A 144,179-nucleotide genomic window follows, 5' to 3' on the forward strand; every position below is an offset into this window, starting at 1 on the left:
GCTTCTATTCAATAGCAGAAGTTTTAGAACATTAGTGATACCAGAGATTTGAAACAAGACAGCACAGATACTGCAAGCAGTGTAATCTCTTTTGTGGATAAAGCTAAATTTTATGGATCTTCTGAAATAATATTGTATTTTTAATGTGTTGATTGTATTACTGTTTTGTGTTCAATGTGCCACAGTCTGGAAACATTTATAGATGTATGAATAAATAAGTGCCAGATTCAATACCATGACTCCTTTTCTGTATTTGTGACCATTCTCACTACTGTCATAATATGAACACGAACAACATCTACTTCAAGATAAGGTTAAATTGACAAATTTTGTTTGTACTTGTATGTGTTTGTTTGACAAATCTACAACTAGACAAAGCAAGTTTAAGAAATAGGTTTGGTCGTTTACAGGGGCTTTAACATGGTCCTACCAATTCTTATAATTTGGTGTTCTGTAGTCCATACAATGCTTTTTTCCTGTTCAACTTTGCACATGTACTTACATTTCCAACTATCTGAGGCTAATTAGTCAAAAACAACAAATATGGGAAATAATTTTTAAAAATTTGAAACTTCTGGAAAAAATATGCTTTGTAGCAGTAAGAAACAAAGAAGTCCCCACCCCAAAAGGAAGGTCCGTCAATATTTTCCCCTACCAAAAGCCAGTTTCTTCCATTTTTTAAACTGTTGTACAAAATACTTCATCTTTGGAAGAACTACAACAGTATTCCTCGTAATATTCTACACTAAAACGATTTTGTGCATATTTTAAGTCAGATGAATTGTTTTAGAGCTATAAGAGTTGAATCAGGATTTTTTTAGTGCATAATTTTTACGGTTTTTGTTGCTTAGTCAGTTATGTAAATGGAAAGAGTAATTACATTTATAGATATAGTTCCTATATTTTCAACCTCATGCAATTTACTATATTTTCAGTATTGTTGAAAACCAGATTACGCACCTAACACTGTAAATGACAATTTCCCATTCCCATTCGTTCACAGTTTCACTGTCGCTGCTGGTTTTCCCTACACGAACCTGATTTAATTGAGTTTATGTCATGAACTTATTAAAGCCATGAGAAATAGTTCAGTTTGTTGTATTATGTAGCGTTTCTTCTTTTTTCTTTTCTGTGGATTGAGAGAAGAATAATGCTGCACTCTACCATCAATTTTTTATTTTTATTTATTTATTTTTTTTTTTTTTTTTGCAGTAAATTTATTTCAGAAGGAGGATCATCAGAACTGATGTGTCAGCAAGGAATGGGAGGATGATACTCACACTCTTACATAAAACATTAGAATGATTGGAAGTGCATACTTTATATCACTCTTAATATATTGAGCAACATAATGTAAAGAAACTAATTAACTAGAAAACTTAATTAGTAGATGAAAGAAATTTAAAATCGTCTTCGTCTTATCCATTCATATGTGCTGAAAAATCTTACTTGGAGGTTGAAACAAAGAAACCACTCCAAAAATAATATTTCGATGTTTTAATGTACTTGCACTCAGATAAGCAATGCGGTCATACTCTGTTATTTACCACCTACTATTGATGTAGCATGTTTCCATTTTGAGTGAGTATATGTACAACTCTGGTTATTGTTCAGTAACAGCTTGTACCGGAAAGCCTGGGTTTGGAAGGAATCAAATTTATCCCTCTTTCCTATTCACACAAAATGACCACCATCTCAAGGCACAATATTACTACTTATTTCGTGTTGCTCCAATCAAGGTTGCAGAAGAAAATGCAAGTTTGTGAAGACTGACTTAGAGTGCATGAGACTGTGTAAAAGCTGTTGAAGACAAAGCTGCTCTCATGTGACTTGCAGTGAATTGACAGAAGATTTGGAGGATTTTTCTTTAAACAATTGAATATGACAACTTACTTGTCCAACAGATATTGTGGTATTTTAGTTGCACAAGTGTTACATATTTGATGATGATTGTAAGTCTATTATAAAGACAGTAATTGTAGATTAATTCTACCATAGTTCTTAATTCTCATGACAGTTGATTTTGATTCTAATATAAACATTAAAATGTATAATACCGAACTGTGTAGCTGAATTGTTCTGAATCAATAAATGTCACTCAAAAACGGAACTTAACTCTCTCTTCTCATCCTTCACATTTTTGTTCTAATATTTATGAGCTACACAAATGTCTCTATATGTTTAAAAGGCAAGTAGGTGTGGAGAAATACAACAATGATTTGTGATAACTGAATGAAAATGGACGCTAAAAATTATACCCAACTCATGAGCTAATGGATTTTTAATCTTCTAAATAGAATGTCTCAAAAACTGGTTGGATTATTTAAAACAAGCATATTTCCTTCTTTGAACAATACTTCACGAGAAGTGAAGTGGTAAAGTAGACATGAACTTTTGTGGATGCATAATTCTCTCAAAATGGAGGCAGCGCATAATTGTGCATTGATTCTCAGGTTAAGCAGGAATCTCTTGTGCACATTAGCATACGGGAAGGTACTGGGGCAATATGTGTTTTGTTGCATTGTGTGTTGAGGTTATGTTTTAGCGTGATTTATGTGCAATAATGTCCGTCGACTCCATAAAAAGTATGCTGACATTTACATATAATCACAGAGTAAGAGAAATAACATGAAATGGCAATTCTGAGTATTATTTCAATAAAAATTTGAGCTGTTTGCACTGAGCGTCAAATATCAGATAAACAAACTCCAATCATGTCACAGAAAAGAACAATACAAGTCTCGAAACAGGAATACAGAGAAGAAGAAGCTTATAAATTTATGAAAAGTGTATATGCAAACTGTTGACAAATATTCATGCTATGGCGACTTTATAGCACAGCTATTGATGATCCTGACATCTGTAGCTCCTCAACAAACCAACAAAAACTGTAATGAAGAGTGTCAATGATACAGGAAATACAATTGGAAAATGCAACCTCTTTCCTTGTGGATTCTGTGGTCTGTGACTTTCCCCAATTTATCGAGTCCAAGGATGTTAAGTACTATGTCAAGTAGTATATAATACTTTATGATTAAAATTATGTGAACAACTTCTTCGTAAAATAAAATAGAAATGAAGTATTGAATGCCAATTGAGCTTTGTGTAATGGCTACGATCTTCTGTTAAGTATTTCTCAGTCTCAGGAACAATCACTGAAATGCTACGTTCTGAAATGTGAAACAAATAGTGCAAACAGTTATATAGGTCGATGGTTACAAGCTAAGGAAAATATTGTAAGCTTTATCGCTGCAGTTTCCCAAATGGAAAATCTAAATTTTCGCTTTGACTTCCTGTAATTTGCAGACAAACTGTTGCCGTCACTTTGTATTTCTCGTACATCCATTATTTAGTTACTTTTTTACACGCAGTCACATTTGTGATTTCCATCTCTGTTGCCTTTTAATCACAAAATAGCAGCACAATCACCCGAGCAAAAAAGTGAATGCATAGAATCAACAGAGTGCTTCCGCATACGTGCGTTTTTTATTAATCTCTGTTGCTTGCGTTTTATTCCCATACACTATATATTTCGCAAGACGAAAGAGGTGATTTGATTTGATTTATTTCGTGTTCCATAGGTCCAACTGTGTTGGCTACACAAGGACGTGGAACGAGTCAATTTTTTACAAATACAATCTGATAATCTTATAGCATATACAGAAATTTGAGTGTATAATTATATAAAAATTTATACAGTAAATTCTTTGGGCAGCAATACAGAAAAAGAAAATACACTCCTGGAAATTGAAATAAGAACACCGTGAATTCATTGTCCCAGGAAGGGGAAACTTTATTGACACATTCCTGGGGTCAGACACATCAGATGATCACACTGACAGAACCACAGGCACATAGACACAGGCAACAGAGCATGCACAATGTCGGCACTAGTACAGTGTATATCCACCTTTCGCAGCAATGCAGGCTGCTATTCTCCCATGGAGATAATCGTAGAGATGCTGGATGTAGTCCTGTGGAACGGCTTGCCATGCCATTTCCACCTGGCGCCTCAGTTGGACCAGCGTTCGTGCTGGACGTGCAGACCACGTGAGACGACGCTTCATCCAGTCCCAAACATGCTCAATGGGGGACAGATCCGGAGATCTTGCTGGCCAGGGTAGTTGACTTACACCTTCTAGAGCACGTTGGGTGGCACGGGATACATGCGGACGTGCACTGTCCTGTTGGAACAGCAAGTTCCCTTGCCGGTCTAGGAATGGTAGAACGATGGGTTCGATGACGGTTTGGATGTACCGTGCACTATTCAGTGTCCCCTCGACGATCACCAGTGGTGTACGGCCAGTGTAGGAGATCGCTCCCCACACCGTGATGCCGGGTGTTGGCCCTGTGTGCCTCGGTCGTATGCAGTCCTGATTGTGGCGCTCACCTGCACGGTGCCAAACACGCATACGACCATCATTGGCACCAAGGCAGAAGCGAATCTCATCGCTGAAGACGACACGTCTCCATTCGTCCCTCCATTCACGCCTGTCGCGACACCACTGGAGGCGGGCTGCACGATGTTGGGGCGAGAGCGGAAGATGGCCTAACGGTGTGCGGGACCGTAGCCCAGCTTCATGGAGACGGTTGCGAATGGTCCTCGCCGATACCCCAGGAGCAACAGTGTCCCTAATTTGCTGGGAAGTGGCGGTGCGGTCCCCTACGGCACTGCGTAGGATCCTACGGTCTTGGCGTGCATCCGTGCGTCGCTGCGGTCCGGTCCCAGGTCGACGGGCACGTGCACCTTCCGCCGACCACTGGCGACAACATCGATGTACTGTGGAGACCTCACGCCCCACGTGTTGAGCAATTCGGCGGTACGTCCACCCGGCCTCCCGCATGCCCACTATACGCCCTTGCTCAAAGTCCGTCAACTGCACATACGGTTCACGTCCACGCTGTCGCGGCATGCTACCAGTGTTAAAGACTGCGATGGAGCTCCGTATGCCACGGCAAACTGGCTGACACTGACGGTGGCGGTGCACAAATGCTGCGCAGCTAGCGCCATTCGACGGCCCACACCGCGGTTCCTGGTGTGTCCGCTGTGCCGTGCGTGTGATCATTGCTTGTACAGCACTCTCGCAGTGTCTGGAGCAAGTATGGTGGGTCTGACACACCGGTGTCAATGTGTTCTTTTTTCCATTTCCAGGAGTGTACATATTTTCTTAGAATCATTAAAACACTACAGAAAACAGATACAGAGCACACACAGGTACAGAGCTCAGGTTAAATAACATTCTTAGTGGCATTATGTCAACTTGTATTATATAATATTAAAATATTACAATTTATTTAGTTAAAAATTCATCTAGACTGTAAAAAGCTTTTTCTAGCAGAAATATTTTTAGTGCTTTCTTAAACTTCCTCATGTTATGAATCTCTGTCTTTATTTCGGGAGGAAGAGCATTGAAGAGTTTTGCTCCAGTGTAGTGGACACCCTTTTGTGCCAAGCTAAAATTTCTGAACTCGCTGTGTATGTCATTCTTCCTCCGTGTGTTATGCTCATGATAATTACTGTTTGGTTGAAATATCTCTATATTTTTACAAACAAAACACATGAGAGCAAAAATATATTGGCATGTAGTTGTGTATATTTTAAGTTTACGAAAACTATTTCTACACGAGTCTCTTGGGCACAATCCACATATAATACTTAAAGCTCGCTTCTGTGCAATGAACACTTTCCTTGCTAATGCCTGGTTTCCCCAAAAATAATTCCGTACTCAATGAGAGAATGAAAATAGCCATAGTATGCCACTTTTGCAGTGTTATGTTCAACACATGTAGTGACAACCCGTAAAGCATAGGTAGCAGAGCTAAAGCCCGGTCCACACGCAACGATCTGTCTGCGCAGACATCGGCGCAGATGTCTGTACATGCAAAAGATCGCTTCAAATGTGGTGTGTTCACACGACACAAACCCCAATCTACTACTCGCCCGCCATCTGTCGGTGTAGAAAAGAAATATCAGTGGCAAGCGACTGCGCTCCCCGTAGACGTCAAAAATTTAATTCAGTTATTTTGAAATATAGAAATGGAGGAAGTTCTGTTGTAGTCTGCGTTCGCAACTTGTATTGCAAAAAACATTCAGACCAACCGCAGGAAACAGAGAAAGCGGTCAAAATGGTGTAGACAGTGGCTGCTAAAGCGAAAGCAGTTTTCTCACGTAAATTTATTGCGAGATTTGAAGGGCGAACCTTAAGAAAGCCAAGCAGACCAAAATACCATAACGTTGGCTGGTGTACTTGATCTACTCCTACTTCAGATCTTTTAGATTTCTGAACTTTGGATAACTCTTTTCGGTAAACAGTTCGCAAAGAATTTTTTTTTTTAATTCTGTTTGCCGAGGCGTCAACTGCTCGCAATTTTTCAATTAGAGCATTGTATGCTGCTGTCATTTTGTCTCTGTCACTATATTCTTTACTTTTAATCTTCCACAAACATGGGTGGTTTCTATATATTTCAATGAATTCACTGACAAACTCTCAAGAACACTACGAGTATCAGTCATTTTAATGCCCTGTGCCCACAAATACAAACACTAGACTGAGGAAACAGCTGTTTCGGGCCAGATTTGCGGCGATCTCCTGTCCACACGCTCCAACTTATCTGCACAGACGCGGTTTGAACTCACAGATTTGAGAGGTTTCGCTCAAAACTCCAACTCCAACTTCCAGGTTTGCACACACCTCAGGTTGGTGCAAATCTTCTGTCCACACGCAACGATCTGTCTGTGCAGATGTGATGTGCGCAGACAGATCGTTGTGTGTAGACGGGCCTTAAGCCTCTTACAGAGATGTGGACGTACTTACAGGAGGATATAAAGTCCTCATAGCAGGGACGAATCGTCATCATCACCAACGTCAACGTAAAACTATCGTTACAAGAAAACTTGTCGTTGATATTCCGTTCAGCTGAAGTCCTGTGGCATTGCCGCTATTTGAATTGCATGGTAGCATGTTTTGCGTCTCCGTTCCGGATGACCTTAAATCAATCTTTAAATTTAAATGTTCTGAATAATTATTACATTGTTAGTTTTTTAGTTTCCTTCTTTTTACTCCTAGCTCTCACTATCGACTAATAATTTTTGTGAATTTTTTTTCTGTGCTTTTGTAGTAGTGGTTATTTATGCCATTTTGGGATGTTATGTTGGCTGCTGTGGACAACAGCTGACTGTCAAACAATTGTGGAGAATTTGAATTTGTGTATAGCCCGGTGGGATTGAATTAGGTGATTCCGATGGTATTTGTTTGTAGTAGATGATAGCTTTCCATATGCACCATGTAAGTAAAAGTACTTTTCAATATTGGCGGTTGTTTCATCAACTTTCAACCTGTGGTGTTTTTTTTTTCTTTTTTTCCTCTCCTTTCAAATCTTGGAACGTGTCACTTTTCTTCCGATGTAGTCATCAGTATATTATTTTATAGGTATATTAAGTGCTGATTTAATTAAGGGCTTGAATAACTCTGCACTACATCTGATATGAAGGTATTGCCTTGTTTCTGTTAACAACATAGTGTCATAACTTGTTTAAATACTCCCAAGTAACCATGTAATTGTTTACGTGCTAGAGGAGACCCTAAGTATCGTACAATGATTTTATGAAAGTTACCCATCAGCGAATTTCTTTAGCATTATTACGTAATGTCAGTTTTTTTTAGATGACTGCAGCTGCAGCGCTGAAAGAAATGCCTCAATTACACGGTCTCCAAAAATCTTCAGTTCTAGCAGACATTAGCAATAAATCGCGCCCTCTCAACACGGAAGTTGACCCAAGGCTGCCACTCAAGCCATCAAATGTAATAAGGAAACCTTCAAAAAAGTAAGCATTTCTGACCGCAGCGGATTTATCACTATGATAATTGTGGTAGATCGTAATAACGTAAAATGTCAGTCAGTATTTTTTTTGCAAGTAGTTTTTGTTAAATTCGTATTACGTATTTTTCAATGTTTCCTGAGTAAGTATTGAGTTTGTGTGTTGACTTAAGCTACGTGGAAATAAAGGGTTCAAGAAATAAGATTGGCTTTACAAGTAGCATATATTATTATTTTCTTATAGATCTCGGAGAGAGTGGTCTCTGGAATGTGTGAAGAAGTCATGTCAATTTAATTTCAGTTCAATACAATGAAATTACTTTACTAAATTCCAGTGCTCACTGCAATTTTAAAGTACCCCCAAAATGATAAATTTCCATATCTGTACTCCGCAAACCACTATGAGGTGCATGGCAGAGGGTATTTGCAATTGTACCAATTACTAGGGTTTCTTCCCATTCCATTCATTTGTAGAGCCCAGGAAGTAGCCTATCTTTGTTTGAATACTTCTGTGCATGCAGTAATTATTCTAATCTGATCCTCATGATACCTATATGAGTGATAAATAGGTGATTGTAACCTATTCCTAGAGTAATCATTCAAAGCTGGTTCTTGAAATTTTAAGACTTTCTCGGGATAGTGTACATGTCTTCAAGAGTCTGCCAGTTGAGTTTCTCCAGTATCCCTGAATCATTCTCCCATCGATTAAACAAACCTCCCACAAACTTGAGCAATATTCTAGAACTATTCAAGTGAGCGATTTGTAAGCAATCTCCTTTGTAGATTGCACTTCCCAGTATTCTACCTATAAACTGAAGTATACCACCTGCTTTACTGATGACTGAATCTATGTGATCATTCTATTTCATATTCCTACAAAGTGTTACATATTTGTAGGAATCATCAGATTCAAACAGTGACTCACTGATATTGTCATGAGCTACTAGGCTTTTTATGTTTTTTAAGGTGCAGAAATTTCACATATCTGAACATTTAAAGCAAGTTGCCAATCTCTGCACCACTTTGTAATCTTATCAAGATCTGACTGAATATTTATACAACTTCTTTCAGATAATATTTCATTATAGAAAACTGAATCATCTGCCAGAAACCTTGTTTTTACTACTAATATTGTCTGCAAGGTCATTAATATACACATTAACAGCAAAAGGGCCCAACACACTTCCCTGGGACACACATGAAGTTTTCTCCACATCTGACAATGATTCGCCATCTGAGATAACATGCTGTCCTTCCTACCAAATGGTTCTGTCCAGTCGCAAGTTTCACTTGATATCCCATATGACCATATGTAGGTGTGATACTGAATCAGATGCTTTTTGGAAGTCAAGAAATACTGCATCTACGTGGATGCCTTGATCCACAGCTTTCAGTATGCCAGGTGAGTTGCAAATTCAGTATGACACGCAAGTTGCCGAAGTGGCGTCAACTAAAAAGACTTGGAATACGGTGGCCAAACTGCGTAGGGGATATACCGGCCAATAAATGCCATACGATCATTTCAGTATAGAATGTGATAAGGGTTCCATCACAATTTTCACAATTTCAGCTGTTTCTCAACATGATTCATACTAATATTTAATTCATTCATCTTTTCAGTGGTACAAGGATTAAATTGGGGCAACTCTCCAGGGTTTTCCTCTTTAAAGGGATATTTGAAAACAGTTAAGTATTTCAGCTTTTGCTTTACTACCCTCAATTTCTGTTCCTGTCTCATTTTCTAGTGACTGGACACTATCTTTGGGGCCCCTAACAGCCTTTTCATATGACCAGAATTTCTTTGGGTTCTTTCAAGATCGCTTGACAATATTCTGCAGTGGTACTCGCTGAAGTCATTATGTGTTGCTATGTTGAGAATCAAATCTCTCATTCAGCATCTCTCTATTTATAGCCCAACACTTTGTTTTACACTTATTATGCAATAATCTGTTTCTTTAGAAGTTTCTTGACAGTGACTGTATCCTGGCGACATTCCCTCTCATTGTGACTGTTCTACAGGGTATGTATCTATCCAGTGCATGGTCAACTATTCTTTTAAACTTGAGCCAGAGTTCCTGTACATGTTTCTGCCCTGTGCTGAAAGTTGTCCTTTGTACTTTGGTAATCATTGTTGCCATGCACTGTGGTCACTGATACCAGTTTTGGTGTGGACGTCCTCAAAAAGTTCAGGTATATTTGTTGCCATTAGATCCAATATATTTCCAACATGAGTGGGGTTCCTGACCGTCTGTCTGGCAAGTTTACAGGTAAGGCATTTAGTAAAGTTTTGGAGGATGTCTTATCATGCCCACCCCTAACATAATTGCAATTATCTCAATTGATTGTTGGATGGTTAAAGTCTCTATTGATGATTACAGTATGACTGGGGAACTTAGGTACAAGTGGACTGAGGTTATTCACTAAAGTTTTCAGTAACATCAGGAGATGAATCTGGTGGGGCCATATAATAATGCAGTTATCATTTTATGCCCTTCCCTGGTACTGAGTCTTGCTTAAGCAATCTCACATGCAGCTTCAATTTCCATCTCAGTGGATTTGAGTTTCTTGTCTAGTGCAAGAAACACTCTGCCTCCATTTCCCTTGTGCCTGTCATTTTGATATACACTTACATTTTACCCAAAACTCTCACTACTGTCAATTTCAGGTTTCAACAAGCTTTTTGTGTGTAGTATTATGTGAGCTTCACTGCTTTTCATGAGTGCGTTGTTGTGAATGCTCTGGCAGCTAATCATTAGGATTTTCATACTCTCACCTGTGTGAAGAATTTATTTCAATCTTACACTGATACTTCTGGTGTTCCCTACAGTGTCTAATCTAAAAAACCCTTTGGTGCACCCCACGCACAGCTACTTGAGTAACAGCTTCTGATTTGTAGTGCACACCTGACCCATTTAGGGGGACCCTACAGTCATCAACCTTATGATAAAAGTCCAGGAAGTCATAGTCTAGCTTGTCACAGAACCTTCAAAGTCTCTGGGTCAGTCCTTCCACTGTACTCTGAACCAAAAGGCCACAATCAGTAATGAGGACAATGCTGGAAATTGTGTTTTGTTGAAACTCCACACGCAAGTCTGGTCTTCTCAACCTTCTCTGCCCAGACGACAGGCATCATTTGTTCCAACGTGCTCCACAAGCTCAGTTGATTGCAGCCTGTTCCCTCAATGACAGCCGGGATAACCTCTTCAACATGATGAATGAAGCCATCAGGCTTACACACTGAGTGCACCTGGTGTGATTTCCTGTCCTTTGCTGCCATTTCCCTAAGGAGTACCATCATTCACAGTATATTTGAACTGCTGGTGATTAATTGACCTTTACACTTTTGCATTTGTCTCCTCTTTACACTGGACAAAACAGGTTTCCCCAAAAGAGGTGAAGTGAGTTTCACTGGCTGAAAGACAGCACCTCGAGCTTGTTGGTTTGGGGGATCATTAAAACACCCTGAGTCCTCCCTGGTCCCTGTCCACCTTACACAGGCTGCCTAGATCTAAGAGTGAAATGCTACTCACAATGAAGTGGATGAGTAATGACACATCCTTTACTTTCTTTCCCCTCACAGGATCCACAGGAGTGGATAGTTCTTAAATTATCTCTGGTACTGTTATCATAGGTGCACAACTCTTGGGAGGTCTTCCAGCACACGATTCGCAGCTGCTGCCAATTGTTTGACGGTAGTCAGAGCAACTTCCAGTTGCTCACGAATGTGAACCAACTCGTGTGAATGTAGATCTTTAAATTGGTATATGATCTTGTACATGTGGTCTCTCACAAGGGAAATTTATTAAGTCAGCTTTTATATATAAAGAAACATGCTTATTGCACGGCTTTTTCCCGTAGCTCATTCTGTGCACACTTCTACACTGGTGTCAAAGAGGAACACTACAGCGTGAGTTCATCTCGATAAAATCACTAAAATGTGCAGCATCAAAAAGCATGTCTTTTACGTGTTGCATCCAACAATGCCTAAGAATTTCTGTGCAGATACTCTCCAGTGCAGTTAGTTTTGCAACAGGACATTCTTTAATTGAAACTCCACCACACTATTCACATATCATTTAACGTGCACTGATATGCATTGTGAACTAGTTGTTGGAACACCTAATTTGTTGAAGATGTCTTTGCAGGATGTTGTAGAATTAGCAACAGATATGTCTTGTAGCACACTTCTGTATTCTTAAAGTATCACAGGCATAGGAATTTCTCCAGAAAATTCCATAACTGGTTAGTGAATGGAAATACACAGAATAAACTATAATAGTTTCTTCATTTTAAATTGACAATAGCACTAACTGTCTGTGCTGCAAACATAACTGAACCAATGTACTTCATTAATTCTAAGTAGTGGGTCTTCCAGTTGAGATTGTTCTCTATCTGTAATCTCAAAAATACTTTCTATTACTTTTCTTTTGAGAAACCTATTTCTCTAGCTTGTGGAGTTAAAATACTGAACTGCATATACTGAGTCTTACCAAAATTGAATAAAAATCTGTTTGCCTTGATCTGGTTTAGAATTTTTCGTAATTATCTTTTCAGTAAGAAAATGGGTACTATTTTTTATTCCTATACTTGCATTGTCTGCAAAAAGTACGAAATTTATCTCACGAAATTACAAGTGGAGGATTGGGTATCAGGAAAAAGAGAAACCAAAATAGAACCATGTTTTTTTTCAAATTGATTGGCTTAGTACTGATAAATTGTTTTCTGTCATTCAGATATGATAAAAACCACAGATGTGCTTGCTGTGTACCATTCCATAATATTTCAACTTTTACATTAGGATATCGTGGTTCACACAGTCATAAGCTTTAGGCCTAGCCTAGTCACAAAGTATTCCCAATTCTAGCAATTGAGTCTAATTTATTGATTGTATTATATTACTGGTTAAGATAAATATAGTCCTTTTATTGGGGTTTTAGAGTTTCTTGGTATTTTTGCCTGTACTAGTATCGAGGCCAAAGTGGACTTAGTATGTTGGTGGATCTTCCACTGTGTGCTGCTGCTGTCAGTTTGTTTCTATATAGCCAACTGGGTGATAGTATGCAGTAGCCAGTGAGAACTGCTGAATCTAGTGACTTGTTTCAGTGGAAGATACAAACTGATTACTTTTGTTTCAGACATGGTAAGAGATTACCATTTATTACCATTTCTGGATCTGGCTAGTATTGGCTGTATGATTGGTTACTAGTTTTCATATTTATTTCGTGTGTTGCGTTTTTTTTTTTGGGATATGTCAGGATTTCTTGGGATATTGTTTTGTATTAGTGTTATAGCTAGGTTGTGAGTTGGCAAAGCCAACAAATGTAACTGGAGGAAAAGTGGCCGCTATGGTACACTGACCTGTAGTGTAAGTTTCAAAAACTTTTTGGGGTATTTTCAGAAAATCGGTAATAAAGCCACTTTATTAAAAAGGACTGTCCATATACCATACAAAATTATAGACCATTGTCACAACTGTCAGGTTTTGCTAAAGTAATTGACAGGATTATGTATGAGAGACAGTTGAGTTTTCTAAACAAATGCAAAATTCTAACCAATGCACAGAATGGGTTAAGGAAAAACAGGTCTACAGAAACAGCCGTATATCACTTCTTGGAACAGGTTTTAACTGCAATGGATAATGAGGACTTACTGTGGAATATTTTTAGATCTATCCAAGGCATTTGACCTCATCAGCCATGATACTTTGCTAGAGAAACTGTATTGGTATGGAGTACATCGAAAAGCATAGAGCTGGTTTGTCGTATCTGTGCAACAGATATCACAGGGTTGAAATAATACATAATGGCACAAAATATCACTCAATATATCTGAAAGTCAACAGTGGTGTACCCCAGGGTTCTGTTCTAGGCCCTCTGCTCTTCTTAGTTTTTATTAATGATTTTCCTAACCATCTAACAAGAGCAGAATCAGTACTTTTTGCAGACTTCCATAGAAACACACATTCAAAAGCCCTGTACCAAAATATTCTGTTGTATCTACCCAATTTTCAATATCTTACCAAAAGAAATAAAAAGCATACAAAAATTACATATATTTAAAAATGGAATTAAGGAGGCTACTATTAGGTCAGTTTCTGTAATGTTGGGGAATTTCTATGCTATCTAAACAGATAGTGCTCATCTTTTGATTTTTCTGCATAATCCTCCTTTTTTTTTTTCAACCTGCATGTAAAAAGAAGACAAAATATGTAAATTGTAACTAAGAAAATGTTGTTTCCCTTCAGCTTTTAAAATATAAATCATGCTCTCTCTCTCTCTCTCTCTCTCTCTCTCTCTCTCTCTCTCTCTCTCTCTCTCTCTCTCTCTCTCTCTCCTGTCTCTGTATGACAATTCCTATATCATGTATATGATAAAATGGATGATAATAAATTGAACTGAATTGACTCCTGAGGTGATAGCTAGGCAGGAAACTAAGAATGGGGTTTAAGTTTTATGGCGTATTTTATTTTATACAACGACATTTGCACAAAATGTTTCATTAATTAAACTGCCGTGGAATTTCCCACACATACAATGGTGACACTTATCGAATACTGTTTTATCACTGTTTCTTTGCCAGCTTGTCTAATTGTGTATTTGTCTCAGTTTGAAAACAGTTCATTGTTTTACTACAAATTGAACCTTGACCACATGATCATTTATTACTTTTCATAATACTAAAACTTCTGTTGGAGATGTAGGATGAAGCTGAATTTTATCAAACTTTTCCTGTAACTTTTCTTGGGAATTGTAGACCACCTGGTAAGGAAATATTCTAAGCTAAATTACCTACCATTAACAGAAAAGTTATTAAAATTTTCTGCAATTTTGGAACTATTTGAACAGTTTCTTGTCTACATTTAAAGAAAAAAAAGTGCATACATTTTGATGGTCTGTTGACTTTTATTAGAATTTATTTTGTGTAGTGTTCTGATCCTATTTCTAATTCAGAATTTTGATTAAATTAATCTGCTTCTGCCATTTAATTTCTTAAGAAAACAGTTTCCAAAGTAGAATACGACTGTCACTCACTGTTTTTTTAATTAATACCAGCTATATTGTACACATCTTGGCGCTCTGTGTTTTACAAATTCTTGTTGCCTTCCTCAGTTTAATTTATGCCATGCTCTCTGCTGTTAAACATATCCAAATGACCTGGATAGCTTGGAAAATGTCACAACTTCACAGATAGCCATTACCTGAAATATGACCTGTAATAAATCACTTTTGCAATCGAGAAAAGTTTTTTAATATTTCTGTTATGAATTCTAGTGCATGAATTACACATTGACAGCAAAATTTGCTTTGTCTCACAATCTTTTCTGTTTTTCTGTTTTGGAATTCATTTTGTAGTGTTCTGCTGTGTTTAGTTTTTAGTTAGTTGCTGTGGTAGTGATCATTCTTGTTTCATAAAGTGGAAAGCTATTTATTGATCAGTGATCATTTACATATATGAAAGTGTTCTATATACACTGTGTAGATATTATATATTTTTCAGTTTAAGCAATAACATTGTTATAAACTTTGTTATATGCAGGTAGTAGGAAACATTTAGCGATACGTAAAATCTAAGGTACATAAATTCTTGTTCATGGTGCACATTTCGTGCAAATTTACGGTCTTGTTTTGCCCTTCATACGAAACTTCAGTGTAGCAAAACTAAGATCACCTAGAGACACTTATGCTAATTAAGTTTAGGAACCATCCATTAAAGCTTTAAGGGGGTCAGAATTTTTGCTCTAATTTGTTGCATGAAGGTACATCCATTTCTGTCTGTGGTCTTCCATATTTCACATTATTCCAGAAGTAACAGGTGTTGTGTTAAATCTTTTATTTAAAAAAAAGTGTCTAGTTGCAAATACATAATTGAAGAAAAAAACCACAACAGATAAATGATGCCTATGAATACACAGATACAGTTTATAGTGTGTATGGTAGAGGAAAAAGTGAAAGAAGAACCCATTTTAAGAACACTGAGGCACTGCAATACTTTTATCTGTTATTAGAGATACTGACATTTTTACTCATTTGTAAATAACTGTCGTCAGGAAAAATGTCAATGAGAGACAAAAACATAATCATTGTACTATTTCACAAATGTTTTAAGTGTAATTTTGTAAGTAAGCAGTCAACTTCTGGTGATTAACATGTAAGTAATGCAATAAGGTTGGAAATGCGATGTCGAGTGTCTGTTCAATCTCAGGTCCTCCCTAATTTTGATAATAGGGAGCTTGTTCTTGTAAGAATACTTCTTCCACCCCTCCTCCCATTCCTCACAACCATAATACTATTTTTTATTTTTTAATGGCATGTATTGAATTAAGATTCTGATGACTGTTATTTTTCAGTGTGGAAAATGAAGTTTTGGGCCTGACACAAGCATTAAATAGGGTTCCCATAAATGAGGCAACTTTGAAGCTTGCAGATAAAAGCTGGCTGCATGATAAAGAACAGGTTTCTTATTCATCAACTCTGTATAACATACTGGATATAGATGAAGAATCTGCAAATGACGTAATTTTTCTTGGAGAATATGCAAAAGATATTTTTGAATATCTCAGAGCACTTGAGGTAAATATTAAAGAATAATATCCATTGTAATTATTTGTAATATAATGTAGAATATTTTTTTCTAATGTATAAAATTTAGTTTTAAACATCGTAGTTCCCTCCTGATGGAGCTTGTCTCAATGATACAAATACCTATATCATTGACTGCAACCACACCAAAACAATTTTTGTAGAGAGGCCAGACCAACATTCATTCCTGTAGAGGGCGGGAAGCTTTAAAGTAGTTGTGGGGGTGTGGCTGATTGATTTGGGCACATGAGTATAACATTAGCCTTTATGGCCTTGATGTGTTCATGCTGCAAATAGCTCAAACCAAGGGAAAAAGCTACAGCTTTTAAATTTCTCTTGGTACTGAGCTGTATTTTTATATCTTAATGGTTGACATCCTATTGGTTATAATATTCCAGAGGTTAATCAGAGAGGTCAGAGAATTTAAAATGTAAAAATTTTTTAAGTTGGATATAGTGGGAATTAGTGAAGTGTGATAACAGAATGAACATGGCTTCTGGCCAGGTGAGTATGGTTACACACACACACACACACACACACACACACACACACACACACACACTCTTCGAGAGAGGGACACTGTACTCATTACTCACTGCTGGAGGTCCCAGGTTTGAGTCTCGGTCAGGGCAATCATTTTTCAACTGTCCCTTTTGATATTTATCAACACTTGTAAGCAGCCAAAGGTCGGGATTTCATTGTAATTTCATTCTTTGAGAGCTGCAAGATCACCAATGGTATCTGTACAGGTACCAGCTCCATGTTTTCAGATTGTTGAGAGAGATGAAAGTCCATTATGGGGAACTGGAATCCAGTAGTAAGAAAGAGGAGGAAAACTGTAGGAGAACTTTGACTGAGGAAAAGAAATGGAAGGGGTTGCTGGCAAGTATTTTGTGCAAACTCAGTTTAATAATTTAATCACTTACTTGAATAAATAATGGCACTACATCCAGCAAAATAGGCAAGAGTCCTGGGAAGACAAGGTAAAAGACCTATTTTCTAACCTCCTAAGAAGATAAAGGGAATACTATCACCTGTTAAAGACAGTTTTGGCCTCAGGGTGCCTGGGATTTACAACATGCCTTGAGTGCAGAGGTAATTAAATCTGTCAGTCCATCTGTACAGTTTCTGACTGGTACAGAACATAAGCAGCCTATTAAAAATAGAAAACTGGAGAAACCTGCAGTTGCTGAGCACGCCACTATGAACAAAAACAAAATACTCTTTGATGGAACAAAAGTTTTGTCCCATGCTTCTACATACTGGAATTCAGTAATTAAAGATACTGTAGAAATAAGATATGTGAGGAAGAACTTCAACAATGACACAGGATATAATCTTAGCACTGCTTGAAAGCAAGCTCTCACTGAGCCAAGTCACAATGTTGACGATAGTACTGTAGCAGTGGTGTCACCACAAGTGCAAACATTTACACGATCTCCGGCGGTGTTGCATAATTGCTGACCTGTCAGAAGCCATTTACAGGCTGTATTACAGCCATCACAACAGACGTTTAGACAGAGTTGCTCTTGATGAAGGTAGAGGTGGTAGTCAAAAGCTCAAGGTACTACCCTGTATTGATGTGATAAGAAATCTGAGAATGTTGTATATATCAGTGCCATTGCAAAAGGTTTCATTCTCAGACAAATCGTCCCCACACAATTAGAAAAATGCAGTTAACATGGTTGGCAGTGGTTACAATGATCTTGACCACGCATATTGTGTTGTCCATTTCAAAGGCGCACTGCCAAATGAGCAACTATTCATGTCATCCATGGATTGGAAATGATAAAATATGCCCTACTGCCTCATTGCTATTAATGTTGCATCCCAGTATATAGTTTCAGATATCTTTGATAGACAATGGTGCATTTACGATTTCAAAGGCTGCCTTACTGCTTCCTTTGTTTCACATTTGAAAGTGTACTTGATCAGTTTCACCAAATTTCAATACTTGACATTGGTGGGTGCTTTGTACATTTTTGAGAGTAACGGTGAATACAAAATCAAATAGGGATAATGCAGGAGTAGGTTTAATAATGAATAAAAAAAGTAGGAGTGCGGGTAAGCTACTACAAACAGCATAGTGAAAGCATTATTGTGGCCAAGATACACGAAGCCCATGCCTACTACAGTAGTACAAGTTTATATGCCAACTATCTCTGCAGATGACGAAGAAATTGAAGAAATGTACGATGAGAGAAATGAAATTATTCAGATAGTGAAGGGAGATGAAAATTTAATAGTCGTGGGTGACTGGAATTAGATAGCAGGAAAACGAAGAGAAGGGAACGTAGTAGGTGAAAATGGATTGGGAGTAAGAAATGATACAGGAAGATGCCTGGTTGAATTTTGCACAGAGCATAACTTAATCATAGCTAACACTTGGTTCAAAAATCATGACAGAAAGTTGTATACATGGAAGAAGCCTGGAGATACTAGAAGGTATCAGATAGATTTTATAATAGTAAGACAGAGATTTAGGAACCAGGTTTTAAATAGTAAGACATTTCGGGGGCAGATGTGGACTCTGATCACAATCTATTGGTTATGAACTGTAGATTAAAACTGAAGAAATTGCAAAAAGGAGGGAAAATAAGGAGATGGGACCTGGATAAACTGACTAAACCAGAGGTTGTACAGTGTTTCAGGGAGAGCATAAGGGAACAATTGACAGGAATGGGGGAGAGAAATACAGTAGAAGAAGAATGGGTAGCTTTGAGGGATGAAGTAGTGAAGGCAGCAGAGGATCAAGTAGGTAAAAAGACGAGAGCTAGTAGAAAGCCTTGGATAACATAAGAAATATTGTATTTAATTGATGAAAAGAGAAAATATAAAAATGCAGTAAATGAAGCAGGCAAAAAGGAATGCAAACGTCTCAAAAATGAGATCGACAGGAAGTGCAAAATGGCTAAGCAGGGATGGCTAGAGGACAAATGTAAGGATGTAGAGGCTTATCTCACTAGGGGTAAGATAGATACTGCCTACAGGAAAATTAGAGAGATCTTTGGAGAAAAGAGAACCACTTGCATGAATATCAAGAGCTCAGATGGAAATGCAGTGCTAAGCAAAGAGGGGAAAGCAGAATGGTGGAAGGAGTATATAGAGGGTCTATACAGGGGCGATGTTCTTGAGGACACTATTATGGAAATGGAAGAGGGTGTAGATGAAGATGAAATGGGAGATATGAAACTGCGTGAAGAGTTTGACAGAGCACTGAAAGACCTGAGTCGAAACAAGGCCCCGGGAGTAGACAACATTCCATTAGAATTACTGATAGCCTTGGAAGAGCCAGGACTGAGAAAACTCTACCATCTCTGTGAGCAAGATGTATGAGACAGGCGAAATTCCCTCTGACTTCAAGAAGAATGTAATAATTCCAATCCCAAAGCAAGCAGGTGTTGACAGATGTGAAAATTACCGAACTACCAGTTTAATAAATCACGGCTGCAAAATACTAATGCGAATTCTTTACAGACGAATGGAAAAACTGGTAGAAGCCAACCTTGGGGAAGAATTAGAACACGTGGGGCAATACTGACCATACGACTTATCTTAGAAGAAAGATTAAGGAAAGGCAAACCTATGTTTCTAGCATTTGTAGACTTAGAGAAAGCTTTTGACAATGTGGACTGGAATACTCTCTTTCAAATTCTAAAGGTGGCAGGGATAAAATACAGGGAGCAAAAGGCTATTTATAATTTGTACAAAAACCAGATGGCAGTTATAAGAGTCGAGGGGCATGAAAGGGAAGCAGTGGTTGGGAAGGGAGTAAGACAGGGTTGTAGCCACTCCCCGATGTTATTCAATCTGTATATTGAGCAAGCAGTAAAAGAAACAAAAGAGAAATTTGGAGTAGGTATTAAAATCCATGGAGAAGAAATAAAAACTTTGAGGTTTGCCGATGACATTGTAGTTCTGTCAGAGGCAGCAAAGGACTTGGAAGAGCAGTTGAATGGAATGGATAGTGTCTTGAAAGGAGGATATAAGATGAACGTCAACAAAAGCAAAACAAGGATAATTGAATGTAATCGAATTAAGTCGGGCGATGCTGAGGGAATTAGATTGGGAAATGAGACACTTAAAGTAGTAAAGGAGTTTTGCTATTTGGGGAGCAAAATAACTGATGATTGTCAAAGTAGAGAGGATATAAAATGTAGACTGGCAATGGCAAGGAATGTGTTTCTGAAGAATAGAAATTTGTTAACGTCGAGTATTGATTTAAGTGTCAGGAAGCCATTTATGAAAGTATTTGTATGGAGTGTAGCCATGTATGGAAGTGAAACATGGACGATAAATAGTTTAGACAAGAAGAGAATAGAAGCTTTCAAAATGTGGTGCTACAGAAGAATGCTGAAGATTAAATGGGTAGATCACATAACTAATGAGGAGGTATTGAATAGAATTGGGGAGAAGAGGAGCTTGTGGCACAACTTGACTAGAAGAAGGGATCGGTTGGTAGGACGTGTTCTGAGACATTGAGGGATCACCAATTTAGTATTGGAGGGCAGCGTGGAGGGTAAAAATCGTAGAGAGAGACCAAGAGATGAATACACTAAGCAGATTCAGAAGGATGTAGGCTGCAGTCGGTACTGGGAGATGAAGAAGCTTGCGCAGGATAGGGTAGCATGGAGAGCTGCATCAAACCAGTCTCAGGACTGAAGACAACAACAACAACAACAACAACGGGGAATATGGAACAGTCCAACAATTACTGACTTCAGCATCATTGTTTGACTCTTTGAAAGTAATGGAAATGCTGCTATATTCAGCTGATCGACGATAGTGGATGTGTGTCATTGCCAGTGATGGTCTTGGCAAGTACATCTCTTGGGTATCATTTCATGCATTTCCTATCAAACATGTGTGGTGAATTGTTGTTGAGTAAGCCATGTGGAACATCAATCATATTTTTTACGATAATTTCAAATGAATCTGGAGGAATGTGAATATTTGGTATTTCTGCTCGGGTGACTTCATCAGTTTGATATGGTGCGATTTTTGTCGCTCACCAAAGTCAGAATGGGTTTTTGTAGCAATCCTCTTTTTTTGCCATCCAGTGGCATACATTGAACAGTGTCTCTCCTGTTAAAGATTCCATTTTTTAAAGATACGTGTCAGTTTCATGATGATCTGATGATTATTGTCCAGTTGACAAAAGTTCTTTTATTTCACCTCATGTAGTATTGCATGTGAATGTAAGAAAAAATGAGTGGCCATATGTGTGAACATAATCTTTGTATCTTGTCTGTATTTGTTCACGTCTGATGAACTCTCTCTAAATGGGGCCAGTAGTATGATAACTTCTGATGATTCATAAGTTTTACATTGCCATCATTATCATTTGTATCATGTAAATGAATGTACTCTTCAGACAGCTGCTTGGTTGCATTTAATTAAATGTAAAAGAGTATTCAGTTTTGCTATTCATATATGAACAAGGGATTGCTGGAACAAGATATGATTTCCAGCATTTTTATGAGTCTTCAGTTGATATGAATATTAATTCACGGCACTGACTTTGTTTCCTCATATGTTTGTAGATTTCTCGATTTGATGTTGAAATGACATCCATCTTCTCCTTAACAGAATAACTGCATGCTGCAATCCGTTTAGTCAGCAGTGAGTTTCTGAGACCCACAGAACATGCCATTTCTGTGATGAATAATATTAGGTTGTTGCATTAGTTCATAACATTTTTATTTTGCATGTTCGTCTTCTGGTTGCTATGGGTTTATCTGACTGTCATTTTTTATTTGTAGTTCACTGTTGCTGTCTGAGTTTAAATATTGTCATTTTGTCATCTGGAGATAGTGACTGGATCTACGGATGCTAGAAAGTGGAGTACAAAGTGGAGAAATCAGAACATTTCTGATCTATTCTTCTATTTGACTGTAATAAAGGTACGGAATCAGTGGAGGCAGCCAGAAACATTTGCACAGTGTATGGGGATAATGCCATTGGACAGAGCCTGACAAGGAAACGGTTTTCTCATTTTAAGAAAGTTCATTTTGACACTAGTGACTCTCCACATGCAGGATTACCTTTGGGGTTTGAAGAAGATTGTTGTGATTATTGCACTATCATACAATATTTGCATGCAATGAGGAAGGTTCACAAATTGGATGTGTGGATGCCACAAGCTCTAAGCCAAAATCAGTCACAATGGTCATATGTGCACCTGGACTTGCTCGTCATCAATTGGCTCATGAACAACACTGACCAGTCCTATCCTTTATCACTATTGATGATGAGAAATGCTGTCCGTATGCTAACGTAAGAAAAAGAAGTGAATGGTTGAGCCCAAACAAAGCAGCAAATTTCCATATCAAGACCTGCATGCATCCACAAAAGATAATGTTATGCCTCTGGTGGAACATACTGTCTGGTGTACTATGAATTGCTTCCCTGATGTGTAACCATCACTTCTGACGTTTATTGTCAACAGCTGAAACACTGTGCAGAAGCAGTCAAAGAACAACCAAGAAGACAGTGTAAAATGATGCTATTCCACAATAATGCTTGCCGACGTTATGCTAGACTGACAAGAAACACTTTACAAGAGTTTCATTGGGAAGTCATTCTGCATCCACCATATTCAAGTGATCTTATGCCCTCAGATTTTTATCACTTCTGCACTGTATCAAACAACCTTCAAGGAACTTCCTTTCTGGATGTAAATGCACTCTGACCATAGCTCAGTGAGTTCTTTGCCTCAAAACCAGGTGATCTCTAGTAATAAAATGAAAAATTATCCCAGTGTTAGCAGACTGTTGTAAATAGTGAAGGAGAATAATTATAGATGACTGAAGTCTCTGTTATGTTTATTAAAATTTTTGCCAAGTATAATGATCACCAATTCAGTTGTTTCTGTATTGTATTGTCTTTCGTGTAGGCCAACAGGTCTTTGGCTCTAATTAAAAGTTTGAACTCATCAACTGGAATTTGTTAGAGGGGAGTTCTGAACATCTGAATTAACACAGTGTATTGATCAAATAAAGTTTATAATGCACCAACAATTTAATGTTTAGTGCCCATATTGAATTGACAATATTGACTAATTTGTTCTTGAGTGTCTCCCATGAGGCACTGCATTCAGCAGTGATAATGGTGATCCTGCACAATGATGACTTACACTTGCATTTTGAATGTTGACAAATGATTCTTGCACACAATATTTGTTGCACTGAAAAAGTCATTGGGGAACATTAATTGTACTTATATATGTTTGCCAAGAAATATGTAGATTGGCTTGTCACTTGATACCAGTGTTGACAGTGGTTTGTATGCTGAATGTAATTCTGGCAATTTCTTGTTTCCACCTGTGCAGCAAATTCCTGGCATTTCGTTCTTGAATTGAGGCCACTGCAATACACACACAACTTACCCATTTTGCAATTACTACAGTTGAATGAAGGCTGTAATTGTAATTAGCATTGTAATGCTATCTACAAAGATGTAAATCAGTGAATAGTGTTGGTCCAGATCAACCATTATGTACCCAAATGGTTTCCAGCCTTGCTTCTTATTGTTTGTTTTTCTGAAGCTCATAATGCCTTTTTTCTTTTGTACACTAAGTGTAGATTGCTCAACCACTTGTCACTTGGGTGGCGTAATTGATTTAACAGGGAAAGTAATGCTTTGCGACAACAATCACAAATTCACTAGGAAGAAAAAAAAGTGTGATATCTATTATCTAATGTCAAACAGCAATTGGAATTACACCAGCAGCATTCGTTTTTTCACGCACAAACTAAATTCTTGCTGTTTGTGTTTGCGTCAATTTAGTTAAGCCATGGATGCGCATTCATACACCAAAAACACATGAACTGCCACTAAGCTGCATGAAATAAATGAATTTGTTGAGATCTCGAATGCTAATTCTTCTAATATGGATGTGCAAATTGAGACTAATTCACTCCTGTGCACATAACTCACCAAAGATTCCCCACTACTCTCCCCCCCCTTATTTCCCCCCCCTTATTTCCCCCCCCTTATTTCCCCCCCCTTATTTTCCCCCCCCTTACTCTGCCCCCCCTTACTCTGCCCCCCCTTACTCTGCCCCCCCTTACTCTGCCCCCCCTTACTCTGCCCCCCCTTACTCTGCCCCCCCTTACTCTGCCCCCCCCTTACTCTGCCCCCCCCTTACTCTGCCCCCCCTTACTCTGCCCCCCCTTACTCTGCCCCCCCCTTACTCTGCCCCCCCTTACTCTGCCCCCCCTTACTCTGCCCCCCCCCTTACTCTGCCCCCCCCTTACTCTGCCCCCCCTTACTCTGCCCCCCCCCTTACTCTGCCCCCCCTTACTCTGCCCCCCCCTTACTCTGCCTCCCCCCCTTACTCTGCCTCCCCCCCTTACTCTGCCTCCCCCCCTTACTCTGCCTCCCCCCCCTTACTCTGCCTCCCCCACTTACTCTGCCTCCCCCCCCTTACTCTGCCTCCCCCCCCCTTACTCTGCCTCCCCCCCCTTACTCTGCCTCCCCCCCTTACTCTGCCTCCCCCCCTTACTCTGCCTCCCACCCTTACTCTGCCTCCCCCCCCCTTACTCTGCCTCCCCCCCCTTACTCTGCCTCCCCCCCCCTTACTCTGCCTCCCCCCCCCTTACTCTGCCTCCCCCCCCCTTACTCTGCCTCCCCCCCTTACTCTGCCTCCCCCCCTTACTCTGCCTCCCCCCCTTACTCTGCCTCCCCCCCTTACTCTGCCACCCCCCCTTACTCTGCCACCCCCCCTTACTCTGCCACCCCCCCTTACTCTGCCACCCCCCCTTACTCTGCCACCCCCCCTTACTCTGCCACCCCCCCTTACTCTGCCACCCCCCCTTACTCTGCCACCCCCCCTTACTCTGCCACCCCCCCTTACTCTGCCACCCCCCCTTACTCTGCCACCCCCCCTTACTCTGCCACCCCCCCTTACTCTGCCACCCCCCTTACTCTGCCTCCCCCCTTACTCTGCCACCCCCCCTTACTCTGCCACCCCCCTTACTCTGCCACCCCCCCTTACTCTGCCACCCCCCCTTACTCTGCCACCCCCCCTTACTCTGCCACCCCCCCTTACTCTGCCACCCCCCCTTACTCTGCCACCCCCCCTTACTCTGCCACCCCCCCTTACTCTGCCACCCCCCCTTACTCTGCCACCCCCCCTTACTCTGCCACCCCCCCTTACTCTGCCACCCCCCCTTACTCTGCCACCCCCCCTTACTCTGCCACCCCCCTTACTCTGCCACCCCCCCTTACTCTGCCACCCCCCCTTACTCTGCCACCCCCCCTTACTCTGCCACCCCCCCTTACTCTGCCACCCCCCCTTACTCTGCCACCCCCCCTTACTCTGCCACCCCCCCTTACTCTGCCACCCCCCCTTACTCTGCCACCCCCCCTTACTCTGCCACCCCCCCTTACTCTGCCGCCCCCCCTTACTCTGCCGCCCCCCCTTACTCTGCCGCCCCCCCTTACTCTGCCGCCCCCCCTTACTCTGCCGCCCCCCCTTACTCTGCCGCCCCCCCTTACTCTGCCGCCCCCCCTTACTCTGCCGCCCCCCCTTACTCTGCCGCCCCCCCTTACTCTGCCGCCCCCCCTTACTCTGCCGCCCCCCCTTACTCTGCCGCCCCCCCTTACTCTGCCGCCCCCCCTTACTCTGCCGCCCCCCCTTACTCTGCCGCCCCCCCTTACTCTGCCGCCCCCCCTTACTCTGCCACCCCCCCTTACTCTGCCACCCCCCCTTACTCTGCCACCCCCCCTTACTCTGCCACCCCCCGCCCCTTACTCTGCCACCCCCCGCCCCTTACTCTGCCACCCCCCGCCCCTTACTCTGCCACCCCCCGCCCCTTACTCTGCCACCCCCCGCCCCTTACTCTGCCACCCCCCGCCCCTTACTCTGCCACCCCCCGCCCCTTACTCTGCCACCCCCCGCCCCTTACTCTGCCACCCCCCGCCCCTTACTCTGCCACCCCCCCGCCCCTTACTCTGCCACCCCCCGCCCCTTACTCTGCCACCCCCCCGCCCCTTACTCTGCCACCCCCCGCCCCTTACTCTGCCACCCCCCCGCCCCTTACTCTGCCACCCCCCCTCCCCCCACTGCTCTCTCCCTCCCTCCCCGCCCCCACTACTCTCCCCCCAATTTGCTTATGCAGATCTCCTAGCCATTGGTATGCATATAGTTCATACAGGAAACTGGAAGGAAATTGGCAGATCTTTCAGTTGTGTGGCAGTGCTATCATAAGTGGCAAGAGTAATCCCATCTCAATAACACAAGACTACTGCCAAATTAAAATCTGTTTCGCTTGAAATCCTGTTAAATACAACACTGACTTTAAGTATTTGGGTGTTGCCCTTGACCAATAGTTCAGCAGAAATACACACCAGGAAAAATACCCTCCAAAAGCTTAGATACCACTTAAGGGTAAATGGTTGCAATGCTCTACTGCTATTGCATTGGGATTCGTGTTTAGCACAGTACAATATTGTGTTCTTCGTATGGTTTAACCACCACCACCACACCATTAAACTCAATATCCAACTCGGTACAAAGATACGTAAAATTTCAGGCTGTATAAGAATTACAGAAACTTACTGGCTCTCAGGTGTAAGCTATTATGTTGCTATCACTAACTCATTGATAGTATAGAGAAAGCTTTGTTATGTATCAGAAGAATGCCATGTTCTGAGTGCTCACAAGGAGATGTTAAACCTACCAGTTACATATGCTCGCCTGGAACAGCACACTACTTTGGTAGATTCGATTTGCTCACTAATATATACTGCAATCAAAAGTATCCAGACACCTGGCTGAAAATGACTTAAACATTCATGGAGCCTGCCATCGGTAATGCTGGAATTCAGTATAGTGTTGGCCCACCATTAGCCTTGATGACAGCTTCCGCTCTCGCAGGCATACGTTCAGTCAGGTGCTGGAAGGTTTCTTGGGGAATGGCAGCCCATTCTACACAGAGTGCTGCACTGAGGAGAGGTATCGATGTCGGTCGGTGAGGCCTGGCACGAAGGTTTTCCAAAACCTACCGAAGGTGTTCTATAGGATTCAGGTCAGGACTCTGTGCATGTCAGTCCATTACAGGGATGTTATTGTCTTGTAACCACTCTGCCATAGGCCGTGCATTATGAATAAGTGCTCGATCGTGTTGAAAGATGCAATCGCCATCCCCGAATTGCTCTTCAACAGTGGGAAGCAAGAAAGTGCTTAAAACATCAATGTAGGCCTGTGCTGTGATAATGTCACACAAAACAAGGGGTGAAAAGCATGACCACACCACAACACCACCGCCTCTGAATTTTATTGTTGGCACTACACATGCTGACAGATGACGTTCTGGGTATTCGCTATACCCACACCCTGCCATCGGATCGCTACATTGTGTACTGTGATTCGTCACCCCACAAAATATTTTTCCACTGTTCATTCATCCAATGTTTACGCTCCTTACACCAAGTGAAGCATCGTTTGGCATTTACCGGCATGGTGTGTGGCTTATGAGCAGCCACTCGACCATGAAATCAAAGTTTTCTCACCTCCTGCCTAACTGTCATAGTACTTGCAGTGGATCCTGATGCAGTTTGGAATTCCTGTGTGATGGTCTGGTTAGATATCTGCCTATTAGACATGACGACCCTCTTCTACTGTTGGCGGTCTCTGACAGTTAAGATGAGGTCAGCCTGTACACTTTTGTGCTGTACGTGTCCCTTCACGTTTACACTTCACTATCACATCAGAAACAGTGAACCTACGGATGTTTAGGAGTTTGGGAATCTCGTCTAGACATTTGACACAAGTGACACTCAATCACCTGACCACGTTCGAAGTAAGAGTTCCACAGAGCACCCCATTCTGCTCTCTCATGATGTCTAATGACTTCTGAGGTCGCTGATATGGAGTACCTGGCAGTAGGTGGCAGCACAATGCACCTAATATGAAAAAGTATTTTCTTTTGGGGGTGTCTGAATACTTTGATCACATAGTGTATATTGGATATTACTGTTGCCTATAAATTTATGTTGTAGAGCAGGTCCTGTTATTTAGTCCCAGCTAATAATTTTCTTCATCATGCTTGGATCCTCTTCCCTGAAGATTTCATGAATTAGCTGGAGAAAAAGCTCATTTCTTTCCTCAAATCACATAAAGAATTCACACCCAGAGTTCCATCATTTCAACTACATATTGTCAAATATTCCTTTAATAGAATGTGGTTTACAATGAGCACCAGACTTCTCCTCTCTGGTCCATATACAATAAACTGAATTACATTACAAATACATAACATTCATTGCTAATACATGCGCTCTTATTTTTCCTTGGTGGGTCATCGTAACACCTTCTATCAGTGGCTGCTAGGAATAACATTTCTACCACAGCAAGTGATGACGTCCATTCACCACTCATGCCCATGGGAGGGCAACTCCTGCATATATTCTTGGCTCTGCATAAACAAAGCATAGTGATAGTGTTTTGCTCCTCTAGCTCAATTAATTTAAAATAAGTTTTTCTCTCTATATTCACATGAATATCTTCCATTTCTCGAAGTGCCAAAGAGTGCACCGTAGTATTTCCTAATAAAATGTGCAGTTAGGAGCACGCCACCATTGGAGACGCTGGCAATCATGGGGATTTTCTTGAAATGAGCCAATCATTAACTTCGCAGTCTGCGTCTACCAAACGTAATTCGAATGAAGCTCCCGATTCAAAGACCCTCCCAGGTGCACCATGGTTCCTCGTGGTTTCATATTCTGAAGACAGTTAGTCCTTTGTAATGGTAAGTCCATTTCTTATTCTGAAAGATGTTTATGCAATTGCCTGCCCTGTGAAATCCTGCTCTCATTTACACAATAGCACTTTGGTTGTAGAGACTACTTCTGATTCTCAAGCACAACTGCTTGCCGCTTCACTTCTCCACAGCTATCCTGTTCATGTCGAGGCCCATAGAACTCTGAATTCTTCGTGTGGTGTTATTTATACTAGGCTGTTCAATGGTCTGACTGAGGCAGAAATCCAAATGTACCTCTCTGATCAGGATGTCATTGCCACCCATTGGGTGAGAAAAAAGGTAGTGCATCCTTAGTTCCCACACGCACCCTTTTTCTCACCTTTGATAGCGGCTCTCCTCTCAAAGATCAAAGCAGGCTATGAAGTCATCACAGTCTGATTGTACATTCTGAACCCGATGCACTGCTACCAGTGTCATCATTTCAACCACAGGGATGTGCACGAGGATGACTGTCTGCCTCTTCTTCCTCCTCCCAGCTGTATCAACTGCAATGGCAACCACGCTGCCACCTCTCAAAATTCCTCCTGGGCCGAAGTCATCTGCTACACAATTGGCAGGCCGAAAAGGACAGAAGGAATACTCCTGCGAGTCTTTCTCAGTCAAACAAAAGCAAATGGTTCTCTGCTTTGTCAACTCAGAGATCCTCTTAAACAGTGTCGCCATGTGATACCCTCGCCCGCCCAATCTGTGTGTCACCGGTGTGCATTGCCAGCAGTTTTTCTGTCCTGGACTCTGCAGATCAACAGAGGGTGAATACCAATGCCTCTGTAGATCTTGTGGAACAGGACCCTCCTGCCTCTGCGCCCTGTAGCAGTGGGTGTTTGAAGACTGGCACTTGGCAGCTGCCGAGCTGACACCCCCCTACATTTTTCCCTCCTCCCCTTTCCTCTTTGACTCTCCTTCACCCTCAGGGGCACAGCATTGATTTGGTGGGTACGGGCTTGGCGACCTCGGGGTTCCTGAGCTGGGGACTTGTAAGTGCTGCCAATCCTCCATCAACAAATAAACTCTGGGCATGCTGCAGCAACCATCGCACGACATGGCGGTGGAATGTTGTGTGTCTCAGGGAAAGGGGATCTTGGCTTAACTGCCCGGATCGCAAGAATGGGATAAACCTCTATAAAAAAACTTCCCAATCTCAAGGTGTGTCGCGTGCTGATGGTACACATGGCTGTTGAAGTGGAACAGTCTTTAGTGGGCAACCTCTGGGGAACATGCTGTATCTTGGTTGTACAAATCTCACTCAGGCACATGGGGCTCTATCTGAGTGGACCCTTATTTCCATAGCTGCCTGTGGGGCTGTGATGGAAACCTCGAAATCATCTTTTGCTCCCAGCAGGAAGGGTTTACTGCCTGGGAATATTCACACCCATTTGTCCAAAAGAATGAGAGGGGCTAGTCCTCCTGATACTAAGAATACTTTGGACTGCAGTAACAGGGCTCATGGAGTCATGAATAACAATGTGTTTCGGGTGATAAAGAGGAAAGATGGGATATTTGAAAAAGTGTCCCCCTTTTATATCCATAAGTGTTTGGGAGGCCTTGCTATAACATTAAAATCTATACAATGATTGTGTAATGGTTCATTGTTGGTCGGAACTAACAGGTCAAAGCAGGTAGACCTTCTTAAAAAATCGCAGAAACTGGGCCTCTCAACGCCCCCTTTCCCCCCTCACCCTCGAAGCAACAAGGTGCGGGGAAAGGCTCACAACATTCAGGTTGAAAGCTGTCCCGAGTGCTGTCAGATGTCATTCTTTCCTGTCTGACTGATGAGGAGGATATAAAGGAGTTAGATGCCTTGGATCCAAGCAGCCGCTCCACTCTCCCTCACTCTTAAAGTGCTTAAACTCCCTGGTGCAAAGATAGGGGTAAATTAAAACCATACCGATGGCATGGCTTGCATACTACAGTGGAAGATGAATGGGTTCAAGGCTCATGTGGAGGAACTGAAACTCCTAGCACAGGCACGTCCCTTGTGCTTTTGTTTACAAGAAATGCATTTTAAAGATACAGATGTCCCTGTGCTACAGGGATATACAATATACCGCAAGGATCACTTATTGGGGGAAGGGGCCAAGGGAGGTTCAGTGTTTCACTAATGTGCACCACTCCTCTGCTCTCCTCTTGGCTACTGACCTGCAAGCAGTTGCAGTTCAAATTCATGTGTTGAAGGATCAGTTTGCTTACTCTATTTACCTCTGCAAGATGCACTAGACTCTGAGCCTCTCACGGATCTTATCGCACAACTCCCGTGACCATTCCTCCTCCTGGGAGACTTCAATGCCCATCATGTCCTCTCGGGCTCGACCGATACTTGCCCTTGTGGTCAGGTTTTGGAGGGTGTCATGATGTAGCAAGAGTTGTGCATCCTCAACATGGGTATTCACATACATTTCTCTGCTGCTACTGGGTCGTTCTCAGCCATCAACCTCTCTTTCTGTTCTCCTGCCCTTGCTGTCTGTTCACTGGGAGGTCATTGGTTTCCTTCATTCCAGTGACCACTTCTCAATAGCCTTCACGTAATAAATGGCTCACCATCTGAAGTTAAGCCCCCAAAATGGATGATCAGCAGGGCTAACTGGATGCAGTTTAGCCAGTTGGCTGTGTTCAAACACTGCAACAGCATCCAAGGGTGGGTGGACCACATTGTAGGAGTGAGACATCATGCCACTGACCTCTCCAGCCCACAGTCCTCAGGTCATTTTCCTTGTAATTGGCTTTTACCACATTTTTCTTTCTTCAGTATATTTATGTATCATACATTTTGCACATCAGGTTGAATAGTTTTGTTATGGTTGGCTCTGCCAAGGATCTCAATTGAAGGAGTATCGTCTTATCACATGTGTTTCGTTTAGGCTCCAGTCTCCCAGTGATCTGCTAAATTCTTTTCAGTATAGTATCTCCCATCTCATCTTCATTTAGTGTCTTGTCCTGTTCCATTATATTTCCACTGTCTAGCCCTTGTGTATATTGTTTCCATATTTTAGTGTTCCCTTCTTTGATTATTACTGACTTGTCAGCTGAGCTCCTGATATTCACACAGTTATTTCTCTTTTCTCCAAAGATCTGTTAAATTTTCCTATGGGTGGCATATGTGCATTCCTAGTTAGACATGCTTCTACAGCCTTTCAATTTTTTTCCCTGTTTGTCAATTGCTGGCCTAATGATCCCAGTCCCAATGAGAATTTTTCTCTCTCCTAACGTGTTGAATAATTGACTTCATCTTGTACATATTTCTTAAATTTCATAATCTGTATAAACTTCTATTACTGTGGTGGGTATTAGTTGAGTGTCTCTTTTGGCCGGAACTGTGTATTCACTATGTTGGTTTTAGTGGGTTACCTGCATTTTGATTTTCTTCTTGTACGTACTCTAACAGAAAAAATACATTCAATGTGTATGTGTTTGAGGAATAAACTGAAAATTAAATGCTTTCCACCAAACTGGTACCTCATCTTCCAGTCCAGTATGATCGGGAAACTAGGTGGACAGTGAAACAAAAATAGTATCTCTGAAGAAAAGGAATTTTTGACAAGTGTAAAAGGCACACACAAAAATTCTAAAGACAGTGTTCCAAATGTTATTTGTTTACTTGACATAAGGTGAAAACAGTTATCATAAAGTTAACTTAAGAAATTCTTAAAAAATTAAAATTGTCTTACTAGGTATGATTCTAATACAACAGGCCACTCAGTTGTTAGTATAAGTGTTTGGTTTCAGCTATAAATAAGGAAATATGCCTCCATACTCGGTTTCTGATAGTGTATATTGACAGTAACTCCACTCTGTCACTTTAATATTGGTTCTGAACATAAGCGAAGCAGATAGGAGATGGGCAGTCAAGAAGTATTTGTGGGCTAAGGCCAACAGTTACTGACTACACACTTCTTAAAAACAAAAAGAAAGAATCCATGTGCGAACAGTTCAAAAGTAAAGAATACATAAATTTCTGTGGTGGTCAGGACTACTAAGCAGCATAAACATTTTCAGATAGCCAGTACTCATTTTATATAAAACGCAAAACTCTCTCTCTTTCAAAAAGAAAATTTTAGGACTTCCCTAAACGAATTGTGTTCATTGAACATTTTTGATACAACTGACAGAAAATTGTAGGTTTCTCATTTTCCTTTCTTTCAGGTAAAATACCCATTGAGGCCAAATTTCCTATGTGGCACAGTGACTCCTCAGATGCGATTAGTCCTAGTGGACTGGTTATTTGAGGTACAGGTTCAGTTTTCTTTACTATCAGAGACTATTTTGCTGGCAGTAGCTATCATAGATAGATACTTACAGGTAAGAAACATTTTGTATTCTATACATTTGTAATTTTGAAAGTTATCTTTATGGTGAGAAATAATTATTTGTATGCCTTGATATTTGTAGTGTTAAGTCAGTGACTTAAATAATACATACATTCATGCAGGTGATTTATTGTGAGAGATTCCAAAATCAGTTGCAGATGTAATGCACAAATATTGGAGAATAGAGTTAAAAGAGAATATTGTAATTGGATAGATAAAAAAGCTACTCGCCAAGTGTCAGCAGAACACACAAGTAAAAGGAGGTTATAATTAGGCATGCTTTTGGAGCCAGTGGCTCCTTCAGGCAGAAGGGTTGAAGGGAGAAAAAGATGGGTGAAGGAAAAGGAGAGGCCTAGGAAAAGTGGTAGATTTCAGGGAAAGTCAACCACAACTGTGGGTCAAGGGAGTTACCAGATTGCCATCTTTTTTGACTTACATAAAGCATATGACACGACTTGGCGACGACATATCCTTGCCACATTGTATGAGTGAGGTCTCCGGGAACCACTCCCAATTTTTATCCAAAGCTTCCTGTCACTCCATACTTTCCGTGTCCAAGTTGGTGACTCCTATAGTTCCATCCATATCCAGGAGAATGGAGTCCCGCATTCTCTGTATTGAGTCTGTCTCTATTTTTAGTGGCCATTAATGGTCTAGCCGTAGCAGTCGGGCCCTCCGTCTCACCTTCTCTGTATGCAGATGACTTTTGTATTGCTGCTCCAGTATTGTTGTTGCTGAGCAGCACGTCCAGGGAGCCATCCACAAGGCGCAGTCATGGGCTCTAGCCCACGGCTTCCAGTTTTCAGCCGCAAAGTCGTGTGTCACGCACTTCTGTCGGCGCCGTACCGTTCATCCGGAACCCACACTTTACCTTAATGACGATCCACTCTCTGTAATGGAGACACACAAATTCCTAGTACTGGTTTTCGACACTCAATTGACTTGGCTCCCTCATCTTCGTCAGCTTAAGCAGAAGTGCTGGCAGCACCTCAATGCCCTCCATTGCCTGAGCAACACCAATTGGGGTGCAGATTGCTGCACGCTGCTGCAGCTCTACAGAGCCCTTGTCCAATCCTGAATTCCCCCTGCGGGTTCGGGGGTTAGAATAGGCCCGCGGTATTCCTGCCTGTCGTAAGAGGCGACTAAAAGGAGTCTCACATGTTATGGCCTTATGTGATGGTCCCCTCTCGGGTTTGACCTCCATCTTTCTAAATTATTCTGAAGAGCGAGCCAATTGGGGAAGGGCGCCTTACATGGTGCACTGTATCCGTCGTGCAATTAGACCTTTAGCCGGCTTTCACGTCGTTGCAATGGTGTCCCGCTCGTTTTCGATCTTTAGGGCGGGGATACGTCCCTGGGTGCGATTACCACGCTGCCCTCTGCAGTGTTTCTTTTAACTGCGACGACGACCTTGGACAGTTTTGCACCTAAGATCCAGCACGGTAGCCAGTCCGTTGTGGTGGGGCCGCCATGTACCCTCTTGGTTGTAGCCCCCTGACAACACAGGGATCGCTCTACTGATGCCTGTGCCGTTAACTCCCCACGTATGCCAAGGAGTAGATGCCTATTCTCCTGGGGTATCAGGACTCCCGGCAACGGCCATCCTGCCAGGTGGCCTTTGCTGTGGCTGGGTGGCGCCCGTGGGGAGGGCCCTTGGTCGGAGTAGGTGGCATCAGGGCGGATGACCCGCAATGAAGCGTGGTACATCATCTCTCGCTGGCGGCCAGCTGCCAGCAGTCTCTAAGCGTTCTCGGGCTCAATTTAATGCTCAGAAGTACGATCCGAAAACGTTCCCCTCCCTGGCCACGCCGTGGGAAGAGCGTAAGTCCCAGGATGGAGGTAACAGTTATTCGCCCCGATTCTTAGTTTGCACGAGAGCTGATGGGGAGTCTTTTCTCTCCACAAAGCCTCAGTTCTTCGTCGAGCATTTAGAGGACAAGTTTGGGGAGGTGGAGGGCTTGTCTAAAATGCGCTCTGGCTCAGTACTGATACAAACGGCATCCTCCGCCCAGTCACGCAGGTTACTTGCTTGTGCCAAGTTGGGGGATGTTAACGTTACTATTACTCCACATAAGAGTTTAAATATGGTCCAGGGTGTTATTTTCCATAGGGACCTCCTTTTGCAGTCTGATGACGAGCTGCGCGCCAACTTAGAACATAGAGGTGTTCATTTCGTCCGGCGCGTTCATCGGGGTCCGAGGGACAATCAGGTTGCTACCGGTGCCTTCATCTTGGCCTTCGAGGGTGATACGTTACCGGAAAAGGTTAAGGTGATGGTCTACCGATGTGACGTCAAGCCCTATATCCCTCCCCCGATGCGGTGCTTCAAGTGCTGGAAGTTCGGCCATATGTCTTCCCGCTGCACTTCCAGCCTCACATGTCGAGATTGCGGACGCCCATCTCATCCCGATACTCCATGTGCCCCGCCTCCCATCTGCGTCAACTGCGGGGAGCACCATTCACCTTGCTCGCCAGACTGCAGAATATTCCAGAAAGAGCGAAAAATCATGGAATATAAGACCCTGGACCGAATGACTTATACTGAGGCCAAACGGAAATACGACCGATTACATCCAGTGCGAATGACAACTTCCTACGCCACTGCTACAACACCTGTGCTAGCCCCATCAGTTTCGCGCCTTCCGGCCGGATCGACGAGTGGTACAACTCCTCCTGCCCCCTTGCCAGTGGGGGGCTCTACCCACCGGGTTGCTCCTGTGCCACCTACCTCAGGAGCAACACCATCCCCCCCATCGGGGACGTCGGTCCCCGCTTCTAAGCCGGAGAAGTGTCAAACTTCTTCAGCTTCTCACGCTCGCAAGGGGTCCCTTGGGTCCCTCCCTTCCCAGGTTTCCACCGGCGGGAAGGCTGACGATAGACAGTGGCGTAAGTGCCCACAATCTGCAGGTCGAAGGGCTTCCCGATCCTCCTCAGTCCTGGAGACTGAATCGGTGAAGCCCTCCCAGCCAGTTAAACCCAAGGAGCAGCGTGAGAAATCAAAGAAGAGCAGCTCTAAGCCCAAGGAACGCGCGGTGGTAGCCACCCCATCGCTACCTTCTAGCTTTGCGTCTGAGGACGAGGTGGAGATTCTGGCGTCCGCTGAGGACCTCGATCTCGCCGGTCCCTCAGACGCCGTGAATAGCAATAGCAGTAGCACGGGTGCTCAATCGGAGGCAGCAGGTGACACAGCGGCATAATCTGCCGTCCCAGTCCCGGCACGCCTTTCTCAGCCATGGACAAAACCATCCTCCAGTGGAACTGCAGCGGTTTCTTCCACCATCTAGCTGAGCTCCGCCAACTTATCAGCCTTCACCCTTTCCTCTGCATTGCTCTGCAGGAAACTTGGTTTCCAGCAATGCGCACCCCCGCCCTCCGTGGCTATCGGGGTTATTATAAGAACCGAGCAGCTTATGAAAGGGTGTCTGGTGGCGTCTGCATCTATGTCCTTAACTCTCTTCACAGCGAGTCTGTCCCTCTACAAACAGCTTTAGAGGCTGTCGCTGTTAGGGTGTGGATGCCGCAGGCTCTTACCGTCTGCAGTCTTTACCTTCCGCCGGAGGGTGATGTCGCGCAGCATGTCCTGGCTGCACTGATAGCCCAATTGCCGCCACCTTTCTTATTACTGGGCGACTTTAATGCCCATAACCCTCTGTGGGGTGGGTCAGTGGCAACAGGTCGAGGCGCCACTGTTGAGCATTTATTGTCGCAGCTCGATCTCTCGATTTTGAATGATGGTGCCTCCACACACTTCAGTGTGGTGCATGGCACCTACTCCGCCATTGACCTTTCAATCTGTAGCCCTAGCCTCTTACCATCTGTCCACTGGAGGTGTGCATGACGACCTGTGTGGTAGTGACCACTTTCCGATTTTTCTGTCACTACCACAGCGTCACTCTTCTGGGCGCCCTAGCAGATGGGCTATGAATAAGGCTGACTGGGACTTGTTCTCCTCCACTGCCGCTATTGAGCCTCTCTCAACTGATGCCATTGATGCGGTGGTTACATCAGTCACCGCCGGCATCGTCACTGCCGCCGAGTCTGCCATTCCCCGTTATTCTGGGTCCCCTCGGCGGAGGGCTGTGCCTTGGTGGTCGCCTGAGATCGCTGAAGCGATTAAAGATCGCCGGCGGGCGCTCCAGCGTCACAAGCGACATCCCTCCATGGACCACCTTATCGCCTTCAAACGGCTGCGTGCGCGGGCCCGCCTCCTTATCCGCCAAGGCAAGGAGGAGTGCTGGGAGCGGTATGTGTCCACCATTGGACTCCATGTCACTCCATCGCAGGTCTGGGCCAAGATTCGACGGGTCTTCGGCTATCGGACCCCTGCCAGCGTCCCTGCGCTCTCACTGAATGGAGCAGTTTGTACTGACTCCGACGTCATTGCAAACCGCTTAGCAGAGCATTTTGCTATGAGTTCCGCTTCTGCGAATTACCCCCAGGCCTTCTGCTCCATTAAAGAGCGGATGGAACGTCGGAGCCTTTCTTTTCGCACCAACGCTTCTGAACCCTACAACGCTCCATTCAGTGAGTGGGAATTTCAGAGTGCCCTTGCCGCTTGCCCTGATACCGCTTCCGGGCCAGATCGCATCCACTGTCAGATGCTGAAACACCTTTCAGTGGACTGCAAGCGACGCCTCCTCGACCTTTACAACCGTCTCTGGGTCGAGGGTGAGTTTCCGTCGCAATGGCGGGAAAGTATTGTCATCCCCATTTTGAAACCTGGAACGAACCCTCTGGAGGTGGACAGCTACTGTCCCATTAGTCTCACCAACGTTCTTTGCAAGTTGCTTGAACGGATGGTGAGCCGGCGCTTAAATTGGGTGCTGGAGTCTCGGGGCCTTCTGGCTCCGTCTCAGGGTGGGTTCCGTAAAGGCCGCTCCGCCACCGACAATCTGGTGAGCCTTGAGTCGGCCATCCGTACAGCCTTTGCCCGCCGTCAGCACCTGGTCGCTGTCTTTTTCGACATGCGGAAGGCGTACGATACGACATGGCGTCATCACATCCTTTCTACGCTTCATGGATGGGGTCTTCGGGGCCCTCTGCCGATCTTTATCAGAAATTTTCTGTCGTATCGTACCTTCCGCGTGCAAGTCGCGGCCTCGTATAGTTCCTCCCTCGTCCAGGAGAACGGGGTACCCCAGGGCTCTGTCCTCAGTGTCTGCCTGTTTTTAATTGCAATAAACGGTCTCGCTGCGGCAGTAGGAAATTCTGTTTCTGCTTCCCTGTATGCTGACGACTTCTGTCTTTACTATAGTTCTATTAGCATTGCAGCAGCTGAACGTCAGCTACAGGGCGCAATCCGCAAGGCGCAGTCTTGGGCTGTAGCGCGTGGTTTTCAGTTTTCGGCTGCCAAGACCCGCGTTATGCATTTCTGCCGGCGCCGAACGGTCCATCCTGAGCCGCGGCTTTATCTTGCCGACGAACTTCTTGCTGTGGTGGAGACCCACAGGTTTTTGGGTGTCCTTTTTGATGCCCGGTTGACTTGGCTGCCTCATATCCGGCAGCTTAAACAAGCGTGTTGGCGGCATCTCAACGCCCTGCGTTGTTTGAGCCACACCCGCTGGGGCGCCGCCCGATCTACCCTGTTGCGGCTCTACCAGGCGTTAATCCAGTCTCGCCTGGATTATGGGTGCCTAGCTTATGGCTCAGCATCCTCATCTGCGTTGCGGGTGCTGGACCCAATTCTCCACAGCGGGATACGCCTTGCCACTGGTGCTTTCCGCACCAGCCCTGTGGACAGCGTCCTAGTGGAGGCAGGTGTACCTCCACTGCGGTTCCGACGCCAACGTTTGCTGGCCGCTTATGCTGCCCATGTTTTTAGCTTGCCCGGGCATCCAAATTATCGTGTCCTGTTCCCACAGTCAGTCGTCCATCTGCCAGACCGTCGGCCCCGGTCGGGTTGTCCGATCGCCGTACGCATCAAGGAGCTTCTCTGCGGGCTTGGGTTTTTCCCAGTTCCACCTCCTTTCCGGGCGCCTCTGCGTACACCCCCGTGGTGTGTTCCTCGCCCTTGCCTTCGGCTCGACTTGGCACAGGGCTCGAAGGACTTGGTCCCTCCAGAGGCCTTCCGCCGCCGCTTTTATTCAATCCTGGCCACGTATCAGGGCTCTGGAATTGTTTACACCGACGGTTCGATGGTTGCTGGTCGTGTCGGGTATGCGCTAACTCTAGGGGACCATTCTGAACAACGGTCCTTGGCGGCTGGCTGCAGCGTTTACACTGCTGAGCTAGTCGCCATCTTTCGTGCCCTAGAGTATATCCGCTCCTGCTCAGGTGAGTCCTTCGTTATCTGTAGCGATTCCCTGAGCGGTTTACGAGCTCTCGACCAGTGTTTTCCTCGTTCTCGTCTGGTGATGGCTATCCATGAGTCCCTGCATACTCTTGCGCGTTGCGGCCACTCTGTGGTCTTTGTGTGGACCCCCGGTCATGTCGGTATCCCGGGCAATGAACATGTTGACCGCCTGGCGAAAGAGGCCACGAGTAAACAGTCTCTGGACGTTGGCCTCCCAGAGACTGATTTGCGGGCAGTCCTCCGCCGAAAAGTTTTTGCGCTTTGGGACGCTGAATGGTGCAATCGGATCATGCCCAATAAACTCCGTGCCATCAAGGAGACGACGACTGTGTGGCGGTCATCCCTGCGAGCCAACCGCAGGGACTCTGTCATCCTTTGTCGGCTCCGCATTGGCCACTCCCACCTGACACACAGTTATTTACTGCGCCGGGAGGACCCTCCTGTATGTCGCTGCGGGGCGGCTTTGACAGTGGCCCACATTTTGTTGGCCTGCCCCCTTTTAGCTGTGGTCAGGCAGACATTTGCGCTGCCTGATACGCTCCCTGCCCTCTTATGTGATGACCCTGGTATGGCTGACTTAGTTTTCCGTTTTATTCGGGCAGGGGGTTTTTATTATTTACTCTGAGTGTTTGTTCTGTTCTTTTGTGTTGATTCTGGCCATTGGCCTACGATTTTACGCTGAGTTTTTAATGTGTTCTCGGTGGTTGGCTTTTCCTTTTTCTCTATGGTTGGCCAACCACTGTCACACTCTGTGTGATTTTAATTTGTTTCGTCTGATCTCTGTAGGAGTATCTCTTGTCCTGTGTCATCTGACGTCTTTCCTGTTGTTCGTTTTAATTCTCTTTGGGTGGTTTTACTTTTTTTTTGGAAAAAGGGACCGATGACCGTCGCAGTCTGGTCCCTTTAATCCCCCCCAAACCAACCAACCAACCAATCCTGAATTGACTATGGGAGTGTGGTTTATGGTTCAGCAGCACCTTCAACATTGTATTTGCTCGACCCTGTGCACCACTGTGGGGTTTGATTAGCGACAGGAGCTTTTAGAATGAGTCTGGTGACCAACGTACTGGTGGAAGCTGGTGTCCCTCCACTACAGATCAGACTTGCACAACTGCTCGCCAGTTATACAGCACACATTCATAGTTCCCCTGTGCATCTGAATTACCATCTCCTTTTCCTGCCCACATTGGCGGCCCAGATCGGGGCTAATGATTGCGGTTCGCGTGCGGTCCCTTCTCTCAGAACTGAAGTCCTTCCCTTTACCACCTCTGCTTGCGGCCCGTTCACATACAGCTCCATGTTGTACGCCTCGGCCCTAGTTTTGTCTGGACCTTTTGCTTTGCCCTAAGGACTCCGTTAATCCCACCATTCTCCGCTGTCATTTCCTCTCGATTCTTGACATGTTCTGGGGCTCTGAAGTGGTTTACACTGGCTGATGGTCACGTAGGCTTTGCATTTGTTCATGGAGGACATATTGAGCAGCACTCCTTGCGAATTGGCAGCAGTGTTTTCACTGCAGAGCTGGCGGCCATATCTCGTGCTCTTGAGTCATCCGCTCATGCCCTAGCAAGTCATTTCTCCTGTGTACTAACTCATTGAGCAGCCTACAAGCTGTCGACGAGTGCTACCCTCGCCACCCTCTGGTAGTGTCCATTCAGGAGTCCATCTATGCCCTGGGACAGTCCCATTGTTCCATGGTGTTTGTGTGGACCCCAGGACACATTGGAATCCCCGGCAACGAATTTGCCGACAGGCTGGGCAAACAGGCGATGCAGAAACTGCTTCTGGAGATAGGCATCTCCGAAAGCTGACCTGGGTTCTGTCTTAACCGCAGGGTTTTAAGGCTTTGGGAGACAGAATGGCATAACAGCACCCACAACAAACTGTGTGTCATTAAGGAGACTATGAATGTGTGGCAGTCTTCCATGCGGGCCTGTCGCAGGGAATCCGTTGTTCTCTGCTGGCTCCGCATTGGCCACATGTGGCTAGTGCATGGCTACCTACTCCGTCATGAGGACCCACCTCAGAGTTGCTGTGGCTCCCAAATGAGTCATCCATATCTTGCTGGACTGCCCGCTTTCTGCTGCTCTGCGGCAGACTTTTAACTTTCCCAGCACCCTGCCTTCAGTGTTGGGTGACAATGCCCGTTTTACGTTTTATCCGTGAGAGTGGGTTTTATATTTCTATATAGGTTTTAGCGCATGTCCTTTGTCCCTCTGTGTCTTCCACCCTAGTGCTTTTAGGGTGGAGGTTTGAATGTGTTGCAGAGTGGCTGGCTTTTCCTTTTTATTCTCATGGTTGGCCAGCCACTGTAATCTGATTTCATGTTTTACTCTCTTCTGTTTCTAGCGTCTCTCTGTTTTCTTGTCCTCTTTTGTTCCTTTTAGTGTTCATTGCCTTCCCTTTGTTGTTGTGGCTTTTCCTTTCTTTCCATTTCGTGTTATATGTTTCATCCATTTTATTCTCAAACTTGTGGCACTGTTTTATTAGGAACAAGGCACCAATGACTTCGTAGTTTGGTCCCTTCTCCCGCCTTTAAACCAACCAACCAACCAACCCCCCTTTGCCTCATGTGTCCTTCCTTACTCTGCCACATCTCCATCTGCTGAGGCCACTGCTTTCAGTAATTGAAATGTTTTGGTGTCTGTCTGGTTGTGTGTGTGTGAATGTGTGTGCTGTTACTAGAAAAAAAGAAAGCAAGAGCTTGAAAGCTAGTGTTAACTGCTTTCTATTACATGTTTGTGTGTGCCACACACCATTCTTCCATAGGTATGTCATTGCCTTTTCCTGATTTTATGTAATTTCCATCTAGGTATTTCAATTATTGTGTTGTTTGATTAATTTTGCGGTTGGTTATGCAATTTCAATACATTTAACTACTGTGTTAAGGAAGAAGAGAGTAAAGCAAAATGGACAACATTCCTTTGTGCTTGGGTTGCTGTGGTTTTTGTGGTGGTGAGCGGTCGTAGTCAGCCCTCTTCCCACCCCTGCCCCCTCAAATTGGGTAACAGCAACACAGCATTCTGCTTAAGTTTTCCTTAAATCTTTCCATTGGTTTGTACAAGACACAACAATCTCTCAATTCTTCACCTGAGATCGTGCTGTTACTGAAATACCTTGCCATGTAGTAATACCTTTCCATTGATAGTTTAGTGTGGACTGAAATATTATATTTTAATTACATCTCTATTTCAGAATTAGTTTTCATCTTTTTAAAGTTGCTAATGAATGAAGTGCTAATGCTAAGTATTTCTATTTAATGTGCCACACAGTATAACAAAAATCTTGTTACAATTTTGTGTTCAGAACCTTGAAAATTGTTTTTATGTCTGAATTTGATTTCATTGGGTGTTCAATTTGATTCCATGAGAAATGGAGTTAGAAAAATTTTCCACACCCATGTTTCAGGCACTCTGCTACAATTATGCTATGGGTAAAATGACTATTGGCCACTCCTTGCTCAAAGAAAGCTCCCACCTTGACTCTGCATCATTGTAGTGGTGGTGGAGCTTACTTAAATTTTCATTACACTACCTTTAGTACTAGACCTTAGTTCATAATGCAGTGGATGCTTGTACAGTAATATTAAGCCATGAAGCCTGTAAAACTGGATGTAGAGACAGTTATATATTTCCAGAAAGTGCATGTAATGGACAAAAAGAAGATACAGTTGCTTGGTGCAGCTTCACTGTTATTGGCCAGCAAGTATGAAGAAATATACCCACCTGAGATAAGCAGTTTTGTGTATATTTGCAGTAATTTGTATACAAAAAATGAAATACTGCAAATGGAAATGCAGATCATGAGGACCATCAGTTTCTTTGTTGGTTATCCATTGAGTGTTCACTTCCTTCGTCGGTACAGCAAGGCATCTTCTGTAAGTACAGTTACTTTGATGGTATGAATTTCATGACATTGAAAATCCAGATCAGTGCTGTGCTTTATTCTTACTTTTTCCAAGTCTTTACCGTAATATATTTCCCAAACCAATGAGAATTGAAACTGCAGAATGATTTTTTTTTAATTCTCTTTGTGGTTGCTTGTGTAATAAACCTTTTGAGGAAAGCAAATTTCAGTGGTTTTTAGTATCATTAAGAAAATGATTTGTCTGAAGTACTATTTGAAAGATCTATAAAATGTATTACAGATAAAATTTAGTGGACTTTTGAATCTAAATGATATGATAAAACACAAGGTTATTCTCACTCTTTCCTGTTTAAAGTTAGGGTTAAAATGCCTGTGGACCTTTCCCAACATTGCCGATGCAAGATAGTACCTGCTGTTTGTTAAAATGGAAATAAATTTTGTTTTATGGGCACAAAAGGCTGAGAAATTCACATAAATTATTTTATGTGTAATTTAAGATACTTGTTTTTAATTATAATCTGAGTCAGACAATAAGTGCTTGTTGACAGTATTGCCTAAAAAAGTAAGTCTGTTTCAGTCAAATGAAAATTAGGGTTATCTTATACATGTGATTAGAGGCTGGAGAAATGATTAGTATGTGTGTGTTTCAAGGGAACCATCTCAATCACCTTAATTCATTTGGGACAGTCTTCATCTGGCTATTTGAGCAGATGTTCCTGTGCATCTCCTATTGAATGGGTCCAGATTGTAATATATTGCTATAGGAAGTGGTGGACAGGAGCAGCAGGGGGTTCAGTCCTCTTGAGCTTTGCAGTTAGTATAGAATAGTTACAAAAAAGAGCTGGTGCAAGCTACCAAGGTTCCTTTCATTTAAATTTTGAAAGTTACTTATAGTGTTAAATTCAGTGTCCTTAATTTATCTAAAATTTGAGTATATTATGAGATAGATAGTTTACGAGGCACAAAATAATGATATTGGTGATAGAATAGAAAAACATGAAAATTAATTAACAGTAACATTCTTAGCTTTGGAGGGAGGGGGGGGGGGGTGCAGACCACAACCCGGATTGTAAGGTACTGGATGTTAAGGAGACGAAAGTAAATTGGAGGAAAGAGGTCAAGAAAATTTCCCTGACACTCCCCCCCCCCCCCCCCCCCCTCCCGCTCCTTTTTCCCCTAACCATTTTCCATTTTTCTCATCTATGTGAGGAACCTGTAGATCTGAAAACCAATAGTACTGTTACTTGCTTTTTCACATTTCTATTGGAGAGAATTAGGCACTCTCTCCCCTCAAACGTAAACACTAAGCACTGGCCAGTGCTGGACGCAATAAATTTTAGAATATATATCTTTTTGAATAAAAAAAAGAGAATATTTCATTTGTGAAAGCTGTCAACTAAAGAGCAGAGACTAACATTGATATGTCCTTGAATTTTATAGAATATTAGTGAAAGGGCTTGTTAATTCATGAATTTTAATGCTGGAGTTGACAGTCGTGTTTGCACGAAATGCGCTTTCTAGTGTGCGTGTTCAGCTATATGTGAGCGTCTTTTAATTGTGCCTGTCTGCAACTTGACGTTTCTTGTTTATGGTATGTAGCAATCTATCTTTTCCTACATTAAGTTTTATTACTGGCTACACATGCAGTTGAAATTTGTGTACATTCAGCTTAATTACAGAATTCCTTGAGATTTTTAATTTTTCTTAACTTTCTCTATGCTGTTATCAGATATTTAGTTACTTCACATTCTGCCACCTTTAGGCTCTCCTTACTGTACCATTCACATATGGAATGCAGGAAGATTGAGTTCCTAAATTACTGTGTGTGCACTGTAATTACAACAATCTTATCTCTGCAGTTCCCAAGGGATCAGTATGTAGGGAGTTGGCTATTCAAGGTATATCACTTAGTACAGGTTCTTGAAACTGTAAGTTGCATGGCACTAGGCATCTATCTTAAAGTGTATTCCGTGTGTTTATACATCTATTAGTAGACAACTGGTACTTCTGCTCATTGTCCTTACTTCCTCAGCAGTTGTTTCCCATGTATTCACGTGGATTTGTAACTTTCAGCCGGACGAGGTAACATACACTTTAGCAAAGTACTTCCAAGAAATGTGTTTACTGGATTATGAGCTGTGTCACTTTGCTCCATCATGTCTTGCAGCTGCGGCTCTATATCTTGCACTCTGGTAAGAAATAAAGTATTTTGGGAATACCAGTTAAGATGTTTTAATGCTTGTTTCTCCCTCCATACATGAACTTTGAGACAAGAAATATCTAAATGCTTATGGATGGGTGGGTTGTTTTTTATAGTTCAGCTCAGACAATTGTAGTTCGTTAAATTACACTTATTGCCACTTAAAATTTCTTTTCCAAACACTAAATTTGTGTAGTGTCCCCCTTTATCAGCTGTTTCATTTTAGTGCCATAAAGTTCTTCTTTGTTAAATTTAGCAATTTGTGTGTGAACATAAATTGAGTACTGGGGTAAAGCCCATACCATATAGGTTGATTTAGCCATTGGTCTTTTAAAATGATAAAATTTTGCCCTTTTTTAATGTCCAAAAAATTGTAAGTATTTTAATTGTATGTTTACTACAAACATTTGTAAATTTAACTTGTGCACTAGTATTATATCTAAGCCTGTGTGCCTTTAGTCTTCTCCTAATTTTTGTGCATAGTTAATGAATCTATGCAACAGGAAGGCATTACTGTGCATGTGGCAGTGTTTATCATGTAATGATGCAGAACATGATATTTGTGTAGACTGTTTGCATAATCAAGACTTTACTGCAATTATTAATTTATTATTGGTCACATTGCTGATTTTGATGTGTACACCATTATCAGAAGTGTGACACATTGAAATAACAATCATTACAAAGTAGATAAATTAAAATTCTGTGTCAAAAAAGTAAGTTAACATTAATAAACATAGAAACTTGCTTAGACTTCAAGAAAGGAGGACTGTAAGGAAACCAGATTGTGTGATGTAATCCCATGAAGATGGAGACATGAAATGGAATGTCCAGACTGTGTGAAACGTAAGTAGGTGACTTATAGTGGTGCAAGACCCAAAAGTGTGGCACCCATCAGATGATAGTGATACTTAAGAAACATGTTACATGTAAAACAATTCAGAAATACATAAAAACATGCTTTTATTTGTAAATTAGAGGTGTGGACTTCAGCCAAAAATGAAGAATGAAAGCAAGCCTTTAATATAACTGTAATTCTCACATAAGATGTGTTTTGATAAACTTGTTGCACCAAACAATATTCTAAATGAGACTACATGTTCTTCATTAGTTGAAATATTACTGTTTTCATTATAATTCCAATGCCTTGCCACTTTTTCCCCGTCATAAAAGTGAGAACTTGCTAGTGGGGGGGCCCAAAAACAATGCATTGTTAAAAAAAAAAAAGCATGTTTGATGGAACATTTTTGCTCCTTCAAAATAGTGACCATCAGACATAATATACGTCTTCTAATGTTTTTTCCATTGGTGGAAACAGTAGTTGATCTTGTCTGAAGTTAAGCTGTTTAGTGCCTCTAGCAATTTTTTCTCCCCTCACTTCTTTTACTTCTTGAAAACGTTTATTTCCTCTCTTAGGCATTAGTCACAGGCGGCCAGTATGATTAGCACAGTGATTCGGGAACTATTGTCGTTCAGTTTTTTGCCTAAAACTGCAAGACACTCAGTGCTGTGTGAGCAGCAAGGATATTGTCAAGGTGAAAAAGCCAATCTCCTGATTGACACAATGACAGGCAGTTTTTTCCTCTCACTGCTTCATTTAATCATTTTGTCACTGCATGGCAGTAATGTTGGTAAACTGTGGTACCCTTGTCAACAAATTCAGTGGATGATCCCCTTGCTGTCAAAAAACAAACCAACATTGTCTTCACATGGGATTTTACTTGCCTTGCTTTCTTTGGCCTTGGTGATGGAGTCTTCCACTCACTGGGTTGTTGCTTTGTTTCTGGGTCATATCCATAACAGCATGATTTGTCAACTGTGATGACTTTGGTGTCAAAATCCAGATCGTTTTCTGACTGTTCTTTCAATTTCTGGCACATGTGCAGATGACTGGCTCTTTGGTCATCAAAAAGCACATGTTAAATGCATTTTACTGCAACACATTTCATCTTTACTTAAAATTTGTTGGCATGAACTCCAGGATATTCCAGTGATTTTCACCAGCTCAATTGTTATAAGACGTTCAAACATGATCTCAATACAGGTTTTTTCATTGGTTTTGTCTGTTCTGGATGTGGAGGGATGTTCTGGTTGTGATTACTCTTCAATTGACATTTGACCACTTTTAAAATGAGAAAATTATTTGTAAATCCTTGCCTGTCTTGATGCTTCATCCCCGTATGCTGTCTACAGCATTGACATTTTCTACTGCTGATTTCCCCAACAGGAAGAAGAACATGATATTACCATGTTGGTATTTAATGTCTGCAACTGCAAAAATCGGCAAAAATGGAAGCTGTGCACTTACAGAAGTCAGGTTGACAACAATGTTTCTCCACCATTGCCTCTATGGCAACTGATACAAAATGGTGTCTAATGAAGACATATAACCGGGTAATTCAGAACTAGTGTTCTACCAACTGCCAGAAAAATTTTTACTTTTGGACATCTCCCGCCACCTCCCCCTCCTATGCTAGCCTGAACTTCTGTATTCTATGAAAATTTTTGTTCAATTCACTTTCTCTATAGCACAGTTCTCATTGGGTTTTTCAGACACAATATTGAATTCCATTGCTAATTTAATCATTCATTTTTGTTTTTGTAGGCCAACCCTATACTAACATTCTTTCATTAGTGACACATTTTAACTAACCAAAAGTGTTCTTTCAATATATAATGCAAACTAACTTACATACAAAGTTGTTTGCTTTATGATTGCTGCTGTTTTGGTTTTCAATTTTCATTTACTGTTGCTGTTCACCCATTTTCATATTTTGATTGCTGTTATCTTTGTCAGTTATTTGTTCAATGATCCTCTGTATATGCAAGTCCAGATTTTCGAGTTTGACTCTGTCATTGATCTCCCTTATGTAAGACCATGGTGATGCATATCTTTGGACTTTGCTGCTGTTACAATCTCAAGTACACTGGAAGTTAAATGCTTCCACATATAGAGAACTATCAAGAATAAATATGAAGAGTCCTTCAGTAAAACTTCTGTATATTGTTCCATAAAATGCAAACACATCTTCTATTGACAACTGTAAGACATAGGGAGCATTACCTAAAACTTTATTTGTTACAGTGCAAAGCTTTACAAGAAAATGAATACTTTGAAAAAATCATCTTTTGTTTGCTTTTTTCCTATTGTCATCTATGGTGATTGCACCAGGATCGATGCACTTCTTCAACCTGGGGCAAAGCTCCATGGAGCCTGCATCAACATCCCCGTAGATTCTGCCACTTGAGTAATTAATGCAATCATCATCCCATCTCAGACATCTGACATGTTATCTATCTAGATTCCATATTAAATTTTCTTTTTATAGACTGCAAGCATCGTTGGTCAGCAAGGTAGACACAGGGTTTCACATCACTTTCGAAGTGATATGTAACATCACTTTTGCTACCTCATTCAGTATCTTCAAAGTGCAGCTGTGTCCTCTGCTTTTGACCATGCTGTTATTTCCATCCTTAAGAATACCTATTGTTTAGTCTTTTGACAAAAAAGGAAAAAGGCCTACTCCTGAACAGAAGTTACGTTGAACTGTTTTTAAGTAAACACTTGGTAACTGTAAGATTGCTTTATTGGTGTCTTTAAAGCATTAGAGATTCCTCCTAAGTTAAATATATCCAAAAGTATGATCCATGTATTGTGAAAAACTGGAACTGTTAATTATCACTGGTGAGCAAAGATGACTAAATTATCATGGCTGCCACATCAGTGAAAATAAATAGCACAACATTGTGTGAATATGTAATGGTAATGTACTTCATGTGTTACTTTATTTATAAATAAGTAAGTATTTGTATATACCAAACAATAAATATTCATTGAATATTCCTTATATCAAAGATAGTGTAAAAGTGTTATCATAATCTATTATTTTGCACGTTTCAGGCTGAGGAGAAAAAATGAACATGTCTGGTCTGAAACACTCATCTATTATTCGCAGTACAAACTGAAAGACATAGCATATATTTCAAAAAAAATTGCATTTGCGGTCATAAGCATTGAAAGTTTAAAATATCAGGTATGCTAAAGGTGTTAAAGTTTAATTTGCTTTTTAAAGTGTTGGCTTAGTGACATTTAGCTATTTGAACTCTGGTAAGGAAAATAATATTATGTGATTACCAGAGAGATCACTTAACCAGAAAGACACTGCTAAATTTAAAGGATAGTTGAGTTTTTATTTTTTTCATTTTTGGGGTAGGGAGTAAGGAGGCATTTTGGCATTGGGTTCAGGAGCAGTACAAATGTACAAAGGTTGGGAAGGCTAATAACTTCTCCAGTATGACTTTGCACATCTTCTGACTTGGATGCATATACTGATCGTTGAGAATGGAGTCATAAGCCCATTGTATCCTCTCCTGATACATTTTGGCCTACAGATATTGTAACTGATCCTTGATATCCTGGATACAGGCACTGGGACATACTAACATCAGAGCTGCCCCCTCCCCCCTCCCACAAACACACCCAAATATTCTATTGGGATGGCATCATTATACTGTCACACAAGAGGATGCAGGACGTCTGTTGTGTTCTGTTGTCTTGTCAGTTACTTCAGTCACTACAAGATATGACCTGAAAGCTATGACCTGAAGCGATACTTAATGGCTTCCCATATCGTGACACCAAGAGATAAATCACTTTGACTCTGCAGAACATTGGGAGACTGGGTGGAACCTCTCCCACAGGTTTCTGCCATTCTCACTGACTATGGCCATCTAGGGTAGTGCAGAGCTGCAATTCATAACTAAACACAACACCATTTATCAGCAGTCCATGCTCGCTGGTCACGGCACCACTCCAACTGCAGCTGTTATTGTTGTGGTGTTAATGGCAGCCTATGCACAGTATGGTAATTTCCTATTCCATCTGCTGCTAGTCTCCAACCGGTGGTGTGGGATGACAGTGTTGTTCTCAGATGGCAGGTGCATATTTGAAGGGGTTATGATGTGCTCAATGCACAATACAGTGATGCTTCCCAGTTGTTCTTCAACATGGTTGACGAGATCTTGAATAAGAGTATGCCTGCTCTCGTGTACCATTGTAGTCCACCATTGAGCCACTGTTGCAACCAAAAGTTGCAGTTTGCATGAAAAAGGTATGAGACAAAGTGGCCATTTGGATGCACTTCAATACCTCCTCTTATGTCCTGACCACACTTTTATTTCCAAGAACACCTTATGCATTTCGACATTCCATCATTTTCAAAGGCAGTGTTATTTTAGTCATATAAAACTTTTCATTAGGTACATTGTATCACACCAACATTCTCAATTGTGAGACAAGTGCACTTGCCTCGCATCTGAGAATGTTGATGTGGTACATTGTATCCAGTGAACAATTTTACATGATTGACATAAACTGCTTTTGAAAATGACAGAATGCTGAAAAACATAATGTGTTTTTGGAAATAAGTGTGTTTAAGATATAATAGAAGTTACTAAAATACATCTAAAAATTGCACGATTTGACCAGTCGACCAATTGAGATCCACAATGAGGCCCCTTCCAAACACTCACACACAAGTACAAAGCATCTGTGTTCTTCAGTGATAACTGAACATCTGGTGCTGTTCTCTCCTTATTTGTCACAAGAGAACTGGTAACAATGGTAATACACACAGTGGCTGTTCTGCCTGTCACAGAGAATTCTCTCTAATCATTTACACACCTGCCAAAGGTGTGTACGTGAACAAAGTTACATTTACACCTGGCAATGTCTTCTGGGTACATCACTTTTGTCAGGAGATGAACTGAAATATTGAGATGTAAAGAATTATATCAGTAGTGAAAGTGGATGTTGTCACACTACTGCATCACTCATAAGCTCTATGAATTGCTTTGAGGCATTCTGAGGCTGCTGTAAGGTGATCAAAAGCCATTTGAGGTTTACTAAGAACTGTACTGTTATACATGGTAGATCAGAAGACTGTATTGTGACTCAGAAAAGCTAGTGAGCTTTCATGAGAACTGTGTGTAAGCCTTGTCTTTTTGGTGGACCATTAATACACCCATCTCTCTCCTGACTTTCAGGCATTATATGAGAAGTACTCGAGCAGCATGTTCCTGAAAGTAAGCAGTCTTCCTGAAGTAACACCAGTATACTTGAAGAGGATAATAAAACTTCTGTGATAGTGTTAAACACATGGTGTAATTTTTGTGACTGATCTTGTATGTAGTAAGATACTGAACATTTTATATAGTTGACTTCGAAATAATACAGTTAATTTGTCAATTTTGTACTGATTGTAAATGTAGCCTAGCTACAAACATTGCCAACTCAATTTCATAAAATTTTTCAGGAGAGGCAAAAAAATTGTTTTGTTTTGCACATCTACTACCTGCCTTTCGAGTTGATTATTACTGTACAGTTTCTTAGCAATTAGAATTGTGTTTACATCAACATTTTCATATGATCTTACATAGCTAAGTAGGAAATGACTGTTGAAATATGATGTTGGCCATGTTTGTAACTAAGGAATGGAGTTTGCAGTGTATGTAACGAACTTTAACTGAACTCCGCAAATTGCACTATTCTAACATCGTAAAATCCTCAGTATTGTTAAAATTTATTATAGGGACGTTCGACAAAAACTCAAAACTTCCAGTTTTATTGAAGAACATGAAATTGTTTTATTAATGATATAAATGTAAGAAAGTGGTTCTGTTAGCCTATACATTCCACAATAGTGTTCAGTTCCTGAAAGTATAAAATCACTTCCACATCATCATAATCGGCCTCACTATTCTGAATGAGGCAGTCACAGAGATCAGCTTCTGCGGGTACCTCTTGTTTGGTGTCATTTTAATCAATGGTCTTCTGAAACCATTTCATTTCCTCACGTTAGTTCCATTGCTCCCTGTAATCTTTTAGAAGCAACTTTCTGATATCTTGTACCTTCAAGGTATTTACTCTGATGCCAGAAACTGGTTCTATAGGATTTATGTCTTTCACCCATTTACCTTTCTTCATAACTAACGAAAGCTGCGGAATCTCGAAATTATAGTTGAGTTCTCCACTAACGGTGACCGAGTTTGACTTCCTAGTCTGCACAAATCTCTTAGTTTGTGAAATTTTAAAGTGAAGTGCTCCTGGATCTTTCACATGTTTTAGCTTCAGCTTTCAAATCATCATGATTCGAGTGACTATTCAAGAGCTCTACAATTCCATGTTTCCTAAAAACTTCATGGTACTTTTCTAGTTGAAGAATTTTCTCCTTTTTCTTTAAATCTCTTTCATTTGTTCCAATCACACTCACTCAGGACGAGTGAATGACCAGTGACAGGGAAAAAGACTTTCATCTTCTGAATGTTCAGCAGAGTACAGGATAACCGGGAAAGGCACATTGCCAAAATTGTAGTGTTCCTATTTTGTCCAGGGCAGCCATCCGCCCAAGACTTACACTGAAAGTATCTGAATCTGCTTTACGCTGTAGTTCATGTAACACTGTGGAAGCCACTTTATTAGATGACTTTTCATTTCATGTTCTCCCCCAGGAGTATAAAGCAACATTCTCTTTACGTAACACTAATTTCCCAGTAAAATGTCCAGAAACCGTCAAATTGTACGAATACAACTGTCTGGAATAGTATGCAGTTTGGTCAGGCAGCTTTGGTGTCGGTAGATTCTTCTGCACGTAGAATGATACAATGTACACACTAAGGGTTTCCTCTTTTAGAAGTTTGTAAAATCCTTTAGCTTGCAGTGTGTACAATGTGAAATCTGTCCGTAGTTTCTTTAATACTTGCTCATCATTCTCATGCTTTATTTTCTCAGTTAGTTGCAGGGAAGCAGAACAAACATCTGTGGGTGGGGCTTTTAAACTGATATTAAAATTGGTGACAAAAACTTTCCGGAACAATGATTGTGTAAATTTTAGATAATCAGAAACAGATTTCTGGTACATTTCCCACATTTTAGCTATACTTAGATTAGTGTCCAAATAAATATGAGCACTTCTTGACCTACAGTAATGTGATTCACTTCTTTTAAACTGTTTAATAGAAGTTTTTAAAGACGTAATCCTGGTGCTGTAAACAGCAGTCTTTCTATAACCACCATGGGTTTCAATGGGTATAAGACATCCTTCTTTCTTCAAACGTTTGAAAACACCTTCAACTCAATGTTTTGTAATGCCAAGCACTCCTAAAAATGTACTTCTGCAACCATGTATTATATTTCCTGCCATGTTCTCAATGGAATATTCAAATGTGTAGCCCTTCTCACTCCAGTCTCCACCACTTGGTCAGTCTCTAACTGGAGAATTTGATGAGCAGTGTTTCATTATGAAAGCGTGCTGACTCTGTTTTGTTGGGCTCCATGAAATTGCTTGATGCACACCATTTTCAGGAGATTGAAGTTCTTCTATCCTCTATGGCCACAGCTTGGAAATACTGGTAATTTATTAGGTATATACATATAGCACAACAATGACATTAGACACTAAAAAAAAAACTTTTGTTACTAGGCCGCTATAACAGTTGCTTCTGAAGAAAATTAGTTTTTATTTACTAAACTCACTTTCTTCTCTTTTTCACATTTCCATTCCTCTCGTCTAATGACTTTGTTCTGCTTTCACCAGGTGGCGTTTCTTCTATACTTTTCTGCATGTTACAGAGTGATGTCAACAACAGCCACTGTCAACTCCCAGTCCCCATGAACACCCACGCCAGTCACGTGACCAAATCGAATGTTATGGAACTAGTTCTGGAATGGCTCCATGATAAATACGGTAGTTCCATTTTCAGCAGACCAAACCTAAATATCACATCAACTTCTCTGACTGAGAGGGATGACATAGATTCTTTCAGTATGTATGCCACACTTCTGTGCTACTTCTATATACAAGCCTCCCAGTGTCGACTTCACGTTTGAAGCACCTAACAACTTTAACTACCAGGATGTAAACTTCACCCTTGGTGATTATAACTGCCAAAGCACATCATGGGGATACCCAAATTCAGATAGCAATCGTGAAAAACTAGAGACCTGGGCAGAGAGTCGTAATCTTCAGCTAATTCATGATCCGAAGCTGCCGGCATCCTTCGACAGTGGTCGGTGGAGGAGAGGCTAAAAGCCTGATAATATATTTGTGTCATCAAAAGTTGCTGGTAGCTGTGTCAAGATGATGGGTAAGCCCATCCCATCCATGCAACATAGACCTGTAATTTGCAAAGTGAATGCCATGGTAATGCCAGAGGAGGTGCTATTCATATGAAGATTTGTCAGAAGGCCGACTGGGAAAGATTCACCAACGCTCGACACAGAAATTGCCAATATTCCATTGCAACCTGAGATGTATGATGCGTTTGTCAAATGCATCCTGACAGTTTCAAGGAGGACCATCCCAATAGGCTGTACAACAATTTACTTACCAGGACTGACTGATGACAGCAAACAGCTAATGAACCGCTACAGAGACCTTTTCGAGGTAGACCCATTTCTTGATGACTCTATCAAAGTTGGTGAGAAATTGCTGCAAACTATCTCAGGAAATCACAAAGCTAAGTGGACCTCATTGGTAGAGAACCTTGACATGAAATTAAATAGTAGGTGGCCTTTGAATCTCCTGAAAAACCTGAGTGGTGACCCAACGTAATCTATAAAAGTCACAACAGTAACAGCACACCAGACTGCAACACAGTTACTAATGAATGGGAAGACTAAAGGTCGGAGTACATGGGGGCAACTGGAACGAACCCCCGGATACCAGAACCATAACCTCAGAGAACCATTCACGTTAGATGAACTAGACTCTGGCATCTCCACCTTGAAATTGAACATAGCTGCTGGCATTGATGACAACAAAGTAGAACAGATCAAGAAGTTCAGCTGAACCACTCTTTAGTGGCTTCTTAGAATGTTTAATGAATGTGTATCAAGGTTATATATTCCCAAGCTCTGGAGGAAAGTTCGTGTGGTTGCACTACTTCAGCCTGGTAAGGAACCAAACGACCCTAAAAACTTTCGCCCAGTATCATTGTTATGCCACTGTTTCAAGGTCTTAGAGCATCTTATCCTTAACCGAATTAGAGGCATCCTCGAAGAAAAGTTCATCCCACAACAAGCGGGCTTTCAACCTGGAAAATTGTGCTGCAGTCAGACACTGAACCTCACTCAACACATTGAAGATGATTTTGAACAGGGTAAGATAACAGGAGTTGCCCTTGTTGACCTAACAGCTGCATGCGACACTATCGACCACAGGAAGTTGCTGAGGAAAATTCACCAACTCGCCAAGGATTACCAACTAACATTCCTTATTGGTACTCTCCAGCAGAACAGAAGATTCATAGTTTCTCTCCATGGTAAGAAGAGCAGATGCCGCATACAAAAGAATGGCTTACCTCAAGGCAGTGTGCTCGCCCCTGTGCTCTTCAATGTTTACGCTAATGACCAGCACATAATGGAAAATTCCAGGTTTTTCATCTATGCTGATGATGCTGCAGTGGCTGCTCGAGGAAAGATGTTTGAAGAAGTAAAGGAAAAGTTGACTTCTGCGCTAGATACTCTTGGTGCCTACTACAAATCCAATCATCTAAAGCCAGATCCCAACAACACTCAGCTGTGCTCATTTCACTTGAAGAATAGAGAAATTTGGCAGGAACTGGAAGTTACATGGCAAGGCAAATGACTGGAGCATTGTTCAACACCAGTATGTCTGGGTGTTACCCTTGACCGAACTCTGCCCTTCAAGAAACATTCCCATAACACCAGACTGAAAGTTAGTTCACGGAATAACATCTTGAGGAAGCTCACATCCATTGCCTGGGGAGCAAGTCCTTCCTTCCTTCCTTCCTTCCTGAGAATTTCGGCTCTTGCTTTGTGTATATCCACTTCACAGTACCGTATTTACTCGAATCTAAGCCGCACTCGAATCTAAGCCGCACCTGAAAAATGAGACTCGAAATAAAGGAAAAAAAGATTTCCCGAATCTAAGCCGCACCTGAAATTTGAGACTCGAAATTCAATGGGAGAGAAAAGTTTTAGGCCGCACTTCCAAATCGAAACAAAGTTGGTCCATTGTAATATGAGACACAATTTAGGTCGAATGAATGACGATACAGCTACAGTAGTTTGGTTCGAGTCGTACGCTTAGCAGTGAAGCTTTACCAGGTAGCCATTGCTATGCGCCAGGCGCTCCGTCCGTATTTATACGGGTACCCTTCCTTTTTCACGTGCTTCGTCTGGTTTGAATCGATTGCTTATTTTGCTTTGATCTGATAAGTGCCGTTTTCTCTGTTATAGGTGTTTACATCACTCTAAGTTGAAAATGCATCACTGTACTGTGTCATGCATTGTTTGTCGCATTCTGATAGTGCGTGTTTATGGCCTGTCGCCGCTTGCGGCATGGCTTGCTTTTGTGCGCGCTAGCGCCGCTTACAACTAAAAAGAGGCGAATCGTCTCATTAGCGAAGCAATGTCAAGAGACTGCTATTTGTTGTTACTTACACTGCTGCTTTCTTTGAGAATGATCAACAAGAACCAAATAATAGGCTGCATATGATAGAACACGTTCTGAACGAGAATTAGGCGAAAATTTTTCTCCGTTTGAAAATCTTTGCGGCCGCTTCTTTAGTACATCAAATTCTGCACAGAAGTTAGTCATCTTAGATTTAAAAATCTAGTCAGTTGCCGTGCTTCATTTCTGACTGTATCACTATTAGGCATAAGAATAATACGAATATCAACATGACACGATAAGTATATTCTTCCGCGTTTGCTGTTGTCTCACTCTAGTTTCGTAGTTTATTAGGCAGACAGGATTTAAATGAGATAGCAACAAACACGGAAGAATACATGGCAAAATGTTTATATTCGTATTATTCTTATGGTGAATGGTGAAGAGAATACTGCTTGTGATTCACATTTCATCAGGTTACTATTAGCAACCATCTCTTCTCACAGTTAGGAAAAAATTCAGAACGTAGAGTTGGCCATATTGAAAAACATCCCAGTCTTGCCAGTCGGATTTTCGTAGTACATTGAAATTCTGCTACATTCGAAGATGAACAATACGGAATTTGTATTTACTTCGTTGGATAATGTATGAAAATGCAGTGGTCTAAACTCGGGGCGGAGAAAAAAAAGCTCGTCTTCCACCTTTTTTTTTTAATTTATTTACTGACGCAGAGGTTTTGGCGCCAGTATTTATCTTTGTGCTTACAGAGCATGCCTGTGTAGCGCTACATATATTCGACGGCAGAAGTTAGTTGTGGCGGCATCTACCAACATTTTTCAGAACTTCCGCTTGCTTTGCACTCGATTCTAAGCCGCAGGCGGTTTTTTGGATTACAAAAACCGGAAAAAAAGTGCGGCTTAGATTTGAGTAAATACGGTATGCTTCACCTGTGTGGAGTGTGTCCACTCACATCGAACAGGTTGATATTGCAATCAATGAGACCATCCGAATCTTGTCAGATATATGAAGCCAACTTAAGTCGATAAATATCTTCTACCCGATTGTTGGAATAGCTCCTCTCGCCCCCCCCCCCCCCCCTCACCCCCCCCGCCCCCCATTAGAAGGACTGTTGCTGCTGATGTAGAGAGGGCTAAGCATACTTGTGATCCACAACATTCACTGTATGATCATCAGGCTGTAGTCCGTCGACTGAAGTTGAGAAAGAGCTTCATCACCAGGACTCAACCACTAGAGGGAACACCAGAGCCTAACCGCATCACCAGGTGGAAGAGCAAGCTACCACCTGATATCCCTGTAAAGGAAGAGCTAGCTCCAGGAAATGACTTGCCCTGCCCTATTTGGAGATCGCTCAATTGTCTTAGGGTGGACGTTCCTCTTTGCAAGACCAACGTGCGAAAATGGGGCATTCTTCCAGCTGATGGAGATACGTCCTGCAAGTTCAGAACAACACAAGACCTGGCCCACCTGTTAATTTGTCATCAACTTGAACAACCCTGCACAACACAGGGCCTGATCAAGGGAAACAACAAGACCATCGGAGTTATTACCTTCTGGAAATGCTGACCGGACACAGAAATGAATGAATGATTATTATTGGGTGGTTGATTTTATTACCAATGTAATTCTTGTTGTAAAGTTTATTACCAATATCACGTTTCATTAGGTCATCACAATCTTAGTCAATTTGATTTTTATTTTCTGTCAGAGTTTGTATTGAAATCACCTAAAAGTACACAATATCCTTTGCTTTTGGATGTAACCTTGACAGAAGGAGTTCCATTATATATAGAAAAGTTTTCATATCACCTGAAGGTGCCCTGTAGACAGCCAGCACTATCATTGTGTAATAAACAGTTATTATTTCAGTTGCACATGCCTCAAATTTTTGTTCCAGACAATATTTCTTAATATCTATATCTTTGTATGCTACACTATCCTTGACATAAATTGCTACTTCACCTTTGTCTTTACTTTCACTACAGTAGTATGTTACTAAACTATAACTTACTATAGATGGCAAGGCACATTTATCAGTAACATTGCACTCATTTAAGGACAAAATTTGAGCATTATTTATACAATCCTTTTCATTAATGTTAATAAGTAGTTTCTGTTTTGCTTAAGAGGCCTCTTGTATTTTAATGAAAGAAAGAGATACCTTCCTTTTGTTTTTTTATTCTATTAGTGCTGTTGTTACCTGACCAAGAATCCACTGGAGTTTGCCTTGAGGAAGGAGACACTTGACACTACCTACTGTTGTCCCTTATTTTTCTTCAAGCTCATACATGAAACATCATTGAGATGTGAAGGAGGCTCAGCATTTCTTCTGCCCAACACCCTTTTATTGGATTGCTTGATGAAGATTTCTTCCCATTTGTTGCATGTCGAATTTCCATTTTATTTTATTTGCATTAGCTTTTTGGGACTTACTTACTTCGGGGATAGTTCTATTATTTTCAAGTAATGTTCAGGAACTTAGTTATTTCAGATTAACCTACTGAAACCTTAGTTACCATTTTTGTGTGCATTAGTAATCAATGGAAGTATAAGATTGGCAGCAATTCTCTGTTCCTCAGTGCAGTGATTAAAGAAATTGCAATTTAAAAAATTGCAAATAAAAAAACCTATGTGGCACTGCCACTTTTGGCCCTGAAGTAAATTCAAGCAAAATTAACCCTCATTAGGTGTCAAACTGTGTCCCACTATCATTTCGAAATTTAGTGTTCACTCGTCACTTCAATACAGAAAATAGTGATGATACTGTGACATGCTTGCATAAATGTTTCCAACCTAAACCCATTACTAAGTACTGTTACGAGAAAGAGCTTGAGCGTTCATGGGCAACCCATACTGCATGACCAAAATATAGTTTTGTTCCAAAATTCTCTGCTGTCAGTCCATTCAAATACATTGATAATTGAGTCACTATTGCTCAATGCAAGCACAAATCAATTCTCTACATAACCAAAACATCACACTATTCTCTTGTTGATAGAAGAGATAGAGAAGATCCAACGGAGAGCAGCGCGCTTCGTTACAGGATCATTTAGTAATCGCGAAAGCGTTACGGAGATGATAGATAAACTCCAGTGGAAGACTCTGCAGGAGAGACGCTCAGTAGCTCGGTACGGGCTTTTGTTAAAGTTTCAAGAACATACCTTCACCGAAGAGTCAATCAGTATATTGCTCCCTCCTACGTATATCTCGCGAAGGGACCATGAGGATACAATCAGAGAGATTAGAGCCCACACAGAAGCATACTGACAATCCTTCTTTCCACGAACAATATGAGACTGGAATAGAAGGGAGAACAGATAGAGGTCTCAGGGTACCCTCCGCCACACACCGTCGGGTGGCTTGCGGAGTATGGATGTAGATGTAGATGTGTGCAATTCTTCCAAACAAACACAGTGAACACTAGATTCCCACAAGAATGTGCTAACCACATACAGATATATATCAAAAAACTCTATCACCTCAGAATTTGCTACACAAGAACACTAGCCAAAATGTATGGAACAATCCCAATCAATATTTGTCCATAAATCCAATTGCATGTCAACAATAAGTGCCTGGCTTCAGTACAGTCCCCATAGTGAAATATCATCCAACAAATTACTTAAGCCTATTCTTTACACAATTATTTAGCCAAATTTCCATCACTAGAGAGTCAATGTTTGATAATGAGAACCACTAGACAGTAATTCATTGGCAGAAACTTGCAGCACTAAACAAATGAATTATATCAGGCCAGCAGTCACTGACCTGTAAGTACCAAAACTCAGTTACTACTGTAAGTTCCACCACTCTATTACAACTATCTGTCCTACAACTTACTATAACTGTCAGTAGACCACTTACACTGAAAACTCCCCAGTGTGAGCTTGACTCTCCGGCATGACTCCTTTGCTATAACTAACCGCAAGCCACATGTTTAACCTTTTTGGAATCACTTAACTGTATAGCAATACCGTTATTTAAGACAGCCTTTGAACCTTCTTCTCGTGATCAGCTTTCACTGTTGTAGCATATTTGCCTCTTGAATCATTAATATATATTGTGGGAACAAGAGACCGACCAGTGTAGTGCATAGTTTATCTTTGGACAAGTAGCTGATTTTGATGTTCATTCTTTTTCATTTTTTATTTAGAGCTGTACTTGGACATTACTCCAAGTAAATAAATCTTTCTTAAGTATATGTGGGTTGGATTTCTGACCTACATAATTGGTGTTTCCGAAAACAAGACTGGTTTAATTTGCAACATTTTTTTTTTATTACATCCGTTAAACTTGGAAGATGCAAATATTTTCTTTACAAACCATTGGGACGAGATCCTGCAGCTGCAACAAGATACTGAAGTTTTAGAAAACAGTTGATGCTGAGAAACGACAGCAAGATGGACACAAGATCACAAACTCCAGTGATAACTACAGCGCCGTGAGCGCACACCTGCACCGAAAATTTTCTGCGTACAGATTTGTTTGTGCCAACTGCACTGCGCTTACAATTGCAGGCACCTCAATTTACGCCTACTCAACCAGACATATGGTGTGCGTTCTTGGAAAGTATTTTCACACATTGGCTCACAGAAGACTGAACAATTTACACTGGTAGTTAACAATTTGAACAAGAGAGTGACAATAGTTTCCAATTTGATTCTACAACCACCCCATCAACAAGCATAGCTCACCCTGAAAACTTCGCTAATCACTCGCTGCAGAGTTGCTGCTACATATCCGGCGGCAACAGCTTCCATCTCCAGTACAGTTCACATTAATAGCGTATGAAGGACAACCATTGGTTAAATACCTACAAGTAGCTGATAGAGCATATGCCACATTGGAATCAACCACACAACAGGAGATGACAAATGTGCATCTCAGTTTTTGGTGGAACCACTGCTGAATTGTGCTGCCGCATCTTGTTGACAATCAGTGGACATCACTGGGGAACTCAGTTATGGACTACCATTGCATGAACTGTCATGCAGTTAAAGAGCTTGGAGTTACGGACAGACGCTAATAAGAGGACGTGGTTGCCTCATTCATCAATCTACAGCCGTCGGACACTACTCAAGGTCACACTACTGCTGATGACGTCTACTGGTACCACAGACGGTTTGGTGCCTGTGCTACAAAGTGCATGAAATCGTGTAAATACCCAACTGGCAAGGGCAGTTCGAATTAGGCACCATGGGCTGCGGCACTCACTGTGACATAAGAAGAGTCAAATTGCAGCAATACCACAGGTGGACACATGGCGAAGGTAACGTCCATGATGGCATGCTTACTACTTTTCCTATGAGTCGTGACACAACTTCGCTTCAGTTGCATGTGATAAGATTTCAGGCTTAAGATTTTTAATAGACACTGGTTCAAAGGTCAGCACCCTTCCAGTCACGGGCACAGTTAAGATGGCAATGCAGGAGCCCTTACAAAGCCATGAACAAATCCAGCATCAAAATGTATGGGCACAAAGATATGATGGACCTTTGTTTTCCTACTCCATACAATTGGAGTTTCGTGGTGGCAGTCATTACGCAACCCATATTAGGTGCTGATCTTCTGTCGCACTTTGCACTGGCTGTAGACTTGGCAAATGCCTGCCTTGTAGGTGGGACACAATGTGACAGGGTAAAGGTAATTCAGACAAGTTCTGTGGGCAATGTAATAGGAGTAATTAATGATGCAAGTAAACAGTCGATCCCTCATACGTTGATGCACCAAGCAGTGTTAAGCATAATACAGTGCATAATGTAGGCATGACACCAGTTTCACAATGTGTCTATAAAATAGCTCCAGAGCAGTTAGCTCAGACCAAGGCAATATTTAAGAATATGCTCCTTGCTGGTGTTATATGAAGGTCAGACAGCCCATGGTCATCCTCTTTACACGTAGTGCACAAAAAGGACAGCATTTGGCACCCCTGTGGAGATTACCATAGGGTGAATGCAAGAACAGCCCCAGATAAGTACCAGATTCCTAATATCCAAGAATTTACCTATTCTCTGTCCACTGCAAAAGTTTTCTCAGTGTTGGATTGCCGGAAAGCTTAGTCGAATCCCAGTGGCACATACTGATCTTGCAAAGACAGCAGTTATTACATCTTTCAGCCTGTTAGTTTTTTATGCCATTTTGCTTTAAAAATGTAGTCCAAACCTGGCAGAGCTTCATGATGAAGTGTTACAAGGATTGCCATTTTGCTTTGCGTATTTAGATGACATATTGATAAAAATTTTTAAGATGGCGGCGACTGAGACGTTTAGTGAATTTGTACATCCAGTTATTTCGAATTTTCAAATGTTATCGGGCATCAATGGCAAGAAGATGATCAACAAAAGTGCTTCGCAAAGTTTAAACTCTAGTGCCACGCAAAAAATCCGCAGTGAAAAATCATCCAGATCAAAATGTAAGTGTGTAACATGAAGTCCATCCTGACAAAGCAAAAGGTCAGGGAATTTATCAAGGATGTCAGCGTAAGAACGGAGGCACTTCACAGGTTTAACACTGTAAAATGCGGCCTGCCGGCGCTGTGCCGCTATCTTTAAATTTGTTGTTGCATCGATGAGCTGGCCATTTGAGATGTCGGCTAGCAGCCCGTAGTGGTCGAGAAAGTCCGTGCCCAGAATCGGCTCATTAATGTCGGCCACAGTAAAAGTCTATAAAAATGTGCAGCGTAGAGCTAGATCTAAATTGCGGGCTGTGTGTGCCGTAAGTTTTAATAGCTGAATTGTTCGCCGCTGTGAGGGAAAGTGCCTCGACCCGCCTGCGTTCTCGTAACAGAACGGGGGAATATCGAAAGGTCCGAACCAGTGTCGACAAGATACCTCACGCCCACACCCCGTTCCACAACAAATAGATAATTCAATATCGCACTGCAGCTGGGTGCACCTAGGCCCGGTCACAGCTGGCGTTTGGGTGTGAGCAAGGGGCGCAGCACCTGGTGCTTCGTTGCCAAAGCGGGCATGCTCTGACGTCTGCAGGGTACTGTTGGAGCGGCTGTTGCTGCGTTGCCGGCTGCGCAAGATGCGCCGCCTGTAGCCAGCTCTGCTGCTGCTGCTGCTGCTGCTGCAATGCGTGCTGCCCTCTTGCTGCGAGTGCCACAACCGGTCAACTTGCGTCGAGAGAGCTGCCACCTGTGTGGCCAAGTTTTGCACTAGCTGGTGCAGGTCGGCTTCCGTTGCGGCTGTGGGAGGCATGTGCCGCCACGGAGGTGGGGAGGCTGTGTCGTAAGCTGCTGCGGCTGCGGTGCTAGGAGCCGTTGTCAGCGCATCATGCACCCGGTCGGCCAAGTTAGCGACAGCGTCCAGCTGCATCTCAGTCTGTGCTGCTATCACTGCCTGCACCTGAGCTGGGAGACTGCGCACCCAGATAGGGCGTAACAGAGAATCCACCATGTCTGACTGTGTGAGGCTCCGCAACTGGCACAGGAACTGTGAGGGCCTCTGGTCATCGCATTCGTCTTGCCACAGCAGTTGGTGCACTCATTTTGCCTCGGACGACGAGATCCGCTGGATCAGCTCCTCCTTGAGTCGTTTGTAGGATGACTGCCTCGGTGGGGCAGTGATTATATCCTGCACTTCGGCCGCACTGTTCTGATCGAGCTGGCTCACTACGTGTCCAAATATTGCCAGGTCGCAGGTTACGTGGTTGCTCATAAAGACCGCCTCCACTTGGCTGAACCACATTACAGGGTCGCGGCGCCAAAAGGGAGGCAGCCTGATCAACACCTGTCCAGTGCTTGTGGGTGCTCCGGCGATTGTAGGAGGCGTCGGTGTGACGGGGATTTGTGCACCAAAATTGTCCTGAGCTGTCTGTGACTGTGCAGCGCCCGTGCGTGCAGCTCACTCTCCAGTCCCTTGTTGCGTGCAAGCAGGTCTTCAAGGGTCTTTTGCAACTCTTCTAATGTCGCCATCTTAGCTTAGAGTTGAGTCCTCGCACAAGGGGAAAGCACACAATAAAAATAACACAACAAAGTAAAACACAATAAAATAACACTGGACTGTTCGGAATGAAACACTCGCACAAACACAATATAAAAAAGTATATTCGAAGAAAAAATCTACATAGCACTGTTCGGGTGTGGGGTGTATGTGCCAGCGTACTCGCGGTTCCATGTCACTCGTACTGAGGAAAGTTCGTCACCATGTGTTTTTTAGCCTTGGATGACGTCAGGGTCACCAGTGAAGTGGGGACGTGTGATATCACCGCTTACGGTCGTTAACGTGTGGTGAACCGGCTTTATTGCCGTGCCCACGCACTATGTTCGAGGGAGGGGCTTGGTGACAGAATGACTACAGCAGTTGTGTCGTGACACATTTATTCTTTGGAAGACTTACACTACTTTACAAATGCAATGCACCACTGACGTTCGTCCTTACAGGCATGTTGCCCTAGCAGTCGGCTCGTTTACAGATCCTGGAGGGTATACGCTCCAGTGATGAGCCGTGACGTGACTGCGTGGACCGAGCGAGACAAAGGCCGCGTCGCCGAATGTCCAGCTCCTGGCGTGAGCGGAAGTGCCGCAATGTCCGCAGAAGGGAGGAAGGCACTGTCAAACGGAAGGGTGCACACTGCGAAATGAGTGACTGCGTTTGACTGCGCGTAAGCGTTTGCGGAGGAGTCGCGTTGACTCGACGCACGTGTTCTGCGACGGCGAAGTCGGTGGAGCGGAGACGTGTGTCGAATTGCGTTGACCAGCTCGCATTGTCCCCTTGCTTTGTTCCATGCGTCCGGTGTGCGACGCACTGTTGCCAAAATTCGTCGTAGCGGTATAGCTGCACTCGCGAATGCCAGGCGTCACTTACTTGTCGGCTGTGCTGTAGTTCAGCCCTTCGCATGTTTGAATGGTGCGGCCGCCACAAGGTAAATTCAACATTCAAGACAACAGTTAATTTAACGAACATCACAAATGCAGCAAGAAGAATAAATGTATGTTTAATGAGTGATAGTCATCTTAGAGGCCTTGCACACGAAATAAAAAGTGAAGTAAATGCTTCAGGTTTTATTAAACCTAGCGCTCATCTTGACCGAGTGCTTTCAACTGTAAACAATATCTCTCGAAAGACAATAAGGAAGACTTCATTGTAATATGTGCTGGTGCAAATGACGTTGCACACAACGTTGGTTTGCATGCTGTTAATGCCTTAAAATCTGCTCTAAACCACCTAAATGACTCAAACATCATTGTTCTTGATATTCCACACTGGTATGACTTGCATCAATTCTAGTGTTAACAGGGCAGTAGCATATACAAACAGTCAATAACAAGAAATTTGCAACTGTTAAGCAAATGTACAAATGGTTAACGGGCAAAATTTTAGTAGAGAACTTTATACTACTCACAGCCTTCACCTCAATCGGCGTGGAAAGAGTCGCTTAGCGTCCATTATTTGTGAAATCGTTATAAATGCTAGGAACAAAATACACTCAAAACACACACACATTCGAAGAATGAGTGCTCCACAACACAAGAAGACTGCAGGAATGGGTATAGACTGACGACATTGGACAAGTGGCTGCTGAAAACACCGGGTAAAGCTGATTCTTCCCAGTACATGGAAACAGACAAACTCGAATAAATGGATAGTGAAAAATACCAAACCCACTCTATCAGCTGATATTTCTTTTTTTGGGGATAAATGTGTAAGTGGTTCTGGAAATCAAAATCTAGTTACCATCAAAACGTATGTAGCATGAGCAACTAGATTAATGAACTCTTAATTAATATCCAGGAGCCACAAGGTATAGATGTGCCCATGTTCTGTGCTTTAGTGAGCACCATGTTGTCAGATATGGAAAAACTTGCTATAGATAATTACTGCTTAGCAACATCTTACTGTAGAAAATTTATAGTACAAGGTAGAGTAGCAATCTATGTCAGAAACAGCATTACATGTGTAATTAATGTGCTGAATTTTTGTATAGATCAACAGTTTGAAGTATGTGCCATAGAGCTGTCTTTAAATAATTCTTACATAGCGGTAGTAGCTTTGTATAGGGCACCTTCAGGTAACTTAAGTATTTTTTTGAAACAGTTAGATGCGCTCTTAACATACATTTTTAAACTCAGGAAATTTGCATTGAAGTCTCCAACTATGACATCTCTACTAACGAACTCCAGAGACAGAATAGATCTCGAGAACTTGATGTCCTCATATAATCTTGTTTCCGTTGTAAATTTTCTCACCAGAATGACTTCACGAACAAAATCATTAATTGATGATGTATTTATTGACGTAACCAAGATTGATGATATAGCTGTCAGGCAAGTCCTGAATGATCTCTCTGACCATGATGGACAAAGACTCACCATTAACAGTTCAAGTATTTATGAGATTAATAGTGGTCCCAACTGGGAAATTACTAGGAAATCTACTGATGAAACTATTGAGATCTTTAAATCACGTCTCCAAAACGTAGACTGAGGTCCAGTATATAATGTAGAAAATTTCAATTCCAGATAACTTTTCAGTAATGAAGTGGCTCTAAAATTTGAAAGACCCTTCCCAAAAAGAATATATAACACCCATACTAAAAAATCCACCAACAAGCTTTGGATTACCACTGGAATTAGGATTTCTTTCAAGAGTTGTACATTGCCACAAAACAATCGGATGTCCCTAACCTTTTAAATAACTGTAAAAAGTACTGTAAAATATTGAACAAAGTCATTCAGTAATCAAAAAGTATGTATCTGTGCTCAAAAATTAATAACTTCACTAATAAAATCAAAACTATATGGGAAATGATACAAAATGAGACTGGTGCAAATTACCCCAACAAGACCCAAAATATTGCTCTGAACAATGGAGGTAAGCTAGTTCAAAATCAAGATATTGTAGCTAAGATCTTTAATGAGCGCTTTCTAACTGTTGCTGAGAAAACAGCATGCAAAGGCTCTTCAGAAAAGGCAATAAAAACTCTTGAAAGAACTTTTCCCTAACTCTATAGACATGACATGGCCCCCATAACCGCGCAAGAAGTAAGAAAAACCATAGTGTCTGTAAAAAAGTAAAAATTTGAGTGTACACAATATTTCCAGCAAACTGCTAAAAGCCAACAGTAATAAACTCTTAAAGTTCTAGCTCATATATTCAATTTCTCTGTAAATCAAGGTATCTTCCCTGACAGAATGAAGTGTTACTGTGAAGCCCCTCTACAAAAAAAGGTGATCCCACAGATGTTTCAAACTATCATCCTATCTTTCTTGTAACAGCATTTTTTAAAGTCTTTGACAATCCTGATGTATATTAATTTTTCAATCACCTTGAAAAATTTGCAATAATTAGTAAACAATTTGGTTTCAGATCAGGTATCTCTACAACTGAAGGAATTTAGGCACTTACAAATAACGTTTTAGAATGCCTTGACAAGAAAAAATTACCCGTTGGCATGTTCTGTGACCTGACTAAGGCTTAAGACTGCATCGATCACAGAATACTTTCAGGAAAAGCAGCCCAATATGGAATCTGTGGACAAATGGGTAACTGGCTCAGATCATATCTAGAAGACAGACAACAAAAAATAGTATTAGGTGTTAACAATCTACAAGTAGGAGAGGTAGTCTGACTGGGAAACAGTACATCATGGAGTTCTACAAGGGTAAGTCCTTGGTTCCCTCCTATTTATTATATGTATATATATTAATGACCTACCCCTGTCCTCAAACAGTGCTAGCAATATCACAATGTTTGCAGATGACACAAGTATAGTGACAGCCAGCAAAACCTCCACTGACATAGTTAAATGCCAACCAAGCACTTGCAAATGTTCTGAACTGGTTCACAGCAAATTCTCCAGCAATAAACCTCAGTAAAACAAATTAGATGCAGCTCCAATCCAGTTAGATAAACCCAGAAGAGATTAACATTGCACACGAGAGCCAACAGTTACAGAGCATTCAGTGCACAAAGTTCCTAGGCATTCACATAGATTACTGGCTCAACTGGGAATTCCACATACAGCAAACACTAAAAAAGCTTTGCTCAGCAACATTTGCCATCCGAATAATCTCCAAAATTGGAGACATCAAAGTTGCATATTTTGGCTACTTTCATTCAGTGATGTGCTATGGAGTAATCTTTTGGGGCAACTCACCACTTTCAAAAAAAATTTTGTAATCCAGAAAGTAGTAGTCCGAATTACATGTAGCTTTCCTCCAAGAACCTCATGTCACACTCTTTTTAAACAGTTAGGTGTTTTAACCACTACCTCACAATATCTCCTCTCACTCATGGCTTCCACACTTTTCAGTTCCTCTGAATATGAAACAAATGAGGCATACCATAATTATAACACAAGATGGAAAAGTGATATGCACTGTGAATGGAAAAATCTCTCTGGTACAAAAGGGGGTAAAGTACACAAGTAAAAAAATCTTTAATGCACTCCTGATTAATATAAAGTGTCTAAAAGAAAAGAAAAGAAAATACTATTAAAAAAAAAGCTAAGGGAATTCCAACTGGAAAAATGTTTCTACTCCTTAGATGAATTCTTCAGCAGAGATAAATAATTTTAGTAGTAATTCAGATTATTTCCTTTGTCATTGTATCTGTATTGTTTTTATCACTATTGTATTTTTGTATTGTATTGTTTATTATCTCTGTTATATTATCATCTTTTACCAGTTTTGGATCATTCATCTACAATGTGTAATATACCAGTATGTATTGTATGATACCTATATTGTATCTGCTTTGTTTCATTCCACATCCATGCCATACTGGATCTATGGAATATGTATCTCAAATAAAAAAATAAAGAAATATTAATACATCAGCTGATGCAAAAGTTCATGACAAGCACATACATGTAGTGTAGTGTGACAGAGGTCTTGTAGTTATGGAGTAGTACTAAATGAAGACAAGCATGTCATGCGCAAAAGTGAGGTTACTTTTGTAGGCCACAAAGTCTTGGCTGATTGGATCCGAACTTTACCTGAAAAAGATTGCCACACTGCATAATCTACCAAAGCTAATGGAACATAAGCTTAGACAATTTTTAGGCATGGTACTTTGTACCACCTTCATTTGCTGGTAACATTTGCAGGCACCACTAATGGATGCTCTAGCAGATAAGAATGCCAAGGGCAAGAGACTATTACAATGGACACTAGAAATGAGTAGCACATTCAGCCAGTTACTAACCAACCTTGAAGACAGTGTTGCTTGTCCACCCTGTCTCAGGTGCACCATTGAATGCTAAGGTTGAGACCAGCCAGGTCGCAATTGGAGCAGCACTACACCAAGTAGCGAATGGATTGGCAGCCTTAGTTTTTTTTACGAAGAAGCTACTGCACACACAGAAAAAAATGGAGCGCTGTGACAGTGAGTTGCTGGTGGTGCACGAGTGTGACATTTTCAGCTTTATATTGAAGCCCAACCAGTGACAGTTTTCGCAGATCATAAATCAGTATTCCACAACATCAGCACCAAATGTTTACAGTGGCAGTTCTGACAAAGTTCATCAGCCAATTCACTATGGACATATGGCTTGCATATTCGAGGTGCAGAGAACATTGTAGCCAATTATTTTTCTCGAGTCTGTAGCTGGATCAGCACCTTAAATTATTATGACCTTTCCATGGAACTAGGCAAAGATCAAGAGTTGAATGACTTACTACTAGGTCGACACTCAGGATTATGGCTGGAACAAATAGAAGTGCCAGGAAGCAAAATAAAATATGGTGCAATGTATCACACCAGAGGACATGGCCTTACAGTACGCAGCAATTCCACAAAGTGGATTTTGACAGTGTCCACAACTTAGCACACCCAGGTGCAAACACCACTATCAGGTTGCTAACTGAGTGGTTTGTGTGGCCATCAGTTAAGAAGGATGTCTGGAATTGGACGCTTGTGCTGTAAATGCCAGCATTGTAAAGTGGGATGACATGTTCATGCAGAAGTCAGAAATTTTACAGGTTCACAGGCAAGGTTTGGTCATGGTCACCTCGACATCGTGAGTCCACTTCCAGCCTCAGAGGTTCATAAATACTTGCTCACATCAGTAGACATATGCACAAGATGGGGAGAGACTGTACCAGTGACAGATGTAGCAGCCGAGACAATAACAAAGGCATTTGCTGCACACTGATTAGCATGTTTTGGATCCTCCTACATGTTGCAACACATCAGGGTCGAAAGTTTGAATCTAATCTGTTCAATGAACTAGCTAGACTGTGTGGATTCCAGCATCATCACACAACCAGTTATCACCCAGAAAGCAACAGGATGGTGGAAAGGTGGCACAGAATACTGAGGGCACCCTTCATGCGTCACCAAGAGTGTTGGATAGAGGCACTACTACTAGTACTTCTAGGTTTAATGATTGCGTATAAGGCAGATATAGGTGCATCAGTGGTGGAGATGGGTTTACAGACAACCATTGAGAATTACTGCAAACTATCTCATAGTGGCACCACTACAACCACAAACAGAGCTATTACTGCTGGTACAGTCCATTCGTGATCATGTGGCAAGGATGAGAGGGCCATCATCATCTCGTCATGGTGAACAGCTGGTCTTCACGCACAAAGCGTTGGTGGATTGCTCGCATATCATGTGCACAGATGCCATACGGGCTCCCCTACAACCCCCTTGTACTGGACCCTACCAAGTACTGTGACATAATGCCCATACTATAGACGTCTCGCAAAATGGAAATCTCTCAGGGTGTCCATGGGAAGAGTGAAACCAGCATAGACCTTACCATTGCCAAAGCACGAAAGCTCTCCTCCAGTTCAGGATGATCGGGGGTCAGGCGAGCCTACACTTAGTCGAATGGATGAGACAGTGCCAAGATGCCAGAGGACTATAGAACAACCAGTCACACCTGTACTTACACCGAAACACCAACCCGTCATCTGTACAAGAGCTGGACAAGAAGTCACATTCAAGTATCCCTACATCCCAGGTGCTCCGCACTTTAGGGAGGGTGGGAGGAACAAGAGACTGACCAATGAAATGCATTGTTTGTTCCTTGGACGAGTAGCTGATTTCGATGGTTTGATGTTTATTCTTTGTTTTTCGTTTTTTTGTTTAGACCTGTACTTCTGACTTTACTCAAAGTAAATAAATGTGTCTAAGTATTTGCAGGCTTGATTTATGATCTAGATCATCATCACTTCCCCATTTGTGCTCTACAACATATTTCAAACAATCACATATAAGTAAAATTCTAATAAATGAAGCATACTTAACTCGTGTCATCATAAATCCAGTTGCTGCACTAAAGTTAAAACGACAAAACTTTTCTTGGATTTGTCATGAAAGACAGCTTCAGAGTTCAAAGTTAAGTTGTTTGGACTGTTTAAAGCTCCAGTCTCCTTCAAGTTTGACAACCTACTTTGGAAAAAAGGAATGATTCATCTTTGCTATATGGATGGCATTGTCATTTTATTGAACATCAAACCTGCTTGACAACTTTGGCGAAGTGTGTTCAAATTTCTGGCTTCCACCAGAGTGCAAAAAATTGCTTCTTTGCTGACCAAGAAATTAAAATCTTGAGGCACCTATTGAATGGGGTTTTGAGTTTGTCCCAGTTCAGAGAAAACAAGAGTAGTCACGACCTATCAACTTCTTCGAACACTTGTGATGTGAGAAGCGTTGTCGGAATGTGCTCATACTACTGACAAAAGCACATTCCTTGCAAGAACTACTGCAGAGAGATGTCAGATTTTTGTAGAATGAGATGCAAGGAAGATTGTTCCTTGTTCTTAAGGAGGTGCCAATGTCTTCTCCAATTGTAGCATTGTACAATGAGACTACTATGACAGAAATTCACACTAACACTAGCATTTATGGAACAAATTCATACAGATGCTGAGAAAGTGGTACTTTATGCTTCCAGAGTACTCTCAAAGTCCAAGAAGAACTACTCTACAAATGAGAGAGAGTAACTTGCAGTTGTTTGGGCCATGAAGGAATTATGGTCATATTTATTTGGCAACCATTCATCATTGTGACAGACCACCATTTTCTGTGCTGGCTTACTACCCCGAAGGATCTGTTGTGCCAACTGGCGAGATCGGCACATGGACTTAAGGAATACAATGTTGCAGTGGTAAACAAAACTGAACACACACTAGGATGTCAACCACCTTTCAAGAAATCCTGTGGTGGAACTCAGCAGTGTGGACAAAATATGTCATTGCTGCATTAAACAACATTTCTGCTGAAAAGAAGGAAGACTCAGCATTGCTGATAACCACAGAAGCCTTGAAGAGTGAGGAACCAACACAGCATACTTCTGATTAATAAAGAGAGCATTGCATATATAATATAACGTGGTGAAAAATGATTTTTGTATGGTGAAGTTTGGGATGTGTATGGTTGCTTAACACAAGAAAACTGAACACAACGCCATATTATGGATATCCTCCATCAAATAAATAATATGTATTTTGTGTAATTCGGGGTGCAGCTTCTTAATGCTGCTGTAGGTTCATCTTGATATTACTGCATCACCACTCAGGAATAGTGCAATGGTAGAAATAAGCTCCAGGAATTTTATTTCCCATGCTAGATGTTCGACAGTGAACTACATGTAAAATTGACTTAACACTGTCTCATGACTGACGTCAAACTGAACTCCAACTGAGATATGGCAGCATACAGATTGCCTCCTTTTATAAGATTTTAAACAATTACTGACATTGTTACATATTAAATTTTTAGGTTTAACAATCAAAACTTTTACATACGTCTTCCCAAATTACATAAAAATTTACATGAATAAAGAATCAGTTTCTATTAAGACTATAAATTACATGTTTTATTATTACAACAATACATTTCATTAATTTGCATAAATCATTTTACTTACTTAAATGATAATCATTCTATCACTTTCACAGAGGGTGAACAGAGGGATTTTTTTTTTTTAATGAAATGCTGAGATTCAATTAATTAAATTTTGTATGAGTAAAACTTTACATTTCTGTATAGTCGTAATTACAATTCCATTAACTAACACCACTGAAATTAGTATGCTTGATACTGACTGAAAAATTATCAAGTCATATTTCTATTACAGATACAATTTTTTATTTTAGTTTCAAAACATAAAAATATCTGTCTTTCGATGACTAGAAATATCTATATATTACTCCAAATATCTATATATGCTCCATAATTGTTGTTGTTGTTGTTGTTGTTGTTGTTGTGGTCTTCAGTCCTGAGACTGGTTTGATGCAGCTCTCCATGCTACTCTATCCTGTGCAAGCTTCTTCATCTCCCAGTACTTACTGCAACCTACATCCTTCTGAATCTGCTTAGTGTATTCATCTCTTGGTCTCCCTCTACTATTTTTACCCTCCATGCCGCCCTCCAATGCTAAATTTGTGATCCCTTGATACCTCAGAACATGCCCTACCAACCGGTTCCTTCTTCTTGGCAAGTTGTGCCACAAACTCCTCTTCTCCCCTATTCTATTCAATATCTCCTCATTAGTTACATGATCTACCCATCTAATCTTCAGCATTCTTCTGTAGCACCACATTTCGAGCTCCGTAGTTACAAAAGCATTTTTATTCCTACCATGTGCCTGAAGTTTGTATAATGTACAAACTGTGGTGTTACATCAGCTTTTAACCCAACATGTTTCCTTCATTCTGCATATTGGTGATGCCTAATGTAAGCAATGGCAAAACAACAGCTTAAATTAATGCAAATTATTAATGTGCTGCAAAAGAAAATCGTCAGTGTACTCGAATGCAGATAACCAGAAAAAGACAAAATCAAAGCAGCATACTGATATTGCACATGTGCCCTCTTCAGAAGAGTGGGGATGAGACTGGTAAAAGGATATAGGATCCCAAAGGGTTGTGGTATTACACATAAAAGGAACTTGTTTCAATGGGGCAGAAGCGGTTGCTCAGCATCCCACCTAGCCTGCAGTTTCCATGACACTGTAACATCTGGTCACATGGGGTTCATGAAGGTAATCAGATGCAGGTGTCACTGGCCAAGTCTATAACAATCTGTTAGACACTACATGAGCCACTGTAAGGGATGCCAGTGATGAAAGCATGTGCCACAGTTGCCTCTGGAGCATCTAGTACCAGTCCAGCACGCAGCAGCACAATTTCACAAAATTGGAATGGTCCTTTTGGGAACATTCTCGAAGTCAACAATTGAGATACCGGTTTTTACACCTTTGTGGGAAATGGGACTGTAGGGATACTTACTAAAATGTTACTTTTGGCCTTATCCTTCCTCACTTGTCAGACTTGTCTTATGAAGTCAAGGATTGTGACACTTCATCAAGAAGATGAAACATAAAGGAGTTGTCCACGTCTGCCGTATGAAGCCCTGTTACAGCTCCGAGGTGCAGATCAACAATTTGGAATTTGGGAGGAGGGGGGGGGGCAGGAGAGGCACTTCCCTTTCAAGGGAACTGAAGGCTTGCTCTATGATAGCGAAGGTTTCAGGGGAAGAGCTAACTTCAATGCTCACAGTGATGAGAATGTGAGAACAGTACCTGAACACAAGGATCCTCCAGTGAAGCTATACTGAGGACCACTGACAAAGATCTAGATCTAGTATGTTGTATTGTGGTCCAATGAGAACCTCTGAAACAGTGGATAAGTGTTTCTCTAGGAGAGGGAGCAATGCTACAAGCTGTGCTGCATGCAGTATGGAGTAGTTATTAGCATTGCCAGTTGGTGTGTTGCAGGTTGCCAATTAAAATCACCAGCAAATATTTGTTATTTAGTATTTGTCATTGCTAGAAGGCTCTCAAAGTGTCTTACATTTGTAATGTTTACATGTCCTGCAATATTAGATGTTTGTATCAGTGGTAGCACCCATCATGCAAGAGGCAGTTCCGTTCTTTCTAAGTCAGTGTTTGTAATAAATGTGCTTTCAGTGCTACGGTATGTGTTTTACTTCACTGATGATCCTGCTTTTGGATTTGGCTTTACAGTTGTTATGACATGACTATTTTTTTAAATTCAAGTCCTCTGTTGCGTTTTCTGTCTGTATCCGAATGCTAATTTTGTGAACTATTATAGGTACTTTGATACAGTTATCACTAATAAAAATAAACTGATTTACAAGGGAGGCTTGTGCGTGTAACTCATTACCACTACCCCAAACAAGTTGTTCTACCATAGATATTAGTGCTTGCTATGCAAAACTAGGGCAGGTCACTAGAGACTGTGGCCTCTAGCAAAAGAGTATTAACTAAATTACATTCTAGAAGATAGGTTAACTCCCAGCAAAAAACTTTCTCATCATCATCGTTTTGCTGCAGATGACAAGCTACCTGTAATTAACAAACAAGTGATCCAGAAAATTCATCCACACCAAATGTAAAGGTATTTACAAAAAGGATCGATCTGTTGTTTAAATTGAAAATGCACATAATTTTATAATCATTTAGTAAAAATGTTCACACTGTAGAATAAATAAAAACGAAAACCCACTGATGATGGCACAGTGGAGCCGAAACATATTTGGGTACTGAGAAAAACGATGTTCTGCGTAACTGGTGGACCTCACATCCAACAATTTTAACTGCAAACATGGCCAATACAAGGAGCTGAAAATCAAAATGATGGAAATTATGTAATTAGTCAGTCGTAAGAGCCATATACAGCATTACTGCTTCACAACTATCAGTGTCTTCAAAATTTTAAATTTATTTAATATTTCCAAAGAAAAGGGTGAGAAATAGTGCTTCCAATTCTATAAGTTAGCCTTGAATTACAACAGGTATAAAACAGTCATGTAAAACCAAAAGGAAACACTATAGATTATACTGTGAAATTTTAAAGAAACTAATACAGAACTCAAAAGCCCCTTATTATGTGAAGAAAATAGATAATTCTAATAATTAAATAAAAACAATTTGGAGCATTGTAAAAGAAGGAACAGGAAGTGATACAGCAAGCAGAAAATTGTAAATAAAATCACATATCTAGGAACCCTAGTAGATAACCCAAAAAGTGCGGCTGGGATTTTTAATAAACACTTCCTATCAGTAACTCAATAGATTGGTAGCAAGCCCAATGCTGTTGAAGCCATAACTCATTGTCAAACTGTGTATTCAAACGCAATTCCAGAAATGCACCTTAGTCCTGTCAATGTAGATGAAATTTAAAAAGTCAGCATGTCTCCAAAAAGTAAGAACTCTGCGGATAATTTATTGAAATATTCTTGTGTGTGGACAAGGGACATTCTCTGTCATATTTTCAATGCTTCCTTTCGAAAAGGTATTGTTCACAGTAGACTTATGTATGCCATTGTGAAGCCCCTATCGAACAAATACATGTAAGAATCACTTATCATCTCATGAAGAATGGAGTTTAGCAAGAGCCAGTTTGACTTTCAACAGAAGACACAATCTATGCACCTGCAAATGAAGTCCTAGAAAACCTTAATGAGAAAATGCTAGCAATTGGCGTCTTCTGTGATTTGTCTAAAGCATTTGATTGTGTTGATCACCAGGGTCTCTTGCAAAAACCAAAATTATTAGGAATAAGTGGTGTTGCAGAAAATTGGCTGCAGTCAAATCTCCGAGACAGAAAAGAAAAAGTTATCTTGAACAGCTCAGGTGGAGTATGTGATGTTTATGCAAATTCTGAATGGAGTTCCATTACATGTGGAGTGTCTCAGGGCTCAATTTTTGGACCACTATTATTTTTGATTTTTATAAATGATCTACCCTCATGTACAAGCCTGCTATGTAAATTTATTTTATTTGCTGATGATACCACAATTTTTATGAGTAACGGAAGATATAGTAATCTTGAGGAAACCATTAATCACATAATCTCAGATGTGGTTAATTGGTTCAAGGTGAATAGCGTGTCATTAAATTCCAGTAAGACCAGTTTTATTCTGTTCTGTATAAAAACAGAAAAAGAGAGAGAATTAAGTGTTACATATGGTAATCAGTCAATAGAAAGAATGGAAACAACAAAATTTCTTGGATTGCACACTGACAAGAAACTGAACTGGTCTTCGCATATTATAGATCTCTGTAAGGGGCTTAGCTCTGCTATGTATGCTTTATGGGTTGTTACTACATGTGTTGAACCTACACTGCAAAAGTGGCATACTATGGCTATTTTCACTCACTAATGGAATACAGCATTATTTTTTGGCACAGCCAGATATTAGCAAAGAAAGTTTTCGTTGCTCAGAAGCAAGATCTGGATTGAGCACAAGAGACTCGTGTAGAAATAGCTTTCGAAAACTTAAAATATACACAACTACATGCCAATATTATTTTTTCTCTCGTGTGTTTCATCTCTAAAAATATACAGATGTTTCGACCAAACAGTAAGTCTCATGAGCATAACACTCGGAGGAAGAATAACATACACACGAAGCATAGAAATCTAAGCTTGGTGCAAAAGGGTGTCCACTACACAGGAACAAAACTCTTCAATGCTCTTCCTCCTGCAATAAAGACAGAGATTCATAACAAGATTAAGTTCAAGAAAGCATTAAAATATTTCTGCTCCAAATGCTTTTTACAGACTAGATGAATTTTTAAATAATTAAATTGTAAGATTTTAATATTATATAATGCAAGTTCACATAATGACACTAAGAATGTTATTTAATTGAGCTCTGTATCTGTTTATCTACATCTACATACATACTCCGCAATCCACCATACAGTGCGACAGGCATCATTGGTGCCGACGTGAGCAACTACTTGCAGACGACTGCACCCCGTACACTCGATAGCCGCAGGCAAGGCTGCCTTCACATCTTGGATGAGGCCCCCAAGCAGACAAACCGAGTGCACGTTGGAATTCTTTCCAGCCCTGTACGCTATTTCCCTAAGGGGCTCCATCACCCGCCTAACATTGGAGCTCCCAATAACCAGCAAACCTTTGCCCTTGTGTGCCTGCTCGGGCCCTGCCACCTGCACACTGACAGGATGAACGGGCGAGGCCAGCCGGCCAGCCTCCACATTGACCCTCCGCCTCGAGCGGCGCGAACGCGTTGCAGTCCGCCACTCACCCTGAGGTGAGGGCTGCCCCAACGCGCCGGGTACTCTAGAAGGTGCCTCAGCAACTGAGTCAGTGGACGCAGCAAGCGACACCTGGGGTATCTCAAGTGACGCACCAGACCCTCCGCCGTCGATGCACCTCGAGGCAGCAGCTTGAAGGCGGCTGACAGTGGCCAACAGCATGCTCAGCTGCTCACGAACCCTGGCCAGTTCCTCCTGCGCCCGCACACAGCAAGCACACACCCTATCCATCCTACCGCTAACATTGGGACGTATAGAGTTGCAACAAATAAAACAGCAATATGCGACTGCACAGTTGCGTCACCAGCGCCAGATTGAGCTGCAATACATGAACAATTACTTACTAACTAAGCAATCAAATGACCATGACTACGCCACTATACAGATATTACAATGCAATCCTACCCCTGTCTTAGTACAAATGGCAACCGCCTACGCGATGTTACACTCTATTGTTATTAAAATTTGATACTACCCCTTTCTAATTCAAAAATATGCTAAGATTAAGATGCGAAAAATTTCACCACACAAACCCACAAAGTAATTTGAATTAAACCTGTGGAACTAATACAAAAAACTGAATATACGACTAGTTTATGCTACTGCTGCTCACACACGTTACTCTGCAAGCACAGATGAAACCGCACTGGCCTCTGTCTGCTGCTAACTGACTCTAAGAAATAAACAGAAAGCACTGGCTGTCCAAAACAAACAACTGACTAACGACTCCATGAATTTATACTTTACAGCTATCAATAAGCAATATAACTCATCTCAAATACGAGAATACCCAAGGATTTTATGTAATTAAATATGCAAGTGCACAAACACTCAGAAAGAAATTAAGAATCAAATTACAAAACAAATATGAAAGCTAAATTGGCGACTCCCTACTGCACCGCTGCTGCACTACTGCTGCACTGATACTTCACCAGTGGCTGCTCAAGGCTCACTTTGTTTTCTGTAGTGCTTCAACGATTCTAAGAAAATATGTATCTTCTTTTTTCTGTATTGCTACACAAAGAAATTACTGTATAATTTTTTATACAATTAAGTACTCAAATGTCTGTATTTGCAATAAGATTATCATATTGTGTTTGTAAAAAACTGAATCGTTTCATGTACTTGTGAACCCAATACAGTTGGACCCATGGAACATGAAATAAAATGAAATCAAATCAAATCGAACAAAAGGAACTAGATTCAGAGATGCAATTATTTAGTAATACCATGGAGATAAAAAAAGGAGGGAGGTGGAACTACAGACTTACGCTGTACGTTGTTTTGAAGCCAGAGTGGGCGGAGCCTGCCACCATTTCAATTAGCCCAAAACATTAGCAGACTACTGTTTACGAGTGCTTCATGTTCATTATTTCTGTCATGTGTGCGCAACAACTGTTTTAAATACTAAAGACTAGAGTGCTGGCATGAATAACTTAGTGTCAGGAAGGCATTTTCGAATATTTTTCTGTTCTGGAATGCGTATTTGCTCCAGTAATACTACGCAGTCAGAGTGACATCACCACGATGAACTGGGGGAAAGGGGGGGGGGGGTATGAGTACGATGAACCTAATATTTTGGGCTATTTAAATGGCGGACACGGGCTTCAAATTTGAGATGTAATGCCATCACCCTTCTTTCTTGAGTAATATGCATGCAGGTAAAAAAGGAAGGGAGCTGTCATTATGTCACAAACTTGAAGCCAACGACTGCCATCTAAAGTAGCCCAAAACATAAGGTTCACCATAGTGATATGTCCCCTTGATGTCACTCTGACATGCCTGTGACCAGTTTTGACAGTGTTTTGTGCTTTGAAAGTGTTTTGTGCTTTGAAAGTGTAGAGATGTAGTTGTTTTATTAAAAACGCCAGCTTGCATTGTTTAAGGGTATCCTAATCGATCCGATCGCAATCTAACATTTACAGGAATCACATTTCATTAGTAAGTGGAGCCATTTCAGCAATATTTTCTTTTTTATATGTTAACTATGGCTACACTTTTTGCTTTAACTGTAGTGGTTTTATTTCTGTCATTTGACTTAAGATTTACCTTACTTCACTCTGTGTCATTCTTTCTCTTCATCTATGTGTGTTCATTACCTTCCAAATCGCAAATGTTCTGACATACAAGCTAGAACAGTCAGAGACAGCAATTGTGTGTGTGGGTTTTGTGTGTATGATTGTGCGAATGTGTACTTTTCTTCCTTTCTGAAGAAGACTTTGGCGGAAAACTTATGTGAACACTTTTCGTCGTGCCTGCTTGTTGCTCAGCATGAGAGTAGCAGTCTGTCTGTTTCACAGTATAGTTATTTCCTCATGAAGTTTGTTGTAAATAATCCACTACATTTCTACAGAAACAATTATGTACATAATTACAATACCAAAAGAAAAAATGACATTCACCATTCATTATGCCCCATTAAGGCTGTCTAGATCACAAATAGATGTTCACAACGCTGCAATCAAAAGTTATAATCAAATACCCATTGATATAAAATGCCTGACAGACACCAAAGTAAAATTTGGAATTAAATTGAAACCGTTTCTCTTTGACAACTCCTTTTATTCCCAGAAGATTATCTATTACTGTAATGTGTAAGTGCTGATGGGAACGAATTATTGCCAAAAATCTGTCTCTCTTTAGTTATAAAAAGAAAAACACTAATAAATGATCAGCATTGAGGCATGTTTACAAAAAAAAAAAAAAAAAAAACAGTATATGTGTCATTCTATAGCATTACAACTTATTGTGTAAATGATACATGGAACGTGAAACTATTGACATATCAAAAAGCACCATTTGTACTAAGACAGGAGTAGGATCGCATTGTAATGTCTGTATAGTGGCGTAGTTATGGTCATTTGATTGCTTAGTTCATAAGTAATTGTTCATATATCGCAGCTCAATCTGACGTTGGTGACGCAACTGTGCAGTCGCATATTGCTGTTTTATTTGTCGCAACTCTATATGTCCAGATATTAGCGGTAGGATGGATAGGGTGTGTTCGTGCTGTGTGCGGGCGCGGGAGGAACTTGCCACAGTTCACGAGCAGCTGAGCATGCTGTTGGCCACTGTCAGCCACCTTCAGGCTGCTGTGTCAAGGTGCAGCAACGGCGGAGAGTCTGGCGCATCGCTTGAGACACCCCAGGTGTTGCCTGCTGCGTCCGCTGACTCAGCGACTGAGGCACCTTCTAGTGTACCCGGCGCGTTGGGGCTGCCCTCACCTCAGGGTGAGTGGCGGACTGCAACGCGTTCGCGTCGCTCGAGGCGGAGGGTCAATGTGGAGGCTGGCCGGCTGGCCTCGCCCGTTCATCCTGTCAGTGTGCAGGTGGCCACTCTTTCAGCAGGGCCCAAGCAGGCACACGGGGGCAAAGGCTTGCTGGTTATTGGGAGCTCCAACATTAGGCGGGTGATGGAGCCCCTTAGGGAAATAGCATACAGGGCTGGAAAGAATTCCAACGTGCACTCAGTTTGTCTGCTGGGGGGCCTCATCCAAGATGTGGAGGCGGCCTTGCCTGCGGCTATCGAGCGTATGGGGTGCAGTCGTCTGCAAGTAGTTGCTCACGTCGACACCAATGATGCCTGTCGCTTGGGTTCTGAGGCGATCCTCAGCTCGTACAGGTGGCTGGCGGATTTGGTGAAGACCGCTGGCCTCACACGCAGGGTGCAAGCAGAGCTCTCTATTTGCAGCATCATACCCAGAGTGGATCTGGGTCCTTTGGTTTGGATCCGAGTGGAGGGTCTCAACCAGAGGCTTCATCAACTCTGTGACGGTCTTGGCTGTAGATTTCTAGACTTGTGCTATTGGGTGGGGAATTGTAGATAGGTCAGGGCGGCTACTCGGGTAGCAGAGTACTTGTGGTGTGCACGTGGGGGTTTTTTAGGCTAGGCAGTAATGCGAGGTGTCCTGATGAACACTCACCAGTCAGCGTGCAGGCAGGGAAATCAGGATGTGCTCAGTGTAAAGACACTTCAGCTATCAAGATATTAGCAGCAAATTTTCAGTGTGTTTGGAATAAAGTTCCTGAATTTACTACCCTCCAGGAAGCGTGTGGCGTGCAAATTATTCTCGGGACTGAGACCTGGCTGAACCCTGAGATAGGAAGTTCTGAAATATTTAGTGAGGGTTGGAACTTGTATCGGAAAGACAGATTAGACACCATAGGAGATGGTGTCTTCATTGCAGGTGACAAAAATATTGTGTCTATTGAGGTCGAAGTAGAGTGTGATTGTGAAGTTATCTGGACATGTTTAACAGGGCTAGGAGAAATAAAGTTAATTGTTGGGTGTTATTACCGGCCTCCAGGTTCCACCGTGACAGTTCTAGAATCATTCAAATGGAGTCTACACTCTGTATCGCAGAAGTACCTGGATCATGCTACATTAGTCGTAGGCGACTTCAACCTACCTAGCATAGACTGGGATGTCTATGGATTCATTACAGGTGGTACAGATAAGCCGTTGTGTGAATTACTTTTTAACACATTATCCGAAAACTGTCTTGAGCAGCTAAATCGACAGCCAACGCGTAATAGAAATATTTTAGATCTGATAGCCACGAACAGACCAGACCCCATCGACGGTGTCAGTGTTGAGACAGGGATTAGTGATCATGATGTTGTCATTATGACTATAGTTACAAAAGTTAAAAAGTCGGTCAACAAGGCTGGGAGAGTATTCTTACTAGAAAGAGCAAATAAGCAGTTGTTAGCATCCCACTTAGTAAATGAATCAACTTCATTTACTTCCGGTACGATGGATGTGGAAGAATCATGGGCAAATTTTAAACACATTGTAAATCACACATTGGAGAAGTATGTGCTGAAAAAGTGGGTTACGGACGGAAAAGACCCACCGTGGTTTATCAGCACAATTCGGAGAATGCTCAGGAAGCAAAGACAATTGCACTCGTGGTACAAGAAAGATCGGGAGAATGAGGACAGGCAAAAGTTAGTAGAGATTCGTGCTGCTGTAAAAAGAGCAATGAGTGAAGCATACAACCACTACCACCGTCATACCTTGGCAAAAGATCTTGCTGAAAACCCAAGGAAATTCTGGTCTTACGTAAAATCGGTAAGTGGGTCGAAGGCTTCCATCCAGTCACACACTGATGAATCTGGCCTGGCAACGGAAGACAGCAAAATGAAAGCTAAACATACCACCGTTTGAGTTTCATACAGATTCCCGTATGGAGGACATAGTAATAGACATCCCTGGGGTTGTGAAGCAGCTGAATGGGTTGAAAATAAAAAAATTGCCAGGTCCTGATGGGATTCCAATTCGGTTTTACAGATAGTACTCTACCGCATTGGCTCCTTACTTAGCTTACATTTATCGTGAATCTCTTGCCCAACGTAAAGTCCCGAGTGACTGGAAAAAAAAAAACAGGTGACGCCTGTATATAAGAAGGGTAGAAGGACAGATCCTCAAAATTACAGACCAATATCCTTAACATCGGTTTGTTGCAGGATTCTCGAACATATTCACAGTTCGAATATAATGAATTTCCTTGAGACAGAGAAGTTGCTGTCCATGCTTCAGCACGGCTTTAGAAATCGTCGCTCCTGCGAAATGCAACTCGCCCTTTTTTCACATTATATCTTGCGAACCATGGATGAAGGTTATCAGACGGATGCCATATTCCTTGACTTCCGGAAAGCATTTGACTTAGTGCCTCACTGCAGACTCCTAACTAAGGTACGAGCACATGGGATTGGTTCCCAAATATGTTAGTGGCTCGAAGACTTCTTAAGTAATAGGACCCAGTATGTTGTACTCGATGGTGAGTGTTAATCGGAGGTGAGGGTTAAGTAATAGAACCCAATACGTTGTCCTCGAAGGTGAGTGTTAATCGGAGGTGAGGGTATCATCTGGAGTGCCCCAGGGAAGTGTGGTAGGTCCACTGTTGTCTCCTATCTAAATGATCTTTCAGATAGGGTGGATAGCAATGTGCAGCTGTTTGCTGATGATGCTGTGGTGTAGGGGAAGGTGTCATTGTTGAGTGACTGTAGGAGGATACGAGATGACTTGGACAGGATTTGTGATTGGTGTAAAGAATGGCAGCTAACTCTAAATATAGATAAATGTAAATTAATGCAGATGAATAGGAAAAAGAATCCTGTAATTTTTGAATGCTCCATTAGTAGTGTAGTGCTTGAAACAGTCACATTGATTAAATATTTGAGCTAACATTGCAGAGCAATATGAAGTGGGACAAGCATGTAATGGCATGTAATATTCAATAGAATCCTATCATAGACACAGCAGGAGTAGCAGTAGCAGTTTGAGGTGAGAGCAGGTGAGGAAGCCCCTTCCTAGGAATGCTTCGATGGCAGCATGCTATGCTGTTCTGGGCAAGTATTGTGAAATGTCTTTCTTCGCATTGGAGGCCGACCACAGCTATGTGTCATTGCGCCCACGTCGGTGTATTGGTGACTACTAATTCGTATGAGCTTTTATAGTTCGTAATTTTTATGTCTTGGGCTGATTGATTTGAATGTACGTAAATCTGTAGTACTTGTATCTAGTTTGGGGATGTACCACATTGCGTGCTTTTCCACTGAATGGTCAAAACACGATCCTGTTGCAGTAACTCAGCTCGATCTGTTTCTATACGGGTTGCAGAAGGTGTTGGATATGTCTTTCTCCGCCTTCTGCTCAGTTCGGACTTAAATTGGAATGAGCACTTGAGGAAGGCTGTAGAAATGGGTGTGGCTGTAAGATGTGAGGGGTGTGATTAAAATCAGGTTGTAATTTTACTGTGGCAGACAGGTTCGAGGAAGGTGAATCGTTTAGAGATATGAGAATGTGTGAAATATGATTGACTTGTGGGTGTGAGCATATGCAAGTATGTGTTTGAATGGAAATAATTTCTAACATATAGCGAAATATTAGAGATCTGACTAGTTAGTGTATATTTTTCTTCTTACGACCTCAATCAGCACATCAGCTACTACTACTGTCACTCATCGCCTATAACTCAGCGGATATATCGAGGAACCTCAGATATGGTCTCGAGATAGAATTCTTTGCAAAAAGTAATGAATTATCTAGTTGGGTGCGGTGTGATGGAGTCGCAAATAGCGCTTGCATACCACGTTCCTTAGCCAAATCACTTGAGAAGTTCAGTGATTTTATCCCTAGGCTGCATCGTTGACTGTTAATACACTTATTTCTATGATCACCATCACGGTATTTGTACGGAAAACATCACCTCATTCAGAGGTAATGTCGTACCTCGATTCATAAAGCGCTTACAGGTTTTAACATGGCTACGTGGGCATACCTGTAAAACCAAGAGCGCTTGTGAGAGTAACATGCAGTAGTTGTTGGGATCGGGATTTTTTTCTTTAACATCTACTCGATTACGTCTATGACAGGGTGGTAGGACTTGGAAGAAGAACATGAGAGTCATGCATACCCAACGCTGTTTTTCGATCAGTATTATTTGGTATCATATGCATGCAGTTATTGACGAAGTAATTAGTATTAGTGCTGGGTGCATAACATGTTCGCATTTGAGTATCAGGTTTATAAAGTATGTGTGTTTGTGGAAAGGAGATGTCTATGTGCTGTTGTAGGGAGGGCATGGATTTGACTTGGAGTACTGTGATAGCAATGGGGGGAGTATGTCCAGTTGTAAGGAAGGTACAGTCTTAGACATAAAAACTGACCTCCAGCCGGCTGCCACAGAGACTAAGTCCGAGTCGTTCACTTAAGGTGGCCAATAAAACTGGCCGCCCCTGACAACTCTAAGTCCGGCCATCTGCACAATCTGGCAACACTGTAAGATGAGGAAGTGTCAGGAGGAAGTCTTGTCTGTTTCCCAGATGGCGTCAGGTTGTGTGAGCCCGTGGTCTAGTGGATGCCGGCATGGTAGCTCAGCGTGTTCGGTCAGAGGGTTTAGCTATCTTCTGTAATAAAAAAACTGAGTGAATGAATCAATGAACGACTAGAGCAAGTGTCATAGGACGTCCGCCACGAACAAAGTCAACGTACAATGTAGAACAAAATGAGATTAACAAAAAAACAAGTGGTAATCGTCGTGCATTCTAAACTTATGGACGCGTGTTCGCGTTCAAGTGTTTTTTTTTTTTTTTTTTTTTTTTTTTTTACCTCATTTTGGCCCTCGTCTAAACTTATGAGTCTGATTGAACATCAAAGATAATTCGCTTCACATTCTACCCACAAGCAATAACAAGTACTTCCAGAAACAATTCCGCAGGACAGCTCGTGGCTGCATCGCGATCAGAACAGCTTACGCTCGAGCCGTTTCCTCGCGCTGCAGCGGCTACCGGTCACCGGCCAGACGCCACCCGCCGCCTGAAATTAGGCGCCGCCCGGGTGAACGCGGCTCGACGCTGTCACTGTATGTATCAACTGTCGTTTTCGAATCTAAAGTTCTAGTTATCATCTTACAGTCTAGCATTTGATTTTGCATACCTGAAAATCATGAACTACCGTTAAGCATTGTAAAATTGAGTCGCAAGTGGAAAAAGGTGTAACATCTGCAACACAATTGGTATAACGGAGGGTTGAATGCAGGGGGGGCAGCTAGAAAGATTTGAACTTTGTGTGGAGCGAGTGCTTTTGGGAAAAATATACCAGAGAAAGATATTCTTGTTTCAACAAAGATCGTTCTGGCATGAATGATTTTCCACATTAAGGAAGTCTCGACTACTGATATATGTTATGGATTACCATTTAACCGTCATGCGACATTTGCCTTCAACAGGCAAAGTTCAGAAGTCTGGTGTAGGAGTACTACATGCTCTAATTCGAAACAACAAAAATCAACGGAGTGACTATTATTGAATGTCATCAGGACGCTCATTGAGCATTCCTATGCAGTACTGTTACTGGTGACGAGTTATGATTCCTTTATCGTTAACTTCCTAAGAAGAAATGAACGTCCGAGCCCCACCAAAAGAGGTAAACTCGAGCAAACGGTAGTGTGAACATAATATTTTACATCTGATAGCTCCAAAAATGTGTTTTGGGCTACGAATTCTACCCCAAGGGGTGGGTGCATCACAGCTGGAATTTTTTGCCAACAACTGAGACACCTTTTGGTCGCAGAGTAAGAAAATCGACCGACAAAACTACATCGCCTGTGCTACTGCATGATAACGCACTATGTTGATTCGAGAAACAAGACTATCCAGGAGATTGATATGAAAGTCGTCTCTCAGGCACTTGTATTGATAGGGAAGTCCTCTCTCAAGCACTTGTCCCTCTCGTCATATACTCGTAAAATTTTACCTTTCCCGCTCTTGATCGATCAACCGACAAGGCAATTCATTTCTAGACGAAAATACTCTTCAAACTACACTGGTTTAATGGCATCGTTAGAACCAGTAGGTTTCTACAGGCGTAGGATTTGTAAACTACTTTAGCATTGTCAGATTGTTTTAGATATTGTGAAAGGAAATTCTGCTGCTGATTAATATCTCTTTGATGATTACTGTTGCGTTCAGTAAACTAATGGGAAACACAATTAAAATATTCACTGTACCAATTCAAATTAAATTCAGCTTACTACGGAAACATCACGACGGCAGTCTATCTTAATAAAGCATTAAGTATTTGTAAGACGATTGAGTCTATTTTAACATGAATTAGTAGGATATTACCGAGTAGGATATTACCGACTTTTGACTTCGAGAAGATCTGTATTTACGTCATGTCCTGTATCATCCGCAAGTATTATGAAACTGTGGCAGTTCATAGATAAAATCATGTATTCACAACAACAAAAAATATGTTGGCAGAAAACAAAAGTGGCATTATGAATTTTGCAGTATCGTAAGGTTTTCGCTCTGACACTAAGAGGTACTAAAAGTAGCAAGACGAATTCTTCTCTAACGTTGTCTTACGATTCCCTTATTGAGTTTGTATCTGCCTGCTTGTAGATCTGCTACAAAAGAATTAAAAATCTGGCTTTCATCGAGTCTCGAAAGGAGAACAAAGGCAGCGTACACGTGACAGGCAATTACGTTACCTTTTTTTTATTTACTTTTTTGCATTTTGTTCATTATTGATCGTTGTGTTTCGTCATTGCGGACGTCGCAAGACATGCTGTTCAAGTCCGCTGGTTGATCCTTTCCACTCAGTTTTTTATTACAGAGGCCAACTGGCTCTCTGACCGAACACGCTGGCATTAACTGATATCATTATGCCACATTTCAAGAGAAAATCACATTATTCAATTGAAATGACATGATAATATCAAGTGAATTTAGTAGGCTAGTTCTGTGCCATAAAGGAAGTAACTCGTCGGTCACAGAGTTGCCAAACATATTCTGCACTGCTGCCAAGTTTCAGTTATACTGCCAGGAGGGATACCAGCTGGTGTGTTCTGTGAGGGGCCTCGGAAGTGACTATAGCTTTGTCTCAAAGTTGCGGGTGGCAAGGGCCACAATATCCTCATTATATGTCAATGAGTCTTATTCGCATTTCTGTAACTAGGTTTAGGGGCTAGAGTGTAATTACTTGTAATACATTGATGCACTGAGTGCAAACTAAATGTCATAAATTAATAACTGCGACAATTATTTGTGTTTACCGGTCTTAATCGGACACAAACATTGAAATCGTATTCACCATATGCGATTCACAATTCTGGAGCTACTCCACTCCAGTGGTTGAGTTGGCAACGTATCTTTGCTGTACAATATTGTTATTGAGGTCACCGTCATTGGCACACCCGCCAGAAGACAGGCATGGCCTGGCTTTTTGATGTCAGCTTTTCTGATGGATATTCTGCCGCTGCTCGAAACGTGAAGACTTAAGGCGAGCCGGCCGGAGTGGCCGAGCGGTTCTAGGCTCTACAGTCCGGAACCACGCGACCACTACGGACGCAGGTTCGAATTCTGCCTCGGGCATGGATGTGCGTGATGTCCTTACGTTAGTGAAGTTTAAGTAGTTCTAAGTTCTAGGGGACTGATGACCTCAGAAGTTAAGTCCCATAGTGCTCAGAGCCGTTTGAACCATTTTTGAACTTAAGGCGAATTCGAATATTCCATATGGCGAAAATTTGATGTTTGTATTCTTCCAGCTCCAACATTCAAGAAACACTTACAATAAGCGGCAGAAAGTGCCTGTGAACCCACAATTAATAATGCAGGCATAATTAGTGGAATCTGACAAATTCCATCTGTCATCTGATAATTGTGAAAACTACTTTTTTCATCATCACAGCATCGCAGTATTGACTCATGGGTTTCATAGTATTCCTACACTTAATTTCGTTGTGATCGTTTACAATGACAGTAGCAGCGGAGCAAAACCATCTGACTTGAAACATACTTTTCCAGTGAGATTTCAATCTTTGGCTACAGTACTACTGTATGTCCAGTGAGCTATCAAGAATGTGAGCAATCACTCATTGCTGTAGTATAGGCTAGGGCAGAAAGAAGCAGGTTTCCAACAAAATAAACGATGAGAGACACTGTCGCTGTCACTTATTAAAGAGGAATTGTTCAGAAAATTACAACTATATGTAATGAAATGAGTAGGTTGATGTAGCTCCAGTCCGACACTATCACTGAGTTGTGTGTGTGTCTGTTCTTTCGGACATTACCGAAAGAACAGACACTACGAATCGAAATAGACAACCTTGTTAATCAATTAAATATCGAAGGACAGATGTGGTGGTTCATGGTGTGGGTTCCTGTAGTCATGTCCTAGTTCATGAACCACGGGCAACGTATGAGTGGCCAAGTAAGTGGTCCTGACAGTCGGGATACCAGTTACTTTGGAATAAGGCTGGGCATCTCGGACATATTCTGAGTCGTGGTCACCTTTGTGCTCATACGGCAAAGACTACCAAATCCACTGGTTAGTCCCTCAGCCGTTAGGGGTAAAACCCAGTGGACTCGGGGCAAGTAAGGCTAGCAACCTGCTTCCCTGGTACTTTAAATATGATGCTGGCAACAATCAGAGCAAAATGCCTCGGACCTTTGGAGGTGACGGAGTCCCACCTCTAACTGACAAACCAGGGACTCCTAAGATACGACTTGGCAAACAAATGGTAATGAGATGGGGAGCTATTAATATCAATGAGAGCTACTCTGGGAAGAAGGTAGAGCTGGCAGAGGCTGCAAGTAAGTTGGGGCTGGTCGTTTTAGCTGTTAGTGACATTCGGTAAGAGGTGAGAAAGAAGAGGAAGTGGGAGAATACAAGGTCTACCTGTCAGGAGTCAAAGCAGGAATAGCACAGTGGGGTGTAGGGCTTTACATCAGGAAAGAAATGTCAACCAGCGTAGTTGCAATAAGGTATGTAAACGAACAACTGATGTTGATAGATTTGACAGTGTCTAGCAAGAAAATTAGGATTGTGTCAGTATATTCGCATTGTGAAGGGACAGATCAAGATAAGATGGATAGTTTTTATGAGGCACTCAGTGATGTAATTGTTAGAGTAAAGGACAAGGACAGTGTTCTGCTCATGGGTGATTTTAACGCCAGGATTGGAAATCGAACAGAAGGGTATGAAAAGGTTATGGGTAAATTTGGAGAGGATATGGAGGCCAACAGGAACGGGAAACAACTCTTGGATTTCTGTGCCAGTATGGGCTTAGTAATCACAAACTCCTTTTTTAAACATAAGAACATTCACCGGTATACTTGGGAAGGCAGGGGAACCAGATCGGTCATTGACTATATAATAACAGATCAGGAATTCAGGAAGGCTGTGAGGGACACACGTGTATTCAGGGGATTCTTTGATGACACTGGTCATTATTTAATCTGCAGTGAAATTGGGATTGTGAGGCCGAAAGTGCAGGAGGTCAGGTCCATATGTAGGAGGATAAGAGTGGAGAAACTTCAGGATAAGGAAATCAGGCACAAGTACATAACAGCGATCTCAGAAAGGTACCAGTTAGTTGAATCTAGTCAATTACAGTCATTGGAAAAGGAATGGACAAGGTACAGGGACACAGTACTAGAAGTGGCTAAAGAATGTCTTGGAACAGTAGTGTGAAAAAGTAGGATGAAGCAAACAGCTTGGTGGAATGATACAGTCAAGGCAGCCTGTAAAAGCAAAAAGAAGGCGTATCAAAAATGGCTACATACTAGAACGCAGGTAGACAGAGAAAGTTATGTTGAAGAAAGAAACAAAGCCAAACAGATAATTGCAGCATCCAAGAAGAAATCTTGGGAAGACTTTGGAAACAGGTTGGAGACTATGGGTCAAGCTGCTGGAAAACCATTCTGGAGTGTAATTAGCAGTCTTCGAAAGGGAGGTGGATGCCTTGGGCAGATGGAGGGAATATTTTGAAGAGTTGCTCAATGTAGGTGAAAATGCGATCAGTAATGTTTCAGATTTCGAGGTAGAATGGGATAGGAATGATGATGGAAATAGGATCACATTTGAGGAAGTGGAGAAAATGGTCAATAGATTGCAGTGCAATAAAGCGGCTGGGGTGGATGAAATTAAGCCGGAACTCATCAAATACAGTGTAATGTCAGGTCTTAAATGGCTACACAGGATAACTGAAATGGCCTGGGAGTCGGGACAGGTTCCATCAGACTGAACAAAAGCAGTAATCACACCAATCTTTAAACATGGAAACAGAAAAGATTGTAACAACTACAGAGGTATCTCTTTAATCACCGTTGTGAGTAAAATCTTCTCAGGTATTGTTGAAAGGAAAGTGCGAGTATTAGTTGAGGACCAGTTGGATGAAAATCACTGTGGGTTTAGGCCTCTTAGAGGTTGTCAGGACCAGATCTTTAGCTTACGGCAAATAATGGAGAAAGTGTTATGAGTGGAACAGGGAATTGTATCTATGCTTTATAGATCTAGAAAAGGCATATGTCCTGGTTCCTAGGAGGAAGTTATTGTCTGTTCTACAAGATTATGGAATAGGAGGCAAACTTTTGCAAGCAATTAAAGTTCTTTACATGGATAGTCAGGCAGCAGTTAGAGTTGACGGTAAGTTGAGTTCATGGTTCAGAGTAGTTTCAGGGGTAAGACAAGGCTGCAACCTGTCTCCACTGTTGTTCATATTATTTATGGATCATATGTTGAAAACAATAGACTGGCTGGGTGAGATTAAGATATGTGAACACAAAATAAGCAGTCTTGCATATGCGGATGACTTAGTTGTGATGGCAGATTCGATTGAAAGTTTGCAAAGTAATATTTCAGAGCTAGATCAGAAATGTAAGGACTGTGGTATGAAAATTAGCATCTCCAAAACGAAAGTAATGTCAGTGGGAAAGAAATATAAACGGATTGAGTGCCAAATAGGAGGAACAAAGTTATAACAGGTGGACGGTTTCAAGTACTTAGGATGCATATTCTCACAGGATGGCAACATAGTGAAAGAACTGGAAGCGAGGTGTAGCAAAGCTAATGCAGTGAGCGCTCAGCTACGATCTACTCTCTTCTGCAAGAAGGAAGTCAGTACCAAGAATAAGTTATCTGTGCACCGTTCAATCTTTCGACCAACTTTGTTGTGTGGGAGCGAAAGCTGGGTGGATTCAGGTTACCTTATCAACAAGGTTGAGGTTATGGATATGAAAGTAGCTAGGATGATTGCAGGTACAAGTAGATGGGAACAATGGCAGGAGGGTGTCCACAATGAGGAAATCAAAGAAAAACTGGGAATGAACTCTATAGATGTAGCAGTCAGGGCAAACAGGCTTAGATGTTGGGGTCATGTTACACACATGGGAGAAGTAAGGTTACCCAAGAGACTCATTGATTCAGCAGTAGAGGGTAGGAGGAGTCGGGGCAGACCGAGGAGAAGGTACCTGGATTCAGTTAAGAATGATTTTGAAGTAATAGGTTTAACATCAGAAGAGGCACCAATGTTAGCACTGAATAAGGGATCATGGAGGAATTGTATAAGGAGGGCTATGCTCCAGACTGAACGCTGAAAGGCATAATCAGTCTTAAATGATGATGATGATGATGATGATGATGATGATGATGACAGATGTCCAGGCTGCCATGGGCGTTAAAATAGAACAACGGCGTCAGATGAAGATTTGTGCCTGACGAGGTTCAAACCAGGATTCGTAGTGTCTTTTCTTTCAGACACGTCCGAAAGAACAGACACCACACATATATCCATACTCAGGGTGTTTCAGGAGGAATAGTAGATATTTTAGCAGGTGGTAAGTTAATAGTACAGACGAATTACATAAAAAATTCCAAATAAATGCGTCCACTTTTTATTGATTACTGAGATACAGCTGTTAGTGCATAACCCTAACAAACTCAAAGGAAAGGCAAATGTGGAGTTCACAGTTGATTTTCAAAAATTCCCCCACCAACTTCAATGCACATTTGACTTCTCTTGATCGCACCACATGTAGCTCTTCTGAGTCGTCTTTGTGTTCTTTTATGAGGGCTGCACTATTCATAATCCTAACGATCAAATCGGCTCTTGGGTTTACTTTTTCTTTGTAGACTTCGCCTTTAACCATCCCTGCAGGCAAATATCCAAAGAGATAAGTCCGGGGACCTTGGTGGCCAAGAAAAGTGCCCATATCTATTGATCCACCTTTGGGAAATGTTACCTAATGTCACCTAACGACTAGAATGTGCAGGAGCCCCGTCATGCTGGAGGGACATACGCATTCTTGTAGCCAAAGGAACCCCTTCCAATAATGCTTGAAGCTCATTTTCAATTAAGTGTAGACAACTGGGTCCTGTAAGGACCAACATACGAAACGAAAATGCATTGAACCCAGCTATATGTACTCAATAAAAATTGGACACATGTTATATGGCATTTTTCTGCAATTTGTCTATACTACCACCTCCTACAATATTTACTGTTCCTCCTGAAACATCCTGTATAATTTTTCAGGTCTCGACTGGTCATCGAAAGTTTTCAGTGCTAGACGCACGTCATCATCCGAACCCGGGAATACAGTGTGGCCGCGAGTGAGTGGAATAATTGACGAGGAACGGTGGGGGGAGGGGGGAGGTACCGTGCATGTGGTATGCGGCAAAGATGGGAATCCGCGTCTGACGAGGAGCGTGTGTAGATAGGTGCTGCAGAGAGGTTGGCTGCTGTGTCCCGTTATTGCCCATCGTCGGAGGTTCGAGTTCTCCCTCCGGCATGGGTGTGTGTGTTGTCCATAGCGTAAGTTAGTTTAAGTTAGATTAAGTAGTGAGTAAGCTTAGGGACCAATGACCTAAGCAGCTTGGTCCCATAATATCTTACCACAAATTTACAAAATTTTAAATCCAAGCCGGCCGGAATGACCGTGCGGTTCTAGGCGCTACAGTCTGGAGCCGCATGGCCGCTATGATCACAGGTTCGAATCCTGCCTCGGGCATGGATGTGTGTGATGTCCTTAGGTTAGTTAGGTTTAAGTAGTTCTAAGTTCTAGGGGGCTGATGACCACAGCAGTTAAGTCCCACAGTGCTCAGAACCATTTGAACCATTTTTTTTTTAATCCAAAATACTGCATCTCGGTTCTTACAATAGTGCAATAGGTGCGCCTGGTTAGATGTAACTGAAGAGAGACTCCAATTCGGATTGTGGTTAAGAGCGAATCCCAAGCGCATGGCTACGAACAATTGGGAGCGGAAACTTATGTCATCGGAGCCTTGTTGAAGGACCATGACATGCGAACGTTAGACCGACTGCAGAAAGTTCAGTTTATAAATACATACATACTTAGCAAAATATATCATGTCGCAGCAGTCTTACTGATACCGCAGGTCACTGCACATAAAATACTAGCTGCAACGTGTTGGTACGTGTGGAAACAAAATATCTTCAAAGTATCCTTCCACACGGCGACTTTACAGAGGCAAAACGGAGGACTTGGAATTAAATACGTTAAATCTAGGTGGGACGCGCTGTTTCTAACTCGTGCTTTTAAAATAATACATGCCACTAAGACAGGCATCATGAAACTTCCGTTCCTCTCGTTAGATCCTGGGGATAGGAACGCTCCTGTTAATGTAGCACATATAGATGCCAGCCTAGATTACGTCAGAAAGTACTAGGACCGTCTATGATTATATTACCAGACGTCGTCTTCACAACCCAATTCAGGTAAATTAACCTACTAACAACTGGATGAACGTATCGAAAAATATCAACAATAAAATTCTACCAGTGCCGTATGGTACGGCGTTGTAAACGAAACCATACCCACAGCGGAACTATTATGGAAAATCAAATTGAGCCCATCTCCATCCTGCGACAAATGTCGGCTTGTAGAAACTGTAGCGCACATCTTCTTATGTGAAGATAGAATCAGAATTTGGGACTGGAATAGGAAGAAATTAGCACTATCAACAGAACCGCAGAAAGTCATATACCGATAACTGAAGCTTTACAACCCGACTGCAGATGTTACCCGTCCGCAAAGAATATTAGTTATTCGTGGCTTCTGGGACAGTTTGTGTTTTACGTGTTAACAAACAAAACTTCGAACTTGGAAGAGTACATGTTTTATACTGCAGAAGAACATTTTAAGCTGAAGAAAAACAACAAATATAAGGAATGGTTTCAAAATTTTTTGTCTATTGCTTTACGTGGGCTACAAAGAAGTGGACAGTTTTATTGATTAGAAGCAGAATACTATTCTTTCACTTTTTTATTCCTGGAATCTGCTTTTACATTGGTTCTTAAGTCAGAACTGTTCTAATTTGGTAAAAACCCTCCGGCTCCGAAATTTCTTTCATTTGTTGAAAAATATATGGCTTCCTTACGGACCTCATATGCATCCAGTGCATAATAACTGAAATTGTGAATATGTTTCTGAATGAATGTTTGTGTATTTTTCCGTCACCCTTTTTACTGTTATAAGTTATGTTCTACAAGGAACGCACGCCATTTGCGGCGGCAATCTGTAATTTATTTTACCTTAATTACTACTTCAGTTTTGTTCTACAATTTAAGGCATATATGGAAACAAACATGGAATACATGGGAATAATGCAGTTACTCAGTGACAGGTATTGGGGAGGCACTGTGGTCAGGCCTCGGATCTTCGACCCCTGCCCTCTTTGTCTCCGCCTACCTGGTGCTAAAAGTCTTCTCAAATTAAAAAAAAAAATAGTGCAGTGGTCAGCACGTCTGTCTAGTAAGCAGGAGGCCCAGGTTCGAAGCCCTGTCAGTCACAAATTTTCATCTGCCATCGTTGCTGTATTTAAACGCGCTGTGACAGCGTGGACGTCGGTCCGTCGATATTTGAGATGCAATTTTTTTGAGGCAATGGAAGTGATTTGCGAACATTTGTCTTGCCATCAATGTAACGGGAACTCAACAGCATCCAAACCTTAGTCATTGATTTGTGACGGCGCTAACGCATGTCATATACATGCGAGTCAGATTGTAGCGTATTTAGTCAAATAATGAATGGTTAGTATACAAGTATTTACGAACAGTAGAAGCAGGATTGCAGCGAACTGATCACTTAACCAAGTGCAATGTAGAGTACCTGTGTAATGAGTCATCCGAGCTGCGTAACTGAGGGTAGTATTTGTTGAGCAATTCACTGCAGAATTAATGCAATACCCGCACGATGATCTCTGTAGTCATACTGTATCATTAGCAGCTCACGAATGGAGTACTATGTTCGTTAAATTGGATTACTCAAGCTGATGCGACCACACTATCTTTACTTAAGAAGGAAATCAGCGCTAAATTATGTGCGCCACCATTAACGTTACTGTAAGCAGTTTGACAACAACACCACCATTACTACTGCCAACCTGTACGATTACATCACACAGTTGTAAGTCGCAGTGATTACAAGTTGCTGATGTTTGTCAAGAATAGCGGAAAGCGCCTCATGAATGTGAAGTTCCATTTGCATTACGCCTAGGACGGAGAGAATCCTAAATAACAGTAATAGGTCACCCAGCGAAGAGAAGAGTCCACGTATTGTCTCAAGATCTTGCAGTCTGATATTAATGCAGTTCCCGATGGTTTCACACTAACGGGTTCTTTTGGCTACTGGAATACTCATATGGGAATTATCAAAGTGTAATTGCTAGAACGCTCAACTACCTTAATAACACCTCATTCTGGATTGAATACGACTCGGCAAGTGACGTTAATTTGATGTTTCCGTCCATCTCCTGACGTCTTACTGAATGAAGTCTGAAGTACACGCACAGTTGTGTTGCCTGTCGCATGGATTCTGTGAAGTGCTGTGGCAGCTGGCAGTCATTACTGAATACAGACATGTGCAAATATCCTCACTGCTCAAGGGGAACTCGTCTTTGTTGCATTTTTCCCATACCGTAATTAGCACAATAACATAAGGCTTATTCTGCTGAAGAACTTGATGCCCACAAGTCCTTAAATAAGAGACTGCGAGCGGTACTAATGCATGAAAGAAAACACACTGTTGGACAAAAGAATGGACAGCTTCCTGCTTTTTGCTTTTCCGATAGCGCCTACGATAAGAATCTGGTGTCATTATGCTTCAGAACCCTAAACTGTTTATTTTTTTACTTCCTACTAAAACAAAATCTATGATATGAGAAGAGGAAATGACTTATATGCTCCTCAGGAACTTTAGTTTTTCGTGTTTATTTTCTCCCTTCATACTAAGACAAGGGCGTTGATACGAGAAGAGGAAATGAAATATTCGCTTCCAAGACATAACATTTCCTTGTGTGCTACTACTGCGTGCATGAAAACACTGCAGTTAATTTTTGCGTGTTAGATAAATTTTGGTGTCCTCTCACATTACTTTGTGAGAAACTTCCCTTTTTTTGGGATTCAGATAGAGTGAACATTTCATCACTGGTAAATATTCTGATGACTAATGACATGATACCCGTTGCAATTCCTCCATGGCACCTGTGAGTAGAGTGTCACGTTTGTTACTGTAAGAACATGCAGGCAGTGATGTCCGCTCACTGCAGTCAGAGCCAAGGTGATTTCTTTCTGTTTATGGCGAAGCGTCTGCTGCAGTGTCAACGCTCAGACAACATAAACAAATCGCGGCGGCATTGGGCACTGCTAATCGCTGCACCTGTCGTGAGCCGCGACAACAAGAGCGCACGGTCTCTCCTAACGATATTATGGAGTTAATATATCTTACTTACTTAACGTAATATGCAGGACGTGGGTTGGGTAAAAGTTCAGTTTGTAACTTCCCATCGCATTAAAATACTTTACAGTAATATACAGTAGGTATTAAAATCCATGGAGAAGAAAAAAAACTTTGAGGTTCGCCGATGACACTGTAATTCTGTCAGAGACAGCAAAGGACTTGGAAGAGCAGTTGAACGGAATGGATAGTGTCATGAAAGGAGGGTATAAGATGAACATCAACAAAAGCAAAACGAGGATAATGGAATGTAGTCGAATTAAGTCTGGTGACGCTGAGGGTATTAGATTAGGAAATGAGACACTTAAAGTAGTAAAGGAGTTTTGCTATTTGGGGAGCAAAATAACTGATGATGGTCGAAGTAAAGAGGATATAAAATGTAGACTGGCAATGGCAAGGAAAGCGTTTCTGAAGAACAGAAATTTGTTAACATCGAGAATAGATTTAAGTGTCAGGAAGTCGTTTCTGAAAGTATTTGCATGGAGGGTAGCCATGTATGGAAGTGAAACATGGACGATAAATAGTTTAGACAAGAAGAGAATAGAAGCTTTCGAAATGTGGTGCTACAGAAGAATGTTGAAGATTAGATGGGTAGATCACATAACTAATGAGGAGGTGTTGAATAGGATTGAGGAGAAGAGAAGTTTGTGGCACAACTTGACTAGAAGAAGGGATCGGTTGGTAGGACATGTTCTGAGGCATCAAGGGATCACCAATTTAGTATTGGAGGGTGGCGTAGAGGGTAAAAATCGTAGAGGGAGACCAAGAGATGAATACACCAAGCAGATTCAGAAGGATGTAGGTTGAAGTAGGTACTGGGAGATGAAGAAGCTTGCACAGGATGGAGTAGCATGGAGAGCTGCATAAAACCAGTCTCAGGACTGAAGACCACAACAACAACAATAATAATCCCATGTGGCGGATATGGCAAAGCCTCCCACATACGGGTGGTACCGAGGAAATCAAATACTTGGGGTGAACCAAATACTAACACAATCCTGAACGGCTACTCAGTCCGTTGAACCCAAAATCCAGACATGTCTGACTGAAAATCACCGGTACTCTGGTCACCGTCTGTTAGCTCAATGAGCTCGGCTGAAAATATTTGCTTCCAAAGGCTTGAGTACCCTCTGGTCCTGTCTGGTTCTGGTATCACTCAGGCCAAACCAATGAAACACAAGCAAACATGAACTGTGGAAGCAAAGACAACTTTACCCCAGGTGGTACACAACCTGCCCGCCGACAGGCGGCAGCTGGATTTTCCGATTCTGAGGAGAGAACATCGAAGATCTTTCGTAAATTTCCCTACAAGGAGAAAAACATGCATTTGAAAACTAAACATCGATACATTGATCCAAACACGAAAACTAAATAATCTCACATAAGAAATCGACCGACAAAAAATTCTCATCATTGCTCTTCAAGAAACACGACTGACAATGAAACCATGCATTACGGAAACCATCGCATCTTCAAGAACAAAAGACAACAAAAGGTAGCGAAATGCGCAACAATCTTCGGCATGGCATTTCTCGAACACAGATCTGTCATCAACTCTGTCAAAGAAATCACACCCATCAACAATCGGCTTATGACTATGCTCATTCAGAGCCCCAATAAAAAATATACACTCATGCCCCCACCAACGCCAAAAATAAGAAAAACACCGAAAATTCTTCTGGAACACACTCGAAAAAACTATGAGCAAAATTCATCAAGATGACGTGAAAATAGTAATGGGAGACTTCAACTCTCTATTTGGGACAGAAAACCCTATGGAAAAATCATTGCTACAAATTCAACACACCGAAACACTTACACCAACGGCACACGTCTGACTGACATTTGCCAACAATTCAACCTCAAAATGATGTCTACTCACTTTAGGACAAAACCAGTTCTCAGGTAACATGCTTGGCTACCAGGTGCAGATGCTTTCGTTCGCCTTTTGAGACTCGCTAAAAGCCAGATTTTTAATTCTTTTGTAGCAGATCTACAAGCAGGCAGATACAAACTCAATAAGAGAATCGTAAGACAATGCTCGAGCAAAATTCTTCTTGCTACTTTTAGTAGCTCTTAGTGTCAGAGCGAAAAACTGCAAAATTCATAATGCCACTTTTGTTTTCTGCCGACATTTTTTTTGTTGTTGTGAATACATGATTTTATCTATGAACTGCCACAGTTTCATAATACTTGCGAATAATACAGGACATGACGTAAATACAGACCTTCTCGAAGTCAAAAGTCGGTAATATCCTACTAATTCGTGTTAAAATAGACTCAATCGTCTTACAAATACTTAATGCTTTATTAAGATAGACTGCCGTCGTGATGTTTCCGTAGTAAGCTGAATTTAATTTGAATTGGTACTGTGAATATTTTAATTGTGTTTCCCATTAGTTTACTGAACGCAACAGTAATCATCAAAGAGATATTAATCAGCAGCAGAATTTCCTTTCACAATATCTAAAACAATCTGACAATGCTAAAGTAGTTTACAAATTCTACGCCTGTAGAAACCTACTGGTTCTAACGATGTCATTAAACCAGTGTAGTTTGAAGAGTATTTTCGTCTAGAAATGAATTGTCTTGACGGTTGATCGATCAAGAGCGGGAAAGGTAAAATTTTACGAGTATATGACGAGAGGGACAAGTGCTTGAGAGAGGACTTCCCTATCAATACAAGTGCCTGAGAGACGACTTTCATATCAATCTCCTGGATAGTCTTGTTTCTCGAATCAACATAGTGCGTTATCATGCAGTAGCACAGGCGATGTAGTTTTATCGGTCGATTTTCTTACTCTGCGACCAAAAGGTGTCTCAGTTGTTGGCAAAAAATTCCAGCTGTGATGCACCCACCCCTTGGGGCAGAATTCGTAGCCCAAAGCACATTTTTGGAGCTATCAGATGTAAAATATTATGTTCACACTACCGTTTGCTCGAGTTTACCTCTTTTGGTGGGGCTCGGACGTTCATTTCTTCTTAGGAAGTTAACGATAAAGGAATCATAACTCGTCACCAGTAACAGTACTGCATAGGAATGCTCAATGAGCGTCCTGATGACATTCAATAATAGTCACTCCGTTGATTTTTGTTGTTTCGAATTAGAGCATGTAGTACTCCTACACCAGACTTCTGAACTTTGCCTGTTGAAGGCAAATGTCGCATGACGGTTAAATGGTAATCCATAACATATATCAGTAGTCGAGACTTCCTTAATGTGGAAAATCATTCATGCCAGAACGATCTTTGTTGAAACAAGAATATCTTTTTCTGGTATATTTTTCCCAAAAGCACTCGCTCCACACAAAGTTCAAATCTTTCTAGCTGCCCCCCCTGCATTCAACCCTCTGTTATACCAATTGTGTTGCAGATGTTACACCTTTTTCCACTTGCGACTCAATTTTACAATGCTTAACGGTAGTTCATGATTTTCAGGTATGCGAAATCCAGTGCTAGACTGTTAGATGATAACTAGAACTTTAGATTCGAAAACGACAGTTGATACATACAGTGACAGCGTCGAGCCGCGTTCACCCGGGCGGCGCCTAATGTCAGGCGGCGGGTGGCGTCTGGCCGGTGGCCGGTAGCCGCTGCAGCGCGAGGAAACGGCTCGAGCGTAAGCTGTTCTGATCGCGATGCAGCCACGAACTGTCCTGCAGAATTGTTTCTGGAAGTACTTGTTATTGCTTGTGGGTAGAATGTGAAGCGAATTATCCTCGATGTTCAATCAGACTCATAAGTTTAGACGAGGGCCGAAATGTGGTAAAAAAAAAAAAAAAAAAAAAAAAAAACCCACTTGGACGCGAACATGCGACCATAAGTTTAGAATGCACGACGATTACCAATTTTTTTAATCTCATTTTGTTCGTTCTCGTTCGTTGTATCTGCTCTAGGCAGACGTCGAAAGACACCCGTTTCAGTTCGTTGTTGATCCATTAACTCAGTTTTTTTGTTACAAGGGGCAGCGAACCTCCTGACCTAACATGCTGAGCTACCGTGCCGACGCAATAAATTGCAAGTGGATTGTTGTTAAATGAGTTTTACAATAAAATGATCTGTACAGTTTCAAAGTCTACAACATACATGAAAGCACCTCAGTTACCAAAATTACGGTTTTCCGAACAAATTAGGATAAACACGTATGCAAAAGCTGCACTGTCAGCAGTAATTTAGAACATACTGCTGGAGTTATCACAGTACTTCAAATGATAATTCTAGTTGCTTTATTGAAAGCTATTAATGGGCACTCGGCGGCCGAACTTACCCGGATGGGAACTCCCGGCCAACAATGCCATCCACTCATTTCATTTCAATGGACAGATTACAATTTTCCTTTAGAATAGTTCAGTGTACATTTCTTTCTTACACAAGTACTGCTTTAACAAATCCACACAGGCTTCAGCTCAGTTCAAAAGTTGGGCATTCTGCATCAATTCGCAACATTCAATATGCACGTTTATGACTGCTTTGACATGAACCCTTTTATGCCTCATACTAACTGGTTGCTTGAATTACAATACTATTTTCAGTCACTCAATTTGACATTTAGGTATCAAACCAGACCACAACAATATTACAGAATATAAAATTATTAATCATGACTAAAGTTCAAAAATGGTTCAAATGGCTCTGAGCACTATGGGACTTAACATCTGTGGTCATCAGTCCCCTAGAACTTAGAACTACTTAAACCTAACTAACCTAAGGACATCACACACATCCATGCCCAAGGCAGGATTCGAACCTGCGACCGTAGCAGACGCGCGGTTCCGGACTGAGCGCCTAGAACCGCTAGACCACTGCGGCCGGCATGACTAAAGTTAGCCAATCTTCACTGATCAGAGCCACTAGACCACGGGCTCACACATTCTGACATCATCTAGGAAATAGACAATACTTCCTCCTGACACTTCCTCATCTTACAGTGTTGCCAGATTGTACAGATGGCCGGACTTCGAGTTGTCAAGGGCAGCCAGTTTTATTGGCCACCTTAAGTGAATGACTCGGACTTAGTCTCTGTGGCGGCCGACCGGCGGTCAGTTTTTATGTCTAAGACTGTACAGCTATTTCTAGAGCCACTGCCGACAAGAGGGTGTATTTCCGATACTTCGGTCATTGCCAATTATGGTTCAGTTGAGACCATGATCACAAGATCTAATTGTAAGTATAATGATAGAAGATATATGCGAGGGGTTTTCTAGAATGTGTCCATGTATGCAAAGTCTGTGGTGGCGTTGATTCACATTTCCTGTTAACAGCAGCATCTGTGCGAATGTAGAGGTTTGTTTGATTGTAGGAATGTATAAGAATTAACTTTACCATCTTCTAGACGACCGAATAGCGGACTAATGCTTAGCATCTGTTGGGCGGTTTTCGTGATCAAGTGGAACTTTGAGAAGATGATCTGGTTGTGATGGAGTGTTATTCCCTCCCATGTAAATTGTCCAGTTGACTGTTTGTGCACATTTTGGGTCTTTATTTAGTTGAGAGAAGATCGAATGTGGTGTGTGGAAGATACGTTTGACTGTTCTCTAGACATGGGAAAGACCTTAGTTGGCTTGTAAATTAAATGGATGATTTGGAGTATGCTAGATCAGCGAGATCGGTATTCACAGGTGGAAATATGATTTTTCATGTGTTTGCTTCTTGTTACTCAGTGGTCTAGGGGATGTTCCACGTAGCTAAAGTTTCGTGTTTGTAGAGAAATGATTTCGAGTCTATATGTCGGGAATTATGTTGCGTTAGTGATGGGGAGGCTTCTGCTGTGTACTTGATATCGCGAAGTATAGGGAAAATGGTATAATATTGTTTAGAAAATACGTGTGTTCTTGTAATCCCCAGGTCTGGAGATGAGCATAGAGAAGCGAGCAGACAAGGAGGCAGAGACAGTAACGCATTTGTGTCAAGGGGAGAAACGATCGCCAATTTGTAGAACAGTTCTGAGAGTGACTTCGGATCGCTGATGTAAAAGGGGTGATTTTGTATGGTGGGGGATGTGAACTGTATGTTTACTAGATCGACACGGCACTTGGTGATATATATTGCTGGGATGGTGATCGGTTTCATGCTCCAATATTCTCGATAGTATGGTTTGTTTTGTAAAGTTGCTGTGGCTTACATCATGTAAACTGTGTATATATTGCATTCTACAGATAGTATGGTTTATGTTATGGCGTGACTGTGTGACCTATCGTGAGGGACGTATAGATTGACCAGACTGATAACGATGAGTGTGTGAGATAGAGTTTTTAAGTGGAAAAATTATAGGCGCTATAGATACTGAAGTATAGTTCTCAAGAGGAGAGATTACTTGTACATTGATTGGTGCCTGAGTGTCACAGCAATCGTAATATTTAATTTTAGTTACACTGGTAAATATGTTCATGGCTTCCAATATTCTTGTGAGTCTGGTATGTATTTCATAATGTGGAGAGAATTTTGTGGGTTTAACTGTCAATGCAATTTAAAGGTCTACGTAAAATAACCGCTGGAAGTCAGAGAAGGAATAGGTGGATGGTGCTTCGATACCAGCGGCATCAGTAATTCGGAGAGTAAATTGGATTAGAGCAACTGATAATCTTGGATTAATTAACGTGCTTTGTGCTGGGATATGGGAGCCTCTACATAGCTGTGCGAACAGGTGCGTATGTTGAGAGCAGGACTGGTATAACGTGACGGGTTTAGGCCCACGAGGGAGACTGCATTGGACCTTATTGTGCGTTATTTTCGTAATGCGGTTCTGTTAGGGCATGAATTTCCATGCATAAAAGCTGAGAGAAGACGAAAACTAGTACAAAAGTGCACATCAAGTATTTCTGGTGGGCTATGCAATTTACTAGAGTTAAGACTTGGTTATTTTGGGGAAGGAGGCCAGACAGCGAGGTCATCGGTCTCATCGGATTAGGGAAGGACGGGGAAGGAAGTCGGCCGTGCCCTTTCAAAGGAACCATCCCGGCATTTGCCTAGAGTGATTTAGGGAAATCACGGAAAACCTAAATCAGGATGGCCGGACGCGGGATTGAACCGTCGTCCTCCCGAATGCGAGTCCAGTGTCTAACCACTGCGCCACCTCGCTCGGTGGAGTTAGACTTGGTTATTATTTTAGATAGCAATGTGAATTGAGTATAAGACTGATAACATGCTAAGGGGAAAGCAGGTTCTACTATTGTGGAATAGAATTCTGCAGCGTCTTTGCCGGACCGCAGTTAGAGTGAGGGTAGCAAGGAACGCCCCATGTGCACGGTCCTGCTTGGAGTGCATGCTATGTAAATAAGCCCCCGCCCCTGTCTGGTCGCGTCATCAACGGTGGCTACATATGACTTTCGCCTGCTTTCGGGGGCAGCTCGTGGCTGCGCTCCCGCCCGATCACGTCAGCACGTTTGTCTAGGTGAACACGTATTTGGATAGGAATTTCTCAGAAATGAAGTACGAATGAGATGCCGCCGCTTTCGGGACGCGGGTGGGGGCCTGTGCGTGGTTTGACAGTTGACGACTGCGTCGACCGTATGTGCGATCGCGTCTTCATCGGTGTCTAGCGGATAGGAATTTCTCATGTGTTACGTATGAATGGGGGTGCTGCCACCTCATGCTTGCGAAAGCCGAGCAGTGGCTGTGCGCGGTTTGACATCTGATGGGTGCGTCACTTATCGCTACCTCGTGTGTACTCTTCTGGACAGTGGGCGGTGGACTGTGCTTGCGCCCGTTGATTGCATTATTTCACGAGTGGCTCTGTAGGCCCTGCTATGCGCTATTTTGACAGTTTATGAGTACTGAACGTGTCCACACATCAGTGTGAAGAATTATTTTGGAGTAGTTTGCCATTGTGTACTGAAATTAAGCGTTGGTTGCTTGTCTGTGGGCTGTGCAACATGACCCCAGGCACATCAAGGTGGATGTTTTGTATCAGTGTGTTAGATATACTCTATACTTAAATAAGTTGTTTGAAAGTAAATAGAGTTCATTCCATCCTTACTCTCCCCAGCAGCCCAGAGCAGGTTGAGTCGTTTTCCCGCCATTTTCCCTCATCATCTTGGTTTACATCACGAAAAGGACGACAGCGTCCTCTTCTGGTGGTACTGAGTACTAGACCTCGTGGAGAACACACTGTTTGCTGCCATCACGGATAACTGTACTTGCGTCATCAGCTGGTGTCATGGAGGAGTCCTCTGGCGACGACGAAATGTACTAAGACAAGTTGAGGTCTGAAGCTCGTGGTGAAGCCACTAGGTGGCACCATCTTTGATTACGGTACTTGCGTCGTCACCTGACGTCAGTACAGCCTCCTCTAGTGGCATCGATATGAACTAAGTCAGTTGGGCTATGGACTCAGTGGCGAATACACTTGGTGTGGTGCTGTCTCTAATTGTTTAAATAAAGAGTCGTGTATGATTCAGACAGTTGACGATTAGGAAGCAGAGTGTTTGAGATGGATTATTATTTTGACAATTTAGGAATTGTTTAGCTATCTGGACGTAAATGTGCTCCCTGCCGCCGTTGGGTAAGCAGCTGCAGCAGCAAGTCGTATACTCTTAGCTCACTTATTTGTTACATAGTTTAATTCTTAATTTCTTTGAGTGTTTTTGGTGTTTGCATTGTTTAATTCATAAATTTCGGGCGTATTATAGTATTTGAGTTGTAGCATCGCGTTTTAGTACCTGAATAGTGTAAAATCGCGTAGTCTCCTTCCGCCGCCGAGCAGTGTGTCAGCAGTGCGCAAGTAGCAGCATTACTGCATTTACTAGGCAATCTTGTATTTTAATAATCGTTTCAATTTTGTGTCGAATTGTTTGTGCTCTCTGTAGATTAGTTCAGACGTTCTTTGCACAACAGTCTTTAGCATGGATAGGGACTGCAACTGCTGTGTTCGGATGCAGGCTGAGTTGGCATCCCTTCACTCCCAGCTTCAGGCAGTGTCGGCTTCAGTCACGCAGCTTGAGGCTGTTGCCAATGGGCATCACTGTGGGGGTCCGGATGGGGGTTTGTCGGGGACGGCCAGCTCGTCCCACGCATCCCCCGATCGGACTACGATTGTGGCTGCCCGGGATACTGCCCACATTGAGGCTGATCCCTCACCTCGAGGTGTGGCAGGGGGCAAAAGACAATCCGGAGGACTGAACGGAACGCCTCTCCAGTTTGTCTGACGAACCAGTTTCAGGCTCTGTCTCAGGCTGATACTGATCTTCGGCCGGACATGGCTGCTTGTCCTGTTCCAGAGGTTGTCCCTCAGTCTGCAAGATCCGGGCAGTTGCAGAGGTCGGGCTTACTGGTAGTTGGGAGCTCCAACGTAAGGCGCGTAATGGGGCCCCTTAGGGATATGACAGCAAGAGAGGGCAAGAAAACCACTGTGGACTCCTTGTGCATACCGGAGGGAGTCATTCCAGATGTGGAAAGGGTCCTTCCGGATGCCATGAAGAGTACAGGGTGCACCCATCTGCAGGTGGTCGCTCATGTCGGCACTAATGATGTGTGTCGCTATGGATCGGAGGAAATCCTCTCTGGCTTCCGGCGGCTATCTGATTTGGTGAAGACTGCCAGTCTCGCTAGTTGGAGGAAAGCAGAGCTCACCATCTGCAGCATCGTCGACAGGACTGACTGCGGACCTTTGGTACAAAGCCGAGTGGAGGGTCTGATACAGAGGCTGAGACGGTTCTGCGACCGTGTGGGCTGCAGATTCCTCGACTTGCGCCATAGGGTGGTGGGGTTTCGGGTTCCGCTGGATAGCTCAGGAGTCCACTACACGCAGCAAGCGGCTACACGGATAGCAGGGGTTGTGTGGCGTGGGCTGGGCGGTTTTTTAGGTTAGATGGTCTCGGGCAAGTACAGAAAGGGCAGCAGCCTCAAAGGGTGCGGGGCAAAGTCAGGACATGCAGGGGCCAAGCAGCAATTGATATTGTAATTGTAAACTGTCGAAGCTGCATTGGTAAAGTACCGGAATTTCAAGCGCTGATAGAAAGCACCGAAGCTGAAATCGTTATAGGTACAGAAAGCTGGCTGAAGCCAGAGATAAATTCTGCCAAAATTTTTACAAAGGCACAGACGGTGTATAGAAAGGATAGATTGCATGTAACCGGTGGTGGCGTGTTTGTCGCTGTTAGTAGTAGTTTATCCTGTAGTAAAGTAGAAGTGGATAGTTCCTGTGAATTATTATGGGTGGAGGTTACACTCAACAACCGAGCTAGGTTAATAGTTGGCTCCTTTTACCGACCTCCCGACTCAGCAGCATTAGTGGCAGAACAACTGAGAGAAAATTTGGAATACATTTCACATAAATTTTATGAGCATGGTATAGTCTTAGGTGGAGAGTTCAATTTACCAGATATAGACTGGAACATTCAGATGTTTAGGACGGGTGGTAGGGACAGAGCATCGAGTGACATTATACTGAGTGCACTATCCGAAAATTACCTCGAGCAATTAAACAGAGAACCGACTCGTGGAGATAACATCGTGGACATACTGATAACAAACAGACCTGAACTTTTCGACTCTGTAAGTGCAGAACAGGGAATCAGTGATCATAAGGCCGTTGCAGCATCCCTGAATATGGAAGCTAATAGGGATATATAAAAAAAGGGAGGAAGGTTTATCTGTTTAGCAAGAGTAATAGAAGGCAGATATCAGACTACCTAACAGATCAAAACGAAAATTTCTGTTCCGACCCTGACAATGTTGAGTGTTTATGGAAAAAGTTCAAGGCAATCGTAAAATGCGTTTTAGACAGGTACGTGCCGAGTAAAACTGTGAGGGACGGGAAAAACCCACCGTGGTTCAACAACAAAGTTAGGAAACTACTGAGAAAGAAAAAGGAGCTTCACTCCAAGTGTAAACGCAGCCAAAACCTCTCAGACAAACAGAAGCTAAACGATGTCAAAGTTAGCGTAAGGAGGGCTATGCGTGAAGCGTTCAGTGAATTCGAAAGTAAAATTCTATGTACCGACTTGACAGAAAATCCTAGGAAGTTCTGGTCTTACGTTAAATCAGTAAGTGGCTCAAAACAGCATATCCAGACACTCCGGGATGATGATGGCATTGAAACAGAGGATGACACGCGTAAAGCTGAAATACTAAACACCTTTTTCCAAAGTTGTTTCACAGAGGAAGACTGCACTGCAGTTCCTTCTCTAAATCCACGCACAAATGGCTGACATCGAAATAAGTGTCCAAGGAATAGAAAAGCAATTGGAATCACTCGACAGAGGAAAGTCCACTGGACCTGACGGAATACCGATTCGATTCTACACAGAGTACGCAAAAGAACTTGCCCCCCTTCTAACAGCCGTGTACCACAAGTCTCTAGAGGAACGGAAGGTTCCAAATGTTTGGAAAAGAGCACAGGTAGTCCCAGTCTTCAAGAAGGGTCGTCGAGCAGATGCGCAAAACTATAGACCTGTATCTCTGACGTCGATCTGTTGTAGAATTTTAGAACATGTTTTTTGCTCGCGTATCATGTCGTTTTTGGAAACCCAGAATCTACTCTGTAGGAATCAACATGGATTCCGGAAACAGCGATCGTTTGAGACCCAACTCGCTTTATTTGTTCATGAGACCCAGAAAATATTAGATACAGGCTCCCAGGTAGATGCTATTTTCCTTGACTTACGGAAGGCGTTCGATACAGTTCCGCACTGTCGCCTGATAAACAAAGTAAGAGCCTACGGAATATCAGACCAGCTGTGTGGCTGGATTGAAGAGTTTTTAGCAAACAGAACACAGCATGTTGTTATCAATGGAGAGACGTCTAGAGACGTTAAAGTAACCTCTGGCGTGCCACAGGGAAGTGTTATGGGACCATTGCTTTTCACAATGTATATAAATGACCTAGTACATAGTGTCGGAAGTTCCATACGGCTTTTCGCGGATGGTAATGTAGTATACAGAGAAGTTACAGCATTAGAAAACTGCAGCGAAATGCAGGAAGATCTGCAGCGGATAGGCACTTGGTGCAGGGAGTGGCAACTGACTCTTAACATAGACAAATGTAATGTATTGCGAATACATAGAAAGAAGGATCCTTTATCGTATGATTATATCATAGTGGAACAATCACTGGTAGCAGTTACTTCTGTAAAATATCTGGGAGTATGTGTACAGAACTATTTGAAGTGGAATGATCATACACTCCTGGAAATGGAAAAAAGAACACATTGACACCGGTGTGTCAGACCCACCATACTTGCTCCGGACACTGCGAGAGGGCTGTACAAGCAATGATCACACACACGACACAGCGGACACACCAGGAACCGCGGTGTTGGCCGTCGAATGACGCTAGCTGCGCAGCATTTGTGCACCGCCGCCGTCAGTGTCAGCCAGTTTGCTGTGGCATATGGAGCTCCATCACAGTCTTTAACACTGGTAGCGTGCCGCGACAGCGTGGACGTGAACCGTATGTGCAGTTGACGGACTTTGAGCGAGATCATATAGTGGGCATGCGGGAGGCCGGGTGGACGTACCGCCGAATTGCTCAACACGTGGGGCGTGAGGTCTCCACAGTACATCGATGTTGTCGCCAGTGGTCGGCGGAAGGTGCACGTGCCCGTCGACCTGGGACCGGACCGCAGCGACGCACGGATGCACGCCAAGACCGTAGGATCCTACGCAGTGCCATAGGGGACCGCACCGCCACTTCCCAGCAAATTAGGGACACTGTTGCTCCTGGGGTATCGGCGAGGACCATTCGCAACCGTCTCCATGAAGCTGGGCTACCGTCCCGCACACCGTTAGGCCGTCTTCCGCTCACGCCCCAACATCGTGCAGCCCGCCTCCAGTGGTGTCGCGACAGGCGTGAATGGAGGGACGAATGGAGACGTGTCGTCTTCAGCGATGAGAGTCGCTTCTGCCTTGGTGCCAATGATGGTCGTATGCGTGTTTGGCGCCGTGCAGGTGAGCGCCACAATCAGGACTGCATACGACCGAGGCACACAGGGCCAACACCCGGCATCATGGTGTGGGGAGCGATCTCCTACACTGGCCGTACACCACTGGTGATCGTCGAGGGGACACTGAATAGTGCACGGTACATCCAAACCGTCATCGAACCCATCATTCTACCATTCCTAGACCGGCAAGGGAACTTGCTGTTCCAACAGGACAATGCACGTCCGCATGTATCCCGTGCCACCCAACGTGCTCTAGAAGGTGTAAGTCAACTACCCTGGCCAGCAAGATCTCCGGATCTGTCCCCCATTGAGCGTGTTTGGGACTGGATGAAGCGTCGTCACACGCGGTCTGCACGTCCAGCACGAACGCTGGTCCAACTGAGGCGCCAGGCGGAAATGGCATGGCAAGCCGTTCCACAGGACTACATCCAGCATCTCTACGATCGTCTCCATGGGAGAATAGCAGCCTGCATTGCTGCGAAAGGTGGATATACACTGTACTAGTGCCGACATTGTGCATGCTCTGTTGCCTGTGTCTATGTGCCTGTGGTTCTGTCAGTGTGATCATGTGATGTATCTGACCCCAGGAATGTGTCAATAAAGTTTCCCCTTCCTGGGACAATGAATTCACGGTGTTCTTATTTCAATTTCCAGGAGTGTATAAAATTAATTGTTGGTAAGGCGGGTACCAGGTTGAGATTCTTTGGGAGAGTCTTTAGAAAATATAGTCCATCAACAAAGGAGGTGGCTTACAAAATACTCGTTCGACCTATACTTGAGTATTGCTCATCAGTGTGGGATCCGTATCAGATCGGGTTGACGGAGGAGATAGAGAAGATCCAAAGAAGAGCGGCGCGTTTCGTCACAGGGTTATTTGGTAAGCGTGATAGCGTTACGGAGATGTTTAGCAAACTCAATTGGCAGACTCTGCAAGAGAGGCGGTCTGCATCGCGGTGTAGCCTGCTGTCCAGGTTTCGAGAGGGTGCGTCTCAGGATGAGGTATCGAATATATTGCTTTCCCCCACTCATACCTCCCGAGGAGATCACGTATGTAAAATTAGTGAGATTCGAGCGCGCACGGAGGCTTTCCGGCAGTTGTTCTTCCTGCAAACCATACGCGACTGGAACAGGAAAGGGAGGTAATGACAGTGGCACGTAAAGTGCCCTCCGCCACACACCGTTGGGTGGCTTGCGGAGTATAAATGTAGATGTAGATGTCCGTAGGCTGTGCAATGGTTTATTCTTGACGGTTTACAATTAGCAAGCTTGTGTGAAGAGCATTATACATAAGTTGTGTAGGAGTAGTTTGCAGGTCTGTATGCTGTGGGGCATGTCAGAGCGTGTGTTCTGTGATACATATACTCCATCCCTAAATAGATTGCTCCCAGATAAATAAAGTACATTCCTTCCTCTCTCCATCTGCCTAGTGCGGGCTGAGTCCTTTTACCAGCAACCCCTACAAAGAAGTTGCACCCTTGAGGCTTAGGTTAGTGGTGGTAAGCTTCATTTGCAACAATTTTCTTAGGTTGGTGGTGAAAGCGCAAGTGACCTTTCTTTACTGCCAGAATTCAAAATCGGCAGCAGTTCCTAGGGAGAGGTGGCGTTCTGGACCTTGAAAAGTAGTTGAACTAGGTAGTTGAAAGTATAGTAAACCCCTTTCCTTACCTATATGAAGCCGAATCACGTGACTAATGCAGTAGCCAATAGGAATGCAGCATTCAAGGGGTGGGGGTGCTAGATCATGAATGAACACCGCGCTGACAGTGGGAAAATGTGGAACTTCACATTTGATCATTGAATATTGAACTTGTAAATTGACTTATTGAGTATGATTAAAATTGAAATGGAATTAAGTACTTAGGTAATTGATAGGTCAGATGCGCGATGTGGGTGTTACTTTAGTTAGCATATTTAAAGAAGACTATATCCAGTGCGAGTATAAAGGTGCGGGCCTGAGGCTGTGATGTAAGCGGTTGCTTGCGGGCACACAGCGCGTGTCCAGTATTCAGTTGAATCCTTTCAGTCATTCTGTTGTGACCTGACCAGCATTTCCAGAAAACTGATGGGTGCCTAAGGTGCAGATCACTTACTGAATAACAAATGTTTGCTGGTGATCAGGTTAGAACAGGTGACATTAGCCACAGCTGATGACAGTGTTTATAGGTTATATGTGTTCATTGTGATGCGTCTTCAGATTTATAGCAAGAGCGCCCTTCAATAATTCACTTTATGTACTTGGTACACTGATGATCTGGAATAACGAATTTATGCAAATTATCAGTCATAAAAACAAGTCGCCACATGCACTAATGCTTCGAATTAGGATTTGACTGTTCTCCTTAGTTTTAAGTCTGTGATTATTATCAGAGGTGGCAAACAACGAAAGTACTGCGTAATAAAAAGCTCAAAATGTTATTCAGTTTTGCTGTGACATTACCATGCTGTGGGACAATATATCTGACGATATTACACAATGAGCATCCCTAAGCATGAAAAAAAAATTTTTATTGCTGATTCACAGATTTATTTCTTTCACAGATCTTTGCAATATATTCTTGAGAAACCATTCAAATTATAATACATACAGCATATTCTTGAAGTCGTAAGGCCAAAAACTAGTTTGATGCCATTCTCAATGCTACTCTGTTGTGCAAGGATTTTCCATATTCACATAACTATTACACCATATATGCTTTTGTTCTTGCTTCCTATATTAAAGCTTCACACATTTCCTTTAATTAACAGATTAATTATTCCTTGGTGCTTCAGTGTGTGTCTTGTGAGTGTTTATAAAAGAAACAGGAATAATAAAACATGTAATCATGAATCCTGGGGATACACACAATGTAACCAAGGTCAGAATAAACATGAATACCTACAAAGCGCTTGAAAAGTGTACAAAGTAAATCAACATAACTATACCTTGTTATATAGCTGTCCGACGGACAACAGTTTATAATTATCTCAAGACCATTTCTCACTGAGTTTAAATCCGTTTCTGCTGCCAACGAAGACCACAAAATGTTTGCTGTTCATATCTTGGTTCACACCAGCAGTAAATATTTGGGTATGTATTTTCGCTTTAGGTTCCTTACAGTGTACTCCAAAGAGTAAGAAGTAATGATATGTGGTGCTGCATTAATAATTCTCGACAATAGATATGAATGAAGACAAAGATGTACTCGTATTTTCTTGTCAACATTGCGGTATGATACACTGTCATGAATTATTAATGACCACCTAAAAATATATAGTCACATTATACAATTTCGCTTACAGTACTAGTACACATTTAAATCTCTGCACTACATTACGTTAGTATGCCAGGAGACGAATCAAAGCAAAATGGCAAAGTCCATTGCTAAAGTGAAGTTGTTTGTTGTTGTGGTCTTCAGTCCAAAGACTGGTTTGATGCAACTCTATGCTACTCTACCCTGTGCAAGCCTCTTCATCTCCACATAACTACTGTAACCTACATCCTTCTGAATCTGCGTATTGTATTTATCTCTTGGTCTCCCTCTGCGATTTTTACCACCCACACTTCTCTCCAGTACAAAATTGATGTTCCTTTGATGCTTCAGAATGTGTCTTATCAACCAATGCTTTCTATTGCTCAATTTGTGCCACAAAATTCTTGTCTCGCCTATTCTTTTCAGTTCCTCCTCATTAGTTACAAGAACAACCCATCTAATCTTCAACATTCGTTTGTAGCAACACATTTCGAAAGCTTCTATTCTCTTTTTATGTAAACTGATTGTCGTCCATATTTCACTTCCATACATGGCAACAGTCCATACAAATACCTTTAGAAAATACTTCCTAAAACTTAAATCTATTTTCTATGTTAACAAATTTCTCTTCTTCAGTAATGCTTTTCTTGGTATTTCAAGTCTACATTTTATACCCTCTCTACTTCGGCCATCATCAGTTATTTTGCTGCCCAAATAGCAAAACTAACCTACTACTTTATGTGGCTGATTTCCTAATCTAATTCCTTTAGCATCCTTTGATTTAATTCAACTATATTCCAATATCCTTGTTTCGCCTTTGTTGATGTTTGTTTTATATCCATGTTTCAAGACACTATCCATTCTGTTCAACTGCTCTTCCAAGTTCTTTGCTGTCTCAGAATTACTATGTCATCGGAAAACCTCAACATTTTTAATTCTTCTCTCTGAACTTTAATTCCTACTACAGATTTTTCTTTGGAGTCTTTTACAGCTTGTTCAGTATACAGACTGAATAACGTTGGGAACAGGGTACAACACTGTCTCACTCCCTTCTCAAGCACTGCTTCCCTTTCAAACCCCTCAGCTCTTGAGGTATCCTGCAGAAAATCGTTTTTGGAAACTGTGAAAATATTGCAGGTGTGTCTAGCCAATCCAGGCAACTAAAGACATAAATCGTTTGGAACAAGGCACACATTCTTCTGCATTTTTGTAGCTGCCCCAGAACTTGTTTTCAAATCTCACTGTTCATGCAAATAATGCTGGGCACCTGGACATGAAGGAATAATCTGGATAACATACTCAAAGAAATGTGCCCTGGTATTGCTCCTATAACGATCCATTTTCGTTGATCTCAGTCATGCATTTCGTTCTAACACTGCATTAAAACCTCCAAATAGTCATTTTATAGCACCCTATTTATTAGTTGCTGCGACTGGGCTATCCTGAGGTACGGAATTCCTTAATTAGCTGAAGTTCATGATGCCGTATAATAACATATGCAATGTGCTAGTTTCTGGTGAGTATTGGTTTTAACACATTCCAGTCGGGTAACGGTGACTGCTGCAGTCCCGCAGTAGTCCAAGCATTCTGTGATGGCCTAATGTTAAATTTGCAATATTTATTGGCTGAAAACATGTGCTTGGTGAACATGCCCAAAAAATATCAGCGAAGTTGTAAGAAACAGGCTTTCTTAAATAAGTAAAAAACTATAGCTCCAATAGAAAAATGTTAAACTAGAATGTTGTAGGAATTAAGAAGATCTCTTTATTGCTTTTATAGAAGTATCGATTACATTTCGATACACACCGAAGAAACCGTTAGAAACCACATAAATATTCACATTAAAAATCTCGTTAACATTCATATTACTCTTGTATTGTGTGGAACTGTGGATCTAGAAACATTAGAGACGCTTCGTCCCAGTTGTAGCCCTCAGTGGTTCACAACCCCACAACAGGGTACAGAAGTCCACTCACCCCACCGCCGCCCCACACCGAACGCAGGGTTATTATGTGGTTCTGCCCCTGGGAACGTCTCATACCAGACGAGTGTAACCCAAAATGTTTGCATGGTAGAGTATTATGGTGTATGTGTACAATGAGACAGTGTTTGTGCAGCAATTGCCGACATAGTGTAACTGAGGCGGAATAAGGGGAACCAGCCCACATTCGCCGAGGCAGATGGAAAATCACCTTGAAATCCATCCACAAACTGGCTGGCACACCGACCTTAACCCTAATCCTCTGGGCGGATTAATGCTGGGGACCGGCTCGCCTTCCCATCCAGAAAGCAGTGCGTTAGACTGCACGGATAACCGGGCAGGCTCGTATTACTCTCACTTGCTATTTACTGTAAGTATAAACTGTGGTAATTCAAAAATGTATCTCTTTGAAAAACTGAAAAATATTAATTATTTTTCATGACATATTGATATTTTGAGAAAGAGGTTCGCTCTTTAGTTGGCTATGTCTTCCCTGCAGATGAACCTGCACTAACTGTTTTAGGCTTATTTCGTTTGTAAAGAGTTGTGCCATCATACTTTTAAATAATTTTTATGATATGATTAATTCTAAAGATCAAAAAATTACTTTGAAAATTACTTTGTTGGGCATGTGTTTCTTTACTGCCTTAATTTTTTTTATGAAAATAACTTTAAAAGAAAGCTATTGCCCACATTAAATAAATTTTAAAAAAATGTCTCATGTTCTTCTGGACCTAAACTAAGATTCTTTTTTTTTAATCTATTAGACACAAACTCACTTTACAGTGATGCACTTGGTGGAGGTTAGTATTAAATAAGGGAAGTATACAAGCACAGAGTGTCTCAGCTTGAGCAAGTGGCAGACTGGGGAAACCAGCATGTGCTGGCATCATCTTTGATACCTTGGCATGTTTCATTGTTTACTCCAGAACCAGGAAACTTTCAAAAACCCTTTGATGAGCGACACCAGCAAATAGGGCCTCAACTGTGTCTGCAAGTGATCTACAGTCTAGAAGTAAATTTGTTTCGTGAATAATTGACACATTAATGATCAGTAAATTATATAACATACATTGACAAGATATTTTTATAGTTTTTAATAAATTTGTAATATAACAGTCTAGGATTTAGGGATACTCTAAAAAAATTTCTACACATTCATGATTTTCTTCACAAATAAATTCTACACATATATTTACTACACGAAAATTCTCTACAGATATTTTTCATAATTTTACCCCACTGCAAAACTCTCTTCAACCGCATGATCAATTGTTGCACACTGCACCAGTAACAAATTTACAAAATATTTGTGGAGGAAATTTTTCTGTTGGAAATATCACTTCAGTACTTCTTCATGAAACAAATTCGTGTTTATCTCGTCAATATACCCAGAGCAAGTACAAAAGGATTTTCGTACATGTTTAAGAAGCCAAGATATCAAAGATTATGTAGGTACATACCATGTAGAATCACTTTTATGAGTGAGAGTGAGAGCACAGTTCGCCACCTCCTCCGGCTGATGCAAACCTTACTTGTACACTTCACATTATTACTCAATTACTGTTATTAAAAATCTGTTAACCCTCATCAAGTGCATCACTGTAAAATGTTATTATGTCCCGTAGATTAAAAAAATACATTGTCTCAGATTGGCTCCAGAAGATTGTGGGAAACAATTTCTTTTTTGTGAGCATTTATTTCTTTAAAAGTCATATTCATAAAGTAAAAATGAGAAAGAAAAAAACCATACTCAACAAAAGTGCAAGATTTTTTAAGTCTTTTTTATCTGTACAATTCATGAAATCGTAAAAGTTATTTAACAGCATGGTAGCACATCTCTTTGCGAAGGAAATAAGTCTAAAACCATTACTGAAGGGTCATCCACTGAGGAGGCCTAGCTAACTGTCGAGAGTGCCTTTTTCCCAAAACATTAATATAGCTCAAAAAGTAATTAATATTTTTTTCATTTTTCAAACAAGTGCTTTTTTACTTACTGTAAGCTATACTTACAGTAAATAGCAAGTACAGGAACTTGAATGGTAATGACATTTCTAAAGGGAATATTTACGAAATTTTTAACGTTTTTTATATATATTTCAAAATCTAACAAATTTAATCGATACTTCTAAAAAAGCAGTCGATATATCTTATGTCCTACAACTTTCTCATTTAACATTTTTTTCTGTAGGAGCTATAGTTTTTTACTTATTTAAGAAAAACTGTTTTTAACAACTCTGCCGATGTTTTTTGGCCATGTTCACCATTTTGAATTGAGTTTCATGAATCAGAAACCCTGTTTAAAATTTAATTTCCTATACACTCAGGTAATAATTTTGACAGTCACTTCTCCATAATGCTTGGACTACAGAAATCGTAAATTTTGCGACTTCTTTCCGTGGCTACTGCTTATAAGATGAAAGAGAAACGCAGATTACCGTCTGATTAAGAAATTCTGCCATCGATTCCAAAACCGTCATAATCAATTTCGGCAACAGATTTTTTAAGTAACCCCAAAAGTTCTCCATTATTCAAACTCTCCCCCATTATGTGACAAACTCTGCAATCAAGACAGCTATGGAAGAAACTGCAACAACGCATTTATGAAAATTTTTTGCGCCTGCAATGTGTTTCTCTAGTCACGTAGCGCTTTGTGGAAGGAGGAACGTTCGTCAGGCGGCTCTCTGAAGTACTAAAAAAGGAAACAACTGATTTCAAGCTGTCACTGCTCCGAAACGTTGGACCGTGAAGTAATAATCAGGAAAGCTGTGCTCGGAGATTCTTCGAGAGCTGACTGTTACAGAGATCAGAGGACGCCTCAGTGTGCGATGGAGTCGAGAGCAAAGTGATAGACTGCGGACGTGGCTTCGGCCGCGCACGCGAAATGGCGAGGCGACGGCAGCACAACTGATGTGGCAAATGCCTTTCCAGAGAGTGCTGTCCCTCATCCCACCTCACGCATAGCGCGGCAGTGCCAGCTGTTTAAAGGGGCACTTAAGCAACCGAAGGATGTAGCGGATCGCCTTCCGACGCAGATTGCCTCGACAGAGGTCCCATCTGACCCCCCAACGAAGACGACACGGCCTGCAAACGCAGACACGAACGTAGACGACAATTCAGAGATGATTAGCGAAGCAGAGGGCGGTCCTACTGCGCCGCGCCGTTATTCCACAGTACTTTAGGAGGTGTGGAAGAAAAGAGAGATGGAAGCAACACTCTACCACCTAGATCAGGAACAGAGAAGCAGCTCCAGGACGGAAGTCCACTCGGCCAGCAAGAAGCCGTGACCAATTGCGGTATCGACGACTGGCGGCAAGGCTGAGTCCAAAAACGTCGCATCCGCCGCTGGTGACGAAGATGCCGAAGACGGATGGACGAAGGTGGCGAAGAAGCATGCGGCTCGTTCCAAACCAGCAACGAAAACTAAAGTGTAGATGAAGCCTGGAACTGGGTGGGATCATGATCTGTCAACGCAATAAAGCGGTTTTCGGAACAGAAGCAATACCAGTAATGAAACAATCCTGCGCAGGAAGAACTTGCCAGCTACCAACCATCAACAACTACCAGGAACCATGAGCTGAAGTAGTCTCCAATCGTCCTGCAAGTTAAGGACGACTACATAGGTTTCCTGGCTCATCTGAAGGAGTGGAGAACAGCAAAATGGTTCAAATGGCTCTGAACACTATGGGACTTAACATCTGAGGTCAACAGCCCCTAGACTTAGAACTACTCAAACATAAGTAACTTAAGGACATCACACACATCCATGCCTGGGCAGGATTCGAACCTGCAACTGTAGCAGCAGCGCAGTTCCAGACTGAAGCGCGTAGAAGCTCTCGGCCACAATGGCCGGATGGACAACAGTATGATTCACTTTGAAGACGACTGGGCTGTACATAGTTTGGGCACAATTGTCTAATGGCGAAGATTTTGGGTGATGAAGCAGGAATCGAACCTTCTGATGTCCTTCTACATACACGCTGCCATGCTGGAAAAAGTCACCAAGGCATTCTTGAATGGGCTTCCGCAATCGGCAATGCCTGACTTCCTGAGAAAGGAGCTGCAGTACTTCACCTACAAGCTGCACACTATCTTGCATGTCAAGGGCTGAAATCACTGAGATAGTAGGCAGCACTCTGTGTTATAACTGTCGGCAACCAAGAGATTGGATGCTCTTTCAGCTGAGGAGTGTGGCCCACACAGAAGTCACTTTCGAGCCTCTTAGAAGAGAGGAGGTATTCAGTGCTTTAGTTGCCGATGGAGGAGGTATCCAGTGCTTTAGTTGCCGATGGGGGGGGGGGGGGAGGGCGTGTGGCTCACTGCTGCCCCTTCCACGACGCATGTGTGAAGTGCACAGACAGCCACACCAGCAAGCTATGCCCACTGTCGAGAACGTACACACCAAAGTGCAAGAATTGTGGCAGCACACACGTGCCTGTGAAGACTTGGAAGCTGGGTCAGCTTGTCAATGAGGTGAGTTGTACAGGCCTGTTCCCAACGACGTCCGCGTCCAGGCGCGCAGGCAGTGGAGGCGGCGAGCACCGACAATGTGAAGATTGGCAGCTTGACTGCCAAAATCCGCTTTGGCACATGGAAGCGGAAGAAGATGTGATCTGTCCACCAGCAAGTGTGCTCGTGACGGAATGCTAGAGGGCCTGTGAGCTGACCTTCCTAAGGAGAAAGCTTGCAAGCAAACAGAAGACATCAGAACAGCAGCAGAAGACAGGGGCACACGCGCTCTGCCTGCCAGTTACACTGATGCTGAACCACATCGTCCTGCAGTGGCTGCTGTGCTTGAAGGCACACAAGCAGCTGCTGTCGATCTGTCGGCATTCCACTCGACGCTCGCTGTGGCCAAAGAGGAGGTCACACACTTCGCTGAGGCGCACCAGTGAGTTGTCGAGACAGTGATTCCAGCTGCCCAAACAGCCACTCCCTCCGCAACTGTGGCCAAGCTCTCGGAAGCCTGCGCCGGAGAGCAGTGAAGACAGCACAACACCTTGCTGGCGAAGAAGAACACAACCTGGGAAGTGTATCATTAAGACACAGACAAACGTAAAGAAGCCACAAACAATAAGAAAATTAAGGATGAATATCAGTAAAGCTTAACCTCCGCAACAACCATGAATGAAGGATACCTTGAGGAAGATACTATTTGGTCCGACTGTTAGAGAAAACACAATGTGCCCATAACTTCTGTGTGCAGTGATCAGAATGTGTTAAACTGAGTCATATGCTTTTTATGTGTGTTACAACATTTCCCATTAACCATGGACCTTGCCTTTGGTGGGGAGGCTTGTGTGCCTCAGTGATACAGATAGCCATACCGTAGGTGCAACCACAACGGAGGGGTATCTGTTGAGAGGCCAGACAAACGTGTGGTTCCTGAAGAGGGGAAGCAGCCTTTTCAGTAGTTTCAAGGGCAATAGTCTGGATTATTGACTGATCTGGCCTTGTAACACTAACCAAAATGGCCTTGCTGTGCTGGTACTGCGAACAGCTCAAAGCAAGGGGAAACTACAGCAGTATTTTTTCCCGAGACCATGCAGCTTTACTGTATGGTTAAATGATGATGGCGTCCTCTAGGGTAAAATATTCCGGAGGTAAAATAGTCCCCCATTCGGATCTCCGTGCGGGGACTACTCAGGAGGATGTTGTTATCAGGAGAAAGAAAACTGACATTCAACGGATTGGAGCGTGGAATGTCAGAACCCTTAATCGGGCAGGTAGGTTAGAAAATTTAAAAAGGGAAATGGATAGGTTAGAGCTAGATATAGTGGGAATTAGTGAAGTTTGGAGGCAGGATGAACAAGACTTCTGGTCAGGTGAACACAGGGTTATAAATACAAAATCAAATAGGGGCAATGCAGGAGTAGGTTTAATAATGAATAGGAAAATAGGAATGCAGGTAAGCTACTACAAACAGCATAGTGAACGCATTATTGTGGCCAAGATAGATACGAAGCCCACGCCTACCACAGTAGTACAAGTTTATATGCCAACTAGCTCCGCAGATGATGAAGAGATTGATGAAATGTATGATGAGATAAAAGAAATTATTCAGATAGTGAAGGGAGACGAAAATTTAATATTCATGGGTGACAGGAATTCGACAGTAGGAAAAGGAAGAGAAGGAAACGTAGTCGGTGAATATGGAATGGGGCTAAGGAACGAAAGAGGAAGCCGACTGGTAGAATTTTGCACAGAGCATAACTTAATCAGAGATAACACTTGGTTCAAGAATCATAAAAGAAGGTTGTATACATGGAAGAAGCCTGGAGATACTGGAAGGTCTCAGATAGATTATATAATGGTAAGACAGAGATTCAGGAACCAGGTTTTAAATTGTAAGACATTTCCAGGGGCAAATGTGGACTCTGACCACAATCTATTGGTTATGAACTGTAGATTAAAACTGAAGAAACTGCCAAAAGGTGGGAATTTGAGAAGATGGGACCTGGATAAACTGAAAGAACCAGAGGATGTAGAGAGCTTCAGGGAGAGCATTAGGGAACGATTGACAAGAATGGGAGAAAGAAATACAGTAGAAGAAGAATTGGTAGCTTTGAGGGATCAAATAGTGAAGGTAGCAGAGGATCAAGTAGGTAATAAGACGAGGGCTAATAGAAATCCTTGGCTAACAGAAGAGATATTGAATTTAATTGATGAAAGGAGAAAATATAAAAATGCAGTAAATGAAGCAGGCAAAAGGAATGCAAACGTCTGAAAAATGAAATCGACAGGAAGTGCAAAATGGCTAAGAAGGGATTGCTAGAGGACAAATGTAAGGATGTAGACACGCATGTCACTAGGGGTAAGATACACTCCTGGAAATTGAAATAAGAACACCGTGAATTCATTGTCCCAGGAAGGGGAAACTTTATTGACACATTCCTGGGGTCAGATACATCACATGATCACACTGACAGAACCACAGGCACATAGACACATGCAACAGAGCATGCACAATGTCGGCACTAGTACAGTGTATATCCACCTTTCGCAGCAATGCAGGCTGCTATTCTGCCATGGAGACGATCGTAGAGATGCTGGATGTAGTCCTGTGGAACGGCTTGCCATGCCATTTCCACCTGGCGCCTCAGTTGGACCAGCGTTCGTGCTGGACGTGCAGACCGCGTGAGACGACGCTTCATCCAGTCCCAAACATGCTCAATGGGGGACAGATCCGGAGATCTTGCTGGCCAGGGTAGTTGACTTACACCTTCTAGAGCACGTTGGGTGGCACAGGATACAAGCGGACGTGCATTGTCCTGTTGGAACAGCAAGTTCCCTTGCCGGTCTAGGAATGGTAGAACGATGGGTTCGATGACGGTTTGGATGTACCGTGCACTATTCAGTGTCCCCTCGACGATCACCAGTGGTGTACGGCCAGTGTAGGAGATCGCTCCCCACACCATGATGCCGGGTGTTGGCCCTGTGTGCCTCGGTCGTATGCAGTCCTGATTGTGGCGCTCACCTGCACGGCGCCAAACACGCATACGACCATCATTGGCACCAAGGCAGAAGCGACTCTCATCGCTGAAGACGACACGTCTCCATTCGTCCCTCCATTCACGCCTGTCGCGACACCACTGGAGGCGGGCTGCACGATGTTGGGGCGTGAGCGGAAGACGGCCTAACGGTGTGCGGGACGGTAGCCCAGCTTCATGGAGACGGTTGCGAATGGTCCTCGCCGATACCCCAGGAGCAACAGTGTCCCTAATTTGCTGGGAAGTGGCGGTGCGGTCCCCTATGGCACTGCGTAGGATCCTACGGTCTTGGCGTGCATCCGTGCGTCGCTGCGGTCCGGTCCCAGGTCGACGGGCACGTGCACCTTCCGCCGACCACTGGCGACAACATCGATGTACTGTGGAGACCTCACGCCCCACGTGTTGAGCAATTCGGCGGTACGTCCACCCGGCCTCCCGCATGCCCACTATATGATCTCGCTCAAAGTCCGTCAACTGCACATACGGTTCACGTCCACGCTGTCGCGGCACGCTACCAGTGTTAAAGACTGTGATGGAGCTCCATATGCCACAGCAAACTGGCTGACACTGACGGCGGCGGTGCACAAATGCTGCGCAGCTAGCGTCATTCGACGGCCAACACCGCGGTTCCTGGTGTGTCCGCTGTGTCGTGTGTGTGATCATTGCTTGTACAGCCCTCTCGCAGTGTCCGGAGCAAGTATGGTGGGTCTGACACACCGGTGTCAATGTGTTCTTTTTTCCATTTCCAGGAGTGTATGATCATTCCACTTCAAATAGTTCTGTACACATACTCCCAGATATTTTACAGAAGTAACTGCTACCAGTGATTGTTCCACTATGATATAATCATACGATAAAGGATCCTTCTTTCTATGTATTCGCAATACATTACATTTGTCTATGTTAAGAGTCAGTTGCCACTCCCTGCACCAAGTGCCTATCCGCTGCAGATCTTCCTGCATTTCGCTGCAGTTTTCTAATGCTGTAACTTCTCTGTATACTACATTACCATCCGCGAAAAGCCGTATGGAACTTCCGACACTATGTACTAGGTCATTTATATACATTGTGAAAAGCAATGGTCCCATAACACTTCCCTGTGGCACGCCAGAGGTTACTTTAACGTCTCTAGACGTCTCTCCATTGATAACAACATGCTGTGTTCTGTTTGCTAAAAACTCTTCAATCCAGCCACACAGCTGGTCTGATATTCCGTAGGCTCTTACTTTGTTTATCAGGCGACAGTGCGGAACTGTATCGAACGCCTTCCGTAAGTCAAGGAAAATAGCATCTACCTGGGAGCCTGTATCTAATATTTTCTGGGTCTCATGAACAAATAAAGCGAGTTGGGTCTCAAACGATCGCTGTTTCCGGAATCCATGTTGATTCCTACAGAGTAGATTCTGGGTTTCCAAAAACGACATGATACGCGAGCAAAAAACATGTTCTAAAATTCTACAACAGATCGACGTCAGAGATACAGGTCTATAGTTTTGCGCATCTGCTCGACGACCCTTCTTGAAGACTGGGACTACCTGTGCTCTTTTCCAAACATTTGGAACCTTCCGTTCCTCTAGAGACTTGTGGTACACGGCTGTTAGAAGGGGGGCAAGTTCTTTTGCGTACTCTGTGTAGAATCGAATCGGCACGTGCACCTTCCGCCGACCACTGGCGACAACATCGATGTACTGTGGAGACCTCACGCCCCACGTGTTGAGCAATTCGGCGGTACGTCCACCCGGCCTCCCGCATGCCCACTATACGCCCATGCTCAAAGTCCGTCAACTGCACATACGGTTCACGTCCACGCTGTCGCGGCATGCTACCAGTGTTAAAGACTGCGATGGAGCTCCGTATGCCACGGCAAACTGGCTGACACTGACGGCGGCGGTGCACAAATGCTGCGCAGCTAGCGCCATTCGACGGCCAACACCGCGGTTCCTGGTGTGTCCGCTGTGCCGTGTGTGTGATCATTGCTTGTACAGCCCTCTCGCAGTGTCCGGAGCAAGTATGGTGGATCTGACACACCGGTGTCAATGTGTTCTTTTTTCCATTTCCAGGAGTGTAGATACTGCCTACAGGAAAATTAAAGAGACCTTTGGAGAAAAGAGAACCGCTTACATGAATATCAAGAGCTCAGATGGAAGCCCAGTTCTAAGCAAAGAAGGGAAAGCAGAAAGGTGGAAGGAGTGTATAGAGGGTCTATACAAGGGCGATGTTCTTGAGGACAATATTATAGAAATGGAAGAGAATGAAGATGAAGATGAAATAGGAGATATGATACTGCGTGAAGAGTTTGACAGAGCACTGAAAGACCTAAGCCGAAAGAAGGCCCCAGGAGTAGACAACATTCCATTAGAACCACTGGCAGCCTTGGGAGAGCCAGGCGTAACAAAACTCTATCATCTAGTGAGCAAGACGTATGAGAGAGGCGAAATACCCTCAGACTTTAAGAAGAATATAATAATCCCAACCCCAAAGAAAGCATGTGTTGACAGATGTGAAAATTACCGAACTATCAGTTTAATAAGCCACGGCTGCAAAATACTAACACGAATTCTTTACAAATGAATGGAAAAATTGGTAGAAGTTGATCTCAGGCATGATCAGTTTGGATTCTGTAGAAATGTTGGAACACGCGAGGCAATGCTGACCCCTACGACTTATCTTAGAAAATAGATTAATGAAAGGCAAACCAACGTATCTAGCATTTGTAGACTTGGAGAAAGCTTTTGACAGTGTTGACTGGAATACACTGTTTCAAATTCTGAAGGTGGCAGGGGTAAAATACAGGGAGCGAAAGGCTATTTACAATTTGTACAGAAACCAGATGGCAGTTATAAGAGTCGAGGAACATGAAAGGGAAGCAGTAGTTGGGAAGGGAGTGAGACCAGGTTGTAGCCTCTCCCCGATGCTATTCAATCTGTATATTGAGGAAGCAGAAAAATTCGAATTAGGTATTAAAATCCATGGGGAAGAAATAAAAACTTTGAGGTTCACCGATGACATTTTAATTCTGTCAGAGACAGCAAAGGACCTGGAAGAGCAGCTGAACGGAATGGACAGTCTCTTGAAAGGAGGATACATCAATAAAAGCAAAACGAGGATAATGGAATGTAGTCGAATTAAGTCGGGTGATGCTGAGGGAATTAGATTAGGAAATGAGATACTTAAAGAAGTAAATGAGTTTTGCTATTTGGGGAGCAAAATACTGATGATGGTCGAAGTAGAGAGGATATAAAATGTAGACTGGCAATGGCAAGGAAAGCGTTTCTGAAGAAGAGAAATTTGTTAACATCAAGTATAGATTTAAGTGTCAGGAAGTTGTTTCTGAAAGTATACGTATGGAGTGTAGCCATGTATGGAAGTGAAACGTGGACGATAAATAGCTTGGACAAGAAGAGAATAGAAGCTTTCGAAATGTGGTGTTACAGAAGAATGCTGAAGATTAGATGGCTAGATCACATCACTAACGAGGAGGTATTGAGCAGAATTGGAGAGAAGTGAAATTTGTGGTACAACTTGACCAGAAGAAGGGATATGTTGGTAGGGTATATTCTGAGGCATCAAGGGATCACCAATTTAGTATTGGAGGGCAGCGTGGAGGGTAAAACTCGCAGAGGGAGACCAATAGATGAATACACTACACAGATTCAGAAGGATGTAGGTTGCAGTAGGTACTGGGAGTTGAAGAAGCTTGCACAGAATAGAGTAGCATGGAGAGCTGCATTAAACCAGTCTCTGGACTGAAGACCACAACAACAACAACCTAACATTTCATTGTAGTATACATTTTACAACTTTTTTTTCATTCGATTACAGCTTACAGAAACCATTGTTCATTCCTTGTTCAATATCTGTTCATCATGGATACCTTTAAAGTTGTCGAGTGCTACCATCTACTTCGTCCAGCCTTTTGATCTTGATACCATTTTTGATTCCTTTGATGCATATTTCATTGAGTGCCCTAGCCTGTCCATTCATTTTCCCATTTGGGTATTGTCTTCAAAGAAAATGGATCTGAGTACTACGGGGCTTAACTTCTGAGGTCATCAGCCCTCTAGAACTTAGAACTACTTTAACCTAACTAACCTAAGGATATCACACACGTCCATGCCCGATGCAGGATTCGAACCTGCCACCGTAGCGGTTGTGCGGTGCCAAACTTTAGCGCCTAGAACTGCTCGGCCACTCCGGCCTGCAGTATTGTCTTCCCAAAACCCCAAGCGAAGAGACTCAGAGACAGCACATCATCCTGTCTGACGCTTGTTTGAATATCAAACCCCTTGGAGAGCTCCTCCATAAACTTTACCTTGGTACAGGTCCCATTTGCTTGATGATAATTTCGGTTGGTTTGGCATCCAGTATGTCGCTTAATACTTCTGTGGCACTTTTTAAGTCACAATGACTTTGCAGATATGGTTCCCAGTGCTGTTTCCCCACTGCGTATCTGCTCCACTGATGACCTTCCTTTTCTAACCCCAACTTTACATTCAACAGTCGTATGATCTGTTTACTCCATTAGACTCATCTGGACTATTTTGGACAATACTTCACATATAACAAGTATGATAGAAAATCTCTGGTAGTTACTGACATCTGTTGGATTATCAGCCGGCCATTGTGGCCGAGCGGTTCTAGTCTGCAACCACGCAACCGCTACAGTCGCAGGTTCAAATCCTGCCATGGGCATGGGTGTGTGTAATGTCCTTAGGTTAGTTAGGTATAACTAGTATAACTAGTTCTAAGTTCTAGGGGACTGATGACCTCAGATGTTAAGTCCCATAATGCTCAGGGCCATTTTTTGTTTGATAGTCTATTTTACATAAAAGATGAATTACACTGCTTATTCGGTCATCTGGGATTAATTAAAACTGCCAGATTCTCCAGCTCATACTTTAAAGCTTCGTGACTGTACAACCACCTTTCAGCATCTCAGTTGTGATTGGGTTATCCGTTTAGCGTCCAGAATTTTTGCATAATTAAATTCGGAATTTTTTTCCTCTGGAGTCAGAAGTGTGAAGTCTTCTGTGCCCACATCATCTACAAATAAGCAAACATGTTGAGTATTAATATATGTAAATGTATGAAAATGATGGTTGCAGTACCTTTATAAGTAAAATTAAAAACTACGATGGAAAGTGCATAACGTGCAAAAAAATGAGTACTTATTATTATAATCCTTCTTTGGCGTCCTATATTATTAAAAAAGTTGGTAAAAGAAGAAGTGCAAACACTGGCATACGAAGATGAACTTGTGTGTGCAGCATCAACGACCAACACTGAACATTTGCAAGAAAATGGGATGTCTTCTCACTACTATTGTGAAAAACGGGTCGAAAAAGAAATAATGTGTCTGAAATGTGAAACAGTTTACCACTATAAGTGTGCAAACGTAAGCTCAAAACGGAAGACTTGGTACTGTTTGAATTGCTGTAAAGACGAAATGCACGAAAATGTAAACAGCAAAGACACTGAAGACGACATTACAGCGTTTCTATTAGATGAAATTCGTGGATTAAAACTAAAAAATGATGAACTTAAACAACAGTGGGAATCTCCATCGTACAGTGATATGGTAATAGAAAATTTGACTAGTAAACATAGAGGCGACAGGACCAATAATCATAGTCGAAAATGTCAGAAAACTGTGAGAAGTGGTGTTGAGTGCATGGAATGTGGAAGCATATTTCATTTTTGATGTGGAAAAGTAGATCCCTCACTAAAGAGACAGGAGATACAAAACCATGTTAAATGTGATGAATGTAGGTCGAAAACTATTAGGCCTAAAATATGTAACATACCCAATTATAATGGACCTGAAGATAATGAAATTCACACAATCACATCTGAAGCCAAACACACGAAGCCTAACAACATGGACTGTGGCACAAAAAGCGCAGATGTATTTAAATCATCGAATAAAAACCATAAAAAAAAATCTTACAGCAACCCAGATTTGATGGTACCTGTTCTGAAGTTGAATAAACAAACGGTGTATCAAATGCAACAGATAAAGAACAAGATGGAACACAGCATCAATAAATACCAAGAAAAAAAACAACACACATCAGAATCTACTACTATGGTTTTGGAAGAGGGATGGCTTCTAAAACGAAGACCCTGACAACTCAAAATTGAAGGCATAGTGAAACCTGGAGCAAGATTCAACCAGATCCTCACCAACACTGAAGATAGCAGGAATTGCCAAGGAGTGACTGTGTGGTTCTTACAGATGGTTCCATAATGAAACAGCTGCAGCACCAACAGCTAAAGACAACACTGATGTCATATTATTTAAAATACCTCATCGTTACAATGTAATTCAAACTTCATGTGTCAACAAAGAAATAATCAAAGCTAACAAATATTTTGCAACAATTTGCAAATAGTTTAAAAATATAATGCTTTTAGATATTAAGGAATGTATCAATTGTAACCATCAACCCTCTGAAAATTGTAACTGTTCAAGAACTTGTCATACAGGGCATCGTCAAGGACTAAGTGGATTAGGAAAGACATTGCTGGCCCAAATAATACTTAGTATGGTAAATAACAAATTATCTTGTATCACCAATTTGGAACATATGTCTCAAAACTCACAACCAGACCAGGGAAACGTATAAGTCTGGCCAAGCCTGAAATGTGTTAGACTTGGTCAAAATAAAGACCTTCAGATCACAATACAAAAAACACACTTGAAGTAAATAATCAAACTAAGCCCAATGTAAGCATGTACCACCTTGCAGAAAAATGAATTACTTCTATTACATATAAACGTACAGTCCCTAAGAAACGAAGTCAGTGGACTACAGTACTGACCAGAGTAAATTCAGTGTGGCATACTCTGTGTGAATGAACATTGGATTACAAGTGCAGAAATAAGCTTACTTGTACCATTTGGCTACTCACTGGCAACAAGCTACTGCACACTATACAATGCCCGTGGTGAAGTGTCCATTTGTATTAACAAAAACACGAATCTAAAATATTCAGTCATAGACCACACAAACCTGTCTGTTGAAGGACTTTTTGAAACATCTACATTGGTTATACACACTCAGAAGCGCATAATTGCAACAGTTTACCGACCACCAGCTTCTGATGAGGAGGTATTCGCAGAAAAACTCCCTGAATTAATCTTACTGACTGCCAAATATAAGCAATATAAAACATTTATCACAGGAGTCATTAATACAGATGTAAGAGTGAAGAGAAAAACTGTGGTATACATCCTAAATATCTTAAGATCAATGAATTACTACTACGGTTAAATGAAAAACCGACCAGAATGGGGGCATACCTTTACAATCTAATTAGCAATATGTGTAGGAATCAAGCATAGTGGAATACCATCAAATTAGATAAATGATGGGATATGGCTCAAAACTGGAGATCTGACACTTGATGATACCATGAAGCTGACTATATATACAGCTCCCAAGGAACAGAGTAGAATAGAATGGGCTACAATACTAACCATCAACAAAGATATAAATTAAAACTTTTCTGCACTCATATCCAACATTTAAAAATTCATTAGATAGTAACTGCCCTCTTATTACTAAGAGATGTAACCCTAGCAATATGCATAAAACACAACATACAAAGGAGTGGTACGCCACGCAACTCAGTAAAATCTGAATCCTTCTACTCATGCTGAAGGACAAAATTGAAGGCAGTCAAGAAAAGAAGAATAGAAATACAAACTTCAGAAAAATACATGAATCTAAAATTAAAGCAGGAAAAATGAAAGGAAATGAGGAGTATATTTTAAATTCTAAAAACAAATATAAAGCTGCTTGGAACATAGTTAAAAGTGTGATAAACATGGTAAAGGGAGAAATCAGTAACTCAGTTAATTGTAACACTCTCAACAAACACTTCATAAATTCAGTAAATGCCCGTGTATGAAAAAGTGACAATTTAACCGATGTGGTAGCTTTTGTTTCGCAATCACAGAATAAAACAGATAATAGATTTAACTGGAGTAGGATAACTGCTACAGATACAAATAACTCTGTAAACAAGCTGCACAGATCTACAACAGAAGACTACTATGGATTCAATACCTTTGTAATAAATGCTATAATTAAGGAAATTAGTACTTCTTTACTCTATCTTCCAAATAAAATCGTTGATGATAACATTTTCACTGCTTGCCTTTAAATTACGGTTACACTCTCCATATACAAAAAGGGTGACAGAGAAATTCCAGATTACTATAAACCAATATCAGTTGTCCCTACACTGGCCATAATCATAGGGCGCATCTCACACACACAGATTTACATGTATTTTGAGAGCAATAAATTACTTAATGACAGCCAGTTTGGATTTAGAACTAATCAATAAGCTATAAAGACTATTGAAAGCCTGATAACTGAAATCCGCGACGCTTTTGAAAGGAAACTGATCACCTGTGCAACACTTATAGACTTAAGAAAAGCATTTGATTCAGTATCACATGAGATAATGGTTAAAAAATTAGAATATTATGGTATTGCAGACTAACCACTTAATTTGATTAATTCATACTAAATAACAGGCAACAGTTAGTGTATGTGAACAATGAAAGACCAGAACTGATGAAAATTAAGAGAGGAATTCCACAGGGCTCCGTTCTTGGACCCTTCCTCTTTATTATCAATGTTAATGACTTCTCAAACTATATAGACTGCAAAAATGTTTTATATGTTGATGATATGACCAATTTTGAGGTTCGCCGATGACATTGTAATTCTGTCAGAGACAGCAAAGGACTCGGAAGAGCAGTTGAACGGAATGGACAGTGTCATGAAAGGAGGGTTTAAGATGAACAACAACAAAAGCAAAACGAGGATAATGGAATGTAGTCGAATTAAGTCGGGTGATGCTGAGGGAATTAGATTAGGAAATGATACAATTAAAGTAGTAAACGAGTTTTGCTATTTGGGGAGCAAAATAACTGATGATGGTCGAAGTAGAGAGGATATCAAATGTAGACAGGCAATGGCAAGGAAAGCGTTTAGGAAGAAGAGAAATTTTTAAACCTCGAGTATTGTTTTAAGTGTGAGGAAGTCGTTCCTGAAAGTATTTGTATGGAGCGTAGCCATGTATGGAAGTGAAACATGGACGATAACTAGTTTGAACAAGAAGAGAATAGAAGCTTTCGAAATGTGGTGCTACAGAAGAATGCTGAAGATTAGATGGGTAGATCATATAACTAATGAGGAGGTATTGAATAGGATTGGGGAGAAGAGACGTTTGTGGCACAACTTAACTAGAAGAAGGGATCGGTTGGAAGGACATGTTCTGAGGCATCAAGGTATGACCAATTTAGTATTGGAGGGCAGCGTGGAGGGTAAAAATCGTAGAAGGAGACCAAGAGATGCATACACTAAACAGATTCAGAAGGATGTAGGTTTCAGTAGGTACTGGGAGATGAAGAAGCTTGCACAGGATAGAGTGGCATGGAGAGCTGCATCAAACTAGTCTCAGGACTGAGGACAACAACAACAACAACAACAACGATATGACCATGCTCTCAACAGGTGAGAGTATGCAATAGGTGGCAAACAAAAATAACGAACTTTTGAAAAATGTAAGGTGTGATGTATACTAACCAGTTATGTATAAACAACACAGACAAGGCGGAAATTTATTTTAATCTGAAGGTACAGAAAGAAGAGAATCACAGTGTCAAACTATTGGGACAAAAAATAGACCAAAGGCTCTCATAGGATGATCAAATAAGCTATCTGACAGGCAAACTTGCACGCGTGATACTCCTGCTGTATAAACTAAGATATTCTGTCTCTAAAAGTTTATTGATGCTTTGCTACTATGCATTCTTTCAGTCACAGCTACGATATGGGACTCTGTTATGGGATAATTCAACAGGCACAAGTCATGTATTCAAATGGCAAAAAAGCAGTTGGATGTATACAAGGATTGAATCAAAGAAAACCATGTAAGGAGCACTTCAGCCTATTAAACATAATGACCCTCCCAAGTCTCTGTATGTATAACTGCTTAATATACAACGATTTAGAATGAATTTACATTTGCACAGCACTAGAAACAACTGCATGCATGATATACCGTATTCTTAGCTGTCACTGACACCTAAGTCTAAAGTTATATAATAAACTGCCTCACTCAGTCAAAACCCTCACCCTCTTTAAATTTAAGGAGATATTAGACACATGGTTTAAAAATAAAGCATACTACGCAGTTCAAGAATATCTTGGAAGTAATTCGTAAGGAATGTATAAACAATGAAGTCATGTAAATATCATTAACTAAATATGGAAAACTATATTGTTAAATCTTGAATGAAATAAAGAATGAAATAGTGTAACTATCATAACTTAATGTGTAAATCTGTATAATTAATTCGTGAATATAAACTGTATAATGATTTTTACTGAAATCTTCTGCTTAGTGAGAAGCTTATGTATTTATGTATATGTAAAATGATGATGTTGGGTAGGCATTGTGTTGTTTGGGGAAGGAGACCGGACAGCGAGGTCATCGATCTCATCGGATTAGGGAAGGAAGTCGGCCGTGCCCTTTGAAAGGAACCATCCCAGCATTTGCCTGGAGCGATTTAGGGAAATCACGGAAAACCTAAATCAGGATGGCCAGAAGCAGGATTGAACCATCATCCTCCTGAATGTGAGTCAGGTATCTAACCACTGCACCACCTTGCTCGGTCTAAAATGATGATGTGTGTAAAATGTACAAATTACTAACTACTAAAATGATTTATGTATACATGCACATAATGTATAATGTAAAAATTAGTAACAACTATGCTTTTATGAATATGTAGAATGTATTTTGAAGAAGCCAATTGGATGGTAAACATGCAGATCGGATAATTAATAAACATATGAAACATATAATAAACATGTGAAACGTAATCTTAAATTTTAAGCTATACTTTAAATAATGCACAAGTCTTCATTTTTGCAGATGTTATTATCTGTTAATACAAATATTTGTTTATATAGTATTATTGTTGGCTTGAGGTACTCCTTCGATGGCATGTGGTGGTTGGAATTTGCAAGCAACAGCCTTTGTGTAACAAAAAGTATGTCATGGAGCTTCCAACATGGCATGGACTGTTGAAGGTAACATTAAACTTCGTCAACAAAGATTATGTAAAACGTTTTGTAAAATATCATTACATCATGTTATTGTAACTCTCAAATCCACACAAAGTAAGGATGTACATCTTCATGTAACAAATATACACGGTTATATTAATCCAGTGCTCAATGATTCCCAGAATAAGGAAAATAATTCTAATAAGGAATTACTGAAACTATAATATACTACAAGACTAATTTCACAATTTAACCACCCATAACTCTCTGTTGTGGCAATCTTAGACTAAAATATGAATATACTGTGAAGAAGTTAGATTTATGGACTAAGGAAGGAGAAAGAGTTTAAAAGACAAAGAAAAAATATTTTCGTCTGGATTCCAATTCTGCTATAAGATTTATAGAAGAATAATTTCGTATCAGTTTGCTTTATCTAGAGTAAAGATTATTTCACAAGCGTGGAAGACAATCATAAAGAGTGCAAACGACATCATAAAAATGTTGGTGTTTTAGTACGGTGAAGCAGGCAAATGTATGAAATAAAGAAACTAAAGACTCTATGATACTTCAGATGGAAAATACAACCAAATGTTGAACCTTACATCTCACTTCAAGTGAATTAAAAGATTAACTGACATTAACATTACACCACAGAAGAATCATCAATAGTTGAAAGTGAGCTAATGTTTACTTATTACCCCTAGAAGATATAAAGTGCTATATACTTGAACTGAAAACACTTTTTGAATCTTTATTATGATCCCAAAGAAGAAATAAAAGTTAATTTTTTCTTGATGACATTACTGTAATCAAAAAGCTTTTGTTAAGTAAAATGAAGAAGAAGACGAATACACCATTAGACATTATCAAATGACTTTCGCACGAAATAGCAATTACAAATGAGCATCAAATAAAATGACAACCATCGTACATCATCCTCAAGAAGAAGTCAGTCAAATATTGTTAGTGAAAAGTAGAAGATTCACATGCATTAAAAGTTCATTGAAGGTTAGCTGAATCTGTGAGAAGATTAGTTGAAAAACGGAATGGCAGAGCATGCAGGCGATGGCTTTCTTCACTAACATCAGCCGGCAGCCTGAATTTTACTGTCAGCAACCTCGACATCACTCGGTCAGACAGTGCAGTAAGCAGTTGTCACACAGCAACCACACTATGGCCACTGAATCAACAATCAGTTAGCAACAGCAACAGCAAAGAGAGGTAAGTCAGCAATGCAGATGACACACAGAAACCGCAGCTAAGGCTGTGTGACAACATCTTATGACAGATGCAGTCTACACTTCACGCACAACATCCAGCAGAGTTCACTTTATTAAAATTCTGTGGGTCCTAATTTTTTAGGATTCAATATGTTGTGGACCGATTTCTCAATTTCATTTGATTCAGTCCGTTAACAGAGTGAAGTGGTTATGTGAATATCAAGTTGCAAAATCAGTTTTTCAAATACTGTTACATTTAGAAATAAAAGTACAAACAAAAGAAAACTAAATAATTTATTATTAGTTAGTTTACAGTGGCAATTTTTGTGATTTTTTACATTCATATCCATAGGTCTCAAAGATGGAAATATTACTTCAGGTGTAATTGTGCAGATAATTGTATGGTAATTTTAAACCAGTCAATAGAAATTAAGGAAGAAATGAACGAAAAATTTGCTTAAATAGATGACAAATTTTCTCATATAGACAACAGATTTTCTAAAATAAATAAACATCTGGTTGGGATAGGTTCTCAGTTCAATGAAAGAATAAACAAATTAACAATATTGTTAGGTGAAAACTAGGTACTGGGTTTCAATGATCATTTAGATTTAATGGAAGGTAATATTATTTCAGTAGAGGCCATTCCAGTAAACGAAGAAGAAATATTAGAAATACAATTACTACAAACAATAGATATTTTAGAATATGTTACAACTAAGAACGAAAAGGTATCACAGTTGCAGGAACTACAAGTTATTATGGTAAATTCTGGTAGTGATAAAATGCTGACAATGACACTTTCATAGATGATAAGCCACTTTCTTCAATTAATACTGGTAAGTTCATGGATTCAGTTATTGCTGAAACGTTGCTACCATGTGTTACTATTGATAATTTAACATCTCCTATAGTTACTAATAATTTACCTTTAAGAATTTACTGTCTTCAGTTGTTACTAACAATTTCTCTTTGTCTCAGATAACTTACTGCCAACAGTAACTACTTTTGTACCAGTAGATGTTTGTACCTCAAAGGTCAATTCACACTGTCCGTCACATTATGTCATATCCTTTGAAAACATTTTGCAATGCATTTCAAACAGCAGCATCTACACTGGCCATACCGAGGCATCATGTCATATCACAGCACTTTCTGTGGTTCTTAGGAAGAAACTTTATTGGGTGACATCATCTGCCAATTGCTGGTCACGTGACCTCAAAGTCCATTTCCTCCCAATACTTGCTCATCCTGTAATCCTCCACATTTCATATTTTCTTTCATTGTACTTGTGTTAGGTTGTGGTTTTTGTAGTTGTCAGTTGTTTTTCTGCAGCTTCATTACTCATTACTTGTTGTTGTATTGTTAGTTGTTATAACTTTAATACAGATGGTTTCATTTTGTTAATGTCAACAATGAAGAAATTTTAAACGAAGCAACAAGCAACAGTATGAATTATATGAGTGAGAGCAGATTTTAGAACACTGTTGGAAAAGAAGCCATGGGGAGTAAAATATGAGGGCCACTCTTGTACCAGGTAAGAGAAAATGAAATACATTTGTTACAAAATTTATTTAAAACAAATTATTTACACTAGACATAAATGCAGCTCAGGGGCACCATTGTTTTTTATAGACTTGTGCAAAGTGCATATATCTATAATAAGTCCATCTACATTTTGTGGTATGACTTGTATTCTTCGAAATATGTTCGAAATGTTTGAGCCATTTGGCCAAACGCATTCTATGAAACTCTGCTGGCCCTGGAGAGCATTGCATTGAAATTTCGATTTTCAGTGTTGTTTGTTACTTGAGATTTAGAGAACAGACGCAGGAGGTTTGTGTTAAGTGGGAAGGCCTCATCCCCTACAATTACATGTGGTGCTTTCATGTTAGCTCTGGCAGACTTTTCTCCTTGGGTACATTCAATTTGTTTGTTTCCAGTGACCTTACTAGGTTAGACTGTGCAAAGCTTTCTCAGTCAACATTTTTGCCATAGGGTTCAACTTTCACTGCAATCAATTTGCATTTTGCATTTACCAGTGCTAGCAGCACAATCGGAAACGTTTCTTTGTAGCTACAGAATTGTGAACCGCTTTGTGGTTCTTCCACAATTTGTATATGTTTACCATCAATGGTACCCAGTCAGTTCGAAAAGTTCCACATCTGCCAGAATTCTTCTGCAGTCCATGTTCAGTCCTACTCAGTTGGCATGGGCATTACTTCAGTCATCATAATATATGCTGTGACTTGGAAAACTTCCTTGACAATATTGCGCACTGTGGAGTGCTCAAGGTGGAAATTGAAAGAAATAGCTTGTAACATATCAACAGTTGCAAGATACTGGCAAATTTTAAGAAGTGGCATTAAGATATGCTATTTATTAACATGGTATCATTTTTAGAAATAATTAACTGTATGGTTTATATAAATTATATGTAGGAAATGTAGTAGGTTTCAAGTAGCTTTCATTTTCTGTGTGTTTTATTTTCCTATGTAAACTGAAATTTTGAAAAGCATCTGCAGCTGAACTGTCTTTCTTTCCTTTAGTGTACAAGTAGCATACCTTATCAGCAGATTCAAATTAACAAATCCGAATTATCAGCAATACTGACATTACTAATAATTTACACTACTTACAGTTCAATAATTATCTTAAATGTACTATGGTAACATGTTCCAAGAAACAATTTTGCATCCTGTGGCCTTGGATGTATACTTGTTAGTGAACAAAATTACTATTCCTTGCTTTCCTTTCAGCTTCTGAGCGCAATTTGAAGTGGGTGTCACTAAATGCCCAATATAGAAAAATACTAAATAAAAAACCCCAAAATGGACAGGCAATCAAAGAGACTGAAAGCGTGGGAACATTATGAGCTTTATAATGCCGTATTTTACGGAGAGTGATACAGTTTCAAATATATTCCGAGCTAACACAGATGATGAACCATTCTCTCAAGAAGCAGAAGACGAAGAATCATCTGTGTCATCTCCCTTCATAACCAGTTTCTCAGTTCCTAATTTAAACTCCCCATCTTGCTCACTCAGAAAACAGAAGAGAGAAACATCTTTGAGCTCTTCTGAGCTAGTTAAGCAATTATTGCATCAGGGAATGCAGTGCCCTACATCATTATTGCCTATGAGCATCATGGTACTACACAAACCCTCTCAACCCATGAAGTACACAAAATTGTAACTAGATTAGATGATGAAGAAGATGAGCTGAGAAGCTGTGCTTCAGATTTCAACCCAGATGAATTTTGATAATATATTGTTTTATTATTTTTTGTAACAAATAATTCAAAAAATGTGAGTATTCTTATTTATGAGCATCTTAAACCTTTTCACATTCGTGTTTTAATTATGTGCTTGCAATAGATTTTCAATAGCACTTCTAAATTAGGTCTAGGCTACTTGTCCTCTGCTACATTTATAAAGTGGATTTTTATACGTATTTAATTTTAAAGTGAAATGAATTGCAGTGTGGCTGCAACTAGAAGTGTAGAAGTGAAAAATCAGATTGATTAGTAAGTGGAATTTATTTCTATTTTATCAGAAATAAACTCACTCCTTAAGACACTGCAACAGTGGCATTTCCTTCCCAGACAGTCATGGTATACAGCATCACTCCATTGCTTTGAGTGGGATTACTGTAAATAAAAGTTGCTTATTGCTTGCAGCTCTCAGGCCACTGATAATCAGAACTTTAATTTGTGGAAGAAAGTGTAAGATGACCATGTGTTACTTTATAAGCTCTCAGAATCACATACTACAGTTTCAGTTTACTGTGAACTGTGTCTGCATCCATAGCTTAGCGATAGCATTACTGCCTACCATGCAGGGGACTGGCTGTTGTGTGTCCTTCATCATCATTTTCATCATCATTGACTTGCAAGTCACTGATATGGCGTCACCTAAAAATGAATTGCAATATGGCGTCCGAACTGCCCCGAATGGGGCCTCCCGGCCAACAATGCCATACAATCATTTCATTCCTCTGTGAACTGTACAAATGAAGAGAAAATAATTCAGAGATTCAGTTTTTCGTGTTTTGTGTCATGGCACCATCATAATTTTGTGTGTATAATATAACAATCATATTTAATTGTACATTGTAATATCCATCTTTTGACTTTGATGTCGATGGAATATTAAACCCAATCTTCCTCCCTTCCTCAACATGTAACAACAAGGAGTAGTTGCAAGTATCTGGGCATTTTTATGTTGCGTCACTCGTTACTCCTAAACAGGTAAAGCATTTGCAAAATTTTGCAGGCAAACAAAAGTCTGAACGGAATTTAATATGAACACTACACAGCAGTGGGCATGTTTATTGTTAAGTGGATGTATGCATTATGTGTGAAACAGTTTTTCAAGCATCAGTGGTCAATACATGGTTTCACTAGCAAACCTCAGTACATGTAAGTCGTAATTACGAGTTTTTAGATCCTGTGTGTGTAAAATGTTGTAAGAAGGTGAGAAATGGTGTTAAATTTTGCCCAAGGTCGCAAAAATGTATCCATCGACAATGTTGAAATACTTTAGAAGAAAGAAAGATGACTTGTGACTGTGGAAATGTGCACTGCAGTTATCGTGATATATTGTGTTTACAAAAGGAATATCGAGAAGATTGTGTAACTGCTTCATTAAAGTACGCTCGTATGTTAGCCAAACTGTATGTACAGAAGCCTTAAAAAGTAATAGAAGTCAATTCAGAGTGTAGTAAAACTGTTGTAAATGGGCAAAACGATAACTTCATATGGCCCAAAAAGTTCCATCGTGTTAACAATAACAAGAACAACTTCAGGTTCCCAGTAGCAAATAATTTTGACCTTTTAACCTGTGACGAGCCTAAAAGATGTGAAAAAAGCGAAAGAAACGAAGTACTTTCACCAAATGCAGAGATTAAAAACCAGACAAGTATGAAGTCTCGTAGTAACAAGCAATTAAGTACCGGTACTATAATTAGCAGGGAACATACATGTCATGAGAATATGCCAACCTCAAGTGAGAAGAACAAAGAAGATATTTGCATCCTCTCAGACAGTCATGGAAAGGGCTTAGCTGGTATCATGTGTAACATGCGAACTTTATTTAAGCTTAATGGAATAACGAAACCAGGCGCTCCCATGAGTGAAATTCTAAAAAACTGTGAACCTTTTTTGGAGTCTGGAAGATACTGTTTAATAATCGGGGGCGCTAATGACGTTTATAGGAATGACGGTAAACTCGCCACAAGAGCGCTAAGAAGCACACTACAGAAAATTACAAATGTGAACTTCTATGTTGCAAGTATACCACAGAGACATGATCTGATGGAAAAATCTTGTGTCAACAAAGAAATCGTTGTTACTAATAGAAAATTTGAAAAAATATGCCGGAGCTTCCCGAATGCCACATATGTGATCGTACCACCTTCAGAAAGAAGTCATTTTACCAGGCATGGGCTACACAGAAATGAACTTGGAAAATCATTCATTAGTCGAGATGTACTTAATGCAATGTTAGCAGTTGAAGACAACAATTTCCCTACCATACCACTACCACCACCCATCAGAGCAACTGAAATTCTCCAACATAAAATGAAACTGATTCACCGCTAACAGATCTAGCAGTAGAATCTTCACTTGCCACAAAAGTAGCTGAAGCAAATGAAGCCTCCCCAACAGCTACAACAGTATCAGAAGCAGCTACAGACTATACAGTAGCATCATTAGCAAGAAATGTGCTTACGGCCAGCGAGTCATCAGATACAACAGGAATTCCAGCATCAAAAGTTGCAGCACATCCAGAAGAAAGTAAGACAAATGCAGGAAACCTGTGTTCCTAAAGGGTTTGTGGTGCCCAGCCTCAACACGAAGAAACCGTTGACACCACACAATATAAGTAAGAGTTCCTCTCAACTGAGTTGCAACAGCTTAAAATTACTTAGCCTTAATATACTGTGTCTCAAAAATAAAATTCTAGATGTCGAGATTGAGGCCAGTGAATATTGTGTTGATTGTACTTGTATTCAAGAGCACTGGTGCAAAAATTTTGAATTAGAAAACATTAATATTTCCCCATATACCTTGGTTAGTCATTTTCCTAGGAAGGATGCCAAGAATGGGGGTGCCTGATTTATGTGAAATCAGATATTAAAGTGAAAAACAGGCCTGAAGCTGAACTCCTGCGCACAGAAAAACATTTTGAGGCAACAGCAGTGCAAATGAATGTAAAAAAAAGGAAAATAAGTCATGCCAGTGTATAGATCACAATGTGGAGACACACAATTTTTTAAAAAATAAGATTGAAGAACTACTGACATCACACATCAATAATTGTATGTGGGGACTTTAATGTCACTATGTTGGTAGATATCCATTTAAAATTAAATTCCTCAATATTCTATACAGTTTCAACCTATATTCTAATATAATCAGTCTTACAAGGGTAACAAACATTTCAGAAAGTCTTATAGATAATATATTTTCAAATATAGAAAGCCCAGGTACAGAAGTTTTGAATATTGACCTCGGAATATTGAAAGGTGGCTACACTGAGCCACAGCGCCAGAGATCGCGCCAGAGAGTTTTGTTCCGCCGCCTCCACTGGCAGTGATTATTGAGACGTAGCGGCAAGCAGTTCTTGCCGAGAAGTTGTGGTGGACACTGCTTGTCGTGAAGTCAGAGTGAGATGTGGTAGTGGAGAGTGTTGTTCCATGTTTTATGCAGTGGTTTGATGGGAGAGATAGCAGATGTTGTTATAATGGAGATATTGTAATGGTCAGAGTGCATTTCGTCAATATATATGGAGGTAATAAACACTATTTTCTTTTATTCTTTTAGTGTCCTGAAAAGTGTGTCATTACAGGTTCAGTCAACAAAGCATCTGGCGTGTGTTCTTGTATTAGAGTGTAATTCTGATTTTCTTGCGCAATTATAGTATTTCTAATTATCTTTTATCACATCAATATAATTAGTATTTAAAAATTCTTGTCTTGTTG

General features: G+C 41.6%; 1 protein-coding gene across 3 annotated transcripts; it reads left to right on the top strand.

Annotated features, from left to right (window-relative positions):
- The first annotated feature begins 7,174 nt into the window (after window positions 1–7,174).
- On the top strand, window positions 7,175–53,679 carry LOC126092231 (G2/mitotic-specific cyclin-B-like). Of its 3 annotated transcripts, none has more exons than XM_049907733.1 (8): window positions 7,175–7,286; window positions 7,655–7,825; window positions 16,166–16,388; window positions 33,302–33,457; window positions 43,395–43,634; window positions 45,698–45,816; window positions 49,726–49,858; window positions 51,870–53,679. In XM_049907733.1, exons 2-8 carry the CDS (start codon window positions 7,665–7,667, stop codon window positions 51,966–51,968), a joined length of 1,131 nt encoding a protein of 376 aa, XP_049763690.1. In that variant the 5' UTR covers window positions 7,175–7,286; window positions 7,655–7,664; the 3' UTR covers window positions 51,969–53,679. The 3 variants fall into 3 exon arrangements, with proteins under 3 accessions (XP_049763690.1, XP_049763688.1, XP_049763689.1); XM_049907731.1 differs by having other exon boundaries at window positions 7,665–7,825; XM_049907732.1 differs by lacking the exon at window positions 7,175–7,286 and adding an exon at window positions 7,352–7,491 and having other exon boundaries at window positions 7,665–7,825.
- Window positions 53,680–144,179: the final 90,500 nt, after the last annotated feature.

This window comes from Schistocerca cancellata, chromosome 7 (genome assembly GCF_023864275.1).
Source record: "Schistocerca cancellata isolate TAMUIC-IGC-003103 chromosome 7, iqSchCanc2.1, whole genome shotgun sequence".
Lineage (NCBI taxonomy): Eukaryota > Metazoa > Arthropoda > Insecta > Orthoptera > Acrididae > Schistocerca > Schistocerca cancellata.

What these genes read in the sequence shown, in the direction of transcription:
- LOC126092231 (XM_049907731.1), top strand. Translation starts at nt 7,263, where the DNA reads ATGATAGCTTTCCATATGCACCAT. An exon ending in ATAAGGAAACCTTCAAAAAA is followed by an intron (nt 7,826 to 16,165) that starts GTAAGCATTTCT and finishes GTTATTTTTCAG; the next exon opens with TGTGGAAAATGAAGTTTTGG. An exon ending in TCATAGATAGATACTTACAG is followed by an intron (nt 33,458 to 43,394) that starts GTAAGAAACATT and finishes ATATATTTCCAG; the next exon opens with AAAGTGCATGTAATGGACAA.